The sequence below is a fragment of the Lissotriton helveticus genome, chromosome 1_1 (genome assembly GCF_964261635.1).
Source record: "Lissotriton helveticus chromosome 1_1, aLisHel1.1, whole genome shotgun sequence".
Taxonomy (NCBI): domain Eukaryota; kingdom Metazoa; phylum Chordata; class Amphibia; order Caudata; family Salamandridae; genus Lissotriton; species Lissotriton helveticus.
This window is the reverse complement of record NC_136057.1, coordinates 351,950,293-352,094,471: the sequence shown is the minus strand read 5'-3', so window position 1 is coordinate 352,094,471 and position 144,179 is coordinate 351,950,293. Positions and strand designations below refer to the sequence as shown.

The 144,179-nt window shown below is 45.7% G+C and overlaps 1 protein-coding gene across 2 annotated transcripts; it reads right to left on the bottom strand.

Annotated features, from left to right (window-relative positions):
* Window positions 1–63,062: 63,062 nt before the first annotated feature.
* On the bottom strand, window positions 63,063–127,628 carry TUBA8 (tubulin alpha 8). Of its 2 annotated transcripts, none has more exons than XM_078673595.1 (5): window positions 127,601–127,628; window positions 90,038–90,260; window positions 73,536–73,684; window positions 70,390–71,070; window positions 63,063–63,461 (listed from the first exon to the last, which is right to left on the bottom strand). In XM_078673595.1, the coding sequence occupies exons 1-5, from the start codon at window positions 127,601–127,603 to the stop codon at window positions 63,168–63,170; spliced, it is 1,350 nt and encodes a 449-aa protein (XP_078529721.1). In that variant the 5' UTR covers window positions 127,604–127,628; the 3' UTR covers window positions 63,063–63,167. The 2 variants fall into 2 exon arrangements, with proteins under 2 accessions (XP_078529721.1, XP_078529720.1); XM_078673594.1 differs by lacking the exon at window positions 127,601–127,628 and adding an exon at window positions 94,619–94,863.
* Window positions 127,629–144,179: the final 16,551 nt, after the last annotated feature.

The window sequence follows — 144,179 nt, the reverse complement described above, 5'->3', positions numbered from 1 at the left end:
GGGAATGGTTAGCACTCCCAGGGATGGTGGCCTGCTGGGGTCAGCAGACCACCATGTGGTGAGTATCTTTGGAGATTGTTTATTTGTCTAAGTTGCAGGATGGTATCCAAGTACAGTAGCCCCAGCAGGAGCAGCCTGCCTGCTGCTCAGCCCATACTCCAACTCTCACACCTCACCACACAGGCACCCAAACATTCCATTCATCTCCATCACATTAACATTCCACTCAGAACACTCACACTGGCTGAGCAGCTGGGAGCCCAGATAACAGGGAAGATGCATGAATACCTAAACAGGATATAACAGTTTCTGTTTCATTTTTTAAGAGTAGGCAGTGGTTTGTGGGACCGCTGCTTGTTTTTAAAAAATATTTTGCTTCCAGTTACAAATGTGAAGGGGTCCCCTACGGAACCATTCCCATTTGCGAGTGGCTTACCACCTTTTTGAAATAGGTGGTAAACTGGGAGATGTTTTGCAAGCGCAATTGTGGTCACAAAACAATTGTGCATAGAAGTGTGAAACCCCTATTTTGTGAGTCAGTAATAGGTTACCGACTCGCAAAGTAGGGTTTGTACATTGCACAGACCTATTTTGCAGTTGCAAACGGGCCGAATACCCATTTGCATCAGCAAAAAATGGTCGTACATCTGGCCCAGTGTCTGCAATCATGGAATGGTAAATAAAAAAAGCAAATAGCTGCTTCGTCATAATGTATGAACATAACTGCGTGGTTTCGCATGCGTACATATACATCACAGGGCTGCAGTAGCGCCATGCCCATATTTGAACATATTTGATGCATACACACCAATAGGCCCAATTTAGTCGGAGGATTCCCCATTTTGGAAGCCAACAATTGTTTTATTTTAGGTATCTTCCACCAAAAGTGGTCTCTGCTGCAATATAGGGCAATGGGGAACATTCACTTCCCCAATTGTTTTTCTAGGTCTTCCACTTCCCAGTTTCAAAATGTTGGCATGCAAGTTGAGGATGCATGTGCACGTGTATATCATCATTTATGTTTTTTTTTTGCTGATACCATTCAGCTTCGCCAATAGCAAATACCATGCCTTTTTTGAGGCTGGGGTTAGCCAAGACCTTTTGACGTTAAAAAATATATAGAATAGAATAGAATAGAAGAATATTTCTATAGCGCCTAACTACCAGGAGGCCTCGTAGCGCTTGTAGAAAAGAAAAGGCAGAGCAGAGCCAGTCCGCAAAGCTAAGGAAGCGTTCCAAACAGGTGTGTTTTAAAAAGCTTACGAAAGGTCAACAGATTGTCGTTCCCCCGCATAACTGGGGGAAGAGAGTTCCACAACTTAGCAGCTGTGAGTGAGAAGGAGCGTCCGCCCCATCTCGCCTTCCTTATTTTCTTGATGGTGGCCAGATGTAAAGAATTAGAGCGTAGAGTTCTATGCGGAAGGTATGATGTTATTAGTGGGTGTAGAAAGGGTGGACCAGTTTTCCATATGGCTTTATGTGCCAGACACATAGATTTGAATTGTATCCTGGCAGAAATTGGTAGCCAGTGTAGCTGTCTCAGTACTGGCCTTGCCGATTGCCAACGTGGAACCTGAAGGAGCATCCGTGCAGCACAGTTCTGGACTACTTGTAATTTATTTATTGTGGCCTGGGGGCTCCCAAGTACAGGACATTCCTGTAGTCCAGGCGGGACAATATGAGAGCCTGGACCATTATCCTTCTTGCCTCGAAAGGAAGGAGGGAAATAACTTTGCGAAGCATTCTCATCAATCTATACCAGATTGAAGAGAGTGCAATGGCCTGATACACAAGTTAAGGGAGCTATCAAGCCAAATGCCAAGGCTCTTTATCTGTGGCTTCGGGGATGGCGCAGGACCCAAGCAAGACGGGCACATGGAGACAGAGATAGTGGGTGATGAATTACCCAACAGCATAATCACTGTCTTGTCCCCGTTGAGGCTAAGGTAGGAAAGCTCCATCCATCTGGCCACTGCTTCAAGGCAGGGAGCCAGGATGCTAGATGAACCCTTATCGTGATATAACAATACCACCAACTGGGTATCATCTGCATAACTGACGATCTTAATGCCAAATGGGTGGATAATACCGCCAAAGGCCTCATATAAATATTAAAGAGCGTCGGACTTAGGGCCGAGCCCTGCGGGACCCCACAATCCAGAGGTAATCTGGAGGAGACCACATCTCCTTCGAAGACCTGGAAGTGGCGGTCACTGAGGAAGGATGAGAGCCATGTCAGTGCAGAGCCCGACACTCCGACACTCTTGAGTCGGTGGGTCAAGAGGGTATGGTTGACCGTGTCGAACGCTGCACTGAGATCTAAGAGAATAATGGCGGCCACTCCCCCCTCATCTACCAGCCTCCTTGCCTCCTCTGTTACCATCAACAAGGCGGTCTCCATCCCATGTTGAGGGCGGAAGCCTGTTTGTGAGGTATCCAGCATGTTGTTGGATTCTAGGTAATTGACCATAATACTATTGATGTGTTTTTCCAACAGTTTGCTCAGCAAGGCAGGATAGAAATTGGGCGATAGTTGGATAGATTTGATAGATCCAGACTAGGCTTCTTCAGAAGAGCCCTGACCATCGCACATTTCCAATGGGAGGGGACTGTGCTAGTTGTTATTGAGCAGTTCAGGACCTCAAGGATCGTTGCACGGACGGAGTCAAGGATCGCCAAGAGATGTTGAGGTGGAGCCGGGTCCAGTGGGGAACCCGAGGACACCTTAGCAATTACCAGATCTAGTGTAACTGTATCTAGAAGATGGAATTGTTCCAGCACGGGGCCCAGGTCACTTGTCTCTATTTCCACTGGGTCAGGTGGATTGAGGGGGAAGGCTGTGTAAATAGCTTGGATCTTTTGTTGGAAGAATACCGCTAGATTGTTACAGCGTGTCAAAGCCCCTTCCCTCGATAAAGGTTTTTGCAGTGGGGTAATGAGTGATTTCGCTATCCGAAAAATCTCTTTAGGAGAGTTAGTGGCAGTGCTGATATTCATCTCATAAAAGTGGGCTCGTGCAGTTTTGATCTCCATTTTATACAGCCTGATGGCTTTCCTATAGGCTTCCTTCCTATGTTGTGAGGAGTCCTGTCTCCAGACCCTTTCTAGTTTCCGACAAGATTGTTTTAACACTCTTAATTTTGGGCAAAACCATGGGGCGGTGTTTTTCCTAATTTTAGAATACAAGTTTTAGGGAAAATTTCATCAAGAGCATCCTGAATCCAGTTATTAAAGTTATTATTTGCCTCATCAACATTATTTCCCTTTAGAGGTTTTGAGGCCTCAAGGGCCGACTTCCATTCCGCCAAAGGGAGTCTGGACCATTTCCTACCCCAAGAGGCAGTTGGAGTCTGGACAGATGAGGCAGTCTTCGTAACCCACACTAGAGTTTTCCAGAGGAATTAAGAAGTGATCTGACCAAGGGAGTGGGATAGGTGTCCCAGAACTTCGATTGTCTAAATTGCTGAAGACTGGGTCCAGAAGATGTCCCTTATCATGTGTTGGGAGGGAGCATTTCTGATTAAGATCAATCGCCTGAAGGCTAGATAGAAGACCATTGGCTATGGAGTTTGATCGATCATCTAAATGTATATTAAAGTCCCCCAACACTGTAAAGTTCGCCACGGCCAGAGCAGATTCTGCAGCCAGGTCAATAAGTTTAGGGATAAATTGTTTTAACACATCTGGAGGGCGGTAAATCAGCAGGCCAGAAAAGGTACTGGTGGGAGAAAATTCAACCGAGAAAGCCATACTTTCACAATCATCGAGCGAAGATGGTAAAGATCGGCACTTGTATATATCCTTATAAATAATTGCCAGGCCTTCACCTCTACCCGAAGCACGATCACTTCTGCATATTCCATATCCCAGAGGGAGGGCTGAATAATGTCTGGGTCATTCCCCATCTGTAACCATGTCTCAGTTAAAAACAGGGCATCCAATTTGCATTCTTCAATTAATAATGCTATTTCGGTGCAGTGTTTTGGTAATGACCTGCAATTCAGGAGGGCCATATTTCGAGGTATAATGGCCGCATGATCTCGATCTAGATGGTCTAATGTCTTAAAGTGCTGGTGGCAATGATAACAATAGGGAGGGAGCTTAGCGGGTTTTAGAGTGTGACGACATTCCACTTTACTATCTGGTCTTAGCTCATGTAGACTCACTGAACTGTAAGTTGTTAAGGTTCCAGAGCAAGGACCATGGTTTATGGCCCCTGGATCCGGCCGGGCTCGGACGGGCGCAGAGGGGCTTGCCTTTGGCGTGTCATAGGCGCGCGTCCGCTGCGCGTTAGCGTCATTACCCAGAAGCAGGTTAGGACGCCTGGAGAGCTGGAGCGTCAACCTCCCAAGCTGGCCGCCCAAAATAGCCCAACCAGGAAGTGCCTAGCGCTGCAATATCCCTCCACTCATACAGCACAGCAGCTGTGGTGGACCGGGGAGTCAGCAAGCGAGTATGTGCCAGAGTATTTTCCAAGTTAAAAATAATTGCATACAGTGCATAAAAGAAACATTAGGCAGTTGCAGTTTTTAATTCACGTTTTGAGCGCTAGCGCAGCGGGAGGACAATGTCTACCTTCTTATCTGCGCGTCGGCGTGAAATACGTGACTTAAATAGTCTGGGACGCCTGGAGAGCTGGAGCGTCAACCTCCCAAGCTGGCCACCCGAAAAAGCCCAACCAGGAAGTGCCTAGCGCTGCAATCTCCCTCCACTCAAACAGCACAGCAGCTGTGGTGGACCGGGGAGTCAGCGAGCGAGTATGTGCCAGAGTATGTGCCAAGTTAAAATAATTGCATACAGTGCATAAAAGAAACATTAGGCAGTTGCAGTTTTTAATTCACATTTTGAGCGCTAGCGCAGCGGGCGGACAATGTCTACCTTCTTATATGTATAATCTACTTACTTAAAGGGACTTTCAGCCAGTGGTCTTCATTCATTGGTCTGGAGTTGTGTCATTCACATTTTGCTTCTGCCCACAGCAGCGTAGAGCATGGGGAAGGGGGTCAGCCCGTTTCAGTTTAAGTAACTGTATTTTGCTCTCTCACAAGGAGCACATCCGCACACAAGGTAGTTGTGTTCAGTCTCAGTGTTTTTGTTTTTACTTGATTACTGGAAAATTTTAATGCGTAATTTGGTTGATTTTAAAACCACTTGTTTCACCTTTTTATATTGTGAAAATCTGTTTGCATGCTCTTCAGTGCATTAGGGGTGATTTAAAAACTTACTTGCACTGTGAAGTCGGCGCTCGATGTTGTAGCCTGCCCGCCCCGGTCCGACTCGGCAATTATTGCCGTAGAGCGGAGGGCGGACAGGTAAGAGCCTGACAAACTACCTCACTTCCGCTAGTCCATCTGGTAGCGGTCTAGCCTCCCACAAGGAGGGGCTATTTAGGCAGCGAGGAGCTGCGCGCTGATCGCGGATAGGGCTGACAGTGGCAGTGTCTCCCCGTTCTGCTTGAGGACAGACAGCTTGTACCAGGTCAGGTATACAGGAACGAGTTATTAACTGCTTTGAAATCGGGAAAACTGGAACATTTTAATGCGTCATTTGGTTGATTTTAAAACCACTCGTTTCACCTTTTTATATTGTGAAAATCTGTTTGCATGCTCTTCAGTGCATTAGGGGTGATTTAAAAACTTACTTGCACTGTGAAGTCGGCGCTCGATGTTGTAGCCTGCCCGCCCCGGTCCGACTCGGCAATTATTGCCGTAGAGCGGAGGGCGGACAGGTAAGAGCCTGACAAACTACCTCACTTCCGCTAGTCCATCTGGTAGCGGTCTAGCCTCCCACAAGGAGGGGCTATTTAGCCCTCTCGTCGCCCAGAGCGCGCAGCAGTCGCGCGCAGGGGAGCGCCTGAGGACGCGCCTGAGACAAGCCAGAGAGAAGCCCGTCTGTGCCCGTCCGTGCCAGGACGGGGCCAGGGGCAGGAGACCATGGCTGTCTCATCTATCATCTCGAGGACTCCCTGTGTTGGACGTCTAACATACCCCTCACAGGTATTATTGGACCTACAGAACAGCACATGTAATACATGCGATGTCATCTTTCAATCTAATCTAGAAGGACCATTCACATGCCATACTTGTTGCACACATTTTGGCCTTGAGGTAGTGGCCAACAGCCCTCTGCGAGTTCCAACCGCAAGGCGATGTTTAACACACAACACTGGCCCAGTAAAGACCACAAAGGACCCCACTCCTATAGGAAGTAAACATCTGCTATGCAACGTGCGTTCGTTGACAAAGCACGCAATACAGGTGTGGGACTTGATATCCACAGAGAAGCCTGACCTATGTTTTTTAACGGAGACATGGCTCAAGCCTCACTCAGTCCCAGCCATTACACTAGGCATCCCGACGGGATATAAGATCTCCAGATTGTACCGCCTGAATAAATTAGGAGGAGGAATAGCCATCGTATATAAGGAGGAGTTAACTGTCACAATATTGGAGGAAATTAGCACCCCTCTGAAGGAACTAATGATTTTTAAACTCAGCTCCGCTTCTAGGGAGAATAGAAGGGGTGCGGTATTATACCGACCCCCAGGTTCGAGTGTGGACTTTTCCATCTCCCTTATGGAGGTTTTAGCGCCATTCATAGTAGAAAATCAAAACTTCCTATTGGTGGGAGATTTTAACTTGCACAGTGAATTAGAGACATGTATGGAGGCCAGAACCCTTCTAATGGATATGGAATATTTAGGTCTCAAAAAGATGAATCAGGGACCCACACATGAGGCAGGCCATACGTTGGATTTGGTGTTTTCCAACTCATCTTTAAATATGTGTACACCCCCCACTCAGGTAGAATGGACAGATCACTTTATCTTAAAATTTCACACTGAGGCTATGGGCAAATTAAGTGCACCGACTGCCTTGCCAACCAAAAGGAGACCTTGGCACAAATTAACACTGGACACCTTTCGAGAAGCTTATCAAGCTCCTATGATTAATGATCATAAGGGAATAATGCCTATTGAACTCAATCGGTTCGAAAACGCAGTGAGCGAAGCAATTGATGGCATCATTCCGCAGAAAACATACAAACCCCGCCAAGCAGGCAGACAAGAAATTTGGTATTCCGAAGATCTGAGACAGATGAAACAAAAGTCCAGAAAGCTGGAAAAAGTATGGAGACAGTCTCGGAGGTTGGAGGATAAACAAAACTATTTAACATCCCTCAGGTCATATCATAAGGCTATAAGGACAGCTCGTAAAAGTCACATTGCTATGCAACTTACAGAGGCCGGAAAGGACTCTAAAGTTCTTTTCCAAATCCTGCAAACTTTTATTAAGCCTGCAGCATGTGAGACGGCAGAGGTTGCTTCTCAAGAACTATGTGATGAGATCTCACACTTCTTCATGAAGAAAATTGACACGATCTATGCAAAAATATTGGCCACAAAAACAACTGAGGTAGCCGATCCTAATAACTCCTCTCACAATAGTATACAGCAGAATACGCAAGCTAATTGCTTAAAAAACTTTCCCCCTATTTCCTTAGAGGAAGTCACTGCCTTAATAAATGTGATCAAGAGCGGTAGCCCTCAGGACATTGTCCCCGCCCGTATTATGCCCATGCTGGCCGAAATCCTTGGCCCAGAAATTCAGAAATTAATCAACCTGTCATTAAGTACGGGAGAGGTTCCGAGGGACTGGAAAAGGGCATTAGTAAGACCGTTGAGGAAAAATACCACCATTCCTTGGACGGATCTTACCAACCTACGACCTATTTCTCTTCTTCCCTTTATGGGTAAAATGATAGAGAAATTTGTTAACAGCCACCTGTCCAGATACATCGAGGAGACACATGGACTGGATCCATCCCAGTCGGGTTTCAGGCCGAGACATAGCACCGAGACCACCTTGCTGTCAGTCGCAGACGATCTACACATGTTCCAGGATGGGGGTTATTCTGTTATCCTGGTTCTGTTGGATCTGTCTGCGGCGTTTGACACCGTGTCGCATGACATCATGACCACCAGGCTTGTGAACATCGGTCTGGAAGGTGGAGCTCTGGCATGGTTAAGGAGCTTCCTGACAGATCGCACCCAGACAGTCACCTTGGGTGCTTATCGGTCAGAGGAGTTGGGGATATCAAAGGGGGTGCCACAGGGCTCTTGTTTAAGCCCTACCCTTTTTAATATCTATGTGGCCCCCCTAGCGAACATCATGAGATCCCATGGGTTCATCCCTATGTCATATGCGGATGACACCCAACTCCTCTTTCCTTTTAAACATCTAACGGATAAGGTCAGGAACTCCTTCTCCCTGGGGATGAAGGCAGTGGCCCACTGGATGGCATCCAACTTCTTGCAATGTAATGTTGCAAAAACAGAAGTGATGCTGTTCGGTGAGGCAAAACTCCTATGGTCCCCAGACTGGTGGCCGCAAGATCTTGGCCCAGTCCCAGAGCCAAAGCAGGTGGTTATAAATCTCGGTGAGCGTTTGGACCAGGAGCTTTCCCTGAAGCAATACAGCAACCAAGTGGTGAGCTCATGCTTCCATGTCATCGCCATGCTGAGGAAGGTCTTCCCTATGCTCCCTGACTCAACTAGGAGGACGTTAGTGCAGGCCCTAATATTGAGCCGTCTGGACTACTGCAACGGGATGCTCCTATCAGTAAACGAGGGAGTTATTGCAAGATTGCAGGTAGTCCAGAACACTGCGGCCCGTCTCGTCCTAAATCAGCCTCCTCGTACTCCATCTAAACCTCTCCTGAACACCCTGCATTGGCTTCCGATTAAACAAAGGGTGAAGTATAAGATAGGTTGTATTATACATAAAAGTCTTCAGAATAATGGCCCAGTGTATTTAAATAACAGATTTTCCCCCTATAAACCTGTAAGATCCTTGAGATCTAGTGAACAAGCTCTATTACAGGTCCCGAGAGCCAGAAAGGCCAGACAGACAGCCCTTTCAATTGCCGGACCAACGCTGTGGAACAGCCTCCCTCTCTCTTTGAGACTCTGTCAGGAATATCTCCCGTTTAGAAAACAGTTAAAAACCTTTCTATTTCAAAACTAGTGCTACCTGTATACCTACTGTCATAAGCTGGAAGGTTTTCAAAGGCGCGGAGATACTCCTCTGGGAGGTGATCCTAGCGCGTTATAAACCCGCAAATAAATAAATTGTTTGATAAACACATTTTTATTGTTTTATTAACGCAAACAATACCACGCCCCACCAAGTCATGGCACAGGAAGTCACATGGTATATTTGAAGGTTAAGCATCCCCTGCATTGAGCCCTTAATAGTTCCACCATTTGCCCCATATCTTCTCGTGTTTCCATAGGCAGCCCGCGCTGCATATATGGGCCGCTCCTGCAGAGCACACCAGTCGACCTACCTCCACTAGTCCGTCACAGATGGGGGGTCCGCAGACCTCCATTTGTGTTCAATCTCACGCTTGGCCACCAACATTGCAACCTCAATAAAGACACACTCCATTCTCTGCCCACCCACATCCTCCAACAACCCAAGCATGGCAATCCGGAAAGTAAGGGCCAGCGGCCAATCCAGGTGTGAGGAGAGCTTCCCACAATACTCTGCCAATAGGGAACAAATCTTGGGCAGGACTATGCCACATGAAACTAATCAGCTTCTGGAGAGGGGCGTCTAAAGCAGGTGGCCTGGAAAATCTTGCCCGCTCAATGAAACCGCAGCGGGGTCATGTAGGTATTATTTAGGTAGTTACTTTGGATCAGCCTGTGCCATGTAGAAATAGCTAACTCCCTGGGTCATCCTGGCTTTATGCTACTCGGCATTGTCAAGCTCCCCCATCAAAACCTCCCATTTCGGTTCAACCCAGGGAATTGATCCAGGGCGTTAATGACTAAGGACCAGTAAATCTGAGAAATGGTGCCCCAGGGTAGCTTCCCCATCAACAATTTAGCCCGTTCGGGACCTGCATGTCAGGGGAAATATTTGCCAAAAGGGCATGCCGCAAATTGCAGATATTTCTCAAACTGGGTGCAGGACAGGTGGAACTGCTACTGTAGGTCTTGAAATGTCTGGATATGGGAACCTGCCCAAATTTCCCCAAGGTGAGTGATGCCTATTCTGTCCCACTTGCCGAAACCCTCTAACACTGCAATGTGGTGCAATAATTTCCTCTGCCTCAGGAGGGTCATCCCCGTCAGCCTACAGTTCCAGCCTACATGGTGCTCCAGCACAGTAATACTGCCCAGGTGATCTCAGGAAGGGATGGAGGGAATGGGCTCCCATAGAGCAATTCCATGACTCTATCAAGGCCAAGCCAATTGAGCTTGGTGCAGTAGGCCAAATCATCCCACCCCTTGCTAAACCAATCATTTACCACAACCAACTGCCAGGCCAGATAATATCAGTGTAGGACAGCCATAACCATCCCGCCACCTTAGGGGGACTGCGGACAGTTAACCCAGACAACTCGGGGCTGCCATCTTCCAAAAGAAAAGTGCAGATTAGATACTGTTGGGACCAGAACCAGTGCCTGGGAAATGGGTGAGAAAAGTTTTGGAAGATATAGAGAATTTACGGTAAAATCATAATTTTGAAGAGGGACACCCTGCCCAAGACATGTAGCGGGAGCCACATTGACTTCTGCAGGTCCCATGTAATTTTAGTAATGAGGGGAGTCAAATTGAGGCTCCACATCAGCTCTGATAGAAGAGAAATGTAGATGTCCAGGTACTGAACGAGAGATGGTGCAAAAGGATCGTGCTATGCCAAGAACAGGCCCTCGCATCAACCGTTATTGGGACTAACAGAGATTTGAACTTGTTCACCCAGGGACCAGAGGCTTCCTCATAGATTTCAAGGAGTTCTATGCATCGCAGGCATAATGTCTGTGGATTAGCTAAAAAGAGCAAGATGTCATCCGCATAGAGTGCAGTGTGCTCCTCCAAGCTGGCATCCCACGACCACCCCTGTATACAGACATCACATCATATGAGTCTGGCCAGGGGCTCAAAGAAAAAGTGAAGACGAGGGGATAGAGGAGGCAACCTTGCCGGGTGCCCCTATGGATATTGAAGGAGGGAGAGTGGGTCCCATTTATCTGGATTTAGGCAGTTTGGCGCGTGTATGGAAGGCCAACCATAGAACGAAAGCAGACCCCAAGACTGCATCCAGGAATGACTGGATGACCTTGTCAAAGGCCTTCTTAAAGTCCACTAGGAGCAAGACCAAAGGGGATTGGCTTGGATTTAATGGCTGGTGCCACCGAGCCGGCATAAACCACATTGGTCCGGGTGAAGCAAAAGAGGCAAAGTGTTGCGAAGCCAGTTGGCCAGGACCTTGGCAAACACCTTGACTTTGAAATTAATGAAGGAAATGGGCCTGCATGAAGCACATCTTTCCAACGGCTGGCCTGGCTTAGGGAGCACCACTATGTGGCTCCATACAGCTCCAAGAGAAAGGCCCACACCTCCACTGCCTTATTATACAGCACCAGAAGATTGGAGAGCAAGAGAGTTTGGAATTTCCAATAGTATTCAACTGGGAACGGCCTGGTATTTTTCCCCGGGGAGCTATATAACAACGCCTCTCAGATTTCCTCAACAGGAACAGCTGATCAAGGTCCTTGGCCAGCAACAATGGGTTTGAGGGTAACAGGATGTCCTACAACACTGGATGAGAAAATTTGCAAGGGGGGCCTAGGCCGCCGCTCATTCAATGTCTGGTAATAGTCAGCGAACACTAGCGCAATGAAATGAAATGAAATGCCGGCATTTGTAAAGCGCACAGCTACCTCCACCGGAGGTGTCCCGGCGCTGTCCGTACACCTCTTAGGAACCCTTCCTGGCTTTTTCCCTGTGAAATGTCCACTCCAGGGCACCCCCAAGGTGAAGCCAGGCATCCCAGCGCTATTGGGGCCGTTGTGGAGATTAAGCAAGCTATTGCCCAGAGTTGTAGAGTGGGACCCATGATTAGAATAGGCACCGAGGCGAGAATTATCAGGTCCGAAGAAATTGAGCCCAAGACCCGCCGAGGCGGGTATTGAACCCTGGTCCCAGACCAGACCTCTGCATCAGGGTCTGCCGCTCTAACCATTGAGCCACACTTCTCCGCAATGGCAGGGGCCCTGACAGGAAAAAGCCCCTCAGCATCCCTAATGTGGGCGACCACCTTAGAGGCAATATCTCTGGTGGCCAGCCAATAGAGAGCTTCTCACGATTTGTCCCAGTTTTTGTAAACACTCTGGGTCGACGCCGTCCAGCACTCCCGGGCCTCTTTGAGCAAGACATGCCTAAACCGGGATCTCGCCAATGTAAATGACATTCCAGAGTAAGGATTTGGGCCTCCTTTGTTGTGATTTGGGCGAGTTTCTGCTTCTCCCTGCTCCGAATAAAACCTTTAACTAAGCCCCTAAGTGTTTGCTTGATGGCCACCCACAAGATACCAGAGGACTCCACAGTGCCTCGATTGTTGGAGCATTCTTGGTCAGTGAGGTACCAGGTGTTAAGACGCCACACAGGTCTTAGGGTAGAGTCAGAATAATCCAACTGAAAAAGAAGGGGAGCATGACCTGAGAATCCCCAGAGTTAGTCCTCAACCTGGAACAGCTGGAGGACGTCCGCAGCCAAGAGCAACAGTAGATCAATGCATGACTGGGTTTTGTGCACTGCTGAAGTATGGGTAAATGCAAGTTCCCTGGGGTGCCAAGTTCTCCATGCATCACACCGCTACATAAAATCAGCTAAGATCATCAGCTGGCGGGGCCTGTTTAGGGGGTTGGAGGCATCCACGTCTGCATCAGGGACAGCATTAAAATCCCATGCTACCATAGTCATCCTCTGCAATAGCGTCAACAGGAGGTTTTCGAGGGAGTGCAGTGTGCTGAGTAGCTGCTGTATAGGGGTTTTCAGCTGAACTTCACCATTATTTTGTGGTGAAGTCATTCACATTTTTCATCCATCCATTACAGTATGGTTCATGTGGAAATGGGTAGGACCCTTCAGCAGTTTACTAACTTTACTTTTAGTTACAGCATGCTGCCCTTATACAAGATGCAAAAGAAACAATTAATGGACATAATGCAGGACAATGCAAACATTCACCCCTAGTCACAAGGATATGGGTTAAATCCATCATTCTTTTGCACACCAGATTACCCCAGTTTGGACCCAGCCATATGCAAATCAGTCTTGACCCTGTTCCTCGTGGGAACAGTCCAGCCCGAACTCCCAAGCCAGGTCCTCCCTGGACCGGAAACAAGCATCCTGGGACAAGTTTCAGGCCATCACCAGTTCGGTCTGGACTGTTCCCATGGGGAACAGGGTCAAGAATTATTGGCAAATGGCTGGGTCCAAACTGGGGTGACTTAGTGGGCAAAAGAACGATGGATTTAACCCAGATCTTTTGACTGGGGGAGAATGTTTGCATTGTCAGCATTCCGTCCATTATTTGTGTGCTATAACACTTTTCACCCTAAGTGGGATGGGTATGCCCAGACCTGGGTCCCTTGCTCACTGTGCCACTGGATTCATGCTAGCCTGGCTGAAGAAGGGTGACATACCCTGAAACCGGTCCCAGACTGCTTGTTTCCGGTCCAGGGAGGACCTGGCCTGGCAGTTTTGGTCTGGACTGTTCCCATGGGGCACAGGGTCATGACATGATTTGCATATGGCTGGGTCCAAACTAGGGTGGCATAGTGGGGGAGGGAATGTTTGCATTGTTGGCATTCCGTCCATCATTTGTTTGCTGTAACACTTTTACAAGAAGCACATCTATATACAAAGTAGTCCCCTTCTTTGTCAGGTGCTACTATGGTAATGTGTTTTTTTTAAACCGAAAAAATATTTCGGCCTTAGCCGATTATGTTTTTTTAAGTTGATGAGAGCCCAGCTGATTCCGACAATAAAGTTTTGCAGAGACATCGACAGAACAAAACAAGAATTATCAACGTGAAAAGTCTGGCGACCAAGGCCAGGCCTATCGGCTTTGCCAACACTCATTTTATTTTTGCTGATGCTGAACTGTATCGCCAAAAAGCACATACAGTTCAATAGATGAATTTGGGCCACAATTCGGCCCACGCAGCCCAAAAAAGTGGCGCACGTTTGCAAATCACAACCTTTCATAATACACTCAGCGGCAGCACACTGCCCAGTTCAAAAGTTGAATTTGGGCCACAATTCGGCCCAGGCAACCCCAAAAAAGTGTTTTAAAGAACCACTCTCATGTATGCAATCAATAACCTTTTTATGAAAGCATGTGCTAAATGCGAGAGTGCAGAGAAACCACACAAGAAGCGCCCCAGAAGCCAATATCATTTGCAAAACATTTAATATTCAATTAGACTCAAACCACAGTTGATATACGGGCAATAGGGTGCGCGAAGGGAAGGAAAGGGAAGTTTAGGTGGTGGTAGTGATGGGTAGTGAGAGTGAGAGTCATAGAAGTGAGGGGTAAAACAATTCCATTTGTTCGGTAGTCACTGGCAAGAATACCTGTGTCAGAAGACCTGTCCGTCATTGGAACATTTATTTACACAGATTCTGTAAATTACAATCATGCACCAATGCACATTCAAGGGTATGTTGGGCGGGAAACCGGTACTACCCATCACTACCACCACCTAAACTTCCCTTTCCTTCCCTTCGCGCAACCAGTATGTCAACTGTGGTTTGAGTCTAATTGAATAAAAAATGTTTAGCAAATGATATTGGCTTCTGGGGCGCTTCTTGTGTGGTTTCTCTGCACTCTCGCATTTTGCACATGCTTTCATAAAGAGGTTATTGATTGCATACATGAGAGTGGTTTTTTAAGGTATTGAATACCAGTGTTGTAGGTCTGCACACAACACAGATTGTCTGTATTTGAATTTATCTCATGGCAAATTAGTTGCGGACCAATTTTGTATTCTCGTACTGTACCCAGGTCTGCTATTGACTTGTTGGGTTACCCCATTATTTATAATGATGAACCCCAAAAAAGTGGCGCCCATTCGCAGATCACAACCTTTCATAATACACTCAGCGGTGGCTCCTCCGCTAGGGTGGAGGACCATCGCCCCACTGCTTCCAGCAGTGGAAATAAAGTAAAAATAAAATGATAATAACTCGTTATTATCATTTTATGTGTTCCTGATGCAGAAGGGTGGTGGGGCGGGCCGGGCTGCTCAGCTCTCAGAGCAGGCCAAGGAGTGGTGGGCACTCTGTAAAGTGTGCATGAATGTTTGGCCGCCTGTCTCAGGCAAAACAGTCATGGGCACTTTGCATGTTCACCACCCAAGTTGCATTACAGTGTGGGTGGAGAACATGCCCAGGCGCCCATTCCCTGGTTGAGCCCCGAACCACAGCGCTCAGACCAATCACAACGCTGCATTGCAGCATTTTGATTGGCTTAGGGGAGCCTGGGTGTTTCCGGTTGTGGCCAGAGCGGAAGGAGGAGGTACGTTTAATTTTTTTTCTTTACCCCCTTTGCCCCCCACCCAGTCCCCCTCCCTCCAGCCTGCCACCCTGATCCGTGCGAGCTGCTACTGAATACACTGCTTAGTTAAGATAATGGAGCTAAATGATGACAATTTGCTGTGATAAAAATATTTTGAAGCTTATAGGGCCAGTGCGTAAATAGGGAATTAACTTTCCAATGAAATAAATATACATTAGAAGCACAGAATTATCAAAAATACTAGGAACTCACTTTTAATTGTGTTTTTTATCCACACGTTTGCTGTGGATGTTTTGATTAATGTTCACTGAGAAATATGACATGGCACAGACCTAAACGCCTTTTACACTCACTTTTTTATGATATTGATTTTGTTTTTGTAGTACTCAAGAGAGGCCCTCCATTGTTCAGAGACTGATGAAAGGTGCATCTGTATTACCATCTCGGATGATCAATGGCAGTGGTGCTGCAGAGCGACCAAAAACGTCTCTATCAATAGCAAACACAAACTTTTACATTTTAAGTTTTTGCGTAGGCTGTACTTCACACCAGCGCGACTACATAGGATAGACCCATCAAGATCTCATGCCTGTCCCAAATGCGGTGGACCATTCGCAGATTTCGCTCACCTTTCATGGACCTGTCCTAAGTTGCATGAATATTGGTCCCGAGTACACAGCACACTCAGTGACATGCTTAACTTAACCCTGGCCCCGATCCCGGAGATCGCTCTCCTGGGATACGTGGCTAAATTTCCAGAGTCAGTGCAGAGACTGGCGGCACTGAGTTTTCTGCTAGCCAAACGAGAAGTTGCACTGAGATGGTGCGACCGACGACCCCCGCTACACAGCTCCTGGCTCCGGAGCATGGCACACTGCAATATTAACAGTACAGAATACTCAGACATGGTCCCTACCACTTTCAGGCCAGTCGACATATGGGGCCCATACCGCGCGTATATAGCAGGCACCATTGAGAGTAGTCAACGCACCCCTACACCTGCGATGGCCCCTGAGGGTATTGGTTGAGGGATGTGGGGGTACCCTGATGTTGACCATTTGCTCGATGCACACTTCGCAGGGGCCCCCTGCCCCCCTTTGTCCGGGCGCCTCGCTGATCTGGGGAATTGCAAATGACACATACACGGATGGGAACGTTGAGTGGTAATGCTGCCTTAAATGATTACGGTAGATATGTTTCCTCACTGTGGGCCTTTCTCTCTATCTTGGCCATGCATTTTGAGTATGTTCGAAGGATTGTACAAGTAATGATTGTGACTAGTGACACCTTATGAAACGACATTGTATATTGAATTTGTATACTTCTCTTTATTTCTGTATTTCTTTTGGAAAATAATAAATAAATAAAAAAATAAAAATAAAAAAAGGTGCATCTGTATTTTTTGTTTAACTTGCAGCTCGCATCACGTGTACGTTCTGAGAAAAGGAATGATGCTAGTGAGTAAATGAAGAAATAAACAAAAAATTGTGTCATTTTCCCTACATGCAGTTTTATATAGCATGAACGAGGCCAGAGGCATTGGAGTGCTTTATGTGAGCACCAGATAACATTGCAGAGAGTCGTATTATTTTTTTGGGTTCATGTAGATTAAGTGACTTGCCCAGTATCACAGGATGTCAAACTGACGCTGGGACTTGAACCTTTTTTCCCAGTTTCAGAGAAAGTAAGGCCACAACCTGTCCCTGTTGACTGCAGTCATTGTTATCTGGCAGACAAAGGAGAAGAGCAGACTGATTCATCTCCACTGCTTGCATGGAGTGGAGGAGGACAAAAGTAAGCTGAGGACCTCCCTCGCGGGCCTTCACCAACACCCACCACCCATGCTCCAGTCCCCTGAAAAGTAAGTGCTAATGGCTTCCCATGGGCAACTCCTGTCACACCTGGAAGGAGGCAGGCACACCTGACGCAGTGACAGTCGGAACGGAGCAGCCCATTGTCATTCTGCCTCTGACATTAGCCCGCTGGCCTGATTTCAGAGCACATGTTTCTTAAGGCTGTAACAACAGCCTTTCACGCTGTACACCAGGAGTGGAGTCCTTAGTTGACCAAAAGAACCGGCCCATGATCTGGCATCAGCCAGAGACCCATCGGCCGATGCCCGATTGCCGGCCTTGCCAATGTTAGGCTTGATTTGCACTGGTATAGCCAAAAGGGGAGCTCTATTTGCTCTGCCGAAGCTTTTTTTTAAAATAAGTAAACTGTGGGGCATATTCTCAAAGAACTATCACCGCATTATCAGCACTTTATTGCAGCCAAAGTGGCGATAAAAATATCGCCCCATTCACAAGCTGGCAATAACAGCCCATACCACCAGTTTACCTGTGATAGCAGCAGCAAAAAACATCGCCACAGATGACCCCGGCAACTATCGCTAATGAGATGCAGAGTAGGCATTCCTGTGCCAAAAGCCGCGACAACACCACACCACAACATTCTCAACGACCAGCCAGATTGGCGATAAAATCCCAAAACAGGCGATAAGGCGCGTTAGCAGCAGGAATGTAACACCTGCTCTGACCTGCTGTAAAGTCGGACGACAGCCTGCACCAGAAAAAGGGGGCCCAGGCCACAGCTACACCTAAAGAACAGATGCCATGGAGCCACTGATCATGCAAGCCGGACACCCAAGAGGGCCACAACACCCATCACTACCACCACCCAAACTTCCCTTTCCTTCCCTTCGCGCAACCTATTGCCAGTATATCAACTGTGGTTTGAGTCTATTTGAATAAAAAATGTTTTGCAAATGATATTGGCTTCTGTGGCGCTTCTTGTGTGGTTTCTCTGCACTCTCGCATTTTGCACATGCTTTCATAAAAAGGTTATTGATTGCATACATGAGAGTGGTTCTTTAAGGTATAGAATACCAGTGTTGTAGTTCTTCACATAAAACAGATTGTCTGTATTTGAATGTATCTCATGGCAAATAAGTCGCGGACCAATTTTGTATTCTCGTACTGTACCCAGGTCCGCTATTGACTTGTTGAGTTACCCCATTATTTATAATGGTTAACCCAAAAAAAGTGTCGCCCATTCGCAGATCACAACCTTTCATAATACACTCAGCGGCAGCTCCTCCGCTAAGGTGGAGGACCGTCGCCCCACTGCTTTCAGCAGTGGAAATAAAGGAAAAATAAAATGATAATAACTCGTTATTATCATTTTATGTTTCCTGATGCAGCAGCTTGGCGGGGCGGGCCAGGCTGCTCAGCTCTCAGAGCAGGCCGAGGAGTGGTGGGCACTCTGTAAAGTGTGCATGAATGTTTGGCCGCCTGTCTCAGGCAAAACAGTCATGGGCACTTTGCATGTTCGCCACCCAAGCTGCATTACAGTGTGGGTGGAGAACATGCCCAGGCGCCCATTCCCTGGTTGAGCGCCGAACCACAGCGCTCAGACCAATCACAACGCTGCATTGCAGCATTGTGATTGGCTTAGGGGAGCCTGGGTGCTTCCTGTTGTGGCCAGAGCTGAGGGAAGAGGTACGTTTAATTTTTTTTTTCTTTACCCACTTTGCCCCCCACCCAGTCCCCTCCCTCCAGCCTGCCACGCCGATCCGTGCGAGCCGCCACTGAATACACTGCTTAGTTAAGATAATGGAGCTAAATGATGACAAACATTTGCTGTGATAAAAATATTTTGAAGCTTATAGGGCCAGTGCGTAAATAGGGAATTAACTTTCCAATGAAATAAATATACTTTAGAAGCACAGAATTATCAAAAATACTAGCAACTCACTTTTAAATGTGTTTTTTATCCACACGTTTGCTGTGGATGTTTCGATTAATGTTCACTGAGAAATATGACATGGCACAGACCTAAACGCCTTTTACACTCACTTTTTTATGATATTCATTTTATTTTTGTAGTACTCAAGAGAGGTCCTCCATTGTTCAGAGACTGATGAAAGGTGCATCTGTATTTTTTGTTTAACTTGCAGCTCGCATCACGTGTACGTTCTGAGATAAGGAATGATGCTAGTGAGTAAATGAAGAAATAAACAAAAAATTGTGTCATTTTCCCTACATGCAGTTTTATATAGCATGAACGAGGCCAGAGGCATTGGAGTGCTTTATGTGAGCACCAGATAACATTGCAGAGAGTCGTATTATTTTTTTGGGTTCATGTAGATTAAGTGACTTGCCCAGTATCACAGGATGTCAAACTGACGCTGGGACTTGAACCTTTTTTCCCAGTTTCAGAGAAAGTAAGGCCACAACCTGTCCCTGTTGACTGCAGTCATTGTTATCTGGCAGACAAAGGAGAAGAGCAGACTGATTCATCTCCACTGCTTGCATGGAGTGGAGGAGGACAAAAGTAAGCTGAGGACCTCCCTCGCGGGCCTTCACCAACACCCACCACCCATGCTCCAGTCCCCTGAAAAGTAAGTGCTAATGGCTTCCCATGGGCAACTCCTGTCACACCTGGAAGGAGGCAGGCACACCTGACGCCCTGACAGTCGGAACGGAGCAGCCCATTGTCATTCTCCCTCTGACATTAGCCCCCTGGCCTGATTTCAAGAGCACATGTTTCTTAAGGCTGTAACAACCGCCTTTCACGCTGTACACCAGGAGTGGAGTCCTTAGTTGACCAAAAGAACCGGCCCATGATCTGGCGTCAGCCAGAGACCCATCGGCCGATGCCCGATTGCCGGCTTTGCCAATGTTAGGCTGGATTTGCACTGGTATAGCCAAAAGGCGAACGCTATTTGCTCTGCCGAAGCTTTTTTTTAAATAAGTAAACTGTGCGGCATATTCTCAAAGAACTATCACCGCATTATCAGCACCCTATTGCAGCCAAAATGGCGATAAAAATATCGCCCCATTCACAAGCTGGCAATAACAGCCCATACCACCAGTTTACCTGCGATAGCAGCCGCAAAAAACATCTCCACCGATGACACCGGCAACTATCGTTAATGAGATGCAGAGTAGGCATTCCTGTGCCAAAAGCCGCGACAACACCACTCCACAACATTCTCAACGACCAGCCAGATTGGCGGTAAAATCCCAAAACAGGCGATAAGGCGCGTTAGCAGCAGGAATGTAACACCTGCTCTGACCTGGTGTAAAGTTGGACGACACCCTTCACCAGAAAAAGGGAGCCCAGGCCAAAGCCACACCTAAAGAACAGATGCCATGGAGCCACTGATCATGCAGGCCGGACACCCAAGAGGGCCACAACACCCACCACCACCACCCCCCCCAGTGGGGCCAGGCATGTGCAAAGGAGGCAAGTGACACGTGGCTGTGGGCCACTGCTGATCGCTGCCTCCGGCCTACACTGCAGTCGAGTAGGACACACATTTGAAACTGAGTCACGATTTTTTTTATTGCCTCCTATCGCTGGATTTTATCACGGAGATAACGCAATATTACCAACGTTTATCTCCATGGCGATAAAAAATCCAGCAATAGCTGCGAATCCCATCTTTAACATGAGATTTCCAGCGATAAAAATCCTATCACTAAGGAAAATCTCGCTAATAGGCAGGTGGGGACTTAGCCGTAGAATCCACCTCCCATTGACTAATATGGCTAAGTCAGGTTTTTGCCAGGTGTAAAATCCTGGTGCTAATCGCAGTTAGCGCGCATTTTTTTATTGCGTCGCGCGTATTGCTTATAGGCAATAGCTGTGTTAGCGACTGCTTTCAGTCGCTACCAGTTTGGGTACGCCCACTTTGCATGTCATTAGCGATAAATATCGCTGACATGCACAGCGGGCCCCAAACCAGTCGCTATTGCCTGGAAGCTGTCGCTAACTGCTGTTAGCGACAAGCTTGGTAATTGGGCAATAAAAAAATCGCCGCTTTATCGGCAAAAAGTGCCGCTAAAGCGGCGATAACGCCCTCGCTAATATGCCTCTATACTCCCTTCAATGTGGTGCCACTGACTCTGTGCATAGCATTACAACCACATGTGTCTGTGGCCCCTTGCTGGAAACGCCTTCCGCCTACACTGCGGTGCGTAGGGCACACAGTTGGAACTGAGTCTTGATTTAGCAATGGCAGAATCCATATCATTGTACCGGCCTCATCGCAGACTGCATCCCCTCTCAGCCCCGGTGCCACTAAGTCTGTTTTCCGACATTCATGGACACTCTCTGGTTGAACTTTGATGGCATCTTAGTCTATGGAATGGGGGTTGTCTTCATCCTCATGTAGCTGATACAGACTTGGTGGTAGTAATGAGGCAGTAGCAATCCATTCCTCAATTTGCCACTTCCGAATGGCTTCTGCCCTCTGCATCATGCCCTGGAGGACACCTTCCACTGTCCCCCGCAGCCCTCCGCCACATTCCCCTTGGACATCGGCGAGGAACCGCACAGTCCGCGTGGACCTACGTTAGTGCCCCACAGGTCACCGTCCCGTGACGGTGTGCTTGTAGCGGCCGCAGTGCATCCGGGGCCACTAACTCTGTGGAGTTCAAGTCAGGGACCCTGTCTGTTGAGATATTGGATGGCCTCCGAGATAATGGCCTTGGGTCATCAACGCCATTTGTATGGGGCCCTGCGCTGTCTGTTGCCTCCGGCCTACACTGGGGTCCACCAGGGCTCACACATCAAATTGAGTCCTGCTGGGCCCAGACATCGCATCACCGCAGGAGGCACACGCCACCACCACCAGGACCACCTCCAAACGCCAACTGCCAGAGTCAAAAGAGTCTTACTGCCAGACTATCATAGTTGCTCACACCTGTCATGGATCCCATCATCTGCCTGATGCCCTGCTCAGCACTCTAGGTGCCACTATCTCAGTGCACCACGAATCATCGTCCATTTCTGTTTTAGTTATGTGCTGTGGAGAGCTCACGCAGCAATGTCACCTCAGGCAGTGTGGGAGACCTGGGACGATGATGAGGAAGATGATGCAGGTGTGACACCCGTCCCACTGCAGCTGCAACAGGAATATCGCTAAGGGACACAATCCTGGACATTTTTTTCATATGAGCGTGCTCGGCTCTAGTGCCCCAACCTTAGTGCACTGCAACTCACGGACACTTCTGTTTGCTCATTGGGTGACCTCTGTACTTGCTCCAGCTACCACCATGATGCCCCGCAGTTATCTCTGTAATGCTGGTATTTTCTGTTTCTATTTTAATAGAGTTCACTGTTGTAATTGTTGCCAGCACCAACAACTCAGTGAGGGCTGGTTTACACTCACCCCACACACATCCAGCACAGGCGTCACTGTACATGTGACCCTGCCAATGAAGGTGCCGGGTGCACGTACCCATAGCCAGTCCCACCAACTATATAAGCGTGTCTGTGTGGTCATAATGTATGCATGAGGGCCCCGGGCCCTACAACATTACATTGTGCTGTGTACAGCGGACGCATCATGCCCCCGCTGGCAGCGGGTCCGACCTTGGACATGTAGCTTTGTCATCAGCCACTTAATACGTAAGAGTGGACTGGGCCGTCATACGGAGGTCCAGCGTGGGTGTGTGAATGGTAATTCCGGGGCTCTGGGCATGGTTCAGTACAGGATATGTGCAAATGCATGTGTCCCCTGATGGGACTTAGACACACCTATGTGATGTAGTTCGGCATCCATGAGCTCTGACCCCACCCACACCTGTTCAGACACCTCCTTTTGGCATTCTGACGCCTAGCTTCTGAATGCGATGTGTTCCTCGTGGAGTGTTGGGAGCCAGCGTGGTGGCGAGTGCTTCCTGCTGTGTGGTCTGTGCAGCAACTGGGTTCTCCTCTATGTAGCTTGGCTGGCCTGCTTTTTTTAGCAACAGAATATATCCAGGCATTAGCAAAGTAGACAACTGGCAATAATAAATCACATCAAACACAAGTAAGGAATACTAATACATAATCATGATATTATAAAAATTTAATGATACTTAAAAAATGATGAGTCATATTCAAATACACATTCATAATGATAAAAGATACGCAAGATAGTGATAAAAGAATATCATATTCAATTATTGTATTCTATAAAAATTAGTGAGGAGAAATAAGCTGTAATAATTTCCCCAGCTGATTGGAAAAGTTGATGTCTGTCTGCCAACGCGTTTCGACACCAGAGTGTCTTCGTCAGGACAATATCAGCATGTATCACTTGTAAATAGTTCTGTGGTCCTTCGTCTGTTCATTCGCTAAAGTTCATTCTGCAAGAAACTGGAACAGCATATCATGTTCTGTTTCTAACGTTGTTTCACTCTCGTGTAGTTTGTTGTAGGGTTGACTAGATTGACCGTGGTAGGGAGGCAATATCCTGCTCTGAGATTTATTCAAAACTTCCTTAATTAAAAACAACGCTGCTCATTCAGTGGCGCTTGTATCGATAATCCGCGGTATTCTTTATTTTGATTTTGAGGCCAAGATTGCTTTCTCATGGGCGCCCGAATTATTTGGAAGGCGTCCCAGAAATCCAAAAACTTCTTTTTGTAGCGGCACTCAAGAGAGATTACTTCGCGGCAGTAGGTTCCCGTCGTCGAACCTCTGCTGTGAGCAAAGATATCACGGCGTCTACGATGGCGGCAAAACAATCCGAAGGCACAGGTCAAGCTTGGCTGGCCTGCTCCTGGGGTTGGGTTGCCTAAGATGTCCATGAGCTGTTTTAGTGCATCGGTGTTGAAGGTGTGGTGGTCGTCTCCAGCATCACTGATGAGTTTTCTGGTCTGCTCTGCTGGAGATGTTTGTTCCTCTGCAATGTGAAGGGTGGATGCATGTTGACATTGTGTTGCTATGTATGTTGGCGCATTGTTCTTGTTTACATGCAGACTGTATGACAATGTACATTGTGACTGTTTGGCAGGTGCTGGCAATTTGATGCGGGTTAGTGGCCATTTTGACTACGTGACAGATGTGAGGTTGTACACATACATTTCAATCTCACACTTTCCTGCTATGTTAGATGTGATTTGCCAGTTTCTGCGCATGAGCGGACCCAGTTGCGTCCCGTATTCTGCAGTGTGGGTGTTGCACTTTGTACCACATTATCATGGGATGTGCTGTGATTTCTATGTGTATGTGCTGTAGTGTGCCACGGGTATCAGGGTCATGATCCTGGCTCATTGTGGCTGTGAAGTGTGCTACATATCGTTGTGCATGTGTGTCATTGTGCCTATTTCCCCCGTCCCCCCGATCCCTGGTCATTACTCACCCTGGTGATGTTGTGTCAGGTCCTATCGAGCTGTGTCCGTACTCCCAACTCCTTGCACGGTCTCAACATTGATGACTGTGGCCTCCATTTGCTCCAGCTCCTCCTGTGGCGCAGGACTCCCAACCCCTGTCGCCGGTGGTGCCTTCCTGTTGGCAGCGGGTTTGTGCTTGGTTTGGCTTTTCACATCATGCCAGCGCCTCTTGGCCTCCTCCATTAACCTCCTCGACACTCCGACTGTATCCACGTTAGTCTAATTGTGGGTCAGTTGATGGTAGTGTACTGTCACCTCCGTGACGCTGATCTGGTTTTGGTCCGGACTGCACCCAGTCTTCCTTTTCCTCTTCTCCTTGGCCTTCCCAGACCCCAAGGTTCCCTGCTGGTGGTCTGTAGGGCTTGTGGGGTTCGCGTAGGCCTCTTCACTAGGTACGGTGCATACATGGTGCTATGCACTTTGAAATGTTTTTGGTGTGTTCTTTTTGTTGCTTTTATAGTGCATTTTCCCACCTGTCGCGTGGGATTTGTAGGCCTGTCGCAGGTTTTCGCAGCTTTTTGTATTGCGATTGGCCTCATCCCACTTTTGCGTTTGTGTTTTGCATTTATGCGGCATCGCATTGACTTTATCGCAGATCTTTGATGCATTGTCGTGGGCCTATCGCATAGTACCTCCGTGTTGTGAATACTGAGTTAACACAGCGTTGTTTTCCTGCGATAGACTGCGTCATGAATAGTTGCGTTAAGCTAATTTTGCGGTAATTATCACACGTTCTTGAGAATATCCCCCTGTGTGTATTCAGGACTGTGCACAGTTGTCTGCGTCCCTGCATATAAGATGTTCATTTGTGGTGCGATCGCCTCACGTGCTTTTGTGAAAATGTTGTTGCTATTTTGTGAAAAGCATTGAACTTACAGAGGAGTTTAAACTGAGCTTATGCCTCTCTCTTGTGGTCATTCTGTAAACTTACTTCTGATCTTGTGGCTTTGCTGAAACTGCTTTATTCCACGTCTTAAAAACCATTTAGCATTTAGGAGAAAATCAAGGAGCAGCTGTAAGTATCTCTGTGGCATCAAAACTCCAGTGCATTCATCTTAGTGCAGTAGCGTAGCACGGATTCCATAAGCCCTAGTCAAGCAAGGAAACTGGTCCCTTTGACTGTTGTTGGAGTTGTAAAATACAGCAATTATCACGATTCTGAGGGCCACTCGTGGCTCGGGCCCTGGTGCACTGCACATGCTGCACAAGTGGTAGCTACGCCTGCGTCTTTAAGGGTTGTGAACATTGAGTAGGCGTGGATGCTCCATATGAGTAATGTGTGCAGATATGTGTGTATTTGTGTGTTGTCTGGCATCATTGGTGGTCATCTGCTTGTCTATTTCATGGCATGTATGCCTGCTGGAATGTATTTGTAGGTCTGTATGAGCCACCCCGGGCGGACCCTAAGTGGTAGTGGCCTACGGATAACTTGCTTGGGGCAGAGGAGATGGGGGGCTGGCAGCTGACGGACGACTAGTTCGCGGGGGAAGGTAGTAGTGGACAGACATGACTTGCTCACCTCTGCCGCCCACAAAAAAAGTGCGGCCCGGGGCAGACTGCTCCCCCACACTGTCCCCCAGCAACGCCACTGGTAACTGGCTGTGTGTGTGGTTGTATGTGCGCACATGCGCAAAGGCTAATTCATCTGGCTTTGGGCGCCCGCATATAATAATAATAATAATATAATAATAATAATAATAATAATAATAATAATAATAATCCACATTTGTTAAGCGCACAATCACCCGTAAGGGTCTCTAGGCGCTGGGGGCCGTCGGGAAGATTAAGCGAGCTATTGCCCAGAGTCACATGGTGCTGGGCTAACCTGCCGCCGGAGCCGGGGATCGAACCCTGATCCCCAGATTCCAGCGTCAGTCGCCCTGGCCACGGCGCCACACCTCTCCCTACACAAATGCTGTGCCCTTGTGTTAACACACACAACCCAGACCTATTGGAATTACCAGTGCTTAGAAAGATAAGGTGTTGGTGAGTGTTGGGTTACGTTTTGCCACTGTAACTGTGACAGTGTTGTTTTGTGTAGCATAGAACAGGTTGATGTAATGGTGCATGGTGTGAACAGAGAACATGAATGCTGAAGGAGAAGATCCACGAAGAAGTGGTGAGAGATGGGAGAAAGGAGGGATGATGACAAAGAAGAGAGAAGTGAACAAATAGGAGGTGTGAGTGAATGAGGGAGAGAAGACATGAATGAAGGGAGAGGAGGATGGAGAGAGAAATGGGAGAAAAATGGAAGAGAAAGTAAATGGGAGAAGTGATGTCAAAGGAAGGAGAAGAGAGGAGCAAGACAGACGGGAACGAGAGGAAAGTGTAATGTTCTCCGGTGGGGTAGAGGTTCAGTCTACCCATTGCCGGAGATTACGCATTGGCGCTGTATAAAATAAAGAGCCGTGGCCCAGCTTAGCCAGGCGGGACCACGCGACGGAACAAAATACTTGAGTCGCTTCCTAATTGCTGCCGCCGTAGCGCACTAATTGTGCCGCGCAGGGGCCCCTTTACACTGGCGACGAGGCCGTGTTGAGCCCACTCCGTTTAATTACCCAGCTGGTTTCTGTGTGTGCCCTGTGCCAGGTGATAAGGCCCTGCAGCCACACCGTGAGCCAACCTGCTGCCTATCCTCGAGGCCCTGCAGCCACACGAAGAGCCAGCCAAGCAGCTCAAGCCTGCTGCCACTTGTGGAGGCCCTACAACCACTGTGAGTACAGACGCTTGGGCAAGTGATCCCTCCCTCAGCCTCTCAGCTTGTGTCCATGCACGTGGTGGGCCCCCAGCGCCCCCTGGAGGAAATTGGTGAAGAAGGCAGGCTAAGTGAGCACGACACGCGGCGACACGGCCGAGCTGCGCCACAGTCGATCTTAGTTGTTTTCTGAAGGAGAGGTGGTTCTGTGTAAGGCGGAGGTGGGTGGGAAGAGAATTCCAGGTCTTGGCCGCTAGGTAGGAGAAGGATCTTCCCCCCATGGTGGATCTTTGGATGCGTGGAATTGCGGCGAGGGCTTGATTGGACGAACGTAGTTGGCGGGTGGGGGTGTAAAAGGACAGGCGTGTGTTGAGGTATTCGGGTCCTAGGTCGTAGAGGGCTTTGTGTGCGTGGGTGAGGAGACGGAACGTTATTCTCTTGTTGACGGGGAGCCAGTGGAGTCCTTTCAGGTGACCAGAAATGTGAGCTTGGCGGGGGATGTCTAGGATGAGTCTGGCGGAGGCGTTTTGGATGCGTTGGAGTTTTTTCTGTAGTTTGGCTGTGGTTCCGGCGTAAAGGGTGTTTCCGTAGTCCAGTTGGCTTGTGACCAGTGCATGGGTGACCGTCTTTCTTGTTTCGGTGGGGATCCAACAGAAGATTTTTTGGAGCATACGTAGGATGTTGAAGCATGATGATGAGACGGCGTTGACTTGTATGGTCATCGAGAGGGAGGATTCCGGGATGAAGCCCAGGTTGCGTGCGTGGTCCGTTGGTATGGGTGCGTTTCCTAGGGCCGGTGGCCACCATGAGTCGTCCCAGGCGGAGGGGGATGAACCTAAGATGAGGACTTCCGTTTTGTCTGAGTTCAGTTTTAACCGGCTGTTCTTCATCCACTCGGCTACTTCTTTCATCCCTTCGTGTAGGTTGGTTTTGGCGGTGTTTGGGTCTAACTTGAGGGAGAGGATCTGCTGGGTGTCGTCTGCGTAGGAGATGATGTTGAGGTTGTGTTGGCGCGCGATGGATGCGAGGGGACTCATGTACACGTTGAAGAGGGTGGGACTGAGTGATGATCCTTGTGGTACGCCGCAGATGACTTAGGTGGCCTCTGATCTAAAAGGGGGGAGGCGGACTCTCTGGGTTCTTCCGGCGAGGAGCGAGATGATCCAGTCCAAAGCTTTTCCTTGTATTCCGACGTTGCTGAGGCGTTGTATAAGGGTGCTATGACAGACTGTGTCGAAGGCTGCGGAGAGGTCAAGTAGGATGAGGGCAGCTGTTTCTCCGTTGTCCAGTATAGTTCGAATGTCGTCTGTTGCTGCGATGAGGGCGGTCTCGGTGCTGTGTTTGGCTCGGAAGCCGGACTGTGAAGGGTCAAGGGATTTGTTGGATTCGAGGAAGGCGGCTAGCTGACTGTTGATGGCTTTCTCAATGACTTTGGCAGGGAATGGGAGGAGCGAAATGGGGCGGTAGTTCTTAAGTTCAGTGGGGTCTGCTGTGGGTTTCTTCAGGAGGGCGCTGAGTTCGGCGTGTTTCCAGCTTTCCGGGAAGGTAGCGGAGTTGAGGGAGCAGTTGATGACGTCTCGGAGATGGGGTGCGATGATGGAGTCTGCTTTGTTGAAAATGTGGTGAGGACATGGGTCGGTTGGCGACCCTGAGTGGATGGAGTTCATCAGGCGGATGGTGTCTTCAGTGGTGATTGGGTTCCAGGCGCAGAGGTTGTTGGAGGGGGTTCTGGTTCGGAGGTGGGTTGGGTGGGCTGGTCTCCGGACTGGTCTCCAAAGCTGTTATGTATGTCAGTGATTTTGTTGTGGAAGAACGAGGCTAGAGAGTCACAGAGGTCTGGGGAGGGAGTGATGTCGTTGGTGCCGGCGGTGGGGTTGGTAAACTCTTTGACGATGTTGAATAGTTCCTTGCTGTTGTGGGTGTTCTTGTCGAGCCGATCCTTGAATGCTGATTTCTTGGTGGCTCGGATCAGTTGGTGGTGTTTGCGGGTGGCGTTCTTGAAGGTGGCCAGGTTGTCAGTGGTTGGGTTTTTACGCCAGGCTTTCTCGAGGGTGCGACAGGTCTTCTTGGATTTCTTAAGGTCATCATTGAACCAGGGGGCTTTTTTGCTACCTTGCTTGATTTGATGGTTTTTCAAGGGTGCTAATTCGTCAGCGCTGTGGGTGATCCATTGTGTGAGGTTGGTGGCAGCTTGGTTTGGGTTTGATGATTTGGCAGGAGGGTTTTGGTGAAGCGATGTGAAGAGCTGGTCGGTGGTAATTTTGTTCCAGTTTCTGCGGGGAATTGGTTGTGGCTGGTTGTGGGTCCTGGTCTTTTTGTAGTTGAAGTGTACGCAGCTCTGGTCCCTCCAATGGAGAACTGTGGTGTGATTGAAGGAGATGTGCTTGCTGGAGGTGAAGATTGGGTCGAGCGTGTGCCCGGCATAGTGGGTTGGGGTGTCAACAAGGTGTTTGAGTCCGAGATTGGCGAGGTGGTCCAGAAGGGTGGTGGTGTTGCTGTCGTTGTTCTTTTCCAGGTGGAAGTTGAGGTCCCCAAGGAGGATGTAGTCCTCGGATGGGAGGGCGTGTGGGCTGATGAAGTCAGTGATGTCTTTGCTGAATTGTGTGCGGGGTCCTGGTGGTCTGTAGATGAGGGTGCCTCTGAGTGTGGTCTTGGGGTCGGTGTGGATCTGGAAGTGAAGGTGTTCGGCGGTTGCGAGGTTGTCGTCGGAACAGGTCGAGATGCGGATGGTGTTCTGATGGACGATGGCGATGCCTCCTCCTGTTTGGTTGATGCGGTCTTTTTGGATAATTTTGTAGCCGTCCGGGATGGCTATGGCGATGTCGGGCGTTGATGAGGCGTTCATCCAGGTTTCTGTAAGAAAGGCGACGTCCGGCGATGTGGTGTCGAGTAGGTTCCACAGTTCAATGGCGTGTCTGTGGATCGAGCGGGTGTTGAGCAGGATGCACTTCAGGTGGTTAGTGTCGGAGCTCTGTTTGGAGTTTGTGTATTTGGTGTGGGTCCTGATGCAGTCGAACTTGCAGGAGTGGCAGGTGAAGGGTCCATGGGTGTGTCCTGGGGCAGCATGGTAGCAGTTTGGGAGTCGGCTGGGTTTAAGTGCTGAGAGGGTAGCGGAATCGTACGTTATGCGGGTGGAGGGGATCTTGCGGGGGCCAGGGGGTCTGGCGCTGGGCGCGGTCCAGGTGCGGACGGGCGTAGACGGGCTTACCTTTGGCGCACCTTCGGCGCGCATGGGGCGCTTCCGCTGCGCGTGAACGCTGCGCGCAAGTGCATCTGACATAAGTGGATAGAGAAGGGGGCGGAGCGAGGGAGGAGCAGCTGGGAGGCGGGAGTGGGGTGGAGAGACGGGCTGGAGGCACAACAACAAAATGGCAGCAACAACAAAAGCCAAACAGGACGAGATTGGGGGATGATGTCAAATATTGCTATGGGCACAATCAGGCACTAATTAAAATTAGCGAGCAATGCGGGTAATGCGAGCAGTGGAGCGCTACGATAAAACACAGGCACAGTTAATATGTAAGCAATGCGAGCAGTGCACAAGTACTTCTTGGCCGCAGTGACTAAATAAATCGCTACAGATACTGAGCAGGCACAAATAATTACAAGGCAGTGCAAGCAAAGCACAGAATCGTTTTTGGCAGCAGTGGGGAGTAAAGCGCTACGATACCCAGGAGACCAGGGAGGAGCGACCGCTTCTGCACGAGTCAGGACGGTCACAGAGCTTCACCGGACGGGACGTTCCAGATATCAGTGGGAGGGAGGAGCAGCTGGGAGGCGGGAGCGGGGTGGAGAGACGGGCTGGAGGCACAACAACAAAATGGCAGCAACAACAAAAGCCAAACAGGACGAGATTGGGGGACGATGTCAAATATTGCTATGGGCACAATCAGGCACTAATTAAAATTAGCGAGCAATGCGGGTAATGCGAGCAGTGGAGAGCTACGATAAAACACAGGCACAGTTAATATGTAAGCAATGCGAGCAGTGCACAATTACTTCTTGGCCGCAGTGACTAAATAAAGCGCTACAGATACTGAGCAGGCACAAATAATTACAAGGCAGTGCGAGCAAAGCACAGAATCGTTTTTGGCAGCAGTGGGGAGTAAAGCGCTACGATACCCAGGAGACCAGGGAGGAGCAACCGCTTCTGCACGAGTCAGAACGGTCAGGATGGCGTGGATTCCGGCCATGGAGCCCTTCATCGTGGACGGTGCCTCCTCCTCCCTTGCCCCTCGATGGAGAGACTGGACTGGCCATCTCCAGATCTGTTTTGAAGGGGCAGGTATAGCTCGCGACAGGCGCAAGGCAATGCTCCTCTACCTAGGGGGCAAGGACATAGACGGCATTTACAAAACGCTAGTAGAGGCTACACCCAAGACATACGTGATGCTGCTCAAAGCTCTTAATGCGCACTTTGAACCAATGGCAAACAGAGACTATGAAAGATGTCTTTTTTGCCAGGCCACACAGGAAGCTGAAGAGTCATTGGACACATTCCATGGGCATTTGAAGGAACTCGCCAGCACGTGCGGCTTCCAGGATGAACAAGAGGAGATCACGGCCCAGATAATACAAGGGTGCTACTCATCTAAGCTCAGAGAGAACATCCTCCAGGAGTCCGGCAAATCCTTGGTTGATATCCTCACCTTGGGACGGTCAAAAGAACTATCGAAGGCAAGAGCATCCCACATGGAGGCCACCCTCCACTGCCCCAGTAAGACAGAACAGGTGAACGTGGCGGAGAAGGTGAACGTGGTGAAAGCCAAGTCGTGCCAAAGTCCGGGAAAGCATCCGCAAGACGGAAAGAAAGAATGTGGCTACTGTGGGGGCACACCCCACCGCATGCAAGACTGCCCAGCGAGAGGAAAGCGGTGCACAGCCTGCTAGTGGATGAACCATTTCGCGGCGGTATGCAGGTCGCCGAACCCCCGGAAAGAAATGGCACAGACTGTAGCTGAAACGCAAGACAGTGAAGATATGGACGATGACACAGGAGATTACCACGTCCATTATGTATTTGCAGTAGATCAACCACCACGGTAAAGACGGCGGCTTCCAAAGTGCAGACTCAAGATTCACCACCAAGATGTACGGCCACCATAGACACAGGGGCCTCAATCGAACTGATAGCTGCCAACGTATACAACCAATTGAGTCCACGCCCACCCTTGTGCGAAGCAAAGATTAGAGTATTTGCCTACGGACAGAAGACACCCATCCCACTCCTGGGATGTTTCAAAATGGAACTTAGGCTTCCCTGCTTGTCTTGAACCCAGACCCGCTGCCTGTGAGAAAAATCTATCATCCATTTACCCGGCTCAAGTGAACCTCTGTCCTCCGCCTGTCTCCCGCCGCCTAGCCGCACTCTCACGACCTAGAGCGGGGCCGCCGAGTGGAGCGTGGCGAGGGGCTGCCTACAACTCCCAGCAGCCCTTGAGGTGTCCAGCGTCATCCCAGCGTCACAACCCAGCGCCAGGAGGAGCATAACATCGACGCTAGCTCCGGGGAGCGGGGCTTCCCTGCTTGTCTTGAACCCAGACCCGCTGCCTGTGAGAAAAATCTATCATCCATTTACCCGGCTCAAGTGACCCTCTGTCCTCCGCCTGTCTCCCGCCGCCTAGCCGCTCTCTCATGACCTAGAGCGGGGCCGCCGAGTGGAGCGTGGCGAGGGGCTGCCTAAAACTCCCGGCAGCCCTTGAGGTGTCCAGCGTCATCCCAGCGTCACAACCCAGCGCCAGGAGGAGCATAAAATCGACGCTAGCTCCGGGGAGCGGGGCTTCCCTGCTTGTCTTGAACCCAGACCCGCTGCCTGTGAGAAAAATCTATCATCCATTTACCCGGCTCAAGTGACCCTCTGTCCTCCGCCTGTCTCCCGCCGCCTAGCCGCTCTCTCACGACCTAGAGCGGGGCCGCCGAGTGGAGCGTGGCGAGGGGCTGCCTACAACTCCCGGCAGCCCTTGAGGTGTCCAGCGTCATCCCAGCGTCACAACCCAGCGCCAGGAGGAGCATAAAATCAACACTAGCCCCGTCTCGCGGGACGCCGGGCGAAGCCCGGGCCAAGGGCGGGCCAGTTTTAGCCCGTTCTAGACTGTTCCAGGCTGGGCTGGGCCATTCCCCTTGGCTTTTGTGCCCGGTAAAATATCTCTCGACCATCAGGTACAACTATTTGTTACTTGTTGTTTTAGTTAGAAGGTTTAACACAACCTATCAAGTAGAGTCCCAGGCCTACATACCATGACTCGGGGGAGTAGAAGTAAGACGGCCCTGGTCACCGGCCCTATTGACCAATTTATTTCAAGAACTAATGAAGTCATTAACCAGAGCATATCTCTGCTTGAGCGAAGGGTGTCACAAGACCTCGCAATTGCCAGAAGGTCATCATTTGGCCCCCTAGCCTTAGCTCAATCTCCGCCAAAATCGACTTCAGATATACCATTGCTAATACAACCACTGCAATTACAGCCAAGTGTCTTAGCGGAGATCCATTCAATCCCGAAATCAATTGATCTTTCAGTCTCGAATCTCTCCCTAGACCCTGATTCTACAGGTAATCTAGAAGACACCCCAGACCTCCAGCTACTACAAACTCAAGACCCGGGTGCAGGGAACCAGCACATGGGGGTGAAGGAGGGTGCTGTCCCCAAGCAGAGTAAAGACAAGAAAAAAGATAATTCAAGAAACTCCCAAGATGCCACAACTAACAAAAATAGACCAAATGTCCAAACATCGCAGGGTTTTTTAAACGATCCGACCATTCGATCTATTAACCTATTAGATCCATCTGCCAATTTAACGATCACGGCTAATGTGGGGGAGACCTGTAGCCTATGTACCACAAATACCCAGCTTTTGGCAAGTTTTAGGGAAATCCTTAAGCATCATCTCCAACCCCTAGAACGCAGTATAATGACTATTGAAAAACAACTTGCAAAATTGGCCCAGAAACCATCTAACCACCACAGTGTGGGTCAATCGAACACAGGGGTGGGTAAGGAAACTTCTCTAAGTTCTGGCGCCCAAGGGGGCCAAAAAGACTGTGAATCCAAGTCGTCTAAGGCGACAATACCTCAAACTAATCAATCAAAGCCCAAGAGGCCACAAACCCTCACCCCCTTAATTCCTGGAAGTGGGATTACGGACAAGACTTCGAGCACCATTCTTACCCAGTCAGCACCCCCGCAACCCGTTCCAACTCAGCTTATCTCTGATAAGGGTCCCGTTCAGTCACTAAACCAGAGACCAATTCCACCCCTAGTACCTCGGCACCCTACATCAAACGTACTAGGTGATGGGAAAAAGGGGTTCAGGCCTAGACGCCCGATCCATCTTCACGAGAAGCGTCTCCCTATACTGTCATCCTCACGGGGGTCCCGGGGCTCCCGGTAACTACAAAGGAACCATCTTGGTCTCTCCAAAATAAGGTCCTACAGTGGCTTAATATCAATAGGCCAACACAATCTGACAATACCAGCAGAATCTCTACCGTACGTAGAGTTTCGTGGATAGGGCCGGAACTCAAAAACATACTGGGAGACTGTATCATAGTAAATTGACAAGATCCAGCCACTGTTGACTACATCTGTGCATGGCCAGCCCTAGCCAAGAACGGGGGGATCGACGCTCATCGTCTTTCCTTCTTTTACCCCCCGACACATAATCAGTATTTAATGGCTCCAAACTGGGACCAGCCACTAGAGAGCCCCTGGAACTATGAGGGTCCTTGGCTTACTCAGAGAAACAGCAGTAGGGAGTGGGAACCCCGGCCTTGGTATTCTAGTAGAGAACAGGCTCCTTTGGCGGGATGGCAAGGTATTCCAATTAGTAACAGATACGACTGCCTGGAAATGGTTGATTGACCGTTAGCCACTCCACACAGTAGTAACCAGCTCCAGAGGACCCTTAGCCCTCCACCGATACCAGAGAGAGCTTGGTGACCCCTTCTGTAAATACCAACTTTTTGCTCTCATTATCCACCGGTGCTCAATCCCCCCTATCCTCCCCTCCTCTCCCTGCCCCTACAGGACATGTTGTGGAGGAATTTGTAAGCCCCCCTGACCTGCTGTCTCCACTGACCGAGGGTCCTAAATTACCCTCCCCAACTGTGACTCGGACTAGCTCTTTGCAAACAATTATAACTGATAACGTTAGCACAGCTATTTCACACGGCCAAGCACGTAACTCCCCCCCCCATCCAAAGAGATGACCCTATCTGTTTTATTCTGGAACATTGCTGGTCTTCGTTCTAAGATTAATCTACAATCATGGGCGGATACAACCAACGAGAACCACATAATATGCTTCCAGGAGACTTGGTTAACTGTCCCTGTCCATTTGGTGGGCTATAAAACTTTCCCTATTCCGGCAACGCAGGGCCTGTTCGGAAGACCCAAGGGTGGTCTAGCAGTTTATGTAACAAATAACCTTTCCTCTACAATAATAACCAGCTTAAAAGAAGAGGTCTGTTACCAAATTCTTAATAACAGCTCTGTTTACCTCTTGGTAACTTTATATAATAACCTTCTACCATCTGAGTGCGTGAGGATATTAAATGAAATCACCACTCTTTTAATGTCACAGCTGACCAAGTCATCGTCTCTCCCTGTTTACATCATCTGGGGAGGCGATTTCAATATCCCATTATGCCCCAGTTACAGAAATGGAATTTGCGGACTGTCAGATGAGACCGACAGTCCCCTGGCTCATTTTGCACACACCACTAACGGGAATTCCCTGAATGAGAGCGTTTTTACTTTAGAGATGGATTATGCAAACCAGTTGGTATATCCACAAGTTGACTTTTCCCCAACATTCCATGGTAGGGGTCTGTCAAGCACAATTGATTTTATTCTTTGCTCACAGAGCTTGAGGGGCCAAATAGTAAAATTTTCCACAGGATCCGATACTTGTAGTGACCATTTCCCTAATAGAATTTTAATCCAACCAAAATCTGTTTCACTACATAAAACTGTTAGAAGCCTGCTAACACAAGAATCGTTAAAAATGGACAAAGTGAACGGGTTCTCAGTAAAGTGGGCCAAAATAGATCCTGACGTAGTAACCGAGAAAGTTCTCAAAAAAGCCAACCTTTGTGTAAATGATTGTTTAAACCCCAGCTCATCGCCCCAAACAGTGTTGGATAGCTTCGGCACGATTCTGGGAATAATAAAGGAGGAATTAACCTGTACGAATGTACGTAAACCATCGGCCGAGGGCTGGTTCAATTCTGGGTGTCGGAAAGCCCTCTCAAACCTTAAGGCAGCTCTCCGGAATACTCCGAGGAACATCCCTGAGATAGCAAAATTAAGAAAGCTTTACAAGGCAGCAAGGGTAAAACGCAGTAAAGAAATTAAGGCGGACTTGTGGTTACAACTTCACGATAGCTGCCGAACAAGGGATAGTGGACTCTTTTGGCAAGTTGTAAAATCTCCCTTCCTGTCAGATTTGTCGTCAGTTAAACATCTTGAGGTCGCAGTGACAGCAGATGAGTGGGTCGCTCATTTTTCAAGAATCTTTGGGGGATGCCAAACAAACCCCATAGAGGGGGGTTCTACCGCAGTCACCACAGTGGTTCCAAAGATCTTCCCATTAAACATCCGTTTTGAGCATGGAGAGGTGGTCAGAGCCTTAAAAGCGTCAAAATCAGGCAAGGCCCCCGGCCCAGATGGGGTGCCGGTGGACATTTTTACTCACAATATCGAGCTCTGGTCTCCACTTCTCACCCAGGTTCTGGCCGCGGTAACAACAACAGGTCTTATTGACTCATGGTCTTCATCTATTCTCCTCCCCATCTTTAAAAAGGGCGATCGGAACGATCCGGTCTGTTACAGACCCATCTCCCTCCTGGATTCCTTGGGTAAGGTAGCGGGACGACTGCTGTTGGAACGTCTCCAGGAGTGGGCAGCAATTAATAACATCATGACCGACCTTCAATATGGGTTCCAGGCGGGTCTTGGGACTGTGGAGCAGGCCCTGAATCTCGCCCTTCTGATCGGGAAGTATGTGAGCGCCAAAAGGAGTCACTTATTTCTTGTATACGTTGACCTCAGTGCAGCGTTCGACTGTGTACTGCACCCTAAACTCTGGGCCTTGCTCGGGGAAATGGGGGTTGATCCCACTCTTATTGCCTTCTTGCGCGAACTCTATTCGGACGCAACGGCAAGAGTCAGGTACGGGATCAATGGAGAACTTTCCCCCCCCTTTCCTAACCACAAAAGGAGTTAGGCAGCGTTGTGTACTGGCTCCCTTCCTGTTCAACTTGTACACCAACAGTCTGGAGACAGCCATGCTAGAAGGGAGCCAGGACCTCCCACAAAATAAACACCGCCCCATACCAACGCTGTTATATGTGGACGATTCTGTCATTTTTGCCAGGACGCTGACCCAACTTCAAGTACAGCTCAACAAATACTGTTCTTTTATGGATTCTCTTGGCCTTAAGGTCAACATAAAAAAGACATTTGTAATGCACCTTGGCCCAAAAATAAAGAGCCCTAAATCCATCTTTGTTGAAAAAACTAAGCTTGAACGAACTCGTGTCTATCCCTACCTGGGCATCTTGGTGGACGATTCTTTGAGCTGGCGACAGGCTGTGGCCAGCAAAAAGTTGCTCTTCCAGAGAGCCACGGCAGCCCTAGTTTCTTTCTCAAGGAAACTGGGGAAACCGGCCCCCCCAGCACTACTCACAATATACTACGCAAAGTGTCACAGTGTGGCAACGTATGGTGCAGGGGTTTGGGGCTACGGACCAATTAACCCACTTCAAACAGTTGAGAATGGGTTTGTCAAATATCTGTTGGCCTTACCACATAGTGCCCCAACCTATGCCTCGCTAGCCGAATTAGGTATGGACTTTATTACGGACACCATTCGTTGCCAACCTATGCTTTTATGGCACCGTATATGGACCAAAGAGGAGTGCCACCTAACGCGTTCATTAATTTTGGATTGCACAGCCCTTGACAACTGGGAAAAGATACCCTGGCTAGTATATATAAGGAATTTCTGTCGGGACATGGACCGTAGCAGTTTTTTCCAGGATCCTCCCAGCATGGGTGACATCTCAAGGATTGAACTAAAAAAGCTGTGTTTGTGCCATTTAAGAGCTCTTCGATGCTCGGTAGAATTGGTGAAACCCGCAAATTTTCAAATCGTTGCTGTTCAGACCTATCTGGGTATCCAACCATATCTGACCTTCCATTTGAACAATTACGAAAAGTACCTTCTGACAAGGTTCCGTTTTAATTCCTTTTTCCGGCTCGTAACCTCTCCAAACTCCCAAGACTGGTCTCCTACAATCACTCCCTGTCCCTGTGATGACCTCTTCCCCCAATCAACAATACATATCCTTTTCTTTTGTAAATTTTATTCTTTTCCTAGGAAGGTTTGGATCCTGCCCTTACTGAGATTAATAGGTCTAAGATCCTGTCGCCCAGCATATTTGTCCCTGCAATCTCTTGAGTCAAGTTTTATAGCAAAGTATATAGCCAACTTTTTAAAAGCCTGCATTAAATATCGATGTAATTATGAGTAATTCATATTTTAGTTAACGCTTTTCAAGCAAATGTGTTTTTCTTCTTTTTCTTTTTTGTATATAACATGATTGATCTTGCTTCCAAAACGTTTTTTACAAATGTATAATTTTAATGCCATTGTACTTTTTATGGTTGCAATAATAAGTGGCAATCAAATAAAAGTTTATGAAACGAAACGGAACTTAGGCATCAGGACCTCAAGATCCCCACCACAGTGAACATGACCAAAGAAGAAAGCGGAATGCTGGAAAGCGGCCAGACAGCAGAAGAGCTGAAGCTGATGTTGTTCGCTCTCGCGGGACAAGATGAGGAATTAGCGGCCATCATGGATGAATTCGATGATGTCTTCAAGGGCATTGGATGCCTAAAAGGGAAAGAGGTCTCTCTCCACATTGACCCATCAGTCTAACCAGTAGCACTGAGGCATAGGCGCATAGCATTCCATCTACAACAAAAGGTCGAAGAAGAGCTGGAAGCACTGGAGAGGCAAGGGATAAAAGAGAAGGTCAGCGGGCCTCCTCCGTGGGTGTCCCCGATCGTGGTGGCGAGAAAACCAAAAAAGCCAGGGCAGGTCCACATCTGTGTCGACATGCGCCTCCCTAAAGCAGCTGTTAAAAGGGAACGCCACTTAACCCCTACCATCGATGACATTCTGGGGGAACTGAACGGCGCAGTGTGGTTCTCGAAGATAGACCTACGTTCAGGATATCACCAATTGCCCCTACATCCGGACTCTCAATACATCACTTCATTCTCTACCCACGTCGGCCTCAGGCGATACAGGTGTCAACTTCGAGATCTCAAGTGCCGCTGAGGTGTTTCAGAACACCATCAGAGAAGTCTTCAACGGACTCCCCGGAGTGACGACCTATTGGTCGCCACCTATTTGTGGTGGTCGTCAGTAGAAGACCACCACCGAAGACTTTGCAGCGTCCTCCAACGAATCAAAGAGTCCGGACTCACCCTGCATAAAGAAAAGTGCCATTTCTTGAAGAACAAAATCAGTTTCTTTGGCTACACGTTCTCAGACAAAGGAGTAGCCCCAGACCCCGACAAGGTGCGAGACATTCAGGAAGCCCCGCACTCTCCAACATCTCGGAAGTACGGAGTTTCCTAGGGATGGTAAACTTCTGTGGGCGTTTCATCCCGGATTTAACCAACATCACAGAGCCCCTCAGGGAGCTGACGAAGTCCACCACCACGTGGCAGTGGGGCCCCGACCAAGAACAAGCCTCCAAAGACACTAAAGCAGCCCTCTCGGCTGACACCACGCTGTCGTACTTCGACCCACCCCGGCCCGCCAATGCCGCCGTTGATGCCAGTCGCTCTGGGTTAGGGGCAGTGCTCACGCAGGCACAACGCAATGATGAATGGGCTCCGATTGCCTACGCGAGTCGCTCCCTAATGAACACGGAGCAGCGCTACTCCCAGATAGAGAGGCAATCGCCATCCACTGGGCCTGTCGGCATTTCCACGTCTACGTGTATGGACACCCATTTACAGTCTCCACCGACCACAAGGCCCTCATACCCTTATTTCAAGGATCTGCATCAAAGACCCCCCCCCCCCCCGAGGATAGAGAAATGGATCCTTCAACTGCAGGGGTAGGACTACCAGGTAGAATAAAAACCAGGCTCATCCAACCCAGCTGACTACTTCTCGAGACATCCGAGGGCCGCAACCAAAGCAGAGGAGGAGGATACTGAGGACACCGAGGAATACGTCCGTTTCATAGCAGAAAGGTCCCGACCAATTTCGATAAGCCTTGAAGCTATAGTGGACGCCACCCAGAATGGCGAGTGTCTGCAACTAGCCATCACAGCAGTTCGGGCGAACGACTGGCGCCCCATTCCGACCACGATGACCCGACGAACTCCCCAAGCGAAGGCCATACTCGAATCGATCATACGGATCAAGGACGAACTCTCTGTCGACGGCAGTGGGTGCCTGCTTAGAGGTCCGCGACTGGTGATCCCATCGAGCCTTGCTCAACAAGCAGTGGACCTCGCACACTGAGGGCACCAGTGCGTGGTGAAGACAAAAGGTCGGCAAAGAGCGAAGGTGTGGTTCCCGGGGATGTACCCAATGGTCAAGCAGACGGTTAGAACATGCAGATGGTGCCAGGTGTCAGGCCAACCGGATCATCCTCACCCCGTCATCACTGAAGACAACCCCCGATGACCGTGGGAGTGCATCAGTATAGACTTTGGGCATCTTCCGGATGGGCGCTACGCCCTTGTAGTCATCGATGACTACACGAAATACCCAGAGATAGAATTCATTGGAGGTCAAACAGCCACGGAAGTAATCACCAAAGTAGAGAAGATCATTGCAACTCACGGGATCTTTGAGGTGGTGAAGACGGATAATGGCCCGCCCTTTCAGGGGCAAGAGTTTGCTGACTATCTCAAATCTTGGGGCATCCAACATTGGAAAGTGACACCGCGCTGGCCCTAAGCACACGGGGAGAGATTCATGCGCACTCTCAACAAAGTCATTCGCATTGCGCATGCTGAAGAAGCACCCCTGGAGAGAGCCATCCATAGTTTCCTGAGTCAATACAGATTAAAGCCTCATCTCACGACAGAGAGGGCACCGGGACCAGCAAGCATGGGTCGAGTGGTGTGAGACACTATTCCACATCACCCAAACTGGGCCCCCTCCCAGATTGACATTACAAGGGTCTTAGCAAAAAGGACCAGTACCAACGGCCAGGCCAGGGTCAACCAAAGAACGAGAGCGTCAACCATCCAAGAAAGGGACGCGGTCTATGTCAAAGACAGGCACCCAGGGAGCAAATACCGTCTCCCGTTTGAGCAGCATCCGTGGACAGTGATTTGCCGAACAGGCACGATGGTAACAGCCGGGAGAGGAACTTAAGAACTCACACGAAATGTATAATTTTTTAAAAAGGTCCATGCGGGAAATTCCAACCTTCCAATGCTAGATAGTATGGAGGCTGGTCCAAGTCATCAGAGAGTGGCTGAGGAGGTAGAAGTTGGCAAAGAAACTATCCCCATCGATGAGTCGGACAGGTCTGACCGAGGAACACCATCACTGCTCAAACTCTGGATGGAGGGCAGGGCCTCGCAGGAAGTGGCATGTCCCTATTGTCATCACGGGGAGAGCATTCCAGATACGGCTCCCTTCTCCCGTCTGGCGGGCTTCATGGTGTGAAGAACCAAAGACTCGCAGTGGACTGTGACCTGGGACTGGGCAGGAGCTGAGAGTAGACGGCCCGCCTGGAACTGGTAACAGATCAACATGTTGACGTTTGTTTAAGTTTAATAAAGGTTGGATGGAATGTAATGTTCTCCGGCGGGGTAGTGGTTCAGTCTACCCACGCCGGGAGATTACGGATTAGCGCCGGCGCATGACGTTGCGCACATGTATAAAATAAAGAGGCGTGGACCGGCTTAGCCAGTCTGGACGGCGCGACGGAACAAAATACTTGAGTCGCATCCTAATTGCGGCCCCTGCAGCACGCTAATTGCCCCGCGCAGTGGCCCCTTTACAGGAAGGACAGAGAGGGACTTGAAGCAGGGCTGGTGCTAGGCCTGGGCAGGTGCCTAAGCCCCACACTCTGGTCATCACCGAAGTTATAATGAGATTTGTTTGCTCTTTTGTTCTCCCGAGGAAAAGTGACTGGTAAAATCTTTGAATTCATAGTTGTTACTTGGAAGAAGTACCAGTCTGTGTCTTTTTTATTCACAGCGTTAGCAACCTTATGCATAGAAGTTTTGATCTTGTCAGGTAGGAACAGTCCAGCCATGCCATGTCTTTTCTCATCGAAAATGCGAGCAACCCCAGACTGGTCTCAGCCTTCTTTGGGCTCCTCGGTGAGGTGCAGATTGCACCTAATGACACACACAGCTACGGGACCCACATCTGGGCACCCCCATTGAACTCTGGGAGTTTCTCTGACAAGAAGAAAAAGGTGCAGAGTGAAATGCTTGAATTCATTTCAGCATCTGGTAATGATTATAGTAAGCATTTCAGTCCTTTGTTTTGCTCAGTGTACTTAATCCTTGAATTTAAATGTAAATGTTTGTTCTTAGTATTAGGCAAGCTTAATTTTAGCTCCTTTTTACGACATGACCCAACCCCCAATCACAGAACTCAGCTACCTGAATGGGACCCTAGTCTATGCTCAGCAGGAGACACTCATGGGCTTCCATGATTTTTAGCAGCAGCTCTGGGATGTAGGCCCAGGTGCACCCCACCTCGGATCACCAAATTCTTAACAAAGCTCTCTTTGCCCCATGTCCCACACTGATAACACCACAGACAGTCAGGGAGGTTATTCACAAGCGCGTGTGGGGTAAGATTTCAGGTACAGATGATTTTCTCTTGGATTTCTATCGTACATATCTGGAATCCATGGCCCCCAAAGCTAGCAGCATTATTTGAAGCATCGCTGGAGGAGGGATACCTCCCTCAATCACTGAGTGAAGCCCTGTTGGTTCCCCTTCGCAAACCAAGGTGTCGGTCTAGCAATCCATCCCGATATGTGTAGGACAATAGCCATTCTTAATTCGGAATATAAAATATTCAGTAGGATCATGGCCTCTTGAAGCCTTCTGGTCCTCCCCCAGTTGACCCACCCTACCCAAAATGGTTTTATTCTCTGCAGAAACACCACCTTAAACCTAAGGCACCTGTATAGGCTCCTGGAGGCTGCCCCCACCCCCTGCATGGCCCTTTTCTGCATCCCTGAGCCTTGACCTGAAAAAGGCCTTTGATTCCATTCTTTGGTACTACCTTTTCGAGGTTCTGTGGGGCTACAGATTTGGATCCAGTATTATCTGTCTCGTTCAACTCCTATATCGGCACACTACAGCATAGGGGATGCTCATCTCTGCTTCAATTAGAGTTGGCAGGGGGACCTGAAAGGAGTGCCCCCTGTCCTCTCTGCTCTTCGCTTCTGCAAAGGATCCGCTTGCGGTGAGGTTGGACCGGAGCACATGACTTGGGGCATCCCGCTGCCTGATAAGACCCATTCTATTTCTACATATGCTGTCGATCTCCTCATTTATTACAGAGATCTTTGCATTGACCATCCTGGTGTTGCTCAGACCTTCAAGAAATTCACTGCTGCTTCCGGTTTTCATGTTAACTGGCTGGAGTCATGTATGTATTTTTTGTCTCTACCATCCCTCAGAGACGAATGGATCTAGGAAGAGGCGCCCACCGCTGGAAGGAAACTACTTTATGCTACTTGGGTATCATAGTATATCACAGAGACCGAGCCTGTGTAGATGGTAACACAACAAGAGTTGTCTAGTCCCCTCCCACTCAGGTAATATTTTAGCAAATGCTCTCCCTCGCTCAGGTGGGTCGAATGGCCCTTGCCAATTTGATTTTCCCTGACTCATACATTATTTCACTAATCTGTCCACCCATAACACTAACAAGTGAGTTCTATTGTAACCTGGACAAAATGTTAATCAAAATTGTGTGGCACACCGGACAACTCAGGGTAGCACTGCCCAAACTGCGGCTCCCAACTGGGGTAGATGGATTAAGGCTCCTGATTTTGAGCTTTAGTTTCTCTCTGCCAAATCATAATGGCTGACCCAGTGGCTTGCGGGCTTGTACCAGGGAGATAAATGCATGGCGGCATGCCCGCTCCACTTAGACGAGTTAAATATGCTTCTAGTTACTGGTGTTCAATGGCCCCAGGCTCATCCCAGTCGCCTGCGGGTTGCCCTATAGTGCTAGATCAGGACCTTGCACCTCACTAGGAAGATAACGCCTTATGTCTGAGCAATTCCCCTCCTAGGCCTTCAGGAGTTACGGGGTATCCTTATGAAGGGCAATTTGCAACAACTCTAATCTTACAAGATGGGAGGATTTGTTTGTTGATGGTTAGTCTACTCCCGAAGAGTTCGCACTGCATGGGGGACAGCCTGATATATTGTGCTATTCGTCACTCTCTTCATCGCTACTGGTCCACTGGTGTCCTTGAAGCACAGATGTGCACACTCCTACAAGCCCTTTATACAAAGGCTAGGGACACAGGCATGTCACTTTGTTTATAAAGCTCTCCTCTCGCACACTGGCACGTGGCTCGTATCACTATGCAATAAATGGGAAGCAGTAGCAGAGAGGGAGTTCCATAAAAAGGAGCAAGTGTTTATAAGGAGGGTACAAGTCCTAAAAAAAGAAGTGGGTGGACTCACCAAGTTAGGCGGAATGGGTGTGACATCACAGCGAGTGACATCACTGGAAATTACATCACTTAAAGTCACATCACAGTAAGGTACATCACAGGAAGTGACATGCATGTTCAGTTGATCTATCATGAGTGCACTTGAATATATGAAGCGATTTAACAAGTAATATGCTGATCACTACTTAAGCCTGTGGCATACTAAACTTGTAACTTTAAAGCTCCCTTGAGCAGCGGGCTGACGAGCCTGGGATCCCGCACCTACGCGCCTGAGTGGTACTATACCTGGCAGATATTGGCAGCCATCAGCAACCCCAGTACACGGCCTATCCCTGCTGATGAGGGGTAATACCCCGAAACACGTGTCCAGGGATGGCGAAGACAGCGAAGATAGCAGAAGATCGAAAGATGATGCATCGCGAACACTTTACTACATTGACCAGAGTCCTTAGGGGCGACACCGCCGGTGTGTGAGTAGTGTGCGACCCCACCCCCATTTGTACCAATAACAAAGCAGTTTACAGATTGCAATAAAGTTGCTAGACACTGCAATTGTGAACAATAAAATGTATTAATCAACCCAAGATAGCACCATTGAATACATCTGTAGCTGGGAGGAAGAGTCAGATCTCCATGTCGTCGTCTTCTGCCCAGCCTATAAACCAGCAAGGAAGTCCCAGCTCGTTCCTCTGTGTAGGAATTTAGGGTTCACATACTGTGCAGAAGTATTCAGAGTTTTAAAATATGACACTTTTACACCCATTGTATTTGCAGTCTCGCGGTTTTTGACCTCCATGTGGCGTAGGCGCTGGAAGTTTGTAGACAAGACCATACAGCAATAAAATCAACTTTGCCATAAAAAAACAGAGGTTTCTTAAAGAACCTCAATTCTTCTACAGTTTTAATTTCTAAAAAGAATAAAAAAACACTTAAACCTGCATGCGTTTAGAAGTATAAGTCACTGTCTGGTTTTATTCTAGCCATAACGTGATATAAGGAATTGACACTCTTTGGCTATCTTACATTTTTAGACAAAATCATACTATCTGGACCATCACTGTCAATATTCATGGGTTCTTACCAGGGCCTTCCCTTACTAAGCCAGTGCCTCTGTCTTTGTAATTATTCAAGCTACGCGAGCTTAGGAATTATTGCATATAGGTGATGTGCCATGGTAAACTTGCTTTTATTGTTCAAACTATAGAGGTGTTGTAATTACATCCATGTAAATAACCATGGTAACTATTGTATAATTCTAACCACCATGAATTTTAATGTACCTTTTTTTCTATGAAAGCTTTTATGGTGGTTCGACCAAAATAAAGTTTTTATGATGACTGTTGGAATACATCGACAATTACAAAAACTCTGATCATTGTAAGAAAACAATGCAAGTTGCACACTGTATTTGATATTCTGAGCATGGACATCTGTGTTGTCTCCTGGGTGTGGATGAGACCCGACACAGCCATGCTCTGTTTAAGGATGGACCATGGCAGGTGTGAGCAGGACAGAGAAATGGGGCTTCAGCAGGGAGCTCAGTTTAATCTGTAAGCCATGGCAAACAAAAAGAAGACTACATATATTAGAAGTCTGTAGACATGTTGGTAGTTAAAGGACAGATGGCATCATGCTGGCCCAGTTATTCATTCCTTAGAAACACTTCAGAGGCATTCCATGGATATCTATCAAGTTGGATCCCACAAATATTAATATTCCAAGGGGCTAAAGGGATTTTGGCTGCTGAAGGAGCAGTATGTTGCCTTTAGTGAAAAAAAGGTCAAAATCCATGGAAGAATTTGTGGTCCCTGATGCAAGGAATAATGAAAATAGGTCAGGCATCATAGCACATGCCCACGTCAGTTACAGATGGAAGAGTGTTCATATAAGTACAGAGAGGAAGGAGGGAGAATCAGAGTGCTGGTGATTGCCAGTAAGTAATCATACTATTAAATACTCATCTTCATCCTCGTCCTATTCCTTACTCAACGAGGATATATGTAAGTGGTATGCCTTCGTCACTATCCAACAAGACACTGGCAACCACTGTACCAAGACACTGACAAGCACATGACAGTAAACAAACTCTCAGTGCCATTTGTCTATAAACCCCCGCAAACTACACACTCAAAATTACTCTTGCCAATTTGTGTGAGGGGCCTAATAAGATGGTGTTTCTGCAGCTGTTGGGTTAAATGTTACATGAAGGACATCCATGGCGATATAACCTGAGCCGCAAAGTCCTTAAGTACACAGTGCCTTGAGCTTTAGCCCCACACCTTCCACTGCTATGAGCAGCAGTAATAAAAGAAAACACGAACAACATGTTCACATAGTGGGCGACATCAGTAAATAAGCAAACTTATCTAAAGCCGATATTTCTAGCCTTTAGCTGTACATACTTCATACAGCAGGTATAAATACAAAGCAATTTTATATACGTTCTAGACCTTTGGTAATAATCCATGGCTACTAATTAAAGTAACCAAAGACAGAAAAGAAATGTTACAACAGAATACATACAATTTGGAATAATATGTTGGGATTGCAGACTCTTACAATAACACCAAACATCTACCTGCACTCTAACTGCCCTTCTTTGAGTATGCCTGACCCTCCCAGTACCCACTCGTCCTCCACTCCAAGCGTTTTTATATTTCGCGAAGGAATAATTGAATAATTATGGTACATGCTGGGAATGAGGGGCAGAAAAGGTTGATGAGTTGGGGCACCAACAAGATTTATGTCAGCAGTGCAGACAAGGACAGTCCTTTAAAACAAGCATTGGCATAGCCAATAGGTCTCGCCTTTTGGACCTTATAAGTGCCAGCTGCTGATCGCGCGCTTCCTCTAAAAAGCAAACACTCGGGTGCACTGCAGCGGCGCAAGCACTAGTGACTCGTAGCTGCCAAGGTTTCCGATTGCCATGTGTCACATTTTCCTAATTTCAATGTAAATATGTGTGATATTCCAATGACTATGAGCAGAACATTTGCCTAAAGAATGCTCCTAGTGCAGGGAACAGGCAGTTTATACACTTCCAAAAGAAGTGCATTGTTCTAGGGAGCAGTAGCTGTGGTGAGAGCTGAGGTGCACTGCAGTTGCTGTTTCCTGTTCTGCACCCTGTGGTTCCAGTCGGATGTCTGCTGACTGGAATGGTGGTATGGGTGTCACTGTGGCAGTGGAGGGCGCAGTATGGGCTGTGAATCATCTTTGAGACTGTGAACAGTGCTGGGTAATATCCATTAGATTTCTTGTATGCACTCACCTTGGGCCCGTAAATTGTGTGAGGAGTGACCCGTTTATAGTAAAGTGTGCTCAAGATAGACAAAAGCCTGGCTGCAACCTCCATCCCTGTTCCCCAATTGCAATTGTGAACAGCTGGTGTTTTATAAGGTGTAATGTGCTCTTTTTTAGTTCCTTCATTCTATTCGTAAAGGGAGAGCTTAAGTGACACTGTACTGAATTGAAAGGGCTTGCAATTTCAAACTAGACTTAACTAGATGTGCGGGCTGGCCAGCAGTGAATAATTAGGGGAGGGAGAGGGGAGGTGCTGGGGAACAGATGGCCGTGAAGCAGGGGGCACCCTTTAAAGTCACGGCCTGCGGCCATGAATAAGTGAGGGCGGGGGGCGGGGCAGCGGAAGCCTTTGATGAGGCAAATGTTGCTGGCAAAGATGGCTGGGGAGGGGGAAAGTTTATGGCCCAAAAGCGCGTGCCTGTGGCCACGTGAACTCGAAGAAAACCGCATGGAAAAACCAGTGGTTTCACGAGTATTTTGAGCACTTGAATTCTCGCTCCGCTCAATGCGCTTGCCCGCATTGATAGGTCGCGAGACCTAAACAGTTAGAAAACACTACCAACTCCCTTTCAGTGTTGCCAAATTTTTAGAACGCTCTGTATGTGGTATATAAATAAATAATACCGGATCTATTTTTGAATGAATGAATGAATAACAGATAGCTCAATAAATAAGAGTCAAAATTCGAGGTAGTAGGAGTTTTGCAGGTTTAATACAGCATAAGGACAGGAACAGGACAACCTGCATAGGAATAGGATGACAGGGCCCAGCAGCTGCTGGGGCTGGGTCTGGGATGAGCGCGCGCTAACTTTTAATAACAATACACGAGCATATATACATAACGCAAACACATAGCATTACATTGCAGTAGGCGTAGCAGTGGGTGGAGCAGAAGGCGTGACGCGTAGCAGTCGCGAAAGATAAGAGTAAAAAGAAGGTGTAACTCAGACATGTGATGCAAACGTAACAGAATATGTCATGAATGGGCGGAAACATAGGAGGGGGCTACCTAAGGAGCCGGGACCTCTAACCTAGTGGTGCGCGCAAACTGGTAATGACGTGTTACGAGGAGAAGCTGGGGGCTATGAACTCTGTGCTAGGAGCAGAGACTAAAGTCTGGAGGGTCGGAGCGACATGTACCTAAACCCTATCTAGTATCTGATGTTTAGGGAACATGTTGATATAAACTAGAAGTCATGAGGGGAAAAGCTAATTGACTCTAAGACTAGAGCATGCATTTATTCTACATATAGTGCGTGATGAAGAATATTAAATGACCATTAAATACAGTATTTCTCTTAACATGGAGCCGCATAGGCTAGACAATGACGGAAACTATTGATGCAGTTCAGTAGCTTAGGAATGCAGAGAAGGAGGACTAAACTGATAACTGGAATCATAACATAGTCTTGGCAGACTCAGAGGCAGAGCCAAGCTGCACCGGGCACTGCGAGGCAGGAAGTAAGTGAAAGGTCGAGGATACAGGTGGGGGCTGTATCACTCCTCAGCGAGGCTTCAGGAGACAGGAGCTAAATCTGATGTCCGGGCCCTGTTGAGGCCTGGAAACGGGGACTTTATAATGAAATAACGTGCACACTGAGAAACGTGGCAACGTAGCTTTACATAGGCCTGATATCCGTAGTATTCACGGGGACTGGAAAATGACATACCAGAGGTGGACACAACTGTAATTGCGTCTTGAATCGGACATGGGGAATAACATATGCATATTGGTCATGCACACATAACATATGATGGATGACACGTAGGGACACAGAACATGACAAAATTTACTTTTCCACATTCCCTCCTTGTCACTACGTTTCCATCAGGAAACATCAATATTCATGATACCATCTATCATTTCATATAGTACCATTTGTTCATCTCGAATTGTCTTGGAACGGGATTTAGAACGGGGCTTGGGACTAGGAATACAAGAGGTAGCACACATGCCGCAAATCGCAGGGCCACATTGTATACAGAGGCAGCAGCTGAATATGATCGCTACTGCTATACCTAGAAAGGACAGGACTTTCCATCCCCAGGCGGAAATTATACTCCAGAACCAACCGGACCATGTCCAGGTGCCTGGATCTTGGTGTAATAGATGGGCTATTTTATGAAGTCTGGTTATAGCTGAATAAACAGACGGCGCGTTATTTGGAATGAAAATGCAGCAACTAGATCCGATAAGTCTACAGGCCCCGCCCCTATCGGCCAGTATGACGTCAAGGACGAGACGATTCTGGAGCACGACAATTCTCATAAAGGATTGCTCTTCGGTTAAGTTACCTAGAGCGGAGGCAGTCTCATCTACTACTGCTTCAAGGGTTCTTGTTAACCTACGGATTAGCTTACTGTTTACGACTGTACCTAAATAAGGGAACACACCTTTATCAATATCAATGAATTGTTCTGCAGCAGTTTCAGTATAATCGACAATCGGGAGGTTTCTCTTGTGTCTAGTATGTACTAGGTAGGAATTCATATGGTAGTCAGGTGGGGCTAGAAAAACAGGTGGCAGTAGGAAGGCAATGTAACAGGTTCCCTCCCAATCGAGGGGCAGACGAACATATGCAGTTTGACCACAAACAAAATAAGAATGACGTGAAGCTTTAAAAATAGATTTCCCACTGTCACTATACTGGATAATAGTAGTACAATCACTATGTCCTACGTGTACAGAACCATAATTACGAACACATAATTCGCCTTTGACTGGTAATACTGAAATAGCAGGTGAGTCTGGAGTAGTATCAGACTGAACATTCAGGACCATAAAATTCGAAGAATAATTACCTAAATTATACACTTCATTTTCTAGATCTAAACCTGTTCTGTGGGGGAAACCTTGCTTGTCTGGGAAACATGTGCTGTTAAGAAAAGACATATCTGTTGAGGATGACGTTAACGTGGACCATGCTCCACACGAACCATTATGTGAAAAAGGATAAGGAAAAAGTGGCAGAACTCCCTTTGACGTCTGGAAAGGGGGCAGTCGACCACACACCCAACAATTAGTGGCATTGCTAGTCTGGTGTGAATAATGTAACATGCGGATAAATGAGTTATTGCGCATAGCGAGGCGGTATGAATATTCGTGAGGAGGCAGATCACTAAACGTGTGCTCTACTGTAACATTAGAAGGCTTATTTACATGAGGAACTGGAAAACACAGGAAAAATGCGTAACTGGTGCAGGAAATCAAAATGCTGAGAAATAATATGAAACTCAGAAAAACGATACATTGGATTGAGTTTTGACTGACTCTCTCACTATGGGGGTCTATTTTATACATGTCAGAAACAGTCTAACCGTTTCACCTAGGGGAGGACTTAGACAATCAAACTGACTGACTTATTTTACCAGACCGGAGTTTTTGCTTATACTCCTGCTGCGGAGTTTTCTCTACCAAGGGAGGGGTTGTGTCAATGTCATTTGCGGGACAGTCCTTAGGAACAATGTTTTGACAAGTCTTGATATCCTGGGAAATGTTTTTAGAGACCGGTTTTAATCCGTAGAATTTCTTGACGTGCGAAAGGTGCACCCAGCCGCGGCGTCCTTCCAATTTCACAGCTGTACGGGTGGTGAGGAGGACCTGACGGGGCTCCTTCCAACGTGGCTCCAGCGGACTCGATCTGTCAAAGTTCCGGACGAGCACCATCGAACCTGGAACGATCTCATGCGGTGCCACCTCGGTATTGTCTGGAAATGCGGCGGCAACCTGTGAACGACATGAGTTGAGGGCAGACATCAAGGAAGCTAGGTAATCTGTCAGCATATTACATGAAACATCAGTAATACTTCGGGGTCTAGGAGTACCCCACATGTTAGGGGGGCGGCCGAATACGACCTCATACGGGGACAGACCTGATCTGGAATGTGCGACCATGCGCATATAAAACAAAGCAACTGGCAGAGCTACTAGCCAGTCCACACCCTTATCTTTACATATTTTGGCAATTCGAATTTTCAGAGTCTGATTATGTCTCTCGACTAGACGGGCTGCTTCAGGATGGCGTACACAATGGAACTTCCACTGGTACCCTAACAACAGGGAAACGTGCTTCATCAACTCGGATGAGAATGGCTGACCGTTATCAGAATATACGACTCTAGGGAGTCCATATCGAGGGAAGAATTCACGAACCAACTGCTTGGCAGTGGTCGCGGCTGTGTAATCTGGGACTGGATATGCTTCTGTCCATCTGGACAAAGTGCATACAACTACAAGGACATACTTGAAACCTCGACATCGCTCCATCTGAATATAATCCATCTGGAGGACTTCAAAGGGGTGGTCAGGGGGCTGGAAACCACCTTGTTCCACCGGGACACTTTTACCTGGATTGAACTGACAACATATCATACAGGTACGGACTTTCTGCTTGGCTGCAGCTCGTAAATGCTTGTTAAACCAAATGTTCTGGATACTGTCTAACATAGCTTTTTCTCCTAAATGTGCTGGACTATGTGCGGTATTAATGATAACTTGAACCATAGAGTCGGGGAGAAACCATGCGGTCCTACCCTTTGTTAACCATCCTTGATCTGTCTGGACCCCTCCTTGTTCAGACCATTTCTTGATTTCATCGGGAGTAGCATGTAACTGGATATCTATGACATCTTGGGTAGGGTCCTTAACTGTCATACATGTAGTCAGATCTGGTGTGTGTGTCATGTTAACTGGACTGTCTAGAGTCTGTGCTGTAAGCTTGGCTGTGCGATCTGCTAGATCATTACCTTGAGAAATAATGTCAGTAACTTTCGTATGTGCTTTGCATTTCATGATAGCAATGGATGTCGGTAAATGTATGGCATCTAACAGAGCTTGGATAAGGATACCATGCTGAATCTTGGTTCCATGAGAAGTCATGAAACCTCTCTCCTGCCAGAGCACTCCAAAATCGTGTACAACTCCAAATGCGTAACGTGAATCTGTGTAAACATTAACTTTCAGGTTCTTGGCGTGTATACAGGCTTGTGTCAGAGCAACTAGCTCTGCTGCTTGAGCGGACAGGGTATCAATACGGTGTGTCTTAATAACTTCAGTGTCAGTAGTCACTGCATACGCGGCTACTAGTTCTCCTGTACTAGTCCTCATACATGAACCATCCACATAAAGTGTCAGGTCGGGATCTGGTAACGGAATATCTGTCAGATCTTGTCTTGGCTTTGTCGTAATGTTGACTACTTCCACACAGTCGTGTGTGGCAGAATTTGAACTAACTGATGGTAACAGTGTAGCAGGGTTCAGGATGTTGCAGCGTCTGATTTCTATGTGTGGCTGAAACAGTGTCAATTCATAACCTGTTAAACGTGCAATTGTCAAGTGCTGTGTTTGTGTTCGGTTTAAAAGAACTTCCACGGAGTGTGGAACGTGTACTGTCAAGGAGTGTCCTAAGACTATGGAATCACTTTGTCTGATAGCTAGTGCTGTGGCTGCAACTGACTTGAGGCACGTAGGCAGAGCCTGGGCGACTGGATCTAGTGTGCTAGAAAAATAAGCACAAGGCTTGGATTGTCCTGCTTGATCTTGTGTGAGAACAGATACTGCTGTACCTTCACGTTCAGTGACGAAAAGTGTAAAAGGCTTACTATAGTTCGGTGTCGCTAGAACTGGAGCTTGACATAAAGCTTTCTTTAACTCGTTGAAACTAAGTGTATGTTCAGATGTCCAAGGGAGGACAGTCGATACGGCTGCCTCCTGTGTCGTTAACTGTATCAGTGGTTTGGCTAGAAATGCATACTGAGGAATCCATTGTCTGCAATAAGAAGTAAGGCCAATAAAGGCACGTACCTCCTTCTGGGTTCTGGGCTGGGGAAGACTCGCTATCAACTGGATACGGTCTGGTGTCAACTGCCTACCCCTCTTGGACAGTAAGTGTCCTAAGTAAACCACTTGCTGGACACAGAATTGAAGCTTCGAAGGTGACACCTTGTGCCCCATCTCGGCTAGGAAATACAAAACCGTGAGTGACGCTCGCTCGCAGTCACGTTCAGAACGGGCTGTGATCAGTAGATCATCGACATACTGGAGCAGGGCAGTGTCAGTTGGCATGTGAATATTGTCTAGTTGTCTCTTGAGTGCTTGACTGTAAATACTAGGGCTTTCTGTGAAACCTTGAGGAGCGCGTGTGAACATATAGCTCCTTCCATTTAAACAGAATCCGAAAAGAAACTGGCTGTCTGGATGAATGGGAACACTAAAAAATGCATTCTTGAGGTCTATGACAGTGAAGAACGTGGCTTCGGAATCAATGGCTGTTAATAGAGAAGAGATGTCTGGGACAACTGGGTACTGCGGAATAATACATTTATTAAGCTCTCGTAGGTCGATCACTAATCGATATACTGGGGGTGCATTTGGATCAGTACGTTTCATGACTGGAATGATCGGAGAGTTACATACGTTGGAGTCAGTTTCTACAACTACTCCTTGAGCCCTGAGCTCGTCAATAATTTTGGATAAGGCTGCTACAGCCTCGGGTGGCAATCTATACTGCCTGATTCGTGGTAACACTACACCTGGTTTGAGAGTCACACGATGAGGTGTGATTTGCATATAACCTACATCAGTTGGACCTTGCGCCCATAAATGCTGCGGAACCTTAGACAGTCTGGAATCAAAATCTCGTAATACATAGTGACCCTTAAAGTCACGTAGGAACAATCGTATTCCCTCTGGGGAACAACATATAACGGCACCTAACTCTTTCAGTGTTTTAATGCCTAATAGATTTTCTGGACATGACTTAGTAAGTAACAGATCAGTAGTGCGGGACAATGGACCTACTTCTAGAGTGACTGGCTTTGAAATCTCATTAACGATAGGCTTTCCTGAAAATCCAAGGGAAACATTTCTTGAGCCTGAGAGCGGAGCCCCTGGAACTTCGGCATGACTAATTGTGGTCCTACTTGCCCCTGTATCAATCAAAAACTTTCTGTCTTTCCCTAATACTTGACTGTGAACATAGGGACCTTCTTGATCTACAGGTATCTCGATGAGAGGCAAGCCTACCTCCCTCTCTAGGCTGTTTCATGAATATGGCTGGTACTCTGGATACTCAGACTGTGCATACTGGTACATCTGCGATGTAACATGCTGTGTTGCAGCGATAGGCTGCGGTGCTGTAACTGTCTGTGGTGCATTCTGTGGCTGAGGAATCTGTGAAACTTGTTCCTGTCTAGGCGGACGTGGTCTTTCTTTAGTCTTACCAGTAGCTATGTTGTGTTTCAGAACTGCACACTCATTTATAAAATGACCTGGCTGTTTACAATAATTGCAGTTCCCTTTAACGGGAGCTGCAGGATGACTGGCTTGATTCGGACCCCTCTTCTGACTGTCTTGAGGAACAGATTGTGCAACTAGTACTTTCATTTTCGTGTCTTTCATACGTTTTCTCTCGTGTTCTTGCTCTTCCCTGATTCTATTCTGGTGGTACTGGAGCATCTGGAGCATCTGGGACGGAGTATTTGCTTGCCAGGTGCTTTCGACTTTCGGAACTCGGTTTTTAATTGGTGGACTTGAATTCTCGACTAATTTGGTAACGAAAAGGTGAGGGTATGACTCACTACTTGTCTTGAGACCACTGTTGATACTAAAGCACTTTTCAAACCTCGAATAAAAATCACTAATATCTTCATCTTGTTTCTGTTTACAGGCTGAGATTGCATCCCAGTCTTCTTTTCTCGTTGTTAATAATCTGGGTAAAACTTGAATCAATAATTCTGGTAATTCTTTACATTTCTCTCCAAGACCAGTACCTGGTACTCGTATCTTATCTTCAGCTTCTAGGACTGCCCAATCGATCTTTTTCTCTCCCACCTCCCATTCTTTTTCCTTTAGCTTTTCATACACCCCTGCGGGCAACAGAACCTTTAACATTTTAATGATATCTGGGTAAGTGTATTCTCCCATACGGAGCATGTCTTTTAATTCTCTATGGAACCCTGCTGGATCTTTGTCATGACAGGGAATTAATTTCTTCATTTCGAGGAGTTCCATCTTTGTTATCGGAGTATATACAAACACTCGTTGCATTTCGCCACCCGCTCCTCTGACTGGGTGGACTTCTCGTAACGGATTCTGTCTGTCTATGTAGAATGATTTACTTTCTGGGGGTGAGACATGGACAAAATGCGGGTTCAAGAATGTTCTATATTTGTGACGCTGTTCTAGAATGACACTAATTAAATCGGTACCTAGACCTCTCCATCTATACTGGAGTAACTCGTTCAGGATATCATGTAACGGGCCTGGATCAGAATGTTGACCCTCATACAGAGTAATGAGGTGCTGAATCATATACATACCCACCAGTCGTTGCTCGGCTGGGGGCATTTTCAGAAACATTTGTGCCACTATTTCGTCCGGAAAAGTGGTAGGATCAGTAATCCATCAGACTGCTGACCGAACTATTTCTTGTTCATGCATGGTACTTAACTCTCTATAACCGATTCGTGATTTCAGAATGTGATTGGTAGCTTGAAATACTTGTTCTAGGGAACCTTGTTCTGGTGCTGAATGATGGAAAGTTGACTTGTGTTCTAGACGTAAATGGCGATCTGGAAATCTAGGTTTTCCTACATACGCTATTCTGGCAGTATTCTCATCGTCTTCCTCTTCAGGATCAGAGGTACTTTCTTTCTCGCTTACTTGTGCTGCTTTACGCTGTTCGTGTATCTTTATTATCTCTCTACGGATTTTCTTGTACATACTTTCCATGGCACCAATGGTATTGTGCTTTCCTTCGGCTATATTATCACTCCACTTTGTTAGAGTTTTCATTTCTTCCGGGTCTTTAGACGGGTAATCTTGTTCTCTTATTAGACAGTTAATTAAGAACTTTAATATCATGCGCTGAATCTCGGCTTTCCTTTGAGACATGGCATCACTAATACTTTGTGGGTCATCCCCTGTACGGATGAAACGATATATCCTGTCTAGATCTTCTTTCATATTCGGCAGGGTGACTAGATACTCGGTCACTCTCCTTACGCGTACGGAATATAAAACCATATTAAACTCGCCTGGAACTGGGTCATAGACACATTCGCCAAGGGTTTGCCTGATTTCTGCAACAGACTTATTACTCTTAGGAGTACGCTGTGATGCTTGAGCATGTAATTCGAGTGCTGATAAACGTTTGTATGGCGGCGGGGTTTGAGGAAGACCTCCTCCTGCGGCCCCTAAACTAGAATCATCAACTGATGCTTTTCGTCCTGGCAGGGTCGGTAATTGTAACGTGGGCTGGACTCGTATGGCGGGCTGACCCGGGGGGGCTGTTAAGGGCACCCCGGTGTCTGGAGGAGCAGGAATTACCTGATTTACAGGGACTGGTGGAGCGCGAACAGGATTTGCATATTCAGGGACTGTGTCGTCCAGATAGGACGAAATAAAAATATCAGCTGCGGTCGGTTTGTGACGTAGCTTGGTCGGAACTAATGGTGTCGGGAAATTACTGGATGCCTCCGGGGTCGCTTTTGGCAAGCCCTCGGCAAGAAGAGGATACATACCCTTAATAAGGGCATGCCTCTGTCTGTCTGACTGTTCGGCTTTGACTTGTTCACCTATCTCGATTAATTCTTTTTCTTGGGCTCGTTCTTGGGATTCTCTACTTAGTTCTGACTTTCTGATTTCTTTTTCGGTTCTCTTATGAGCTTCTTTGCGCCATAACTCGATGGCATCCTTCTGTGACTGTCTGGCTTTCTTTTTCCATAATGCCTCCTCTACTCGCATGATGCATTCGGCATCCCATGTACCCGATACGGGCCATCTATACTTTTCTTCTAACTGTTTGGTATACTCTACCCATAAATCTAGATACAATATGGCGCTTATGCCATGCTTCTGATACATAAAGTGACCTGGACTGTCCCTGGGCGGGACGGGAACTGCTGCTTCCAGCAGACCCTTTCTAGTTTTTAACTGACGTAACTTGGAAAATATGGGCATGACTGAACTGTAATCTAGACACAATACAATACACAATAAACACGATACTTATTTCCCATTCATACCACGACATTAGAATACATGAAAAACATTTAAAATAACAGTTCGGACAGAATACTACCTGGAAATACTGAGAACAGAACACATGAATTTTCTCGAGAACAGAAACTGACTAGAACAGAAACTAGATGCACTGCTGAAACAGTACGAAACTTACCGGTCTCTTAAAGAGACACGTCAGGACCCGTATCCACCGAAGTGAACACTTCGTTTGTGGGACTGTGTACCACCAACCCACAGACCAGAGTCAATTAAATTGACCCTGTCTAGATACCACCCCAGTAACGGTACTCACCGGGCAGCAAGAACGGAAAGCCTCGGACTGGACTGCACTGCTACGACGATGACGACGAACTTCGGACTTCAGTTACGGGTGGACCTCCGGATACCTCGGACCTTGGACTCTTGGCTTGGGCTCTGGTCGGGACTCGCCGCGTTCCTCCACCGTCTCGTCTGGATGCTGGACCGCCTCCTCCGTCTCCTCCGTGGGCCTGAGGGATACTTGAGCAGAAATATCTGCCACTGCGCAGAAGAGTTCCGTCACGACTGCAGAGGGTCAGGGGGTCGGCGTGGCTTCACCGACGCGTGGGGAAAGGGCAAGTCCCTGTTCGGGCGCCATTATGTGGTATATAAATAAATAATACCGGATCTATTTTTGAATGAATGAATGAATAACAGATAGCTCAATAAATAAGAGTCAAAATTCGAGGTAGTAGGAGTTTTGCAGGTTTAATACAGCATAAGGACAGGAACAGGACAACCTGCATAGGAATAGGATGAGAGGGCCCAGCAGCTGCTGGGGCTGGGTCTGGGATGAGCGCGCGCTAACTTTTAATAACAATACACAAGCATATATACATAACGCAAACACATAGCATTACATTGCAGTAGGCGTAGCAGTGGGTGGAGCAGAAGGCGTGACGCGTAGCAGTCGCGAAAGATAAGAGTAAAAAGAAGGTGTAACTCAGACATGTGATGCAAACGTAACAGAATATGTCATGAATGGGCGGAAACATAGGAGGGGGCTACCTAAGGAGCCGGGACCTCTAACCTAGTGGTGCGCGCAAACTGGTAATGACGTGTTACGAGGAGAAGCTGGGGGCTATGAACTCTGTGCTAGGAGCAGAGACTAAAGTCTGGAGGGTCGGAGCGACATGTACCTAAACCCTATCTAGTATCTGATGTTTAGGGAACATGTTGATATAAACTAGAAGTCATGAGGGGAAAAGCTAATTGACTCTAAGACTAGAGCATGCATTTATTCTACATATAGTGCGTGATGAAGAATATTAAATGACCATTAAATACAGTATTTCTCTTAACATGGAGCCGCATAGGCTAGACAATGACGGAAACTATTGATGCAGTTCAGTAGCTTAGGAATGCAGAGAAGGAGGACTAAACTGATAACTGGAATCATAACATAGTCTTGGCAGACTCAGAGGCAGAGCCAAGCTGCACCGGGCACTGCGAGGCAGGAAGTAAGTGAAAGGTCGAGGATACAGGTGGGGGCTGTATCACTCCTCAGCGAGGCTTCAGGAGACAGGAGCTAAATCTGATGTCCGGGCCCTGTTGAGGCCTGGAAACGGGGACTTTATAATGAAATAACGTGCACACTGAGAAACGTGGCAACGTAGCTTTACATAGGCCTGATATCCGTAGTATTCACGGGGACTGGAAAATGACATACCAGAGGTGGACACAACTGTAATTGCGTCTTGAATCGGACATGGGGAATAACATATGCATATTGGTCATGCACACATAACATATGATGGATGACACGTAGGGACACAGAACATGACAAAATTTACTTTTCCACATGTAGCCCAAAGCGAACCAAAGGGGCCCCATATTGCTACTCTAAAGGAGGGGCTTGGACACTGTAATGCAGACATTAAATGAAGATTGTTGCTGGACCATATTACAGAGGTGGTGGTACGAAGAATATCTGCCCATGCTAACTGCTTCTTATGTCTCTAGTGAGTCCTCGCAGCAGCCCTCTGAAGTTTCCTAGGTCCATGCCTGGTGCTGCTCCAGTCGAAGGTTTTTTGGGTCCTGTGACTTGTAGTCTTGTTTATTCCATTATAAACCAGGACTACAAGTCCCAGAATTCAGTAGCATACCAAGGATGCTATGGTGCAAGTCAGGGAAATTGTTTCTTAGACTGTTGGGGTAGGGCAATACAGCAATTATTTAATTATTAATGGGCCATTCAGGGCTTTGGGGTCTGGTGCCAGTGCACCTGCTGCACCAATTGTAGCAATAACCCTGGAAGTATCCCTTTTATTATCCACATGGCTTGTTCACGTTCAGGTGGGCAACAGGCTGTCACTCAATCCAAGAATTTCTACTTCACCTTCAGTTTTAAAACGTGTAAAGCATGTGCATAACAGTAGCAATTGGAGGCACTAGTTATGGCACTTGCATTGGCTTTTGGAGAAATGCTTGCCTATCATGATGTTCAAGTAGCTTGGATCCAGACTCTCAATCTATTTAACCTCAGTAAGGCATTTTACCTCTATGTGTATTTCAGGCAAACTGGATAAACCTGAATGGAATTTAACAAACTGATGGATGACTAGCCCAGGTGTGTTAAACCAGCAACCCTTTCATGCATCACAGATCTCGGGTTCCAGTGCCAACAAAGTAGAGGATTTTAAAATGGGTCATAGCGACATGCTGTAGCTCTGTGTGAATAGTTTATCATTAACCTGAGAATCGTGCATAGAAGCTTCAACAAATGCAGGTGTATAATGGAGGCGTGTTATTGTTAAAATGTGCGTGACAAAGCTGCTCTTTTAAGTACTTTAGTCACACTTCATACAGGGCGGCTCTGCACTGACTGAAATATGTTACCACCAAACATTTCTAGCTCAATACTCTGAAAATAGCACAGGCATTTAAAAAATATTCCAATATTTCACAACTCGCACAAATAAACGTTTCCTCTCAGGGCACAAGTCCTAAAAAAAGAAGTGAGGGACTAACCAAGTTAGGCAGTATGCAAGTGACATCATGGCGCATGACATCACAGAGCATGACATAACGGTGCGTGACATCGCATGTGGCATGACTGGAAGTGGCATCCCAGCCCATAACCTCACAGGAAGTGACATCAGGACTTAAGACCTCACATATGTTTAGCAGGTCTATTATGAGTACATTTCAGAGCTTTACAGTATGTAACAAATGAGATTTTGCCTTGGGGTTGTGCCAAAATGTTGAGGCAACCCTTTTTACTGGGCTACACGCCACACATACCTAAAGGACACAGAAAGTTCTTAGATATCTCAATATTGCTGGCTAAACGGTGACTTGCATGTAGATGGGGAAAGGGGAGGGCCCCAAAATTCAAAAAGAATGGCAACGTGACATGCTCTACTGCCAAGATCAAGTGGGTATATATGCCGAAACACAGCCCATGTCTTCAAGGCCCAAGGATATATGGGGGCCATTGCAGGACTATATCTTGCAGCAGGATAATGCTACTGGGGATGGGGATACACAAGCAGAGGCTGATGCAATGGCAGTTGTAGACATACACGACAGGGGGTAAGGGTGCCTCGGTTTCTCACTGGTTGTGCTATGTCGTCTGACTGATGATGGGGATGTAACCTCTTTATGTAGACTTCATAGTTATAGTGGCAGGGTCTTTGTACCGAATGATGTTGCATTGTGTCATGCTGAGCTATGTACATTTGAAGGGATGAATGGAATGTGTTCCTACCATTGCTATCTAACGTCCAAATATTACTTTGGGAGGGACGGTTGCTCTTATCCATTGTATACCATGTAGAAATGATTTGGATGGAACTTGGTGTTAACATGCTGTCTTTGCTGTCCTATTGTACTGTACTTAAAAAATAACCAAAAATAAAGTTAAAAAAAAAATGTTGAGGCAACCCGGACGCAAAATCATATATATTTTTTAAACCCGTAGACAAAGACATTGGCAATAAGGAGAAACATGGCAGTAAATCTGTTCTGCTTAATTGGTTGCAAAGTCTGTACTTTAAAATATCTTATTGGGTTAAGGCACCTGCTGCAGAGATGTTTGTGTGCCAGCTAAATCCCGGGGAATAATAATATTAATGGTAAGATCACTCTGGAAGATAACATTTGCTGGAGAGATCTGTGTTTTGCCCAGTCCTAGTTTTGAATCAAAGTAGCATAGAGGGTTAATATGTCTCCTGCAAAGCACATCATGTAACACACAGATGACAGTATACATGGGTAAGTGGGGTACTGCTTTTAAGAAAGATATCCTTTAGTTATTTGCAGGTCATAAATTGTAATCCTTCTAATATAGCACAGTGCAGTGAAGTATGGAAGACATGGGGCTCCTACACCTTGTATCCCTCGTCCTTTATATTGATGTACACATACATGATTTATTGTCAATGTATAATATGTACATCTTATGTAAAGCGCTCTGACACCCTGCATTGGGATGAGTAGTGAGACTACTCATCCCAATGCAGGCTGTCAGAACGCTTTACATCATATGGTCACAAATAACAATTTAAATGCCACTCTTTTGTTTAACTTCTTTTCCAGCACTTTAGCAATACTGTAGAACGAGCATTAATTTCTTCGCGAGCTCAAAAACCTGATTGAGGTTGGTGCTTCCTGAAGAATAGACTGAGTGAGGGATAGGTAAATAGTTGTACAACATAGCAACTAAATATAGGCATGTGAGGCAAATATTCATAAAGAAAATATATGATGAATAGTTATAAGATGTTTCTCATTTTATGTTTCCCAAGAACTTCAGATAAAAATAGCAGATGTGTCATGAAATGGGCAAGGCTTTTATTTTATAATTGTCTTCATTATCACCCTCAAAAGAGTCTCTATCTTTCTCCGGTACTTATTCATAAACTCGTAAAGACACATTAAAACTCATCTCCTTCGTTTTCGTCCTCGAAAGAGTCTGTGCCCACTTCTTCATAGTCCTTCTCCAGGGCGGCCAAGTCCTCCCGGGCCTCAGCAAATTCCCCTTCTTCCATGCCCTCGCCCACATACCAGTGGACAAAGGCTCTCTTGGCGTACATCAGGTCAAACTTGTGGTCGAGACGGGCCCAGGCCTCAGCAATGGCGGTTGTGTTACTCAGCATGCACACTGCCCTCTGAACTTTAGCAAGATCTCCTCCAGGCACCACTGTAGGGGGCTGGTAGTTGATACCAACCTGAAAATTTAAAATGGATTTATTAAGAGGAAATAGCTTATAAACTGCCCATCCTAAAAATTCTCAAAAACATGTATGGTGTACAATCTGCAATTATATCAATGCTGGTGGGTGGACTTACGTTTCTCAATTTTTGCCTACAATTGGTGCCCCGATCACTGTAAGAAATGTGACCTCAAATGTCCTTCTTTCACCCTAAAACTCCAGCTTCTCAAAGAAAGTTTGAAATATCGACCTCTATCGACCTCTATCTGATCCTCCTATATGCAAGTCCTTCTTGCACTCCAAAATGCTGTCATTAGTTTGAACTTTAATCTATCTGTACTTCCTGACAGTCTTATAAACCTTCCATTTGCAGCCCTCTTAAAGCAGTTGGATAATCACTTTTTTGCTTTCTGCTTTTACAATTTCCTAATGGTATTAGTATGATCCATGTCAACATGAGTCCCACTTGTCTGTCCATTTCTAATCACTTTAATTAACATTCTCTTAAAGGCATCAAGCTCATCATTATTCAGATTTTGAGATGGACCCTCCGATTTATTAACACTTTTCTTGATTGGATAGTTCTGGAATATCAGTAATTTTCTTAAAGATAATATTTATATTTGTACAGTCTAACAGATCACTAATTCCTCCATCACTTGTTAATTATTAACAGTTTCATTCATTGGGTTGTTCTTGAATATCAGTGTTATATTAAAGATAATATTTAAATTTGTACAATCTCATAGAATACTAACCCCTCCATCATTAGATAATATTTAATGCGTACGTTCTTATAGATCTCTAATCCCTACATCACTTTTCTTTGTAAAATCAGAAATTAGATATAGGCTTTAGTTATGATATTCATATTCTGCTTGTCGATTCATTTAGGAATAGTTTGAAGTGTGATATATTGTTCACCTTTGTATATACCAGGATCGCAATCATAGTATTGTTGTCCAGCAGCATCAGTTAGATCGATACACTCTACATAGTGATGCTCTTAGTAAGTACCCAGTCCAATGATTGTGCTTTATTATGTGTTGCCAATTAAACCCCTCTGTGTTAATCCAGAGTATTTAGAAAAGAGGCTTTTCAATGTCTTTGATTTTGCTTGCCTAAATATAGAAATCGCTTATAAAGATCCGATCTCCCTGCTCTGTCCAGCAGTTGTACAGATCCACAAAGTCATCCTCAAGAAGTGAGCTGTGTGTGCGCCACAACTACCCATGAAATTTGATCAGTCAAGGTGAATTGACAGACCACAGCATCAAATGATTTCTCTATTGTTGGTTCCACAGGGTGAGCTTGTATTGTTTCGAGATACCAAAGAAATACCAAAGCAATGCTCTGTGTTTCTGTTCTGATTGGATATAACAGCGGTTTGAGAGTATTTTGCTGATATCAACTGTGCTACCTTCTTTCACCTGTTTATTTTACATTATGAACGTTCACATTGCCTTTTTATGGCTTATTAAAATATCAAGCATGCGAGTTAAAATCAATTGGTGTGGCTCAATGTACAGTAACAAAAGAGTAGCGACAAAATGCATGGATTAGGGATGGGGTAAGGAAGAACTTTGGGGTTAGGTTTAGATTATGTTTAGGGGTTACTGGCAAACACGGAGTACAGAAAGTATCTATAAAATGTCTTAGGTGCAGATATAAAGTCCTTTACAGCCCTTACCTCGGACCTACATTTAGTGATGAGCTTTTAATATCTTATCATAGCAGCTATTCTAGTAGTTGTGCTGGTTAAGACATTTGTATTTGTGTTTAAAGGAAAACAACTAGGACCAGAAAATTCCATCCCATACCCCTTCTGCTCCTCCCTTAGTAGTGAAAGCCAACCTACAAAGACCTAGCAATTCAGAACTCAGGTCATACATTTGAGTCTGCTCAGAGCAGCAAGAGAAAGACTCTGCCACACTTGAGACCCCCACTCTGCAATTATTAGAGGAAAAGGAGGAAGTCACGAGGCCAGAGGGTTAGCAGAGCAGTGTACACCAGCGCCTGAGGATCCCTCCCCCTCGAAAGGTTCTCCAGCTGAGTGTCTCTCATATCAGCCAAAAGACCTATTAAGGGGTTGGCAAACCTCCAACAAAGTCTTCAATTGTTTATTTAGTTAGTAGTCTGTCGAGGCTGGGAAAACTCTACTCAGCAGATCTGGCATCATATTCTCTTTCCATGGAATATGTGTTGCAGTAAGGGATTGAAGGTCTGTCTCTGCCCAGACAAGTTTGTAAGCCATTTAATCAGGGATTACACTCGCCTCTGGGAACAATATAGTTCTTTGCTACCACAGTGTCTATTCTGACCAGCACTGCTTGACTAACAGATGAGGAGCAACAATCCTGAAAGCTTTGTATGTTGCAGTCAGTTCTCTCCAGTTCACTGACTAGTCTTTTCTGTCCTGGACCACTGTTCCCGGTGACACAGCTGGTTCAAAGTTGGTCCCAGTCCCTCTAGACTGGCATTTGTCTATATTATTACTAGAAAGAACAGATGGATCCACTTCCCTGGAGAAATACACTGGAGTGAGCCACAATGTAAGTGCTGACGCAAGTTGCAATTCATAGGAATTGGAGTCTCTAGACTTAACCCCTTCCATGCTCATGACGAGCTCAGCTCGTCATGCAGTACACTGCTCGTGTGCTCATGACGAGCTGAGCTCGTCATGAACAATGGGAATAAATGAGTTCCAGCGCTGAGGGGAAATTGCTGTAGCATTGATGTTGTTAAGGAGGTTGGGGCCAAACAGGAGAGGATATGAAGGATCAAGGATTTCTTATGACACTTCACCAAAGAGACTAAAAATAATGTGGCTGCCATGATCCCCTTGAACTTGAAGCCATAAACGTGCCGGAGCTGACTGAATCTTCAAAAGAGTCCAGGGGAGGTTCTGTAGTTTGTATATCTGAAGCCAAGCGATGGGTTGAAAAGGCCTTCTTTGTACTTTAGATGTTCAGGAGTTTGAAGATGCGATCTTTTCTCAATTTATCGAGCAGTCTTGACGTTCTGGTAAAGTACAGACTCTTCAAATGTGATGTTCTGTCTTCTCCAAAGTTGGCCCATGAATATTCGAGGCATCTAAGTATGGGTGGGGTTGTATGCCTTCTTCATGTAGAATTGTCAACAATGGAGAAAGTATATTTGTGCAGACCTTTGAGGACCGTTTTAGGCTAAACAGCAGAACAAAAAACTGAGAACAGTTGTCCACAGCAGCGCACTTGAGGAATTTTCTTATAGCTCTTTCTGATGGGCATGTGACAATATGTGCCCTGCAGGACTACTGAACTCATGAAGTCGCCAGGTTGTATCATTGGAATTACTTCTTGAATTGTCTCTATTTGAAAATGTACAGTGTTATGTACATATTGATGTTTCTTAGGTCAATGGTTGGACAATATTCCCCTGAAGGTTTGAACACAAGAAATTTACTTGAATAAACTCCTTGCATCTTCTCCAAAGGAAACAGGATATATTGCTCTCTTTTGTAATAGCTTCTGAGCATCTCCAGAAGATTTCATTAGAAGTTCCGTTAGAAGAGGGCCTGAATATAAAGCTGGAAGAGACAGTTTGAGAAAAACTCAATCGAGTAGCCTTTTTCATCACATCAATTACACATCGGTTTGGTAGATTCTTTCCCCACACTCTGTAGAGGTGTTTCTGTCAACCCCCTCAGAAGATGAAGTGAAGTTGGGTTTAGGTGGTATAGCCGGGGGACGCATATTAGAATCGGATGAGGATTTCTTCCTCTTTCCCTTCCTCATACAGATCGGCCCTTACCAAAACCATCTTTAATGCTGGGTAATTCTGGGATGGCTTAGGCTAAGAAAATGGAGGACGAAAATGAAATGTAAAAATCAATTTTCTGTCTTCTGTAGACCTTTTCACTAGTTAGTCCAAACGAAGGCCAAAAATAGTAACTTGAGAGAGTTTTCTGTTTCACGTCTCTTTTCCATGCTATAAGTCAGTCATTTCTACTTGTTGCTATTCAAGAGATAGATGCTCTGACTGAACCCAAAGGTATATATGAAAGCAACCTAAAGTCATATCTAAGAGGTACGAAAAGTCTAACACTCCACTAAAGCCAAAACCATGTTAGGAAAGTCTTTAATTAATGAATGGTACATAGGCTACGCAAGTATGAGCTCTGAGAGTGAAGCAGGTAACAGCATGCTGATCTTTCAAAGCAAACTCCACTCTCTTATCAATGTTATCAGAAGGGGTCGAGTCCTCATAAGCAATGAATCGTACACTCCACCATTTTCAAACTGGAAAGTCAGAGATTTTGAAGAAAGCAAATCCGCAGAATGCATTTTTTCCCATTGGCTTATATTGCAGCAGACTATTTTAGGCTGCAGACACCTAAATAAAGTCATTTTTGGCATCGCAAATCAAGCCTGAATATGGACTTTTGGCATGTATATAAAAGAGAGTCTCTTTAATGGTATCTGAAACCATCTGGCCCCAATTCTGCAAAGGATCATTTTTTCCAGTTTCTAGAAACTGAGTCTTCCTCAGGATCCTTCTAATCCTCTTCAATAATCTTCTATAGAGGTTTTGAATCTCCAAAGCCAAATGTCTTGAAGCTACATTAACCTCCTGAGATGTAGAGGGTTCAACTGGATCTTCAAAACCCATATTAGCACAGAGATGAGTTATTTAATTAAGTACCTCCTTTTAAATATAGCGTCACCTAGACTCCGTGGCAGGAGCATTGTCAGAATACTATTGTACCCAGATCTTTATCTCCGGAATTCCTCTGGGTCCCCAAAGGAGGATTATTCACATGTAGCAAGAATGGAAGAAACTTTACAAAAAGCTGAAGATACAGCGTCATCTATCATAGATTTGAATACAGCTACATCTATGTTGGATTCTGAAGATTTATGCGAAGTACGGCTCCTGTGCTTCTTATGGAGCCTGTGGTGGTTTAAAAATCTAGCTTCAGAGCTGCAGTGCTTTTTATTTTTTTAGCGCATTAACCCTGAGATTTCCCAGACTGAGTCTGCTTGTTTTACCATTAGTGTCTGAGTAAGGCCATCTAACCAATTTCTGGTCCATATTATAGTAACCACATCCAGGTCAATGTTTAGCTGTTTTCCAATTAGTTCCTCTTATGGTGCAGAATGCAATGATTACCTTATCATCAGGTCGTCCAAGTCAAGGGACACTCCGCCTCCAATTAGCTCGGAGGACTGACAATGACAAATTGTGGGACTCGGCGAGAGCTTGGGTGGCGATGGTTGATCTGCTCAAGAACCCGGCTGAGGATGATGACTGACCTCTCCGGCCACGAGTGCCCTCTTTGTCATATGAGACCGCAGCATCAAATAGGGAGTTGAGAGGAAGGGAGGAGTGATCGGGGAGGCGGGAGTGTCCCCCAGCAGAGAAATGGGCTACTGACATGGGACTGGGACGGAGTGTGCAGAACACATTATGAGCATTACATGCACGGTTAGGGAAAGCGGCATGTCTGAGGGGAGGGGGGAGATGGGGTTCGGGGGTAGGGGTATGGGGTGGGGAGGTTGCGTTGGGGGGAGGGGATTTGGTTCGTTGTTATTCGTGCTGAACCACAGAGACTGCCAGGGTCTGAATAGGCTAAGAGCGCCACAACTTAGCCCTGTAGAACTGTGTCAAAAGGCCTCTGGGATAGAACTTCTACTACTAGAAAGGTCTCACTCGGTATGTGGGACATTCAGATAGGCTAACGCAGACTTGGCTGGGAACGGCAAAATCTTGGTGGGGATGCCCTCATTGCTCAAATGTTGCGAGACTGAGGGAATGAAGTGGCGTGTATCGATGAATTGTTTGACCATGTCTTGAAAACTCAATAAAATTTGTTTAAAAAAAAAATCAGGTCGTCCAAGTCAATTGTTTTCACTTGGGCTACTTGGTTTTCCTGAATAAAGTACTAGTCTAAGCCCCTCATCCTCCATGCATGCAACTCTCTGAGTCGTACATCTTCCAAAAACTTGTGATGGCACCTTGCCATCTATGCATGAAACTCGTATAATTAACCTACAATTTATATTAATAAATAGTCCAACAGATGTCAGAAGAGAATAAATAATATGTGGGCAACATGTGTGGGTCACCACATAGCTCCTGAATGAACGAAAACCACCTAAAGGGATTCCCTACAGTATCCTTGGCCCCAAACAAAGAAGCATGGAACTTTCAGCTACAACCTGCACGCCTCTTCAGGAAAGGATGTTTGGGTACCAGACTTTTGTTCAATGATTTTCTTTCATTCCTGCTTGTATTTAACTAGTTACATCACTCAGAAATGAAAAAAAATATTTATCAGTATTGGTAATTTGTAAACTATAATCTTCAACAAAAGTAATACTAGCCCAAGTCACTGCTCTATACACATTTAAAATATATACTGCACAGGCTACCGCCTATTAGGTAAAGACTCCTCTTGCTGAATAACCTTTAATAGTAGCATTCATGTTTTTTAAAGTGTTAATGTTATTTTGTTCAAACATAATTTAAAAGTACATGGGAAACATCTGATAAGGGAATAACATTGTGTGGCATGGAATGAGAGGAAAGGGGAGCAGAGGATGGGTAGAAAAGTCAAGAGAGATAATTCCATAGTTTTGAAATTCAGGTAGTCATGGCGAAATAGTGAGTTTTTAATCAGTACCTGAAGGAGATTAAGTCACGCTCTAAAAAGATGGCGGATAGGAAGCAAAATCCAAATTCTGGGAGCCTTGTGAAACAATGCTTGAGATGAAATATTTTTTTTTACTGTAGTTTGATTTGTCAAGATCAAGGATATAGTTGGTGCATTATAATATGTATTAGAAATGCATGCATGCATCTTTTCTTCATTATTATATATTCAAGTTAATTACTTCTACTCCCCTCTGCTGCCATTCAAATATCCCATCCCCACGTAACCTTACAGTACCCTTCCTCTCACCTTAAAGCCAGTGGGGCACCAGTCCACAAACTGGATAGTCCTCTTGGTTTTGATGGCGGCGATGGCCACGTTGACGTCCTTCGGAACCACATCCCCGCGGTACAGCATGCAGCAGGCCATATACTTGCCGTGCCGTGGGTCGCATTTCACCATCTGGTTATTGGGCTCAAAGCATGCACTGGTGATCTCGGAAACAGACAGCTGCTCGTGGTAGGCCTTTTCGGCTGAAATGATTGGAGCATAGGTCACAAGTGGGAAATGGATGCGTGGATAAGGCACCAGGTTCGTCTGGAACTCGGTCAGGTCGACGTTGAGGGCACCATCGAATCGCAGAGAGGCAGTGATGGATGAAACGATTTGGCTAATCAGACGATTGAGGTTGGCATAGGTTGGGCGCTCAATGTCCAGGTTGCGGCGGCAGATGTCGTAGATGGCTTCATTGTCCACCATAAAGGCACAGTCCGAGTGCTCCAGAGTGGTGTGAGTGGTAAGGATAGAGTTATAGGGCTCCACTACCGCAGTAGAGACCTGCGGGGCAGGGTAGATGGCAAACTCCAGCTTGGATTTCTTTCCATAGTCCAGGCTAAGGCGTTCCATGAGCAAGGAAGTAAATCCTGAGCCAGTTCCACCCCCAAAACTGTGGAATATAAGGAACCCTTGTAGGCCTGAGCAGGCATCACTCTGTAAAAATAAGAAAATCAATAGGTAAGTACATGTTACCTGAAATCTTGCAAGGAAAATCTTTAATTCCTTACATTTCCCTATACTTTCAAAATATTAGTAAGAACTGATCCAGGCAGAACAAGATGAGCACATCATAGATTTATATTTATACACACTCTAGAAAATCCACAGAAACCATGAGCGGTTTTGACTTGTGTACCAACTGCAGGACATCTTGGTAAGCCAGTGATTTCACTGTAGTTGAGCAGAAGGGAGATATTTTATTTCAAAATGCAAATAATTCAAACTTCTTAAACAAGATGGTGGTGATATGTGGGTTATCTGCCAAGATACTTACTTAAAAAAAAATTCTTCCCTGATGCCAAAATAAATGTGGACGTTTCATTCTCCAAGTTATGTTCTCAAACACTGGTGGACTATCCGGACCCCTGAGATTAAAGGTCACTAGCGTTGAGTATGTCAGGTTTGGGGGAGTTCCAACGAGAGCCCAATGAAGTACACTTGGTAGGAGCTGACAAGAGCCTCACCCAGAATGTTGTGAGCTCTGTAGGCAACACTACCTCTGTTCATTCTTCTACTTTTCTTTATAGTCCTCTTACTGCTACTGATTGTATTGGTACAACTACTGCCACTACAAACTGTACTGCTGGTCACATACTGGTCCTACCAGCTCATTTAATAATGGAAACCACTATCACTAGTACAACAACGGTGATGGCTGGCATATGATGGAGCACGTGAACACAAGATGGCGATGACTCATATGACGTGGATACCTGTGGGCAGCATGACAATGGTTGGCATACACTTACTAAAAGTGACAGACTGACATACAGAAGAGGCTCTTCATTGCAAAACTGGTGGATGTAGTTTGCGGGGAATATTGTATGTGGTGTCCATTGTGACTTTTAGGGAGAAGGTCAACCTTGTTTGTTAAGAATTCCAGTACAGTCACCTAGTTTAACACAGATCATACATATAGCTCCTTTCCAAAGAGCACAGGCTCAGCTTCCAGTGATAATACCCTTAATTGGAGCAATGTACCTGTGGAGCAGATAAGAAATTCCTATGAAGGTAGTTGGCAGAAATCATTGGCCTTTCACACATCTGCCATTGACACCGGGGATCAGTCACACTGGTGCCCTAGCACTCTCTCCTCAGGTACAATAGGTGTGGACAGTGGGACTGGGGCCTGGTCTCTCCACTATTCCTTGCTCTCACAGCGGCCTATAAAATCTCACTGAACTGCATCTGACCCTTCCATTCAAACCGCAGCCGCATAGTTCACTTTGGCTTAACTGAATCTTCACTGTGCGTTGGCACACATAGAGTACCGCTGGAGTCATCCGTATCCAGCTTGCATCTACGTGCATCATCTACTGGCATCGATCAAACTCAACCTCCCCATCAAGTACCTAGACTATCACTCGCCTGCAGAGCTCTGAAGGATCCACCAGGCAATGGAGGGGGTCATTAAATAAAAATGCAACATCAATAAATAAAATCCACAGCTTTGCATCACTCACAGCTGCTTAGGCTGACCAGGCCTTGGTCCTGGCTGCTTCACTAGTCTTGTTCCTTCCCCTACAAAGAGTAGGAGAAGCACCTGTTGATGTGCTCTGCACATACCCTTCAACGAGCATTACTCTAGGAATTTGTTGCCATGGTTCCCTGACTAAGACCATCTATGTTATCTCATCCTACTGCTGCAACCTAGTTGTCCAGCATCAGAGGAAGATAGGGGAGTGCAGAGATCGCATAGAGGGGTGGACCGCCCAAAATGATGAACCCGATAAGCTTGCCCAGCTCTTGAAGGGATGAAAGACAAAGCAACATCAGGGCAGAAATCTCATAGCATTTCAGAATGGAATAAGGCCGTATGTATCTACGCCTTTCCCCAGTGACATAGAACGGGTAATTCGACCTCCAGGATTTACCTATCAAACTCATATCTCTGGGCTGGGCCCAATCCTCATTCTGAGGTCTTAGTTGCCATGGTGGCTTGTCGGTCGTTAATGAACAACAGCCTCCAGAGAGTCCTGTCAACACCCTTCTTTCAGAAGAGCACCCACTGATTATCCGCCACAACATTCTCCCAACAGGCATCTCCATACAGGCTTGTAATGTTTCATCACTGTGACTTTCCATAGTCTCGTTTAAAACATTTGGGGACATGTATTTGCTTTATACATTTTTATGCTTTTTAGGGATTCAAGGGGAATTTTTAAGAATGATTATGTTTTATGGTACGTATTTGGAGTGACGGCATAATCATGGTTGCCATACCACTCATTTTCAGCCCTACAACGGTTGCAGCACCACTCATGTGCGCTCTATGATGGCTGTGATGGCACTCTTGCTCTAGTCTACGCTATCACAGCTACACTAACGCTCATGTTGTTTGATTCAGCAGCCTTGGCCAGCACTATAGCTCTGCACTTGCGATCAACCTTTACACTCACCAGCTTCCGAATGCGGTCCAGCACTACATCGATGCTCTCCTTGCCAATGGTGTAGTGGCCACGGGCATAGTTGTTGGCAGCATCTTCCTTGCCAGTGATGAGCTGCTCTGGATGGAAAAGATGGCGATATTTGCCGTTCCGCACTTCATCTAAGAACATAAAGAGATTCTTTTGTTGCATATTTGATGCACATATGTACTAACTATTAAAGAGGTGCCCAAGTGGTAAGCAGCAGTAGCCTGAAACAAACTCAACAAGCAGTGGAAGTCACAGTAAAGGACCATTTACACATTCACTATGGTTGCATCTGCTAAATATAGGCCATCGTTGATCCATGAAGACAGATCCACACTACATATTCAGAAATAGCACAAGCCACCTAAACGATTCCCCCTTAGATTCATTGCAAATGTTCCCAATGTGGATATCCTGAAAATCTTGCGTAGCTCCGGTCAACTGCACCAACGTTTGACAGGCATAACTCAGTACAATAGACAATTCTTGGATTTGAATGGTTGTTCATTCTTAAATTAGTCCTGTGGCCTAATTACGATCTTGGCAGATGAGATTATCCATCACAAACATGACGGATATCTTGTCCGCTGTAGCACAAGTTCCATACGATATAATGGAATTGTAATCTGGGGGAAGGGATATCGTAACCTGCCCGCCAAGATGGTAATCAGGTCTTCTCTGCTCATAGCAAGTTTTTGGTCAGAGATCACAGGATTATATCACATCGACACTGTGGATGCATAAGGTTGTCAGCCAGGATGTAAGTGGAAAATGACCAAGCGGATATCTATGTTGTGAAGAGATCTGCAATGGTGGAAAGAGATCTAGACTTGAGAATCCTTCAACAATATAAAAAAAGCATCCCACCCAGGAATGTGAATCATTAAGAGAAATTAAGGTGTCAGTCTTTAGACCCTAATAAGACTAAGTAGTTGCTCTCTTGATAAATATTATCCCTTATGGAGCCAAGGACCTGGGAACTCTTATAAATGAATAAGCTGTTTTGGCAATCACTCCATCGTAATTCCAGCTCTAAAGTAAAACTCCTTTATGAGGGATCTCTCTAACGGGAAGCCTCACTCCAGCAAATGTTTCGACATGAAGAAACCATCATTCAAGTAGAGGAATACTTATGGGCCATGACGTGTGGGTATGCCTACAGTTGGGTTTTCATAAATGACTAAAACATTTGAGATGAGTCGATGCAGATAAGTGGGAGTTTGTCTGCACATAATTAGGTGTTGCCTAAAAGTCAGCAGATTCTGAGGCAAACCATCATTTCACTTCATACTGATTTGCTGAGATATGTGAATGCAAGGCAGCATTGAAGACAATGGAATCAGAAATGGAGGCGCTGATTCACAGGGTTTTTTGGATGAAACAGATGAACACAAGGTTAGTGAAAGTGACAGTTCTAGAGCGCTCCCGATGGGGGAATGTCTGATTTTCAAGATTGTGCAATGCTCTCCCTGATTAACAATAAGAGTTTGGAAAATTGTGGTGGATTATTGAAAATCATCAAAATCCTTCAACATAGCAAATTTTTCCTGAATTTCACTTATCAACATATATCTCATACCACCATCCAAAACTTTTATTCTCTTCACTCGCTGCTTATGTTTTTTCGCAGTTCTACAATCTTCCCACACTCATTCCAGCAGCCTCACAACCATACTCACTACAAAACACAAACACACTACAAATAGCACAATTTTTGACAAAAGACCAAAGGTGAATTAGTTTCAAAAACACAATACAAAATTGGAAACAATTTGCACAAATGTAAACACTCAATTGGTCACAAACAGGTCGACGCGTTTCGAAAACCCAAATGGTATTTGCGGGTTTCTCCTCAGGACCGACAAGCACAATATCGTAACTAGATCAGCCGATATATGTTTCTGCTGGCCACATATTTTTTATTTTCAAGGCAGTCATGGACTGCTTTTGTATGTATCCTGTTGAAGTCGTCTCGGGCTGGAGCGTCCTCCTTTTGAATTTTGTTCCAGGGGGTGTGTCGGTGTTTTTGTGATAGGCATACCACCCTATTTTATTCACCACTTGCACACATTAGTGTTTTGAACTGCTTCCATCTATTTGCAGGTCAGTTTCCCACTAGACTGCTTGATGTGAATGTGGGCGGTATTTGGTTTGAGTACCTGTTGGGAATGTGTACTCTATTGATCAAGAGATACACCATCCCGTTGAACCGTTTAACCAAATGAGAAAACTGATCATGTGGAATAGTTGATGGTTACTCGGATATCAAGAAAAGCCGTTTTCCACCACATATCACGTTTAATGGTCTGACTCGGGTCACTCTATGAGTATCTTTACTTTTAGTGGTAGTTTTCACCGATAACACTCTACTTTCGCAGAGAGCGTTATTCTCACTTAGCCGCCAGCTTGGTGGTGAGTAGACCCCCGGTTCTATTGCGTTGTTGTAATATAGTGTTTGGGGAAGTGGACGCGGGCCGGTCTTTGAAATTTCCCTTCGACCCTACTCCTCCTTGTTAGTTTTTGTTGATGATTTTTTCGACCAATTTGGCAGGAAATGGTAGTTGTGTGATTGGTCGATAATTGTTAGGGTCAGCAGTATCTAAGTTGATTTTTTTAATCAATGGAAGAATAGACCTTTTCTTCCAGTCTATTAGAAAATATACAGCTCCAAATAGGTTGTTGAACATGGCCATGAGGTGTGTGGCTATCACCTCAGGGGCTAAATGAATTATTCTGGCTGAACATGGGTCCTCAGGAGAACCCGATTTAATCTGCATCAGTATCCTTTGAGTCTGATACACCGTCAGAGGTACAAAATAGTATAGGGTACTGTTGTTGCGGGTGTTCTTCATCAGACTGTTGTTTAAATCAACAGTTTGATTAGTGTCTAGAAAGGAATCGTAGACCTATTTGACTTGACCTTGGAAATGAGATGCTAGTTTGTTGCAAAATTGTTGATTAATATTGGGATTCTTTGGATCTGGTAGTTTTGACAGCTTATTGACCAATGGAGTTAATTGAAATAGAGATGCACTAAACTGACTAGCATTAATAGTGGTCCATAGGGGACAGGTGATATTTCCAATTTGTGGACAGGATTTTTCTACTTTGGATAAGCCATTTATCTCAAACATGACTGCCTTAAGGTCAGACCATGCCAAAGGAAGATAGGATAACCAATTGACCTGTGGATTGTCCGTAATAATGCCATCAAGCCGATGACCAGCTTTGTGTGAAGAGCCCTGGACAATTTGAGTTACACCTGCACCAGCCATCTGATCCAGGTTATCAATATGTAAATTAAAATTGCCCAAGACAGTCAAATCTGTGGCGTCAACTTTTAATTCTACCAGGCTACCAATGGATTGGGAATGAAGATTTTCGATGAATCTGTATCTATTTGCCATGTCTTTGGATGAATTGAGTTAACATTTTGGGATATTCAGCATGAGTCCAAGACGTTTCAGAGTGGTCTTTATCACGTACAGCAACCATTTGTCTGGATATGGGTAAACCGAAATGCCCTGGATATGGATAAAGCGAAATGCCCTGGAGATGAGTCACAACTAGAACCACCACTTTCATGAAAATCCTCAGTGATGACCAAACATGAGATAGAAGCACTTTGAACCACCAGAGTTGGTTCAGATACAAAGTCCAAGAGATTTCTGGTGGGAGTTGAGAATAAGAAGTGGGAAATAGGCATCCATCAGGTCGATAGTGGCTGTGAAGTCATTCAGTGGAAGTGGAGGAATGATTCTTTAAATGTTCTCCCTTTTGAATGGGATGACTGGTACTCATTTGTTCACCTCTTTAAGGACATTCACCATCCGATAACTTTCTGTTACCTTGAACACAAGGAAGATGATAGAGTATAACCCCAAACCTTAATACGCTTCTGGAACTGGAACAGTGGCCTTCTTTTCCGCCAGGGCTTTGAGGCCTTCTGTTATTGCTGTCCCCTTCATGGGACATCTTGCCAATAGTGTAGGAAGGATCCCAAAGTCCACAGATAGAGAAGGAAATTCTATTTTGTGCCCCTCAATACCACAAGTCTGAAATTCATGTCCTACATTTCTTCAGAAAGTGGTGAATTCAACCACCCACTTGCCATGTTTGGCCTGACCTCCAGAGGATCAGGAATGAGGCTCTTTGTAGAATGACTCTTATTTCTGCATTTTAGGAAATTGTCCCAGAAAGGATTTCCTTGAAACTTAGAAAACTGTGCTGATGACTGTTGTCTTCTCGATGATTGTCTAAATGCTTTCTTGAATGACTGTCTAATGAATGAGCAACAGTGCTTCCTCTACTTACACATGTGATGCAGATTATCTTTTAAATTCATAGCCAAAAAGCCTATATCTTTCAAAGGCCATCCCTAGGGCAGTAGACCTTTTATCAGCATCATTATTACATTCTCGTAAGCACAGGTTACGTTGTTCTGCAAGAGGCTCCACTTACTAACACTGAGTCATCTATCATATTAAGGAAGGTATCCGACAAAAACTCCACGTGCGGTCCCATTCCTCATCATTGATCAGAATACTATGTACCAACATGAGCTGGTTGAAATCAGCAATTGAGAGGTATTTATTTCAGATATACATGCATGCAGTGCCAAATAGGATCCCGAAAAAACTCTTTATTCCAGAATCCATCTTGTTTTCTGCTAGATCATTTAGAATGGTCCCTTGCGTCATTGAAGGCTTTCCTACTAGACAGGCAACAACAAATTTTATCTGTAGGTTGTCAAGAAATTGACATTACATATTTGTCAAAAAGTAGAGACAGGAAATGTCACATGTTAGATTAATCTTTCCACTCCTGTATCCCCACATCCAACACATGCCAATGATTGGGAACACCTCTATTGGGAGCCTTCGGCAATTGTCTCAGGGCCCGATTCACAGAACTAACTTAAGACAAAATCCTAAACTTACTACTTTTGGTATTCACAGAAGTTAGGATTTTGTCTTAAATTTGTCTTAAGACAGACTTAAGACAAAATCCTAACTTAAGTCTGTCTTAAGTCTGTCTTAAGTCTGTCTTAAGACAAAATCCTAACTTCTGTGAATACCAAAAGTAGTAAGTTTAGGATTTTGTCTTAAGTTAGTTCTGTGAATCGGGCCCAATGTGATTATACTTCCTAAATTCCAAGCTTTTCAACTGCATGAAATCCCACATTCTCTTTAACATGTGCCAGCAATTCAGGACGCATGTCCTTGATATTATACTACCCTCTCGAGCTGAATAATTTCACAAACTCGTCAGTATCCTGGCAGCTGAAGACACTACACCCTAGTTCATTAGTTCTCTTCCCCTCTACGTTAGACTTATTTTTCACAGACGGAAAGGTATCTAGGGTAATTTCTATGTTTTCATCCTGATCATGAACTCTGTCATGTCTCTGCCTTTTAGGTGATAAGGAGGAACTTGAAGAAGAGTTTGTAAAAATGTATTCTTTTTTCTGCATGTTTCCTCATTGTCCAAAGTAATAAGACCCCTCCACAGATGACCACAGTAACTGCAGGACTTGAACTACAAACCTTTAGGCAGCTATTCAGGGGCCTCAAATAGTAGGCCACCAGTAATGCTCCAGCAGGCACCACAAATGCTCAGTCCACAAAGTCTTCTATAATGCACAAAATGCTCCCTTCCCCAGCACAGCACTTACTTGATTCTGGGGGCACAGAACATATATCCCCAAGGGAACTGTTGATTCTTCCTTGCTGTGCTGAATGAAGGTTTGCGGCGCGCTTGCTCAGCCCCTCTTTTCACCACACATGCTCCGTAATCATCATACTTCCTTTGCATAATCAGGAGGAAGAGGGAGACACCGACCCCTAGAAACACCGAGACCCACCCAACACAGCTCTAGCGGCATCAAAAGCACGTACAACAGCCTGAATCATTCCAACCTCCCTCGGCCCTGTTGCTCCCTTGGCGGAGTCCTGTTCCCCTCTCCACCCCACTCTCCATCCCCTACCAAGCTCACAGGGAGGGAGGACAGGGCTTACAATGGAGACCTAAGCCGAAGACAGGCCTCGACTCGCAACATCCGCTTCTCGCTCAACGCAAGAAAAAACAGAAGGATCCTGGGAAGGCCAGTCCTGTGGTAGACTCAGTTTATAGGAGGTGAAGCTTGCATTTAGCACTGCTTTTTACTGGTGCAGAGGTGGGATAAACCTCACAAGTAATGTTCGTGGCAATACAGAGGATTGTAGAGGTAATGGCGGATGTTCACTAGAGTTTTGTCAGTGTCACAGGCAGTAAAAAGTAACAAGCAAGTGACTGATCAGAACCAAAATATATTGGCCGAGCAGTGTGTTGTTGCACGTATGAATGTTGGGATGCATTGCAACTTAGAATGGGGATGCACTGAAAGAGCTGTATGTATGCGCTCTAAGAGGATGCAGTCCCGTTTGTAATGTCCACACTGCACTCCATTCACCACCGAGACAGTCTCTGAGAGTACAATTGAATGAATGAATGAATGAAAGAGGTAGCATTTATAAAGAGCATGGCTACCCGTGGGCATCCCAGCGCTGGGAAGTGAAAAGATGCTTCTGAGATTCATTTGGGGAAAAGCCACGTCTTCAACTGCTTATGAAAGGTCAGATGATTGGTCTCTCTTCGTAGCTAAGTGGGAAGGGAGTTCCAAAGCTTGCCGGCATTATAGGTAAAAAGCTGATCACCGCTTTTGACTCTCTTAATCCTGGGTATGAAAGCCAAATGTTTGTTCATCTGAGCGTAGAGGCCTGTTGGCCCGGTATGGTTTGGCCAGGGGGGGGGATGATCTTAGGTCCATTCCCTCCAAGCAACCTATGAGTGATACATAGGGCTTTGAAATTGACTCTCTCCCAAATTGTCAGCCAATGAAGGGCTTTCATGGCAGGTTTGGCAGACTGTCAGTTGGGAGTTCCCATGAGGATTCTTGCCGAGCTGTTCTGAATCATTTGAAGTCTGGAGAAGACTGCAATTGGAGAACCCAGATACAGTACATTGCTAAGTCCAAGCGTGACCGGATTAGCGCTTGGACCACAAGTTTCTTGGCCTGAAAAAGAAGCAGTGGTAGTACTTTACGTAGCATTCTTATAATGCCAAAGCAGGTGGCGACTACCTTTCTGGTCTGGACTTTAAGACTGAGGTCTGAGTCCAGCCAGAACCTCAGACTTTTTATATTCGACTTGTGGATGGGTGACGGTCTCATTGTGGCTGGCCACATTAAGTCCGGGTTACCATGGAGCATAAGCTCCGTCTTGTCGCCATTTAGCTCCAGGTGGGAATGGTTCATCCATTTAGCCATTTCTTCAAGGCAGTTGCAGAGGGAGGAGGCCAAGTCTGAGTGGTTAAGTGAGACCATCACTGGGTATCATCAGCGTATGTCACAATATTTACTCCATAGGGCAGTATGATGTCCGCTAGAGGAGCCTTGTAGGCATTAAAGAGCGTTGGGCTCAGGGAAGAGCCCTGTGGGACTCCACAAAGAAAGGGCCAAGGTTTGGAGATTGTCTCACCCTCAAATACCTGGAAGGATCTCCCTTCCAGGAATGACTCCAGCCAGTTCAGTGCCATTCCGGACAAACCCAAGTTTCTGAGTCGGTCAATTAAGATAAGGTGGTTGACCGTATCAAAGGCCGCGCTCAGATCCAGAAGGATCAAGGCAGACGAGACCCCTGCGTCAAGAATTGTTCTAGATTCTTCCATGACGGCCAGGAGAGCTGTCTCCGTGCCATGGCGAGGCCGGAAGTCTGTTTGAGTGGGATGAAGGAGATTGTTGGATTCCAGGTAGGCAGAGAGTGTGGTATGTACATGTTCCACCCGAATCTTGCTGATTCCCGGGAGAAGGGAGATAGGACGGTAAGTGGCCAGACTAGGTCTAGGGTCTAGGGTAGGCTTTTTCAGGAGAGCTATAACCATAGCTATTTTCCAATGGGGGGGGGCACTCCGGAATATATAGATGAATTAATCAAATCTAGGATGACCGGGCTGGTTGTCGGTCACCTTTTTGAGAATCCGAAGCGGAGCAGGGTCGCTAGGTGACCCACTTTTTAAAGGGGCAGATGTAGTAAGGGAACAATCATAGTCCATTATAGGGAAGGTTTTTAAACAGGTTTCCTTGTATAAATTGTCGCAGAGGGGGGATTGAGGTCTTTGGTGAGAGAGAAAGATCCATAAATGGTCTGAATTTTGTTACGGAAATATTCCGCCATTTCATTACAGCGTTGGTCTGAGGTTGCGTGAGAGTAAGGAAGAGAAGGGACGTTCAGTCATTTCTTAACAATTTGGAATGTTTCACGGGGGGATAAGCAGAGGAGGCTATAATCTCCTCAAAATAAAAGGCCTGGGCTTTTCTGATTTCAGTTTTATGCGTTTTGATGGCTTCCTTATATTCCTTCTTCTTGTCCGGGGAGAAATTCCTTCTCCAGCCTCTTTCTGTCTTTTTACAAATTTGTTTTACTTCTCATAGTTTGGGGGTATACAAGGCCGCTTTGTTAGGTCCTTTGTGCAGCTGGATCGTTGTTTTGGGAAGGACTAAATCTAGTGTGCTGTTGATCCAATTGCTAATCTCATTAGCCGACACCGGATCAGGAGCAGGCTTAGAGCTCTCTAGTGCTTGTATCCCGTTATCTGGCAGAAGTTTTGACCAGCAGCGGGATTTGGTTTGTATGAGTCAAGTTGGAGGGGTGACGTGAATGGGTGACCAGAAAAAGGGGATGAGGAGGTGGTCTGACCAAGGAACAGGAATTGGAGTCTGACAACATAACTCCGTTAGACCGGAAAAGATGGGCTCTAAGAGGTGCTCTTTTGAGTGAGTTGCATGTAATACTTTCTAAATGAGCTGTAGGGCCACTAGGTCTGAGGTCAATTCGGTTGCGATTTTAGAGGTTAAGTCATCAAAGTGAATATTAAAATCACCAAGAATGGTGAAATTCGCAATAGAGCTTGCCAATTTAGGGACTGTTTCTGCGAGAGACTTACAAAATAGAGCAATGGGTTCCGGGGAGGCAATAAATCAGGATCCCAGATAGTAATTGCGCCTACAAGGACTCCTTCACGACTATTAGTGACCACGCCATAGTCTCAATGGAGCTGAGGATATCAGCACCTGATAGACAAGAGCGCAGTAACGTTGAAACACCAATTGTGGCTAGGAAAAATGGGGTCCAGCTTAAATGGGCACATATTGATGAAATTAAGTTGGTTCCAGAAATCATATTAAACACACAAGCCGATATACAACTATGTTTAGACGCAGAAGACGAAGCAGGGGAAGTTGTGCTAGCTTTTTGTAATATTTTAGAAAATATAAAATCCGCCCTAACAAGAACAAAAGCGCCAAATAGTGGGTAAGGCAGGGGTTGGTTCGATTCCCCATGCATGAAAGCTAGGAAGGCTTAGCTGCATGCCTTAAAGGCTAAGCCTAGAAATCATGAACTAATAAGAATATTGCGGGCCTCGTACAAATGGGCAAGGAAAAATAGAGAAAAGGAAATTAGGGAGGACCTATGGGCCGACCTGGATAAGGCAGCTAGCTCTGGACTTAGTTGTGAATTCTGGAAGCTAGTAAATGCACCACATTTTAAAAGCCCTAGTGACCCAACACTGGACACAAATGTCGATGAGGAGGCATGGGTCTCCCATCTCAAGACCATCTTTGCTCTAAACCCTGACACTACAACTCACTATGTGGCAACGCAGGAAATGCGCCATGTGCCCATATAATTTATATTTAATGAAGTAAAAGTGGGACTGGATTCATGTGGCTTGGGAAAGGCCCCAGGACCTGGTGGTGTCCCAATAGACTTAGAATGACGTACGGGAAAATATACATGGCATTCATGGACCCGAGCGCGGCGTTCGACTGTGTGATAAACTATGGACCATAATGCCGAGGATGGGTGTTGAACCTGCTATATTAAATTTCATTAGGCAATCGTACGCAAACGCGACTGCATCAGTGCGTTATACCAAAACTGGAGATTGCACACACCCTTTCAAAGTCTCCAGGGGAGTAAGGCAGGGTTGTGTATTACCCCTATTTCTTTTCTCCCTATACACAAATGGAGTTGAAAAGGCACTCACAGTGGCTACTAGGGATGTCCCCCTATTTGAAAATCAACTGCTACCATTATTGGCTTACGCAGACAACACGGTTTTAATCGCCAGAACGGAGATGGGGCTACAAAGGCTGATAACCGCGTATGTCACTTTTATGGATTCACTACAGCTGAAAGTGAATCAAACTAAGTCCTTTGTAATAATAGCCGGGGCTGCAAAAAAAGGAAAAGTGCCGCACTTCCACGCAGAATCAGAAAAAAATGAGTTAGCCGACTCTTTTCCCTACTTGGGCATCCTTTTTGATAAAGATCTGTCATGGGTAAAATTGATGGAAGGAAGAAAGATGGTGATGGAGAGGGGTATCATCGCCGTAAAATCCTTTGCTAGTAAACTGGGTGCTAAACCCTCACTACCCATAAAAAATATTTACCAGGCCAAAGTAAAAGCAACAGCAACCTATGGAGCGTAGTCTGGGGTATGGTTTCCCAAACACCACTACAAACTATTGAGAATAATGTTTTTGTAAGTCTGTAGTGGGCCTCCCTCCTTCTTTTATAAATGGTATTTTACATACGGAATTGGGTTTGCCCTGTATCTCAGATTATACAAAATTAGCCCCACGTCTCCTCTGGCTGCCTAGCTATGGACAAGTGGTAGAGGTCTAGGTGGCTTAGTTAGGTAGAGTCCGCGTTAAGGGAGATCGGTCTCCATGAACTTTTTAAAGATCCTCAGGTCTGTAAGAAGGTCTCCAAACAGAAGTCAGTGGCATGTCCATGCTGATGTCTGAGTACAAGCATAAGGAACACTATAAAGAGAAATACGCAGCCCGGGCATATAGCCTTAACCCACCATTAATTGAGGGAGGTTTCTCTTATTTATTTATTTCCTAATAAATGTAAATAGGATGCAACACAGATTTATACTACTGAGGTTTTGCACCAACCTGATTCCCCTCATGTTAGGTTATCCTGAAAAAAACATATAATCATTCTGATTTAAGTGCGTGCCCATGTGATAATTTATCACTTCAAACTGAATTGCACATAGTCCTATTTTGCAGGCTACATGAGTATGAAAGGAATGTTTATCTCAAACAAATTTTAAAGAAAATTAATTTTAAGCAGTGCGGGGTAGCACTATACTTTTTAAAAACACTACCTGACCCTTTGGTTTGTTATTCAGTTGCATCATTCCTATGGGCCTGTATGAGGAAGACGAAGGGGACAGCGCGTAGTTTACGGAGCTCGATAACTAATAACACAAGTACTTAGATTCAAGCATATGAAATTATCTCTTTTTTAAGATTTTTATGTATCTTCGTCTAGAATTGTGATGAAATATTTGTAATCTTAAAGATAGAATTCTGTAACAGTTTTATGATGATGTATTTATATATGTGCTTTTATGATCATTTTTAACTTGATCAAATAAAGATGAATTGAATTGACTCATTGCCTGTCCTTCTCTCTAGAGTCAGGGGCTCTGAGGACGCATTTATAGAAATAACATACCTACTGCACACCTGCTATGTACAGATAGGGTCTCACAGTTTCAGAGAATTCTCTATTAGGTCTGCAGCTTTTTAACCAATTTCTTTAGCAATATGTGCTGGAAAATACATAACGTTGTCCCTATTGTTCAGCCGTTCCCTGCCTCTCACTCCCTGTTTATTCCCACACCCCTCTTTCCCTGTGTTAGTCCATTTGTGCATCATCTCGCCTCTGTGTCATGGGTGCCCGCCTCCCACCTCGTGTGTCCCCGGAATCCCATGTCATCCATCCTCCTGCTCCCTGGCTTCCTACTCCTGGTAGCTCCAGGACCGGATAGCTAGTAGCAGCCTAAGATAATGCCGCCTGCATCAGGAAAATGGTGCATGCAGGTTTTCAAGGGCTTAAGAAAGTGTTCATTAAAAACACCGACACCTATTGGCTTTGCCAATGCTTGTTATTTTTGTGAGAGTTTACATTTCAGTCATTGAGGGATAAAAACATCCTAAGGGTCTGGCAGGAAGTGAGCCATTAAAGGATGTGACCTCACAATGGATGACGTGGAACACCCTGGGTGACGTGGATCACAACAGATGATTGGTCACAATGGGTGATGGGCTCACAGTGAAGGGATAGGGGAGTTAAGTGAGAAGAGTTGCTTGATGGCGCCTGTCTGACATCCGGGAACTGAGCCGCTTATTTCACAAGGTAGGATCATATGAAAGACAATACAGGAGGCGTTACATTCACAGTTACATCACATCCAAAAATAATGTGTTACTGAGACCGTGTGCCTACGGGACATGCTGCGAGGGGCGCAGTCATGAGGGGATGGCTGGGGGTTATGAGGCGAAGAGCTACTGCTCGAAGACAGGGGTCTGGTCTTTTCCAGAGATATCTCTGAGCAGCAGAAGCTTAGTCTGGTATGTTGTCAAGGATGCTTGCAGACTGCTCAGTTCTCAAAATAAAGGCCACTGTTAGACCAGTGAAAAGTATTTCTTTAGAAGGAAATATGTCTTGAATATAAAGTGGGCAAAAACGATTCTTTCAGAATCGAAATCTACATCCGAAATCCCATTCAGTATATTATGTACCACTAGAAGGAATGTACCACTTGTAGTGCTGATAACACGATGTATAGAAAATCACATAACATGTCTAGTCTCGTTTCTTATGAAATTAGTTTAATGTTTATCTGCAGAAATCTAAACCACCCTAAATGATGTTCCAATATACAGCTTTTCAATACAGTCGGATTCCTCGCTGAATTTGTATAATCTTTATTGTGCATTCCATCATTAAACCTACCGATCCATCCATATCTACTTCCGTCCCCTTTCTCCCTCTTGCTTTCGTACAATGTGTCTTCTTTCTTTTGTTATTACGCAGTGCACTTACCACTGAGTTCATATGGACTATTATTTTTAATGAGCTACCCTGCTCAGTGCCATCCTTCAGGTTGGCGCTTACAACTCATCACATGCTGTTCTCATTCCTACTGGTTATATGCTATGATTTTATATTTTAGTTTTTTTATGCTTCGCGGGGCCCTTTTTACGTCGTGAACTTTACTGTTTGGTTTTACCTCATTTGCAGTGAGTATTTTCTTTTTTATTCACAAACCAATAAAATTGGTTGAAATCAAAAAATAATGGTATAGGAAATGCTCCATTGGAAACCAGAGTGCCATTTACCTGCACTCGCAGGGGTGTGACCCACAAACATATTTACACAGTATAGTGCAACAAAAAAGAAAATGGAGGCTACCACCAATATTTTGAATGAGCCTATGTTATATCATTCGGTTAGTAAACATTTAGTATACAGTGCAACTCCTAATATTACATTAGTAAATGAGGCTCATTAAGTTAAATAAACTGGAATTAGCAGGGTTTCTCTGACAATTGAATTTCTCAGCATTGCAGATTTGGGTTATCTATGTCCACTGGTTAATTACAACCTCTACTGGCTCGCAGGCTGACAATATCTCTCAGTTGGTCGAGCATGGTCACATTTTTTATTTTTCTTGTGCCCCCTATGGTTTGCAACCTCATAGTCATGATTCGGGACATTGGGTGGACTTAACGGGCTTGAATCTCAACATTGGTCTGTTGCAGTGCTTAATTTGTAAAATATTAAGTGCCAGGGCTCTGACCAGGAGGTCATTGCAGCTTGCACCACCCATCGCCCTTGTCATCGCTGTCAAATCAGCTACTAACCATCCCTTTCGAATGTAAATGCGACAGTTCAGATTATTCCAGGTCCCCAAAGCTAAAGTAATGGCTGGGGAGGCAGGTATTAACACTATTTTAATGTATATTGTATTCCTAAACAACCGTTGTTCTGCTCATCTCAAAATGAAATGAGCAGCACCGCCATTTTTTAAGTATGGTGTTGACAATTAGGTGCCGGTGCTGAGCACCGGCTCAAATTAAGCATTGCTGTTGCAGTCACCAGTTCTTTGTGCATTAAGGAGCTACCGGGAGATTTCAGATGGTTAAATATTAGGATCTACTAGTCACAGATGTAACACTTATATTATTTGTGGGTCCGTATTCGCCATGGGCTTCTTTTGGGCATCGTTTAGAGATATCAGGGGCCAGTATGAGATATTTCATTTGTGCAGTTGAGTGTGTTCCCCTGGCAGTCTCTACTTCATGTGGCTCATCAGTATTTCATTGTCATTGTTTGGTTCCACTGGATCTGCTCCACCATGGAACCACTGGGGGGAACATCCTTTACAACGCAACTTTTACAACGCACTACCATTACAACGCAACTTTTACAACGCAAGTTATTACAACGCATTGCGCTGGGGGGGCGCTCTAGGATAGGGAATAGTTTAATTTACTATCCAACACCTTCCCTACTATCCACGGGGACTGGAGTTGGAATAGTAAATTAAACTATTCACTATCCAGCGCCCCCCAACGCAAGTCGTTGTAACGACTTGCGTTGTAAAACCTGCGTTGTAAAGGCATGCGTGGTAAAAGCACGCGTTGAAACGTCATACATCCAAACACTGGTCCTTACTAAAACGCCCATCGTGGCGTCTGCGCCAGGATAGGGTGGTCTTAGGGCAGGTAGATGAAGGCTTCCTTTTCTGGGAAGAGTTGGCACATTTCCAATCTACAGGTTACGCTTTTCAGGACCTGGTTAAACACGGCTCCCAGCTTGATCCCAGCAGGAGGGGATTCAGGAAGCACGCAGCCTCTCTTTTAGGTAACACTGAAAAAGGTCTTCTTCAGGTCATGGGGAGGGAGGGGCTGCTCTATAAACCACCGGTCCAACAAAACTAGTACTTATGTTCCCTGAAGAGCTGGTCAGACATCCAGATCCCAGTCAACTCAATGTCTAGTTTCAAGGTTTTGACGACCATGAGCAAGACATAATTTGCAGCCCGCCCCAATTTAACCGGTTAGATCCGGTTTGAATTTGCAGCGAGTTGTATATTCCAGTTCCTAAACCATGCATCTGACTAAGTGCATATTTTAAGGGGATCTGACTACAAGTAATTGGATTGGAGGATGTGCACATACAATGGGGAAGCAAGAAAGGTAAATTATGAAACAGCTAGATAGAGGAAGGAGGTGTGAGAAGGCTAACTTGTGAAACAGGCAGAGGCAGTAAATCATGGGTGAGACTAGGAGAGTTATAACTGGACCCGCTGAGCTGCCTTGTCCGAGGAACCTTAGGTTCTTAAACCAGAGTCAGAAAGCAACGTATTCACGAATGTTGCTGATAATATGCGATTAAAGCATTTTTTTGCCTAATGGAATGTATAAAGGTTGGGGAAAATGATTATCTACAGTTCATATTTGCGTAAATATTCTCAATTTTCTTTAGCAACTTACCTCTACCTGCATCATCATTATTTATTTATATTATGTTTCGGGTTGTATTTGTAGGCATGGTTGATACAAGGTGCAAATGCGGCATAGGTTCCTTATTGTTTAAAGTGTTTGAGACAGAAGTTAACTACAACAGATACTTAAATTACTTTTCTCAATACTCCTTAAAAGTAAGAGTGAAGGCTTTCTTGCAAATGAATGTCCATTTATTATCCTTCTATTGTGACATGCATGCAGTTATTTTTCCCTCCACCTCCCCATTTCTTCAAAGGACTCTCGCTCTGACTTTCACAACTACTGTTTCAGACAGGAAAATACAATTGGCTTTGTGCATGGTGGTAGGTGATGAGCGGCAGGGTGGCTATGACAGGTTATGACCAAGGAGATTGACGAGTGTAGCGATAGGCTAAGGCGTTGATGCCACAGCCAATAGGAAAGCCCATTTTGCTTCTTTGCTTTAGGGCCCAGGATAACCCTGCTTAGCCACTGTTTGCCCCATTAAAGAAGGGAAAAGTTCTTAATCCATGTGTTGGACAATGTAGAGACAACCAGCATCTGCCACTGGCCTTGGTGGGATATTGCTGGAAAGCCATTTACTTGAATATAAAGGGACTTAAATGTAACAACCTTAGACATAAAAACGAATCGAGTTATTGAAAGGCAGGATTCCTATGTGTCCCTCCAGCCAACTGCACTGTGAAGCGGTGCTATAGCAACTAATATAGCTTCTTGGGTAAATTAGCTGCCATATTACATTTAATTTAAGGCGGTTACTGTTGGTTCTGAGGAGGCACTTATTGGTAGTCTGCGTGCACTATAAAAGATCTGTAAGATAACATAACATATCATAACATATCTTAACATAACAGGACTTACTTAGAGCTGATAGCCATTGCCCTTTTAGAAATGAACTTTTCAGCTGAGTAAGCTTCTGGTCCTAAGACCTCACATGGTTATTCCAAACAGAAGTCTCTTGATCTTGCCACAAATGAGAAACAAATTGTGCCATGGCCATCATGAGATTTCCTGGAGCTCCACTAACAGACGCACATGCATTGCCAAACTCTCGTCTCTCCACCAAACTTACCTACAACAGTGGGCTCCAGGTCTACCATCACCGCCCGCGGCACGTGCTTCCCTGTGCCCGTCTCGCTGAAGAAGGTGGTGAACGAGTCATCCGAGCTGCCAACGCATGCTCCATCACTGAATGTGCCATCCGGGCGGATGCCATGCTCCAGGCAGAAGAGTTCCCAGCATGCATTGCCGATCTGGACTCCTGCCTGCCCCACGTGGACGGAGATGCACTCCCGCTGAGGATAGACAAGCGGACAGACGGAGAGGTGAAACACAGCGAGGCAAGGCTGTAGATTCTCATGGATATCAAGACCATGGCAAACTACAAGGCACTGCAATCTTACCATAAATCTTTTAGTATATGTCGCTTTATACGTAAAGTTATAATGTAGGTTGATGCAAGCCAACCAAAATCAAAGGGCAGTACAATACTAAAAGTATGTTTGGTTATTAAACATTTAAATAATATCATATTCGGAGTAATATGAATACTATTAAATCTTTTAAGGATTTCTATTACTATATACTAAGAATCTCATGTAATTTAAGCAAAATTTAAAGTTACTAGTAATTACTTATTTGGACACTGCACAAAATAAACCATCTATAGGATTGAAACTGCAAAAAAGATCATTGTAAATGAACAGAAGCAGGATAATTTTCGTAAAGATATTTTATTTTATTTATTTAGTTTTCGTTTTTCTGAAGCATAACTTAATCGAATAGGTATTGGTGTGCTGTACTAGAGATACGGTTTGGGTTAACCCCTTACATAGGACCAACAAGTAAGCAATGAAGGCAAAAAGGTGACACGATTAAGACAGCCCTGGTGAATCCATCCCCAGGGGCCCGGGCTTCTTTTTTCAAATTTTATTTGTATTAGGGGTTGCGGGACCATCAAGAGCCAAGGGGACTTCTATCCCAAAAAGTAGTGCGCCAAGAGGTGGGTTTGTAGAGTGGTGGAGAAAGGGAAGGGCCTTGTATCACCTAGCAGCAATCCCGCTGGGTGGACCTTACTGGAGGCAACAGGAGGGGTTGATGGCCCCCAAGGACCCTCATTAGCCCAGGGGACTTCATTCCCCAACAAGTTTTGCGCCAGAAGGCCCCTTTGCAAAGTGGATGGGAAAGGGTGGCCACTTGGACCCCCTTTCTGGGCCGATTGCGGCCCTGGGAACCCCATCACCCAGGGCTGGGCTTTTTTGCAATGGGGGAGGTGGGCTGCGCAGCTCCCCTCCCCAGGCCAATTTCAAACCCTGTAAACCCATCCCCAGGGGCCCGGCTTCTTTTCAAATTTTATTTGTATTAGGGGGGTGGAGGCCGTGCGGCACCCCTCCCCGGGTCGATTTCAACCCTGGGGACCTCATCTCCTGGGGTCCGGCCATTTACAAATGGGAACGAGGGACTGTGCAGTCATTTGACAGCAGGCAGGGAAACAGACGAATGCTCTGCTTCCAGGAAGCGGGAGCATTTCTCGTCTCTCGCTTGTTGGAAACAAAGTTTTTGCTTTGGCTTGGCGGGCTCCCCGGGACATAGTAGGAGCAGGATCTGGGGGTTTGCCTGTCCACAGAGTCATCTAAGGCTCCAGGAGGGGGGGCCGCACCGTGCCGCCCTTTCATTTAGTATGTCCTGCCAAGGGGAGGCCGGGGTCCCTGGGGCTGAGAACGGTCCCCCTCCCACTTTTAAAGTTACTTTGGCCCTGGAGAGGTTGTGGTCCCGGGGGAGGAGTCCGTGTCCCCCCATTACATTTAATTTAGCCCCAGGGAGGTGGTGATCTCTGGGCTGTGGGGTTCCGCGTCCACCCCATTCATTTTTGCTCTGTGGCCCCAGGGAGGTGTGGCCCCAGGGGCCTGTGAAGGGGTTCCGAGCACCCCCACCTCAATTTCACAAAACCCCTGGGGAGGTGGTGGTCCCCCAGGCATTTATAAGCCCCAGGAGATGGGCCATGCACCCCCCTCCTTTAACTCCCTAATGCCCCCGGGACCTGGCCCACCTTGGAGCCTATTAGAAAAGAAGTGCGGCAGCCCACACCTCTTTTGAGGTTTTTTTCGGCAGGAGCAGTGGCTCCAGCGCGACTCCTGCCGACAATTGTTATTTAAAAACTGTTTTTGCTCTGACATGGTCCATCTGGGACTCCCCCAAGAGGCCTAGGGGGGCAGGATATTCCCACCCTGCACCCTTCTCTTTTTTTAATGTTTTTTGTGGGACTTGGCTCAAGCAGAATCCGAAGTGTTGGCAGCCAATCAGATCTCAGCACGAGATTTGGAGGGCTTGCAGACCCTTCGGCCCCTATAGAATTTGGATTTTGGTTAATATCTCTAAAACTACTGAACAGATTTATACCAAATCACAAAATGGCACTTCCCTGGACCAATATCTACCCTTCGGCCACATTTGGTGTAATTCCCTTGAGCAGTTTGGGCTGTAGCCATGTATAAAGTTCCTATGGGAATTAACATGGGGAACACACGTATTTTGACACCCCCCTTCTTCTCAGCCCCGGCTTGACGGATCGCCCCGAAACTTTTCATGCACAGCGAGAATCACAAGGGCACTTTTTTGGAAAGTTCATGAAGATTCGTCAACCAGCTTTATAGGCAAGTCAAGAATCGCTTTTCCTACGGAAACTTGGTCCTTACTATAACTGGCCACCGCCAGTAGGATATGGAGATATATATATATATATATATATATACTGGGAAAAAAATGGTTAAAGTAACCTTATAGTTAGGTGAATATGTAAGTGACAACATTAAGGTTTTCAACTACAAAGAAATCATAGAAATGTACCAGTTATAGTTAGCATAGCTAACTATAACTTGCGCTCCCGCCATGCACTGCTTATGACCTCACATATTACATCACTCATAACATGTTCTATAACATCATTTAAGACAACCAATGACATCATTGATCAGATCATTGATAACATAAACCTAGCTTTGTTTGTACTCATTACTCAGTGAACTAGAATGGTATGAGAGGCTTCAAAGTAAGTAAGAACATTGGTAAGAATAATATAATGACATCATTAATGCCATCACAGATACAACTCCCTTGCATAATCCCCCTGGGTGACAGAAAGACTATTGGGGCTTTAGGGGTGGGGAGTACGGCCCCATGCCTGAAAGGGCTTTCCCCCACCCTATTTCAATAATACAAACTAGCTGTGGTGTTTCGTGAGCTTGCTGCCATGCCAGGAAGGGCAGCCTGGGGGTAAATGCCCCAATCTACCATGCCATTCTAGTTCAAATTCCAATGGCTAGATAAGCATAGAAGGTTCCCATGCACTGGATATATGCTGTGAACTTCATCACAAATGCAATGTTGAGGGATTTTTTATGATAAAGACATTTCTCCATGCTAGCGCCTGCTACAAGGAGGAGCTGTGTTTTTTATGCAAATCCCAGTTTGGCTATCTTAGTAGACTGGGCTTTACATCAAAAACAATAAGTGTTTGCACTGCTACACCCCAGTAACGCCCCCTTGACGTAAAGTGAAGCAAAACAGCACAAATCACTTTATGCACAGAAAAACTAGTACCTTTCCAGTGCAAAATATCTTTTTCACTGGAAAGTAAACACCAATGCATTGCTTTGCGTGAATTTGCGATGGAGCACATGTTAGTATATCCAAGCACTCCCAGGGTCTCATTTACAAGCCCCTGTATACTGCCAGAACGTCACTTTTATTGACGTTCCGGCAGCACGCAGTGCAGTGCCATATCTGTAAGACCACGTAGAACCACCCTGCGTGGTTTTTCATGGCTTTGCATATATGGTGTGAGGCAGCGCAGCGCAAGTGGCCGAGTTGCCTCACACTGCGATGGGGAGGCGCGCCATGAGTATTACGGTGTGTGGTCCCACAGAACACCCATGGCATTTGACACATTCACAGATTTACAAGCTGTAAACCTGGGAATACGTGAAAAGCCTACACCTCCCCAGGGGTGGCATAGGGGAGGCTCAACGAGGAGAAAAAAACACGATTCCTCCTAGTTTTTTTCTCATTCAGCAGCACACATAGAAAGAGGAAATCACCTCCCTTAATTGTTTTCTGCTGAAGCTGTCCCTTCTTGCACAAAAACAATCATCCTGACAAGGAAACACCCGTGCAAGGGTGCCTGCGTTGGCGCAAGGCAGCCCTTTGAGGGCCAGCACAGGGAGAAAGGACAGAAATGCGCCGGATCTTATACATAAGGGCTAATTTACAAGCCTATTGCATTGCTGATGCGTCACTTTTATGGGAAAAAGTAACATACCGGCTGGGCAGGGGTCTTGTAAATAAGCCCCACAGCCTTTTTAATTGACGTAGGGCAGCGCAGCAGAAAGGCGTGCGTCGCTACCCTATGGCAAACATTGTTTTCACATATGGGTGGAAGGTAATGGAAAGAAAATCGCCGAGGATCACACGATGCGATCAAGGGGGACAGCCTGGACCAGAATTCTTTGAACTTAATTCTGCAGGTACCAAATTAGCCACCAGCCTGCATCATCTCACATAACACCAGCTCTAAGCACCTCTCCTTTCCCGTGCTGGGCTCTCCCCTACACTCACCCCCTCATCTCCACAGACATCCCGACCCCAGCCAACTTACTGATTTGCTCCTGAGTCCCCACATGAGCAGAGGGGCCAAAATCCAGTTCGTTCACTCTTTTTCTCCCAAATACCAGCTGGTTAACAAGTGACAGCTCTCTGGCCTGCGGTCCCGGGAACCCTTCCAGCAGCAGTCTGTCTTCTGTGCCCCGTCATGGCGGGGTCTATAAACGGACAGCCAATGGAGGCCTCCCGCACACAGACGCTCGCTGACCCAGAGACACCCCCGGCAGCAGCCTCAGCCCTGCAGGGGCCGAGTGACCGCCAGCAGCCAAGGTGCTTCCAGCGCCGGCGCAGGTTTATTCCTGGCCCGGCCCTGGCACCGCGGGCGGTATGTACCGCCTCACTGTAAGGGGATAGGGGCGGGCAGGGCTCAGCCGGGTGCAGGCCGTGCCGTCCGCAGGTGGTAGGGCCCTGTGAGTGCGGTCCAAATACTCCCTCCCTCCACCTGCAGCCCCTATGTGTATCCTTCCACCACAGAAGTTTTGGAAGGTCCGGAAAGGCTTTCGTCACAACAGAAGGCGGCAGACTGTCTTTCTTATGTGAGGGCCTCTGTTCAGGTTGAGGGAAGCCCCCAATGGCAGTGAAGACAAAAGAGACTGCTCCGGGGCGTGTAGGAATCCTAAATACCTTGTCCCCCCACGCCCCCCAATAAATACCTCTGACGTCATGGCCCGGGCAGCGGCCTCCGGCCACTGGACCCCAGAGGGCTGGTGCGCCGGTTCTCCTGTGGCACTAAGATGCCCGCCCTCTTATGAGGGTCACCTGCGGCTCCGTGTCGGGCGGCCTGCATTATCTATAGACAGGGAAAACATGGGTGACCCTAATAGCCTATCCTAAAGTGAGATGTATTCCAGGCTCCCTTGTCAGACATTGCTTGCTATTTTATAGCGCCCACTGCAAGTAGTGCTGAATGGTACATGAGCGCTGCATGATCATGCCTCTCTGCACGGTGACGTGCATGGTGTGTATTACCAAGGCACCCGATAATATCACAATGCCACCTGCTTTACCGGTCCACCGACTCTGAACAAGAGACCTTTCTGGAAGGCAGAGGGCCAATATTCGGAAAAATGCAGCAAATGGCCTCGTAGTAGTTATTCCCCATTCCAGATTTCTAACTCATAATTGCGGGTAAATGAGTCAAAATACCATATAATAACGGTCACACGGGGCTCAGCATTACCGCTCCATTTGACAGGCCATCTAGTAACAGGCCCCATAGAAGACGGCATGTGTAAGACCTGGAAGGCCTATGCAAGGTGCCATCTTTGCATTTCCTGCTCGGGTTCTCCCGAACAATCTCAACATTTTATAATTTTGATCTAGGGGGTCCCTGTGGTTCCGTTTTGAGGGGCTCCATTCGCTCCATCTCCCTCTTTGAAAAACTGCCAGCATCAAAGGCCGGATCTAGCAGAGGCCCAGCTTGTTAAAGGGGCCGCCGGGTGAGTGATGTCACGATAGGTCTCAAACCAACACACACATAATCAAAGGGACATTATAGAGTACTGTGCTTGGTGATCATGAGCGATGCAGGAAGAGTAAAAAGCACTTTCCCCTATACAATAAATGACCTCTTTAAATGACTTTGCCTAGGAGTTGCCCCTTGGATTAGTGCAGTGGTTCCCAACCTGTGGTCTGGGGAGACCTGGGGGTCCGCAAAGCCCCCTCAGGGTACCCACGACTACTTAGAAAATTAAATAATATTAACAGGTTAATAAAGTGTATATAAATAATGTAACTGTTCAATTGAAAGTTTTAAACGTACTGTAAATGGAAAGGAATTTGAAATTGAAGGCTAAAAATTAAATAAGTATCCTCAGATTGATTCGTGGGAGCAGTGCAAGTGCATCAAACAGAATGTAGTATGGATGGTGAGTGGCCTCAATTACATTTGGAAAAGTTCAAATCTTTCTATTAACATTTTGAATTCTTTATTTATTTATATGTGTTTTACAAGTATAATAAAATGTGTCATTTGTGTATTTGGATGATGAATGTTTATTTTCTGCATTTCTTGTGTATTGGTTTGCGGTTGAAATCATCGACAATGCTTAGGCCAAGGGTCCGACTTCCAGTAATGACTCTATAGGGGGTCTCCAGATTCCATTAATGGTTTAGTGGGGGTCCCCAGGTTCCAGTAACGATTAAGTGGGGGTCCCCAGAAGTCAAAATGTTTGAAAACCACTGGATTAATATATAACCTTCCAAAAAAAGATGTGATCCCAGTATTCAGAAAATGAGGGGTAGTTCATCTCCTTTTGAATAAATGTAATTTACATCTCTTTCCTCATTGGACTAAAAGCCCAAATCCATCATATCTTTGTCCTAATATATTTGAGAGGATTGTGGTCTCAGTTTAAGGGCTACATCCTTTGCAGCATGCTTCTGTTCCAGTGATGGGACAAAGAAATCTGCCTTGGTGTGGGCCCGCATCATACCCACAGGTAACGCAGGGAGTGTGCACCAACCTGATCTCATAATCCCCATTGTGGCCTTTATTATTGAATATCAGCTTCCTTTAATCAGCTGAAGATCAGTGGATGACTCTGTTCTCAATTTGTTTCAATCTTTCGCAGGCCATCAAAATGGAGTAATGTAACTTAGTCCCTTTTCTGCTTTATCACCTGTAGTTGGCTACAGCATCACTCAGCCCACTTCTGTTTCATGTCTTTATAGTTGCCTCAGAAAAGATTATCACAGATAAAGACTAGGGCAGTGTTTAATTTGAGGCAGTGGCTTCTGGTGCTTGGCACCGGCAATTAGTTGTCCGCACCAGCACTTATGACAGCTGCCACATGGTGGTGCTGTTTGTATAGTTTAGAGATGAGCTGACCAGCAACTGTTCATTAATTCAGGATGCATTAAAAACAATTAATAGCTGCCACCTAAGCTATTTTTATAGCTTTGGTTGCTGGAATAGGCTGAATTGTCACACTTGTAGCAGTGTGCTGGTTAGTAGTTGTACTGGTACTGTCATTGGTAACGCTGGCAGTGGCAATGAGTGGTGCAAGCTGCAGAGGCCTCCTGACCAGAGCCCTGGCTCTTATCTTTGTACAAATTATGCACTGGACTAGGGGGAGTCACTCTTAGACCGGTGGAACACACACCTTTGTCAGTACCCTCTCTGAGCTCATTAGCCAAATTTCAGGTGGTGGATGAGAGGCGTCTGGCTACAAACAAACCCTTCTAAAAATGGAAATGATTCTCTTCAGATTGGAAAAAACTGCAAACTGTTGTGACAGTTCTCTGTGACCTGTGTGCATCAAGGGCACTTTCACTGTCCTTGTGACAGGTATTGCTCGTCTTGTGAATAACCAAACCCAGGTGCTGCTGCGGGCTCTCTGAATTACCGCCATTTTAAGTGTTGACTTCCAGGGTACAGCTGAGTCAAACAGGGAAAGCATACAGTTGGAGGCTGGTGTGGGCTAAAACATCAAGTTCAGCAAACACCTGTATCACAATTAGTATTGTCTAAGTGGTGTTATTCTATTAAGAAAAAGAGATCAGAATTTATTTACCTTAAGATAATATGATTAGTAATGTTCTGAAGTTTTTCAAGGGCTTAAATATATTTGTTGAAGGAGTATCGAGTGTCTCGAACTCTACTGTGCATTTAACATGGCTTTCAGTTGCAGTCTAAACGTATCATTATAGCTAAGTGCAGTATCTGTCGTAATACCAGTGGTTGGCCATGTGTGGTGCAGGACTAGCTCTAGGGCTGAGCTACAGTACATTTGCTTCCTGTTGTAGGTCCTTTTTAGCTGTAGGAACTTTGGAAGTGTAGTTTGTGAAAAGTACTGGTCTTACTCTTTTATGGGTGTGGGTGTCTGCATGTCCCTACTCCCTCCTAGTCCTCCCGGAGCCCTTCCTTACTCTTCCAAAAACCTCCCTTTTAGTAGTAAGTCTTCCTTATTTGCCAGCCACTCCCACTGTCTCTTTCATATTTTTACGTAAATTTAGGTGGCCGTGTGCGGAATCTCCGCAGTTGGCGTGGACATTTCCGCACAGAAAAGAAAGGCGATGCAGAGGACTCCACAACTAGGTTTGTGAATAGCATTTTGTAGTATGTGAGTATTACTATGAAAATGCTGTTTGTGACAAGCCTCAGAGAGAGGATGAAAGGAAGAGAGGGGAGGATAGTCAGGGTGGGAAGGAAAGGTGATCATAACATGAGGAGATTGAGTAGAAGTAACAGGTGAAGAAGGAGCTAAGTGGGTGGTGTGGAGAGTATTTGAGTGAGGTGGGACATTAAAAGGTGAAAGAGAAGAGGCTGTTGTTGAAGATGGAAAATGAGCCGTGACATAACGAACCTTGAGGGGCCCACCTGCAAAGTACAGATTGAGGGGGCCCGCATGCTCCCACCTAGTCATGAGCTCTCAGGCCAGGGGCCCGCCAAGCTCGGGACGCGGGGTATTGTTACGCCACAAGTCTCTTTACTTGGGGGTAGGGGGTGAGAATTTATTAATTTTATTTCAAAAGTTTTATGTAGCGCGAACAAGACCCCAAGGGGTATCAGAGCACTTAACAATAATGGAAGGGGAGAACAAGGTAAAAAGGGAACATTGTAAAGGAATAAGACAGTTAATTTGCACTCATGAGGAATTTTTGTGTCTGGGGAGTGAGTTTTTTCAGGAAAGTTACAATACAAAATGTGGGTGACAAAGAAAAACATCAATTTTTAAAGTTAATCTTCCGAACACAGTGGTATTGAGCCACAGTGTCTCTTAAGATTCTGTGTTTACATTTTATGAGGAGTATTTTGAAAGTTTCAGTGGATGAACTACTTTGAAGAAGGTAGGATCGAGTGATAATAGGTGTTTGTGGAGGGAGTTGAGGGTTTAGGGTGTAATGATGAGACTGGAGGACGGGGAAGGGAGGGATAGAGCTCAACGAGAGCAGACCAGCTGATGGCAGGTTCTCTTGTTTGAGGTTGGAATCAGTGTAGTCTTAAAGAGAAGCTTTACAATGGCCCTTTCAAAATCAGTTTCTAAGGCTCCTTAACCTGGAGTTTGGTGTTACTATTCAGTTGTCACGGGCTCTTTCCTTGTGCTAAGGAAGGAGGTGGGGCTGGGGAAGATGGCAGTCCTTGCCAAGGAAGGAGACTTCGCTTGTAATTGTTCTGTTTCCTGCATCTTAGGCCTGGCAGGTCTACATCATTAGGCCATGGTCTATAGGGTCCACAGAGAAGGAGTAGCCAGAGCATGGCTTCTGGAGGCAGGTCCTAGTTCAGGTGACCTCTACAGATTGGTGTGAAGTTCCCAGGTAGAGGCGGAGGGTATATGAGGGGCCAATGCCACCGGGTAGTAACCCACCTGACTATGGAGTCAGAATTGTAGAGTTTAGTGGCGTGCAGTGGAATAGAGTGGAGTGGCATGCAGTAGAATAGGGTAGAGTGGAATGGTGTGGAGTGGCGGAGTGGAGTTGCGTTTTGTAAAGTGGATTAGCGAAGAGTGGAGTGTTGTGTCATAGTGGTGTGTTGTACAGGGTCTTACAGTGGAGTGACGTAGAGTGGAATAGAGTGGAGTGGCGTAGAGTTCAATTGTGTGTAGTGGAGTGGTGTAGAGTGGAGTTGAGTGGAGTGGTGTGTCATGGAATGTCTTTTGCATGTTCCATCAACTTTTGCAAAAGGTGTAGCGGCAAAATGGCTACGTTCTTGGGGGCAGATTTAGCAGTTGATTGGTGTGTTAAGGGCCACGCAATACTAGTGTCAAATTTACCAAGTACCGCAAGGCCACCTTGCGTGGCCTTGTATTTCTTGGTAAATATGCACAAGTCCCTGCCTTGCTCAAGTCTGCCGAGGAAAGTCGTTCTGTGTCTGGAGCGTAGGTGTTCCCATGTATCCACCCAAGGATTTTAGTGCATTTCTAGATTTACCAAGACTGGTAAATCTGGGAATGTGTCACAGAGGAGGTGAAATGAGGGGAAATCTCTTTATTTCTCCTTGTTGTTTACTCTAAGTATTCTGCAGCGTACTGTAAGGATTTGTTTTGTGCCGGAATGTGTCTCTTCCTGCACAAAAATAATCCTGGCTGCAATGCAGACAACGTTGAACCATGGTGCAAGGGTGCCTGCGTTGATGCTAGCCAGCAGATTGTGTTCCAGTGCAGGAAGAGAACAGGAATGCACCATGTATTAGTAAATGTAGCGCATTCTTGCCCTCCCCGTTCATGCAGCGATAGAAGTAGTCTTGCTGTGTTGCGTGACATATTGATGAATCTGGACCTTGGTTTTTACACGAGATACACCTTATTGTTTTGTTTTTTAACTTATAGGAAGAAATGAGAGACTTTACATAAGTATTCTTATTGTTTCATATATTTTTTAAAAAGGTAACGGAGGTCCTATCATGGAAGTAATGTGGTACCTATTACCATATAAACAAAAAAGGATTTATGACAAATGGGAAAACAGTATTATTGTTTTTTGTTAGTTTATTGTTTTTCGTGATTTTTTAATAAATTTCAAAAAGAAGTGTAGTACCGCAGTACCTATTAAAATTATTTTTTTTAAAGGAGGTGGGCGCTTGCAATGTGCATTCAGTGTCGACATTACTAGTGTTTGACGAGTTATTCTTCCCCCAGGCCCACTGGATGTTGTGGGTATATTACACCCATGCCCCTCTCATGATGGCGGCCCTGGTATCACTTTTTCCAGTGTAAATCTCACTTTATGAGCAGTGATGGGGTACAGACCATTCTTGGCTGTTTGCATTCTTAAGATCAACAAATGTGGTCATCTGGGAATGAGAATGGTGGGGGGCCGGGGGAGAGGAAACAGGCCAATAGATACAGTCTCCCAACCAATGTAATCTAATAAGGGCTTCAAGCACATTACGTTCCTGCCATAGCAACTCCTCCCTTAATTCCACATGGAGCCGAGTGTCAAACAAAGCCCAGCGAGATGGACGTAAATACACTATGATGTAGGACAGGCTAGCACGCAAAATGTGTGTTAAGAGGTGATGAGATCATAGGCTGTAGTCTGAGGTGCAAAAATACATCCAATGATGTGTACTCAGCAAGCATAATATATTCTGCATTGGTGTAATTTTGACAACTAAAAGATTAGGAAAAAACAAAGGTGATGGGTGGAATGCTTGCAAAATATCTCAGCCGTGGGCAGTCGCCCAGGCCACATTCCATTTTATCATTTTCCATCCACCATGCCACTCAAGAGACCAGCTATATGCAAATCAGCCTTAGTCCTGCTCCAATAGGAACAGTCCAGCCAGCCTGCTGGTCAGATGCCCTCCGAATGTCCACACAAGCAACCCCAGACCAGTTTCGGTCTACTTAGGACGCATCACTGAGGTATAGCTTGAGTCCTCTGGCACAGTGAACACGGGACCCATGTCTGGGCATACCCATCAGAGAATAACAAAAAGGTCATGTATGGAATGCTTGCAAATAGTTTCAGCCACTGGTTATTGAGCTTACACTGCAAAATGGCCTCCGAAAATTAAGCTCTCCTTTGAGCACTTATGGCCAGGGATCACCATCTGTTGCAAATCCCTGCCAAGAACCCATTCAGCAAATTCAATCCGACAAAAGCAAAATGTAAGTGAGGCCCTACCTACAGAATGCTCATATAATGCTTGTGGATGCCACGTGACCCACTATCCCAGACTCCACATCTGCTTGGCCTGTGCGAGCTGAAGTGAGGGGATCCCAGCACAGTGCATGATGCACGTATTGAAAATGGTCACAGACAACGCAGCGTGATCGTGATGACGCTGAAGACATGGAGAGGATTGCTCCACGTGTCCTGCAGTTGGGTGAGCTGCTGTTGCCAGTGAGTAGAGGTCCTTTGAAGCTCACACAGCCTCCCCGCTCAGTTCTTCATTCCCTTGTCCAGCTGTGCACCACTACGTTTGAGGGGATTGCTCTCAGCACACAACCACTGTGTCAGGCAGTAACGCGACCGGGCCACATGAGGCCAGTCATTCACCTGATAGGCCTGTGCAGGCACTACCTCTCAAATGGTCATCTCGTAGGCACTGAGTTGAGTGTATTTTATCTCACCTCAGGGACAGTGCTTCTTAAATTACAAGGAAGACTAGATTCTACCTTTCAGAAAAAATTCACCTCTACTAAAGTGATGCTTTAACACCTTTGCCGCGGGGCTAATTCCCCTGCGGCGCTGGGTGGAGGGGGGCGCGTGCAGCGCCACGGTGCTTGTGACGAGCTCGTCACGGTGGCGCTGTGCTCATGACGAGCTGAGCTCGTCATGACCACACCCGTTTTTCGGAACGCTCAGCACAGCGGGGGAATTAGCCCAGTGTGTGAGCGCCGCACGTGTCACAGCTCGTCATGAGCATGGAAGGAGTTAACTCATCCTCTGAGGATGAGGCTATATATAATTCCCATGGAGCTGCTATCTCTACCCTCTTTTCAACATCTAAAAAAAAGAACTCTCAGTAACTCTGGAAACAACTCAATCATGCAGAGGAGACCCCGCAGGGGTCTATATTGAGCCCTTTGTTGTTCAATATTTACATCAGACCCCTTGCCACGATAGTAGAGGACGCCGGTCTGTCTATTTATTCCTATGCAGATGATACGCAGATCGTGTTCTCCCTGTCTGACAGTAGGTCTCAGGACACCTCTGCCCTTAAAATCGGCCTTTCTCGGGTTGCAGCCTGGATGCAGGTTAAGATGCTAAAACTCAATGGTGATAAGACCGAGGTTATCGTACTTGGCAAACATAAAGATCTGTGGGGTTCTAGACACTGGCCTAGTGACATGGGTCCACTGCCTACCCCCCTGCCAGTTGTTCGTAACCTCGGCTTTCTAATCGACGAGAAACTCTCGATGCGTCAACAGGCAACTAAGGTCGCTGCAATCTGCTTTAACACTCTACGCTGGTTGCAGAAGATCCTATGGATGCTGCCTGAGTCTACTCGTCGAACTGTTGTCCAGGCTCTTGTAATGTCCCGTATCGACTACGGCAATGTGCTCTATCTGGGAGCTGATAGAGCTACAATGAATATACTCCAGGTTGTGCAGAACTCAGCTGCCCGCCTTCTGTGCAATGTTCCACGCAGAATGTCTGCAACACAAGCCCTATGTGACCTTCATTGGTTAAAAATTGCTGACCGTGTAGCTTTTAAAACTTTGTGCCTTATGTTTAAAATCCGTCAGGGTTCTGCTCCCACATATCTGCACAATCTTGTCCGGCCATACCAGCCAAATCGTCCCCTTAGGTCATCAAATCAAGCCAATTTTGTAATTCCTAGAATTCGCTTGACAAAAATGGGAGGCCGCTCTTTTGCCCATCTGGGGCCGAAGATGTGGAATGCTCTTCCGCTGACGCTCAAAACGGAGACCAATCTTCTGGCCTTTCGCAAAAAGCTAAAAACTTTTCTGTTTTAGTTGGTCAAATGTTCTCTGCTTCTCCTGTTTCAGCAACTACCTATCTTTCTTCTTTAGGCTGTCCCTGGCGCCGGGAAACCCTTTACGGGTAGCTGAGCGCAATACAAATTCAATAAAATAAATAAATAAATACTACAGTCTTTTTTCACATGGGAATAAGAAAACAACACCCACCAACTCTAGAAACAAATACGTTTATCTTAAGAAAAACCCCTGCACATTTACCTCGCTGCTGAAGCGACCGCAAAAAACACACTCCATATCCAGCTCCAACCTGTTGATTATTTGCTGAAAAGTCCAGCCATCCAATTCAGAAGAATTGAAGAGTTTGATACAGAACAGAAAGAGTCTGATACAGCTTACCAGAGCCTTCTGAATAATGACACGACACAAGAATCGTGATTCTGAACAACAAGCCAACACAAGGATTGGGATGCACCTCTGAGCTGACTCACTTGCTCCGCACTGGAGCCTGAGGAGTCGAGATCCAGTAAGAAGTGATTCAGAAAAGGGGGTGGTGATGGACAGAGCATCTGAATTAAACAGAACACTCATACCCAGTCAAAAGATCAGGGCTTGATCCATCACCGTTTTTAGCTCACTACACCATCCCAGTTCAGAACCTGGCTACATGCAAATTAGTCTGTCCCTGGCCCAGTGCATCATGGGAACAGGGCAGACCAAACTACCAAGCCAATTCTTTACTGGAAAGGAAACAAGCGACCGGGGACTGGTTTCTGGCATTGCAGCCGTCTTCGGCCCGGCTTGCTTGAATCCTGATGGTGCAGTGAGCAAGGGACTCACATCTGAGCATACCCTGCCACTCCTATAGTGGCCAAAACGATTCAGAAAAGGGGGTGGTGATGGACAGAGCATCTGAATTAAACCGAACACTCATGACATGAGTCCCTTGCTCACTGCACCATCAGGATTCAAGCAAGCCGGGCCGAAGACGGCTGTAATGCCAGAAACCGGTCCCCGGAAGCTTGTTTCCTTTCCAGTAAAGAATTGGCTTGGTAGTTTGGTCTGCCCTGTTCCCATGATGCACTGGGCCAGGGTCAGACTAATTTGCATGTAGCCAGGTTCTGAACTGGGATGGTGCAGTGAGCTAAAAAACGGTGATGGATCAAGCCCTGATCTTTTGACTGGGTAGGAGTGTTCTGCTTAATTCAGATACTCTGTCCATCACCACCCCCTTTTCTGAATCGTTTTTGGCCACTATAGGAGTGGCAGGGTATGCTCAGACATGAGTCCCTTGCTCACTGCACCATCAGGATTCAAGCAAGCCGGGCCGAAGACGGCTGTAATGCCAGAAACCGGTCCCCGGAAGCTTGTTTCCTTTCCAGTAAAGAATTGGCTTGGTAGTTTGGTCTGCCCTGTTCCCATGATGCACTGGGCCAGGGTCAGACTAATTTGCATGTAGCCAGGTTCTGAACTGGGATGGTGCAGTGAGCTAAAAAACGGTGATGGATCAAGCCCTGATCTTTTGACTGGGTAGGAGTGTTCTGCTTAATTCAGATACTCTGTCCATCACCACCCCCTTTTCTGAATCGTTTTTGGCCACTATAGGAGTGGCAGGGTATGCTCAGACATGAGTCCCTTGCTCACTGCACCATCAGGATTCAAGCAAGCCGGGCCGAAGATGGCTGTAATGCCAGAAACCGGTCCCCGGAAGCTTGTTTCCTTTCCAGTAAAGAATTGGCTTGGTAGTTTGGTCTGCCCTGTTCCCATGATGCACTGGGCCAGGGTCAGACTAATTTGCATGTAGCCAGGTTCTGAACTGGGATGGTGCAGTGAGCTAAAAAACGGTGATGGATCAAGTCCTGATCTTTTGACTGGGTAGGGAGTGCTCTGCTTAATTCAGATACTCTGTCCATCACCACCCCCTTTTCTGAATCGTTTTTGGCCACTATAGGAGTGGCAGGGTATGCTCAGACATTAATCCCTTGCTCACTGCACCATCAGGATTCAAGCAAGCCGGGTCGAAGACGGCTGTAATGCCAGAAACCGGTCCCCGGAAGCTTGTTTCCTTTCCAGTAAAGAATTGGCTTGGTAGTTTGGTCTGCCCTGTTCCCATGATGCACTGGGCCAGGGTCAGACTAATTTGCATGTAGCCAGGTTCTGAACTGGGATGGTGCAGTGAGCTAAAAAACGGTGATGGATCAAGCCCGGATCTTTTGACTGGGTAGGAGTGTTCTGCTTAACTCAGATACTCTGTCCATCACCACCCCCTTTTCTGAATCGTTTTCGGCCACTATAGGAGTGGCAGGGTATGCTCAGACATGAGTCCCTTGCTCACTGCACCATCAGGATTCAAGCAAGCCGGGCCGACGACGGCTGTAATGCCAGAAACCGGTCCCCGGAAGCTTGTTTCCTTTCCAGTAAAGAATTGGCTTGGTAGTTTGGTCTGCCCTGTTCCCATGATGCACTGGGCCAGGGTCAGACTAATTTGCATGTAGCCAGGTTCTGAACTGGGATGGTGCAGTGAGCTAAAAAACGGTGATGGATCAAGCCCTGATCTTTTGACTGGGTAGGAGTGTTCTGCTTAATTCAGATACTCTGTCCATCACCACCCCCTTTTCTGAACCAGTAAGAAGTGGGCCCCATGGCCAACCATATCCCTACTATCATGAGCAAGGCACTGAAACTGCTAGTGGTTGTGAGCCCCCCCGTCCCCCACCCCCTGCTTCCGGCATCCTCTGCAGAACCCCTGAATAGACAGACACTTCTGGGAGTGGTGCTTCCACCCTTTTAACATCCAAGAGAGGGCAAAAGAACACACAAAAAAAGGGCACCGATTCTGAATTGTAGAGTGGCAACTCCTCAGTCTACTCCAGTCTATGCCAGTGTACGACAGTGGACTCCTCTCTATGCCACTGTACCACACTGTACTCCACTCTACGGCAATCTACGCAACTTACAATCTGTGAGCCGCAGAAGCCACAGTATCTGCGCTCGGGAAGGTTTGGTCGATAGGGAAGGTGTGTGTCTTGGGCGCCACAAGTATGCTCCACCCTGTTCAGTGAGTGCACCAAAACCCAGGTGCAAACATGATGTGACGAGGCACTTCAGGGTCTTCTGGTATAGCTGATTACTGTATCACAAACAATCTACCCAGGACCAAGGCTAACTAGAGACTGTGGTGAGAAGATGTCACAGAAATGTCCTCTTGATTTTACACGAGGGCCGCCTTGAACCTTACCTTGGGGCGATGAAGACTCATCGTGGTATGTTTCTAGAAAATGAAACACTTTGCTTAGCAGGTACAACAAATGCACTTACTTGCAAAGTTTACAGCCTTCTTTATAAGAGCCACAGTGGTCTTTGCAATGAAGGCTTTACAAATCCCCAATCACATACACAACTGCCAGAATGCACAGATTTGCACCAGCATGGGTCAGTTTTGCGCGAACGTGTGCACTGATTGAGTCACATAGAACAAAATGTTTGCCCTGGTCAGTTGCAGAAAATGTAAATTGTGGCTCATTAGTTGGTACAAATCCGTGCAAGATTGCCTTGGACTGTTGCACGTTATACACTTGTGCACCAGAGCATTCGTCACATAATGACAGATGCAGGTCGCGACTGGCCATTGTGTAAGTGCACTTGTCCCCAAACCCATTTATTTCTGCTAGTTTTCTGCAGTGCTGCTCGCACAAAAGTGCTAAAAGAACCCTTTACAAAACAGGAAACAGATATGAAATGTGTGAGGGATCCTCACCCTTATTAGTAACATTTCTGAGAAAAGCAGGAGAACGAGCAGTAGAGAGAAAGGAGAGTAGGATGCAAGGATACTGCAGGGTTTAACAAAAAGCAAAACAGCACTGCAAGTAGCAAGCAAGGAATTGGGAAATTGTCTTTTAGAAAGATGTGAGACTCAAATGTTTTTCATTTCGATGGAAGAACATCTCAAATAGCTAGGGAGGACTGTATGCCGGCATTCGAACAAACGCAACGTTATGACGCGTTCCTTTTTCAGGCAAGTCATCACAACGACTTGCCTTAGGGGGCACTGGACTTTAGATTAGTATCATTTACTAATCCAACTCCAGTCTGCGCAACAGTAGGAAAGGTCTTTAAGTCCAACACCACTTCACCAATGCGCCCCCTAAAGCAAGTTATTGCGTACTTAATAAAAGCATGGTAACAATGCCTTAGTTCTATTACTGGTGTTGTAAAAGCACAGCGTGATTCTGGCTTCATATTAAAAGAAGTTTCTTGCTAGGGGGAGAGTTTGATAAGGCTAATTCTGCCACTGGAACCACTGTTTAGCAGATTCGCCATCGCACAGGGAGGTGAGAATCAGAGGAAGGAGGATGAGGCAGCTGCAGATTTATGGCAGATAGCCATTTACCATCCTCCTCTATGTAAGGCTGTAACTCTTACTGCCGACTCTCTGGCCAGATTTAGGGATAGAACTGGTAGAGTGAACAAAGGATGAAGCCGGCATTGAAGCCGGCATTGATCATAACTGAAATACATTTGGGCTAAACATTGTTTACCACAAATCCTTTTCCCTGCAGGTAATTACAATGCGGTCCTTACAACGACCCCGTTGTAACAATGCATACCATTACTTCGCAAGTCGGAACAACGACTTGCGGAGGGGTCAGAAGGTGTAGGATGTAAAATCCAACACCTTCTCTACTGTTGCACATACTGGAGTTGCAATACTAAAGTATACTATTCCAACATCCAGCGCACCCTCCCCCCCTCACCCCCTCCAGAGCAAGTCATTGTTACGACTTGCGGAGTAGTGGTATGTGTTGCAATTGCCGGCGGTGAAAAAGAATGCGGAGTAAGGTGGCATATTCACGTTTGGAGGTTCAAGGAGTTACTGCTTCTTGGACATTTCGGACCTTCTTGGATAGTAAGATGGGAAGGTAGATTTGACGGGGTGCTTGAGTTTGATCTTCAGAGATGAACGAAAAAACATTGGTTGAGGGATACGTTTTTAAGTGTGAGAAAAATATATCCAGACAATTTTAGTCTGGTTTATTTAACCATATAGACTTAAATAACAAATAAATGTGTATTTTTCAATGTTTAGTGGAGAAATTCAGTTTTTGTATGTTCAGTGCAAGAGATTGGCCTTACATCTAAGAATAATCTAAGAATATGTTTCCGGCAGGATCAGAGGCTAATGCCCTTGAAGGAAGATGTTTGAAGTTACATTCAGTCCTCCTCACACTGATTAATAGAAGCACGTGACTTCTCCATTACAGCTCTCATCAGCACCAGAGAGACTGAACGGTTAGAGCTATGCTGACCTCTGGGGGAGAGAGAAGGTCGTGTCAAGTCTTAGAAGTTGTCCTCCCATCTCTGATTGAAGACTAGCCTTAAGGTGTTGGACCTCTTCACGCACCCAAGTGGTAAGTAAATTAGTTTGTTGGGGATAAAGTTCCTTTGAACTTCTAGAAATGTTGCAGGTCGGGAACCTCTGGGCGCCAGTGGTCTGTGAACTGGTTCTGACTTCTGTCTGTGTTTACTTTCCATGTGCTGATAAAGAACTTACTTAGTCATGGATGAAAAGCATGAACATCAAATGCCTACAGTTACAGTTATTAATTATTGCATTTACCTAGAGACTTGTCTGATTTGCATTGTTAATATAATGTGTATAGATTGTGAATCTGACGTCCCTAACGTGCCCCGGAAGCTTTGGTAGGACTGAGGTGCAGGCTGTCACCTATATGCTAAGTGGCCCAATGTCAAAGTTGATAGTCATAGGCAGATGTAACTTATTAGCCAAGAGCACTTCACAAGCTGAGACTTTTTAGCTCAGGATAAGGGAAAAGGTAACATCCCAAAGCAGAGTCTTGCTAAAAAGCCCAGATTGGCTGAAGGGGCCACTCGCTTGGTGCATCTTGGTAGCAATGCAGTCTCCTGCCAGCATCATCACTGATAGACAGTGTGTCTCATGTCATCATTTCCAATGGCGAGCTGGCGGGCCTGGGGAATGGGCAGTCCAACGCTGGGATCGCCTCAGAGGGGCTGGTGTATCTGGGTGGGGGTCAGTCGGATGACAGATCTGCCTCTGAAAGGGTTGTGGGGCCGCTTCTGAGTCAGTCATATCGAAGACCAGTGATGGAAAGAAGGACAGTGGTAGGAACACTAAGCCTCATTTTAGGACGCTCTCCGAAAAACGGCCTGGGTCATTGCAGAACCAATCACAACACTTGTGCATCTAGATGGATGACAGGCACCTCCCAAGAAGCCTCGTGGATCTGACTGCCCCTACCCCATGACGTCTGCAACACATGTTAAAAATGATCTATGCAACAATTGCAAATTAAAAAAAACGTAACCTAAAGTATATATTTTACTTCTACTTTAAGAAAACATGGCCGACTGTTACTTGTGAGCTAAGTATCTTTGTTTCTTTCCCAATTCAGAGTAATGTAGATTCTCCAAATGTGCGACAGTAGGAGACTCTGGATTTCACTAAAGACACAGGCTAACATCATGCATCAATCCTTTTATTGCTACTCTCACTTTAAAGGAAATATTATCCAGACTCAAAAGTATGGACACCACGTTCTCTCCTTAATTTGATATTTGTAGCTATTGCGCATTAAGCCACGTTTAAGTCTTTCCCTCTAATTACAAGGTGTTGCTCCTTGGTTCAGACCACCCTCTCATGATCAGCCATGTTGACAGCCACAGAGAGGTCAAGAAGGATGAGTAAACAGTACTCACCACTATCCAGAGAGAGATACCCCCGACCCATATAACCTTCATCACAGCCACTTGGATGGTTCAACAAGGCTGCCATCTAGGGTAGCTTAGAAGCTTTTCTCATGCAATGCATCTGCCACCAGGATTGGAACCGTGTGTTTTTTTGGCTTGCTACTGGTGACTGGCGGTAGTAAGGGATGTTTTAAATACTTGAATTCATGGATTTGTTTTTACTGCATCAGGGAATATTCCAAGGTGAGAAGGAACTGGGGATGTTGCACCATGTGCTGCAGACAGAAGAGGGAAGTGGTGAGGAGTCACTGAAGCAGTTTGTGGCTTTTGACATTACTGATACAGCCAATTTGTCACTTGTAGTGGGGCAACTTCTGACCAGGAGCTGCTGTGAGCGGAGTTTTGGTCTCCAGCTTAAAAGCCAGAGGCAAATACTTATCCACTCAAACATACAGACCGGGCTTGGCTACAGCTAACCTCCATATGGCGCGGTCAGGCCGCCCTAAGACAGTCTGCCATTAAAACCTCACATCTTAGCTGCAGCAACTTGAGAAGACTTGTCAGCTCGAGACACATTCATGAGCTCTAGTTTCTGGTAACCTCCTGCATCTTAGGACCTCCTGCGCTCCCCTCCCGGCTCGTCGGTATCTGCTCTTCTGAGGCAGGCTGGTTCTAGCTTCCTTTCTCCGTGCCACAGGCAGCAGAAGCCGCAAACCGCAAACCGCAAACCACAAGCCAAGGGCTAGGCGAGTGGCTGTTTCCGTGAAACCACAGGCCAACCAAAGTTCTCTAATGTACTCCAGAAATAATTACTCTCTTCCTGTACAGTTGCATTGTTCTTCAGACAGATAGCTGAAATTATTTGAAAGTATTTGCTGAAGCACTGTGGTTTCTGACTAAAAATCCACGTGGGGGGTTTTAGAGGATGCCCAAAACAGTTTGAAATGGCAGCATGACGTGGAGGGTCCTTCAGAACTGTTCATTCTGAGGACCCTGCAGCATTTATCAGTACATGAAGCTCACACGGTGCACACTTTATCCATTTTTGCAGGTCGAAGTACTGGTATAAGTCCAAGGCAGAGCTTTAAATAGGCAGCTGCCAATCTGTCTGCGGCAGCAATGTTTGCTCTAAACAAGAACGTGGGCACTTCTTAGCAAGACCTCTATACCTTTCAAGCAACAGTACTGGCACTTTGCAGCATAACTATTACTGCTGCGATAATACAGCACCTTCTCAGCAGAACTGCTATACTTCTAATGGAATAGTAGCAGTGCTTCTCAGCAGAACTGATATACTTCAATGGTATAGTAGCAGTGCTTCTCAGCAGAACTGATATATACTTCAATGGTATAGTAGCAGTACTTCTCGGCAGAACTGATATATTTCAATGGTATAGTAGCAGTACTTCTCGGCAGAACTGATATACTTCAATGGTATAGTAGCGGTACTTCTCAGCAGAACTGATATACTTCAATGGTATAGTAGTGGTACTTCTCAGCAGAACTGATATACTTCAATGGTATAGTAGCGGTACTTCTCATCAGAACTGATATACTTCAATGGTATAGTAGCGGTACTGCTCATCAGAACTGATATACTTCAATGGTATAGTAGGGGTACTTCTCATCAGAACTGATATACTTAAATGGTATAGTAGCGGTACTGCTCATCAGAACTGATATACTTCAATGGTATAGTAGCAGTACTTCTCGGCAGAACTGATATACTTTAATGGCATAGTAGCAGAACTTGTCAGCAGAACTCCTTTACCTTTAATGGTATAGTAACCATACTTCTCAGCAGAACTGCTATAATTTTAATGTAATAGTAACAGTACTTCTCAGCAGAACTGATATTCTTCAATGATATAGTAGCAGTACTTCTCGGCAGAACTGATATACTTCAATGGTATAGGAGCAGTACTTCTCTGCAGAACTGATATACTTCAATGGATGTAGTAGCGATACTTCTCACCAGAACTGCTTTGCTTTAATGAAATAGTAACAGTATTTCTCAGCAGAACTGATATACTTTAATGGTATAGTAGCAGCACTTGTCAGCAGAACTCCTTTACCTTTAATGGTATAGTAACCGTACTTCTCAGAAGAACTGCCATAACTTTAATGTAATAGTAACAGTACTTCTTAGCAGAACTGCTATAATTTTCATGGAATAGTAGCAGTACTTCTCAGAAATACTGCTAAACTTAATGGAATAGTAACAGTCCTTCTCAGGAGGAGTACTATACTTTTAATGGAATAGTAACAGTACTTCTCAGCAAAACTGCTATACTTTTAATGGAATAGTAACAGCACTTCTAAACAGAACTGCTATAATTTTATGGGAACAGATGCAGTACTTCTCAGCAGAACTGCTACAGTTTTAATGGTATAATAACATTACTTCTCAGCTGAACTGCTATACTTTTAATGTCATAATAACAGTACCTCTCAGGAGAACTGCTCTACTTTTAATCGAATAGTACAAGTACTTCTCCGGAGAACTGCTATACTGTTGACAGAATAGTACAAGTCCTTCTCAGGAGGAGTACTATACTTTTAATGGAATAGTAACAGTACTGATGTACTTTTAGTGGAATAGTACAAGTACTTCTCAGCAGAGCTATACTTTTAATGTCATAATAACAGTAACTCTCAGGAGAACTGCTATCCTTTTAATCGAATAGTACAAGTACTTCTTCGGAGAACTGCTATACTGTTGACAGAATAGTACAAGTCCTTCTCAGGAGGAGTACTATACATTTAGTGGAATAGTACAAGTACTTTTTCACAGGAGTACTATACTTTTTTTGAGCCAGCAGCACCATCAGTAAGAATGAAGTGGATCACGGGAAGCAGTAATCACCAGAACTAGTTTTCCATTTATAACACTGACTTGTGCTACTGATAGATGTCCTTGGTATCATACCACTTCTCCATGTTTGCCCCAAGCAGCACTCTTTTTGGATACTCCCATAAAACATGCAATGCCAGTACATAGATACAGGCAACGGCATATCTTGTCCAGGTCACTTTATGCTTTCTGCAAGGCCATGGCTGATGATAATGAGCAAAGCTGCCATTTTAGACACAGCACGGTGACCATCCTGTCCTCGGCAGAAGCGGTCGCTCCCCTCACCTGCTCCTCATTTGGTATCGTGGCGTAGCGCTTCTGACTCTGCCAAATATCTTTCCAAGCGCTAGCCTTTATCTATTCATCTGCACACTGCTAGGCTAGATATTGCCTCATTGTTTAGCAATTGCTGAGAGCATCTATTTGTTTAGCATTCCGAGTTCGCTTGCGCACTGCTGGGCTTTGTGGGATTTCACTAACTATTGACTGCTGAGTGCATTTTTCGTTCTGCATTTCCAGTTCTTTTGCGCACTGCTGGGCTCTGTATTGGTTTGCTGATTGCTGATTGTCGAGTGATTTTTGCCTCATTTGCCTGTCCACACAATTTCATTACTGTGTGCATTTTATTGAAACTGCTGCCAAATTTCATAGCGCTTGTAACGCTACCATTGCGCTTTGAACCGCTAGCATTTGCTGCATTTCTCCCCCATAGCGCTCCTTTTTGCCCAATCTCGCCCTGCCTCACAGCATCTGTTGTTATTGTTGATGCCATTTTGTTTTGCTGTACCTTCCCACACCGTCACTCCACCTCGCTCCCGCCTCCCAGCTGCCCCTCCCACGCTCCGCCCCCTCCAACATCCATTTATGTCGAATGCCTCAACGCGCAGCGTCCACGCGCTGCGGCCTCGCCGAAGGTGCGCCAAAGGTAAGCCCGTCTGCGCCCGTCCGCGCCTGGACCGCGCCCAGCGCCCGTCCCCCTGCTCTATGCCGCTCCCAACCCCCCAGAGTAACTTATGATGCCGCTACTCTCCTCGCCCTCAACGTCGGACGCACCCCACTTTGCTGCGAAGCTACCCCAGGACGTACCCACGGCCCATTCTCCTGCCTCTCCTGTAAGTTCAACTGCGTCAGGACCCTCACCAAACACACTTCCTCCACACACAGCTCCGAACCCAACGACTTGAAATGCATCCTACTGAACACCCGCTCGGTCCACAGACATGCAACCGAACTCTGGGACCTAATCGACACTGCGTCACCTGACATCGCCTTCCTTACTGAAACATGGATGAATGCATCTTCTGCCCCCGACATCGCCATAGCCATACCGGACACTTACAAGATCATTCGAAAAGACCGCACCGATCAAACTGGAGGAGGCATCGCCATCGTCCATAGAAACACCATCAAAATTACAACCAGCTCTGACGTCAATCTTGCAACCCCCGAACACCTCCACTTTCAGATCCACACCGACCCCAGGACCACACTTAGAGGAACCCTCATTTACAGGCCCCCAGGCACCCGATCTCAATTCAGCGACGACATCACTGACTTCGTCAGCCCGCACGCCCTCGCCTCCGAGAACTACATTCTTCTAGGAGACCTCAACTACCACCTTGACAACATTCTCGACAACAACACCACCACCCTTCTGGACAACCTGTCCAATCTCGGACTCAAACAACTTGTTGACACCCCCACTCACATAGCCGGACACACGCTCGACCCTATCTTCACCTCCAGCAAGCACATCTCCTTCGATCATACTACAGCTCTCCACTGGACGGATCATAGCTGTGTTCACTTCAGCTACAAAACAACCCTTACCCACAACCGTCCACAACCCATTCCCCGAAGAAAATGGAACAAAATCACCACCGAACAACTCCTCACATCACTCAGCCAAAACACTCCCACCCTAGCAACGGACCCAGACCTAGCGGCCACCAACCTCAGGCAATGGATTACCCACAGTGCGGACGAACTAGCACCCCTGAAAAAACACCAGTCGAAATCATCCAGCAAAAAAGCTCCCTGGTTCAATGATGACCTTAAAAAATCCAAGAAGACATGCCGCACCCTGGAGAAGAATTGGAGAAAAGAACCAACCTCAGACAACATGGCCTCCCTCAAGACAGCCACCCGCAAACACCACCAACTGATTCGATCCGCCAAGAAATCAGCATTTAAGGACCGTCTCGACAACAATTCTCATAACAGCAAGGAACTCTTCAATATCGTCAAAGAATTCACCAACCCTCCCGCAGCATCCAACGACATCACTAACTCCCAAGACCTCTGCGATGCGCTATCCTCTTTCTTCTACAACAAAATTGCCGACATCCACAACAGCTTCAAGAATACTCCCAATGACCAACTCACCCCACCCCCTTCAGATCCCACCCCTCCAACTAACTACCTCAACTCCTGGAACCCAATCACCATTGAAGACACCATTCGCCTCATGAACTCAATCCACTCTGGCTCACCTTCTGACCCCTGTCCCCACTACATCTTCAACAAAGCTGTCTCCATCATTGCTCCCCAACTCCGCGATGTCATCAACTGCTCCTTCGACTCCGCCACCTTTCCAGAAATATGGAAACACGCCTAACTCAGCGCCCTTCTGAAAAAACCAACAGCAGACCCCTCAGATCTGAAAAACTACCGACCCATTTCCCTCCTCCCTTTCCCGGCCAAAGTCATCGAGAAAGCCGTCAATAGCCAACTAGCAGCCTTCCTTGAATCCAACAACTCCCTGGATCCCTCACAGAACGGCTTTCGAGCCAAACACAGCACCGAAACCGCCCTCATTGCGGCGACCGACGACATCCGAGCACTCCTGGACAACGGTGAAACAGTGGCCCTCATTCTACTCGACCTCTCCGCCGCCTTCGACACTGTCTGTCACAACACCCTCATACAACGCCTCAACAACATCGGCATACAAGGAAAAGCCTTGGACTGGATCATCTCGTTCCTAGCCGGGAGAACCCAGAGAGTCCGACTCCCCCCATTCTACTCAGAGCCCACCGAAGTCATCTGCGGCATACCTCAAGGCTCCTCACTCAGTCCCACCCTCTTCAACGTCTACATGAGTCCCCTCGCCTCCATCGCACGTCAACACAACCTCAACATCATCTCCTACGCCGACGACACCCAGCTAATCCTTTCCCTCACTAAAGACCCCAACACCGCCAAAAACAACCTTCACGAAGGTATGAAAGAAGTAGCCGAATGGATGAAACAGAGCCGCTTAAAACTCAACTCAGACAAAACGGAGGTGCTCATCCTAGGATCCTCCCCCTCAGCTTGGGACGACTCCAGGTGGCCTTCCGCTTTGGGATCTGCGCCCACACACACAGACCATAAACGTAACCTTGGCTTCATTCTAGACTCCTCCCTCTCAATGTCCAGACAATTCAACGCCGTATCGTCCTCCTGCTTCAACGTCCTTCGCATTCTCAAAAAGATCTTCCGCTGGATCCCCCTCGAAACAAGAAAGACTGTCACCCATGCACTGGTCACGAGTCGACTGGACTATGGCAACACACTCTACGCCGGAATTACAACAAAATTGCAGAAAAAGCTCCAGCGCATCCAAAACGCATCAGCGAGACTCATATTAGACATCCCGCGCCAAGAGCACATCACCGGTCACTTAAAAAACCTCCACTGGCTTCCCGTCAACAAAAGAATTACTTTCCGCCTTCTTACCCACGCACACAAGGCCCTTTATAATCTAGGACCCGAATGCCTCAACACCCGACTGTCCTTCTACTATCCCACCCGCCAACTAAGATCATCCAATCAAGCCCTCGCCGCAGTCCCGCGCATCCGAAAAACCACCATGGGTTGCAGATCCTTCTCCTTCCTGGCTGCCAAGACCTGGAACTCACTCCCCACCCACCTCCGCCTTACTCAGAATCACATGTCCTTCAGAAAAGAACTGAAAACATGGCTATTCGATAAAAAGTAAACCCCTCCCTCCAGCGCCTTGAGACCCTCTGGGTGAGTAGTGCGCTTTATAAATGCATGAACTTGAACTTGAACATAATAAAATGCTGAATAGAAAAATGAGGAAGCCACAGTGAGCCAAAACCTTCGCGATGGCAGCTCCACCAAACTGACAACTGAGTATTTCCCAGAGGAGACAGAAGACACCTTGGCCAGCTACCTCTAAATCCCCCAACGGCAGGATTACAGGGAGTGCTGCCCTGCCATAATCTGACCACAGTCCAAATAAGCATTGGCATAGCATTGTGCGATATGCCATTACAAGTGTTAGATAGGCATTAGAAATTAATCCAAAGATGGCCACTGTAGATGCGCACACATCCATGGGGGTCATCTTTTAATGCATTTATAATATTTTAACAAACCCATTCAAAAATGGTACAGTGGATTTACAAACCTTTGAATTTGTAAGCTCTTAACAAAACCATTCAAAGAGGGCCACAGTGGATGTGTCCACATCCATGGTGGCCATCTTTGAATGGGTTTATTAAAATTATACAAACCCATTTCCAGGAACCCACTGTGCATGTAGGCACACTCCTCTACAGCCATCTTGAAATGGAAATAAAAGAACACGTTAAGATGGATGCCCGTCAATGACATGGCAGTTGCAAATCAGTTTTTAAAAAAATGAAGTGGGGATGTATTGGGAGGAAGGTGGTGCCAAACAGAAGAGTGGGATGGTGAGGGTATTTTTAACAAATGAGTGCAAGAGGTGAGGGGGTGGAAGCCATTGATGAGATGGTAAGCAACACAGAATGAGGGGGCAGGGCAAAGTGAAGGGAGATGCAGCAGACGGGGGAGAGACCAAACAAACGCATGCACTCTGATGGAGTATTAAAGGATAAGTGTAGCTCCCCGAATTCACGCAAAATCGGGAATGGAAGGATATAAGCCAACCAATCAGAACACTGCCATCCAGTCATGAGCAAGGGTTTCACCAAATCCTACTCCATGTATATTGGAAACAAAACATCTGGCAAACAGACAGCTAAAACTCTGTAGTAGAAACCTTAAATGGGAGTACTTTACTGTACTGTACCCTTCTGCAGTGGCATAACAAAACTTGAGGGCCCCGTGCAAATTGCATGGAGGGACCCCACTCCGGACTCACTCAGGAGCGCTCAGGTCAGGGTACTGTTCTGAGTGAGCCCCCTGCAGCTCGGGGCCCCCGCACTGCAGGAGCTGCGGGCGCCTTTCTTACGCCACTGCTTCTGACAAGCAGCTGAGAAAGATCTACCTAAAGTCTACCTTGCTGGACTGTAGAATCTATATTGCAAAATTAACTTTATTGTATAGCCACAATCCAAAACAAACTGGCTTCAGGTACCTTCATCAAGGACCTGACAAATGTTTCTGAAAAGGGAAGAGTAAAACCCTACAAAAGTTTAGAATTACAGTTCTAATAACATTTGCAACTGGGCTCCCTGGAAACCTAGCCACATATACCCAGCCAACACCACCGCAAGACACGGATACCAACCATGACAAGCCAATCAATCAGATCAAGCTTACTAAACACTCCCAAACAATGTAAGTAACAAGCAGTGGAATGCTGTAACTTTTTGTTCCTCTCTTTGTAGTAATTTATGATGCCTGCAGAGAGATCATCCTTCCGACGGTGAAAAATGTTCACCTTTTATTTATATTTTCCTCTTGGAGGCTTGTTTATCCAAATACACCCGCTAACCACACAGATTATTTATGTGATTCCCAACTAAAGGGCAGTGTTAAGGGTTAATATGAAACCCAGGAACCTGTACTGACCTAGTGCTCCAATAAAATGAAAGATATATTCTGTATGCGACTGCCTGAAGTAGAAGGTAATAAAAAAAGGAACGTGTGATCTACGACAAACTGAGAGCACTTAGAAACTAAGACTGACTGGTTGCCATATACTTTGCGCCATTGGATACACAGCAGTTCCCCATCACATTTGGAGGTTGGAAACAAAGGAGGGCGGACAGGGCATCTGCCAATTTTGGGAAAATATCAAGTTATCTTCCTCCTTTAAATGAGGCGGTCAGTCTTATCTACGGCTGTCAGGCTGGATTAAGGGATTCATCGATGCAGAAGAATAGGTAATAAGACTGACACTGATGATAAAAAAGAAATGAAGAATGTAACACCTTATGGCGTCGATTGATCTGTGACCATAACATTCATCAGAGGGTTTAGAAGGACTGCGGAAAACAGGAAACCAAATGAGGCATTTTTTCACAGCACCCATTTTCAAAATATATATACTCTATGGTATTATGGATAAATGCATTGAATAGTTAAATGTTACTAAAGGAGCATTCAGGTTGCAAATAATGCATTTCTTATTGATTTTCCAGGTCATCTGTGATTCAGCCGAGTTGGGGCCACATACTTTGATGATATATCCTACCCAGGCTTCCCACGGGTAGGTGATGCTTTGAGAAGAACTGAGATTGATTCTAAGCAACTTGATGCAAATCCTAAAGGAATTTATCAAGCAAAAACAGAAGCAGGATCATTCTCTGATGCAGAATTATTGGAAGGCTTGCATTTAAAAGATTTGCACTTCTGGATAACAATGTTATTGGCATGCCGAGTTCTAGAGTCCACCCAACTAATTCATCAAATGGGTGGGACAAGAATCGCCAATAAGGCAGCTACAACATGAGCACTAAGCTAGTACTGTTATGTGCCCAATAGATTGCAAGACCCTGCCATACAAGTGGCATCTTCAGTCGGTCATCTTTTGGCAGGGGCTTCTGAATTCCTGTTTTCTATTGAATTTGTTATTGAGCGGCACACGAACTGGAATCTGATGTTATGATTTGGCAATTCCCCAAGCAAATTAAATGATTTAGTGGCTTATAAATCGAATGGGCATCTAAATTCAATGAGATATTGTAAAATGTATAATTTAGCTATTTTTTATAGTATGTATAATAATGTTTAGAATACAACAACTTCTTTGTACACCCCCAAAAGATGTGTCAGCTTGTCACTGTTTAAACAGAGTTCAATATTGTTTATACAACATTGGATGGAACGACTGAAGTGATTTTTTTGCCCCAAACTATGTCCATGTATTTTAGACTATAAAAACAATCATCTTCCATATCTTGTGCTCAAGAACCTATTAAGTAAAACCAAACAAACTGCCAGATATACCTATATTTTCATTTTAGTTCCACCAAATGTAAGAGCTCATTGGTCAGATATACTAATCGCATGTTACTTCAACAAATCTACTTTTCTTTCACATGCCTGTAGTAACAAAAGGATTGCATTACCACTTTTTAAAGGATTGTAGCACATTAGCCCCTATAAAATCTATTTTAATCCAATGTTTGAGACAATATGTTCTGCTCAAATTGCAGACAAACAATATCCCTAAACATGGTTAGGTCTCTCAACAGTACGACATCCAATTTTCATTATTTGAGAACAGCAATAGCAGTCAGAGGCCATTATTTTTGTTTTTGATGCACAAATCGATGAAATCCTCTAGTTTCTACTCTGTAGAGCTACCTGCGTATGATACAATTACATGACGGGCTTAACCGCTATGTCAATAGTGTACTTGAAGGACAATCCCTACCGCAGCTAGGTTATGAGGAAAGATTACAAGAGATAGAAGAAAATTATGCCCCTCTATGTTCTTCATGATACCTTGTGAGGCTTTTTCTCTTGAGTTTTGGGACAGTTAATGGTTAGTGGGCAGTATCCGTCGTGGGTCCAGCCATTTATCGCTGATGTTCCAAAACCTAGAGACCTATTGCATTTCAATTGGATAACCGGCGCTTCCTCGGCAATCCCGACTATGCAAAGGTAGCCTCGATCCCCTTATTCAAGGTGGTGGTTGTCAATTTGGAGCCTTAGATACATTATGATCACACACATGAAGGTCAAGGTATAAGTCGTTAAAAAAGGTACAACATAGAAAATTAGAAGGTCCAATCACTGTTTGTGACTGCGATATGACCCCAAACCTTACTCCAGTGTTTAGAAATGTATAATGTGAACACACCTCCATGGTGAAACAATCACACACAGTCAATTGATCACAATCAAAAAGGTCTTCGGCCGTTCATTCATCGTCTTCTTTTAAAACGAGAGACTGCTCTCAGATATATCAATTACAGCCCGGTTAACGAATTGCTATAAAGTATAGTAGGTGCTCTGATTTGCTTGCCCTTTGTCCTAGTTGTCTTCAGCTGAGGGTTCAAACAAAATAGCTCAGCAGTCAAGGGACAGAGCTGCAGAGACTGTACCCAAAGTGGCATGGTCCACCAATATGAGTGCAACTTTTTTTTAGCAACCTTCTTGAAGGTCCATAGAAAAGTCTTCATCTTCACACAGTTTGCCAATTTTTTTGCTGCTGGCCTTACACTGAAAATCGGGAGATTTGCTTCAATTTGTTGTGAAATATCCTGTTTAACACTCAAACAATGGCCCGGAATTTATACTATGCAGCAAGCAGCCTACATCTTGGCAGCAATACAACTGTGCATAAAAAAGCTCTACAAAATGTAAACATAAGGAAAAGTCATGCATGCATGTTTCCGCATGAACTTAACACACACATTCAAAAGCATAATGACCTGCACTTCATGGGTCGTGTTTGACGTGGTGGGTTTTAGTAGCATGGAACATATCTTGCAGAGAAGACTTTGTGCAGAAGGAAACCAGGAGAATCTGCACACTTAGGAAGGTGGCAAAACCTCAAAAACATGAAAACAAATCTGAGCACACCCCTACCCGCCACCCTAAGGTAAACTGAGAACATAAATAAAAAGGATGCTATTAGGCAAAACTGAACCAGACAAAGTATCATGGTATGGGTTGCCTTGGCTACAGGGTTCCCAAGCCCAGTATGGGACTAGAAGACTGATAGGAATCTTGTAGTGTGGCACTCAGATGGAGGTATAAGCTTCAGGGGCATTTATCTTGTTAACCTCTACTTGCATTTAATATTCTTCAGTGACAGGATCGATGGCACCAACTGGACTGGTTGGCATTCACCGGAACAATGGGACACTATGTGTTACGGTTAGGGTGCGGCCAGACTTACCAACCATGATATCCCTGGAATTTAGGATGACGTTTCCAATACTTCTGAACTCAGACCAGCCAGTAGAGCACACCCAGGGGCTGTGATGAAAGAGGAACCCAAGGTTGGTCTTCAGTTCATGGATAGAGGATGCAGGGACCCACAGCCAGCCGGTAGGGCAGGCCGAGGGGGCAGTGCAGGGTCATAAGCAGACGCATCCTTTGGTGCCAACGCTCTTCTGATTCATATGGTGCAGAGATGCCAGAGGTTTGCCAGGTCCGCCGGGCTTCCAGGAAGGCTCTCTTATGCAATGATCCTCCGTGAAGCCTCAGGTGTGGTTCTTGAGGTCATGGGGCACTCCTCTCCACTGGTGGCACTACAGCGCCTCTTTTTTTCTTTGTTCCTTCTGGATTGCTCTCTTCTGTCTAGATTGCACTTTTCCCTGGATTGCCTTTCCCCCGGGTTGCTTTGTTTCCACTGCATTGTTTTTGCCATTTAATTATTTTATTTTCCTTGGATTGCTCGCCTAACCTGGATTGTTGCATTTACTTTAGATTGCTTTTTTCCCTGGGTTCTTCTATTTCCTCTGGATTGTTCTATCCTCTCTGGTGCGCTTTCCATAGACTGCTTTTTCTATAGTTTGCTGGGCCCTGCATTGCTATTTCTCGGGGATTCTTTTGTTCTCCTGGGTCTGTCTGTAACCAGGATTGGTGCCTTTCCCCTAGTTCTCTTAGACTGTTCTTTCTCTTATATTCCCATTTTCCCAGGTGGCTCCTTGCATTCCTTCTTGGGTTTCTGTCTTCTGATATTGCCTTTTTCTTCTGGCTTGATTGTTACTCCCCCCTTGTTAAGGCCCCTTTTCCCCAGATCCATGTGTGTTCTGAGGTGCAGTCTATTCCCCGTGCCAGTTTCTCTTCCAAAGCTATGTTTAGGGCTCGTCCTATTAATCCCGCAAGGGATAATAGGACGAGAGTATAGCCGTCAAACCATCGGCCGGTTTTTCAAGAGTGCATGTGCTCATGCACGAGCTTCCCATTTGCTTCCCAGCCTCCTTGCATCAGGCTGCTGGGCCTCAGGCATTCACCCCAGCGTGCGCTAATTACATTTAATTAATCCCTGCTGTTTCACACTTCTTTGACGGCCGCGAGGCCGTGCTTCAAAGGGATCCGCTCCCCCGCCCCTAAAAGCTTCTTTTCGGCGATGTTCTTGTTGATACCGGTGCAGGCAGTTATGTGGCTTCACCCCTGTAGTTCCGGATCCTCGCCATTACAGAGACGCTCTGAATGGAGTATTAAGAATGCTTCTAGAACCGAATCTGTTCTGTCCTCTAATCAACAGAGATCCTGGTTTTTTAACTGAAGTTGCTGTATCCCCTCGCCTTAAGAAAGCTTTCCTGCGGTAATACCGTTGTCTGTCATCGGCTGTGTTGGTGTTGTGCTACTCTTGATGGGACTCGTGCCCTTCAGGCAGCCACCCGCTCTAGTCTCATCTTTATGGTGCCTCAGTAATGCATGTTGGTGACAGTCATGTCCCTGCACAGCATTTGGTCTAGTGATTTGGCACCGCAGGGTAGTTGGGCTGCTGGTGTGCGTCATCCTTGTGAGTATTATTCACGTGTCTGCACAGCAAGCTGGTAATTTTCAGCAAAGAGCATCATAAGAGATCGTCTCGTCTACAGTTACGTTATTCAAATCACCTGGAAGAAGTTCTTCATTAGCAAATTCTTTCTGTGGATCGGACTACACAGGAATTCCTTTCTCTTCAATCTCCGTTTTGTCCATTCTAATTGCACACCACTGACTGGTTGCGATGTGCTATTGCACATTGTTCAACTGTAACCTTGTCGACTGTGTAGCAACAGCGCCATCTACTGGCTTTAATTCAACTTCATATAAAACGGCTTCAAATACAATTGAAGAAATAATAGAAGAAATAATAAACATCTGGCTGGCTGGCAATCTTCAGCAGCGATCCACATCCTATTTTCTGACTGCTCGCAGCTACTCACTGCTCATGACAGGTAGTTCGGCTCTGCACTGCAGTCAGATGGCTGGGACGTACCATCCATGTGAGTGTACCTGGCGCAGGGTCTGTGTGATATCCTGTGCGGATTTCCTTGGTGAACCCACACGCAATTTGTGTTCATGCTCCACTCCACTCTTGGCCATCAGTGTCCATCTTTCTGGACATTTCCTCACCTTCTGCGAACTGCTGGGTCATTCCTGTCTGTTGGGGGTATACCCATGAGGGTCACTCTCTTACCATTGTGATGGCGCTGCTACCTCTGCCCTAGATCCCTCCCTCGTCAGGGTGGGCAGAGCAGTGCTATGATATGTCACGGCCCTTGAGATTCTGATTGCCCCTCCAGCTGTAATTGCCTTAATTAACTTCCCCCACACTGGCTCCTCCTCGCACTCAGCGCAGGCAGCCATAGCAGCAGGAAACGCTCCACTCTCCATTCCTGGGCCTTCATTCAGTGACCTGGGTTCATCCTAAAATATTAAGTAAATCTGCCGCCTCTGCTAAAAGTGTGGCTCCGGACACTTGAGCCCACCTGATCCTACAGCTGTTTTTCAAGATACTGGCATTTTAATTCAGCCTTCCCAGTAAGTGCCCCTTTACTCTACGCTGCCTAGCTTTCTCACAGAGACCCCATGCACCTGATTTTAATTGGTGCTTTTTCCTTCCTTCCCAGTCTCTATCTCGAACTAACGTGAAGTCTACTGTAGCGCTCCATAGGCTCTTTTCATTTGATGCTTAATCATACCGCAAAAACACACGAGTATGTCTCAGATCTGTTAGTCTCATTGTTATGCGCTGTCCTCCCGCTTCTCTCGTAAATTCCCATCCATCCATCCCCCCACTCCATTCATCCATCCATCCGACTCCATCCATCCCCCCACTCCATCCATCCATCCCCCCACTCCATCCATCCATCCATCCCACTCCAATCATCCATCCCACTCCATGTATCCATCCATCCATCCCCTCCATCCATCCATCCCCCACTCCATCCATCCATCCCCCCACTCCATCCATCCATCCCCCCACTCCCCCCACTCCATCCATCCATCCCCCCCACTCTATCCATCCATCCCACTCCATCCATCCATCCGTCCCACTCCATCTATCCATCCCCCCACTCCTTCCATCCATCCACCCCACTCCATCGATCCATCCATCCCACTCCATCCATCCATCTTCATCCATCCCACTCCATCCATCCATCCGTCCCCCACTCCATCCATCCATCCCCCCACTCCATCCATCCATTAATCCATCCATCCATTCCATCCATCCATCCATCCATCCCACTCCATCCATCCCCCACTCCATCCATCCATCCCCCCCACTCCATCCATCCATCCCCCCCACTCCATCCATCCATCCATCCATCCATTCACCCTGCTCCATCCAGCCCTCCCCGCCCACACTCCATCCCTCCCCCGCCCCATACTCCATCCCTCCCCCGCCCCACACTCCTTCCCTCCCCCGGCCCACACTCCTTCCCTCCCCCGGCCCACACTCCATCCCTCGCCCACACTCCATCCCTCGCCCACACTCCATCCCTCCCCCGCCCCATACTCCATCCCTCCCCCGCCCCACACTCCTTCCCTCCCCCGGCCCACACTCCTTCCCTCCCCCGGCCCACACTCCATCCCTCGCCCACACTCCATCCCTCGCCCACACTCCATCCCTCGCCCACACTCCATCCCTCGCCCTCTTGCCCTGCCTCTATCTCTCACCCTGCCTCTATCTCTCGCCCTCCCTCTATCTATCTTTCGCCCTCCCTCTATCTATCGCCCTCACTATCCATCGCATCACTACAGCATCACTCAGGGGCACCACAACATCACTATGCGCTACCAGAGCATCACTGAACGCCACAGCATCACTTGTCGCCGCCACAACATCATTCAGAGCCACCACAGCATCAATCTGTGCAACCATTCAACAACTGGTTCAAATATGTTCTCTCAATGTTTCAAACTTTATTAGAAATGTCACAAAAAAATGTTACTATTTCACTTCTGTTCTTGTATTTTCATCACAATAAAATACACTAAACATAATCTTCCAAAAAGTTATTTGCAAAAAGTTTAAGCTATTGCCATTATAAATTACAATAACTTTTATTTAAGTATTAAATATTGAAAAAAATACAACCCATTGTTATTTTTAATATTAATACATCTAAGTCATGTAAATACAACACATATTGCATTACAAATGCTATAGGTGTCACGTTTGCAAAAGTTAACACTATTGGCATTGTAAATGACAAAGCTATTAGTTTCGCTATTTTCAAAACAAAAACATGAATAAAAAATGTGTCATTTACAATACTAATACCTCTAACTTTACTAATGCGAGCCCTATTGCATTGCAAATGCTTGTTTTCGTATCGTGGTTGTGCACCGAGCCCTGATCTCCGAGCCACACGTCTCCAGTGACTGGCGAGTCCTATCCAGGTGTCTCTTTAAAAACTCTTTAGGGTGTGCATCACGTGACTTCTGTTTTTGTCATCATGCTGTCTCTATGTGATCTCCGTGGCCCCCCTCCCCCCAGTCTCACATCCGTCGCCCACAGCACATCCCTGTATACAGCGGTCTGTCTTGCAGAAGGTCGCGCCCTCTCACCAGACTGGACCTCTTCCCTTGCAGTCTACCCCCTGCTTCCCATAGCTGTCTCTTCTCCCTGCCGTGTTTGGAAGGTGGGAGTGGCAGCAGCCATATGTTCTAGGGTCACTCAACCTCAGATACAGGTGGTAGGCGCTTGGCGAATCCGACCCCCACTTTCAGTAAATAATGACACCCCCCCTCCTACCCCCCCTTGTGACGATGAGACATATTTGAGCCCCGCCGACAGTGAACTCCACCGCAAAGTTCAAGTTGGCCCCGCATTTCCAAACAAGGGAGTTGACGGCGGCCTCTGGACACCGGCCCCACACACGGCTCACCCACCTCATGCCCCCCCGCCCCCGGGCCCCACCGCCCCGGGCCGGCACTCTCTTACCATGGTGAGCCGGGCTGCGCTGCTGCTGTCAGACGAACGGACGGACGAGGTGTCTGTCTGCGCTGAGGGACGGGGAGTGTCCTGCAGTCACCGCCACCTGCTGCTGTCACTTCTGTCGCTGGCGAATCCCTGGCCGCTGCGTCCCTCTCTCCTGGAGGTCTCTTTGGCAGACTTCTCGCCCCACGGCCTCGCTGACAGTCTGTCCTTCTAGTTTGTCGGGTGCTCTCTTGCAGAGGGCGTTTTTACACGTCTGTCTTTCAATAGCCCCCGACTTTCTGAACTTTTTCCTGCTCGTCTGCGTTCTCTCTCTTGCAGGGGGCACTCTCTTCGCACTCTCTAAATATTCTCACTGACACCGTTTTCTCTGCTGACCTTTCGTATTGTTTCTTGCAGGAGGGGGCGCTCTCCCGGGGCTGTCTCTTACTGACACTTCTTTCTGCTGGCCTCTCGTGCTCTCCCTTGCATGGACACTCTCCCGGGGCTGTCTCTTTCTCCCCTCCCTGACACGCCTTCGCCCTGCTGGCCTCTGGTGCAGCCTCTGGCGGGGCAGGGGGCCGGTAGGGGGCGTTTTGGGTAGGTGTCCCGGACGTCGCCCCCCATCACAGACACCATCACAATGCCGCCAGTGACAGGCCCTGCCCTGGGCAGGGGGTAGTCACCAGGGCCGGGGGGTGGTAGTTGGGAGGGGGTCGGGCCACACCGATGTCTACATATCCAAGAAAGACCCACACTCACTCACTCCCGCCAGCCTGAGCTGTGACGTCACGGCCCTCGCTGGTTCTCCTCCCCTGTGATGTACATCACAACCCCCAAACCTCACAGACCCGCCTCTGCGATACACCAGGCCCAGTGTCTGCCTCGGAAGCAGTAGACGGAACATACCTGCATAGTTATAATTATAAACCACGTGTGCCACCTGTATGCCGTCCATGCAGAACTGCACAGCTATACCATTCTCTATACAACTATACAACCTCGCCCTGCACTTTACAGTACATCTCCACATATCATTGTACCCATCTGTACCGCTATACCCTTCTCTATACAACCATACAACCTCGCCCTGCACTTTACAGTACATCACCTAGCATTGTACCCATCTGTACCGCTATACCCTTCTCTATACAACCATACAACCTCGCCCAGCACTTTACAGTACATCTCCACATATCATTGTACCCATCTGTACCGCTATACCCTTCTCTATACAACCATACAACCTCGCCCTGCACTTTACAGTACATCTCCACATATCATTGTACCCATCTGTACCGCTATACCCTTCTCTATACAACCATACAACCTCGCCCAGCACTTTACAGTACATCTCCACATATCATTGTACCCATCTGTACCGCTATACCCTTCTCTATACAACCATACAACCTCGCCCTGCACTTTACAGTACATCACCTAGCATTGTACCCATCTGTACCGCTATACCCTTCTCTATACAACCATACAACCTCGCCCAGCACTTTACAGTACATCTCCACATATCATTGTACCCATCTGTACCGCTATACCCTTCTCTATACAACCATACAACCTCGCCCTGCACTTTACAGTACATCACATATCATTGTACCCATCTGTAACGCTATACCCTTCTCTATACAACCATACAACCTCGCCCAGCACTTTACAGTACATCTCCACATATCATTGTACCATCTGTACCGCTATACCCTTCTCTATACAACCATACAACCTCATTCTTTACAGTACATCACATATCATTGTACCCATCTGTAACGCTATACCCTTCTCTATACAACCATACAACCTCACCCAGCACTTTACAGTACATCACATATCATTGTACCCATCTGTAACGCTATACCCTGCTCTATACAACCATACAACCTCGTCCTTTACAGTACATCACCTATCATTGTACCCATCTGTACCGCTATACCCTTCTCTAGACAACCATACAACCTCGTCCTTTACAGTACATCACCTATCGTTGTACCCATATGTACCACTATACCCTTCTCTATACAACCATACAACCTCACCCAGCACTTTACAGTACATCACATATCATTGTACTCATCTCTACAGCTATACCCTTCTCTATACAACCATACAACCTCGCCAAGCACTTTACAGTACATCACATATCATTGTACCCATCTGTACCGCTATACCATTCTCTATACAACCATACAACCTCGCCCAGCACTTTAGAGTACATCACATATCATTGTACCGCTATACCATTCTCTATACAACCATACAACCTCGCCCAGCACTTTACAGTACATCTCCACATATCATTGTACCCATCTGTACCGCTATACCCTTCTCTATACAACCATACAACCTCATTCTTTACAGTACATCACATATCATTGTACCCATCTGTAACGCTATACCCTTCTCTATACAACCATACAACCTCACCCAGCACTTTACAGTACATCACATATCATTGTACCCATCTGTAACGCTATACCCTTCTCTATACAACCATACAACCTCGTCCTTTACAGTACATCACCTATCATTGTACCCATCTGTACCGCTATACCCTTCTCTAGACAACCATACAACCTCGTCCTTTACAGTACATCACCTATCGTTGTACCCATATGTACCACTATACCCTTCTCTATACAACCATACAACCTCACCCAGCACTTTACAGTACATCACATATCATTGTACTCATCTCTACAGCTATACCCTTCTCTATACAACCATACAACCTCGCCAAGCACTTTACAGTACATCACATATCATTGTACCCATCTGTACCGCTATACCATTTTCTATACAACCATACAACCTCGCCCAGCACTTTAGAGTACATCACATATCATTGTACCGCTATACCATTCTCTATACAACCATACAACCTTGTCCTTTACAGTACATCACTTATCATTGTACTCATCTCTACAGCTATACCCTTCTCTATACAACCATACAACCTCGCCAAGCACTTTACAGTACATCACATATCATTGTACCCATCTGTACCGCTATACCATTCTCTATACAACCATACAACCTCGCCCAGCACTTTAGAGTACATCACATATCATTGTACCGCTATACCATTCTCTATACAACCATACAACCTCGTCCTTTACAGGACATCACCTATCATTGTACCCATCTGTACCACTATACCCTTCTCTATACAACCATAAACCCTCGTCCTTTACAGTACATCACATATCATTGTACCCATCTGTACTGCTATACCCTTCTCTATACAACCATAAAACCTCGCCCTGCACTTTACAGTACATCACATATCATTGTACCCATCTGTACAGCTATACCCTTCTCCATACAACCATACAACCTCGTCCTTTACAGTACATCACCTAGCATTGTACCCATCTGTACCGCTATACCCTTCTCTATACAACCATAAACCCTCGTCCTTTACAGTACATCACATATCAATGTACCCATCTGTAACGCTATACCCTTCTCTATACAACCATACAACCTCGCCCAGCACTTTACAGTACATCACATATCATTGTACCCATCTGTACAGCTATACCCTTCTCTATACAACCATACATCCTCGTCCTTTACAGTACATCACCTAGCATTGTACCCATCTGTACCGCTATACCCTTCTCTATACAACCATAAACCCCCGTCCTTTACAGTACATCACATATCAATGTACCCATCTGTAACGCTATACCCTTCTCTATACAACCATACAACCTCATCCTTTATAGTACGTCATATAACATTGTACCCATCTGTACCGCTGTACCCTTCTCTATACAACCATACAACCTCGTCCTTTACAGTACATCACCTAGCATTGTACCCATCTGTACCGCTATACCCTTCTCTATACAACCATAAACCCTCGTCCTTTACAGTACATCACATATCAATGTACCCATCTGTAACGCTATACCCTTCTCTATACAACCATACAACCTCATCCTTTATAGTACGTCATATAACATTGTACCCATCTGTACCGCTGTACCCTTCTCTATACAACCATACAACCTCGTCCTTTACAGTACGTCACCTAGCATTGTACCCATCTGTACCGCTATACCCTTCTCTATACAACCATAAACCCTCGTCCTTTACAGTACATCACATATCAATGTACCCATCTGTAACGCTATACCCTTCTCTATACAACCATACAACCTCGCCCAGCACTTTACAGTACATCACATATCATTGTACCCATCCGTACCGCTATACCCTTCTCTATACAACCATACAACCTCGTCCTTTACAGTACGTCACATAACATTGTACCCATCTGTACAGCTGTACCCTTCTCTATACAACCATAAAACCTCGTCCTTTACAGTACATCACATATCATTGTACCCATCTGTACCACTATACCCTTCTCTATAAAACCATACAACCTCGTCCTTTATAGTACATCACATATCATTGTACCCATCTGTACAGCTATACGCTTCTCTATAAAACCATACAACCTTGTCCTTTATAGTACGTCATATAACATTGTACCCATCTGTACCGTTGTACCCTTCTCTATACAACCATAAAACCTCGCCCAGCACTTTACAGTACATCAAATATCATTGTACCCATCTGTACAACTATACCCTTCTCTATACAACCATAAAACCTCGTCCTTTACAATACATCACATATCATGGTACCCAACTGTACCACTATACCCTTCTCTATAAAACCATACAACCTCGTCCTTTATAGTACATCACATATCATTGTACCCATCTGTACAGCTATACGCTTCTCTATAAAACCATACAACCTTGTCCTTTATAGTACGTCATATAACATTGTACCCATCTGTACCGCTGTACCCTTCTCTATACAACCATAAAACCTCGTCCCTTACAGTACATCACATATCATTGTACCCATCTGTACAGCTATACGCTTCTCTATACAACCATAAAACCGCATCCTTTACCTCATGTCACATATCATTGTACCTATCTGTACCGCTATACCCTTCTCTATACAACCATACAACCTCGCCCAGCACTTTACAGTACATCACAGATCATTGTACCCATCTGTACCACTAAACCCTTCTCTATACAACCATACAACCTCGCCCAGCACTTTACAGTACATCACAGATCATTGTACCCATCTGTACCGCTAAACCCTTCTCTATACAACCTCGCCCAGCACTTTACAGTAAATCACAGATCATGTACCCATCTGTACCGCTATACCCTTCTCTATACAAACATACAACCTCGCCCAGCATTTTAAAGTACATCACAGATCATTGTACCTATCTGTACCGCTATACCTCGCACTATACATCCACAAAGCTCAGACTTGCAGCCAAAGTGCCTGTACACCTCCGCATACCCCACATAATCTATAAAGTCAGGCATCTTGTGCCTGCACTTAGCATTACACCTCCACGTGTTATGTGTGTTTGTGAGGCACACACCCTGGGAGGGTATCATGGTGCTGAAGCAGGGGCTGTATGGGCAAATACACCAATGAGTGACTGTAGGTCTATAAGAAATGACTGTTAAACGATGCCTGGAGCTCCAAAAAGAACATCCGGAGTACCGACGGAGAGCGCGGTGCTCCACCTACCTGAGCCGCAGCCAGCTGAGGCGTAGCGTGTGCCTCCTACCTAGAAGTAAGGAGGACCAGTACCTGTCAAGGGACAACCGGTTCACTTGCAAGAAACGTAAAGTACAAAAATATAAAATATTTTTTTGTATAACATATTTTAACATACCTCCAGTCTGGGGGCACAAGCAGTAGCAAGATGTGGTCCTGAAGAAAGCAGCAGAACACCTAGGCGGGTCCATAGTCTGCAGAAACATGTCGACCGTTTAAGATCAGTAATAGTAGTTATTTGTTTTTCTACTATATCTCAGCACTCATTTTTAGCTTTGGAAACATAGGAGATACCTAATAAAAGTTTTTCACTCCTAGTTCTCCAATTTTATATTCCCTCACTACTTTTTCACACCATTATTTTTTCTTTCACGCACTGCTTTTCCAGTTATCACAGTTATCTGCCTTACACCGTAAAACACATTAGGGCAACCACCTTTTTAACATGAAGTGGTTGCAGGATTGCTCTCCCCGGTGTGAGGAGTCCCAAATGATGACAAGGGCGGAACCGATCGATAACTGATGGTTACTTTCACAAATGTGGAGGTATCCTGTGACACTTGATTCACTCTGGTCCTTTACGTTCTTTTTGGAGCTCCAGGCATTGTTTAACAGTCATTTCTTATAGACCTACAGTCACTCATTGGTGTATTTACTGTTTGAGTGGGGAATGTGAATGTATGTGGTCTTTAAACTTTCCCTTGGACCCCTATCTCTAACGGTTGTGTTATGCTGTATGGGCATAGCCAGGGCCAGGCGAAAGTCTTCAGGTTCCTGCAGAACCCTAGACCTGAGGAGGCGAATCTGGTGTGCAGAAGAATCTTGTGTCAGTCTTTAGGGGCGAGGGAGAAGGCACGACAGCCAGATTTGCTAGATCCGCTTCTGCGCATGCGGGGGTAGTGAGAGCAGGAGTCCAGCTGAGCAGAAGTATGTAGTAGGTTTGTGGGAGTTTATGTGGTTGTTGAGGAAGTGAGGCTAATGTTGTGTAAGGCTTGAACAGTTCTTGTTTGTGGAATGGGAGCCAGCGGTGCTCTTTGAAATGCAGGGTGATCTGAGTGTGGGGTGGGGTGGAGTGGGAAGTTGAGGATGAGCCTCGCCACTCATATGTGTATGTTCTGGCGTTTTCTGGTCAATCGAACATTGACTCCGCCACAGAGTGCGTTGCAGCTGGTCATGAGGGGTTTGGCAACCATTCTGGGAGTGTTGGTAGGGAGCCATTTGAAGATCATCTTGAGCATCTTCAACGTGAGGAAGCAGGAGACGGAGATTGCAATCACTTAGCCGGTCATAGTGAGATTACAGTTGATTACTTTTTCAAGGTTCTTTGCGTGGGTTGCCAGGAGGGGTGTGGGTCAGAGTTCAGCAGGCCACCAGGTACAGTCCCAGAGCAAGATACCTTAGCTGAAGATCACTATGTTCTGTCTTGTCTGTGTTGAGCTTCAGGCAGCGGTTTTTCATCTATTTGGCTATTTCAGTCATGCAGGTGGAGAAATAGGTCTGGTGTTTGGTGTCTTGTCGGACAGGGAAGAGTATGAGCTGGGTGTCGTCAGCAGAGAATATGATGTTGATTCCATAGGTGTGGATGATGCTGGGGAGTGGTGTCATATGGGCTTTGAAGAGGTTAGGGCTGAGAGAGGATCGTTGTGGTAGCCCGCAGATGAGGTTGACTGCATCTGAGGGGCAGGAGGCCAGGCTAACCCACTGGGTGAGGCCGGTCAGGAAGGAGCACATCCAGCGAACTGTAGGTCATTAGATGCCGGCTTCTTGCATTTGTTGGACAAGATGTGAGATGGTCTTGAAAGCCATGGAAAGGTCCATTAAGACGAAAGTCAGTGTTGACTTTGTCCATGACCAGTGTTAGAGATGAGGTGATCTCTGTAATGTTGTTGGGCTTGAATCTGGATTGAGTGGAGGCACGGAGGTGGTTGTCATTGAGGTGAGTGGCTAGATGATCGTTTATCATCTTTCCCATGACTTTTGCCGGGTAGGATAGCAGGGAGATAGACCAGTAGTTTCTAGCGTCAACGGGTCTGCTGATGGTTTCCTGAGCAGGAGGAGGATTGTGGCATGTTTTTAGGCTTGTGTAACCACACTAACCCCGGTGAGGTCCCGGGGAGGGAACTAGAGGCGCTGGGCGCTAGGAGGAGGCCAGCCTCCACCATAAAATGTTCAACACAAATGGGGCCGCTTGTCTAGAGACCGAGGTGCTCGAAGACTAAATTGTGAGTGTGGACATCTCACAAAAAGTGAAGGACGGGCATTCACCTAACGACAAGGATGCACTTCTAAACTAAGTGGTGCAATGGGGAAAATTTATTGTCCACTCACTACAGTGAGGGGACAGTAAATTTTCCTGATTGCACAGTAAATTTTCCTCATTGCACTGTCCACTTGTTTTTAATGCAATATAGCTGCTAGTCCCATTAGAAATGTAATTTGGTAACTACATTTTTTTTAAATCTCACTCACTCTTCACGGGCTCCCACTTAGTTTAGAAGTGCATCCTTGTCGTCAGGCGTATTCCCGCCCTCTACCAAACCCAGTTTCTGGCATGCGAGGACTGCCGATGATGAAGCAGGACACCTGGTGGTGTGTGAGGCCAGCCATTACTTTTTGTGAGATGTCCACACTCACAATTTAGTCTTAGAGCACCTCGGTCACTAGACCGGGAGCGGCCCCATTTGTGTTGAACATGTTTTTAGGCTTCTCTGTAATTATTGAGTTTTTCAGGATAGGGGCGAGGGGTGGGCTGATAATGTCCAGTCCTTTGATGAAGGCGCAGTGAGAGCAGGGGTCTGTGGGTGTTCTTGAACGAATGCACTTCGTGGTTGTTGCAGTTTCTTGAGCGGCGATGGTGGGTCTGGTGTCCAGGGTGGCTTCTGGGTGTTGGTTGAGATGGACAAGAGGGCCTGTTTGGGATTCAAAGCTGTCATAGATATTGAAGTTCTTGCTGCTGAAAAATAAGGACAACTAGGTGCACAGGTCCAGAGACGGGGCAACGCTGGTGGAGCTTGCTGCCAGTTATGGGAAGTGTTTCGCTATTGTGAAGATTCCCATGGCGCTATTGGTGCTGCTTTCGATGCCGTCAGTGAGGGCGGAGAATTTGGTGATGGTGGTGTCCGAGGGTGGATTTGTAGGTTCTTTTGTTGGTGTCCCCAACTTTGTCAAGTTGCTTGCAGTGGCGTTTGGTGAGTCTGAGCTCTTCTGTGTACCAGCTCGCTTGTGGTCTGGTTCTTGTGGCTTTGAGAGGAGACGGGGTGTTTGTGCAGGCAGTGAGGGAAAGTCCCTGTCTGACCACAACGTTGGAAAAAAGAACACCTACTAGGTAATCGAGGGGGTATTCACATTCTATGTACATAGACCAAAACCACATGAATAATAAAATACAAGAATGGATAGAATTAAATAAGAAGCAATTTCTAATGATCCTTAGAAAAATTGTACAAATTATTCAAAACATAATATAATCATAAAACAATTTATTTTTACACAACAATTTTTATACCGTTAAGACCATTTTAAAAATGTGACAAATCACATGAGAGAACATAAAATTCTTGTTACAAAGGTGTCGACGCAGCGTTTCGGTTTTTAGGATAAGACCTTCATCAGGACAAGGTTCTAGTTCGAAAAAAACATACAGTTAGAAACAATTACTGGTTTCATCTCTCTTTTTTTTATAAAACAACTAGTACATCTGTAACACAATTACATCATCAGTCAATAACATTTAATGGTCTATAACTTTTCTGGCATAGCATATCTCTTCTTTATATTTATTAAACATGTGGTGCTGGTATTCGGAAGGGATTAGAGCGCTGATCCTCGCGCGCTTCTAAAAGGGAATGTAACAAATGGATGCTCTTTTGGGAATATCCATGTGGCATATAATTACCCTGGCCCCGTATTTAAACCAAAATTCTTAATGCAAATTGGGTTTGGGGTGTCACCACTATACAGCTAGGGGGCAAAATTATTTATCAAAATACCTTTCACTCCCTATGATGTTGGAGATATTGACCACGTTAATTAACAAGTTCAATTTGTTAAGGCACAATTTTCAATTACCTTTTATTGTCTATATCTGTAATTTGTAGATTAATTCTAAATTACCACCATATAGAACGATTATTTGCTCAACATATTTCTTTGAGTTCAGGCGCTGTATTCTTCATTGATGGTATGCGCATCTATATCATTAAAGAAAGATCAACATATAAGTCTTCGACTCTCGGTGGACTAAGTTATTCTATTTCACACCATCTTTTATTTACCTTCTTCAATTGGTAACGCTCTTTATGAGTCAAGGGGGCCACCGATTTAAGTAAACTTAGTTTACAGAGTGGTCCTGTTAAAAACAAAAATCTAAATCTGTGCTTAGTTACTGCTCCGTTTATGTCTGATTGCTCATCCATTGTTAAACATAGGGAACATGACTTACCCATAAATATGGGGAAGTGGCCAAAGGGTGCAGCACGTGGCCGGATGTAGTGATCTGTGCCGTTCTTCAACCGCTTTTATTTAATTAGTGCGAGATTTGAAGGATTTCCTCAAGAGCTGCGTTTTTTATTTGGCGAGCTCTACAAGTTAAAAAAAAAATTTTGCACATTTTAGTACGGTTTGCAAAACAACTCTATGACTAGAGAATAATCTGCTTGTTATTATCTGGAATATGCTCTCTGTTTTTGCCACTATATATCACTGTTCTACTCTATGTGAACAAGTGCGGTTTGCAAAACAACTCTATGACTAGAGAATATATCACTGTTCTACTCTATGTGAACAAGTGCGTGCTTCGCTTTGAACAGTGTTGGTGCACTCACTCTTTCACTAGAAGCTCTTGTTTTTAATACCTCGCTTTGAACAGAATTAGTGCACTCTCGCTTCCAATATCAGCTACTGTCTCTAACCCTCATCTGTTTGATTCTGTTAAGAAACTGCTCTTTTGTTGCAGCCCTCGCTCGAGATTAGATTTCGTGGCAACAGTATCTTCAATCTTTTTGCACTTATAATAAAGACTACTCATATATTCGTAGCGGTTCTATTCCTCTTGTTTAACTATTATTAAGCTCTTAGCCGAGCGTACTATCAGGTCTTATACAGCCTAACGTTCTATCAAGTATTCTACAGCCGAACCACACTTCTTACCTTGTATTATTCCGTCGGCCTCCCTGCTCCGCTTGACTCGTGTTCTGGATACTATCTGGCTTGTCGGAATCGCGGGTTTATATATCCAGAGTTTTATTTCAGCTGAAATTAATTTTGGTTACTCGTTACGTCATTGAGTGCGACGTGCCTAAGATGTTTGAGAACTACCCGGGTAGTTCTATTCATGGTACACGTCACTTCCTTATTTCTTTTTTCTTTTATCGCCATCACTACTAACGAATGGAGACTATTTCCCTATTTTCCTGTATTATATATCGGATTACAAATTAATTGATTTACAGCCATGTTGTAGTCCTATTTTAAACAGATTTACGAATTTACGAGTCTTAACTTGGCTGGAACTTGTGCTATAATTCTATCCTCAAGTCTCGCGAGAATTAGGCTTTTGGACTACTCAAGTAGTTTTCTCATTCCTTTTCTTGCGAGATTTTGGAGATTGACTATTTTGTCGGTTGAAATTAAATTATTTACAGTCCTAATGCTTTAGTCTAAACAAATTTCTCGTAAAATTTAATTACAGAACTCGCATGGACCCAACAATATTGCCATAACAACAATCTACGTTTCTGTGATCATTATTTATTGTGTTAAAAAATGTAAGTTAAAGTAAGCAATATATCCCTTTTGTTATTATTATAACATACGCTCTAAAAATGGTGTGGGTTTCTGTAGTTATAATTCTCATAAGATTATAAATTGGAAAGGGCAGTCTGTATCCCTTATTCATGTTCTGACTCTCCCATTACAGTATCCGTTCCCAGTCCTCCTTCGTATTTAGACCCTGTCGTACTGTGTTAAAGCGTGACATAAAAAATTGTTCGCGTTTTTTGCGTTTGAGGTCCATGTCTCCACCTCTAGCATTCATGTGAATTAATTCTAGCCCGCACCATCTTATTTCGTTTATTGTGTGTCGAGCATCTTGCCAATGTTCGGTTAATGGAGCACCTTTCTTCATGGTGCGGATTGCTGATTTGTGTTCGTTTATGCGTAGGCGAATCTCACGAGAGGTTTCGCCCACGTATGCCATGTTACAGGGACACATTATCATGTAAATGAGATTTTTGGACCTGCAGTTGATGAAGCTTTTAATCTTATGTCTGCTCTTATTGTGCTCGATGCATTCCCCTTTAGTCACTGATGCACAATTATAGCAGTTGCCACACGGAAACGTTCCGGTCGGTAATGGGGCATTGTTTATACTGGTTTGGGATCCCGACACCACCTCTCGGTAGGTGTGTACTAAACAGTTTCTTATTGTCTGGTTACGTCTGAACGCAAACATTGGTTTAGGAAGTTTTTCCTGTTTCTTATTGCTTATTAAGTGCCAATGGCGATTAATTATATTCTTGATCTTATTGCTGACGGAACTGTAATTTGTTACAAAAATCAATGGTTTTTCTTTTTGAGTTGTCTTTTGTTTGGTTTGAAATAAATTATCTCTATTGAAATACTTGGCTCTTTTATAAGCATGTTTTACCATGCATTTTGGGTTACCCCTGATAATGAATTTTTCAGTCAGGATCTTTGCGTGTTTCTCAAAATCCACCATCTGTGTGCAATTTCGCTTTAATCTTAAAAACTGTCCAAAAGGTATATTATCCCTCTGACAGGGTGGATGGAAACTTTTGTAGTGTAACATGGTGTTACGATCCGTTTTCTTAGTAAACAATTCTACTTGGAGTTTGCTCTCGTCATGTTTGATGATGATATCCAGAAATTCACATCGATGTTTGTTGTAATTCGAGGTGAATTTGAGGTTAACATCCCCTAGATTTAACCATGAAATAAAGTCATTCAATGACTCTTCAGTTCCAGTCCAAATAAAAAAAACATCATCAATATATCGGGACCAACCTGATATATTTTCATAAAAAGGAGCCACAGGGTTAAAAATATGAATGTCCTCGAATCTTGCTACGTATAAGCATGCTAGGCTTGGGGCACATGTAGCGCCCATGCTCGTGCCTTTTATTTGTTTAAAATATTCATTATTGAACATAAAAATATTGTTTTTTAAAACAACAGTGACACAATCTAAGATGAACATTTCATGTGCATCTAGATCTCTATCGGTTCTAGATAGAAGAGATTCTACCATTTCAATTGTACTATTCTGCGGTATGTTACTGTAAAGTGCCTCTATGTCAAGGGTTACTAGAAATTGGGTCTCACTATTAAATGCTAGTCCTTCAACTTTGTGAATGATATCACTAGTATCCTTGACATAGGCTTTTTGAATAGTCACATATGGTTGTAAAAATTTGTCCGCATATTTGCTCAATGGTTCTGTCAGACTACCAATGCTCGAGACTATAGGTCTCATCGGGGGATCTTCAAGATTTTTGTGCACTTTTGGAAGTCCGTACAACGCGGGGGCTACTGGGTTGGTATTCAAAATGAATTTATATTCCTCGTTGCAAATTACTGCATCTTCTTGAGCTAGGTCTAACATTCTTTTAACCTGGTCTTTTAGGTCTAGCCAGTCAACCCGCTTCACACGTTGATAGTGATCGTTATTGGCTAAAAGTAAATTCATTTTCTCATTGTACTTCACTGTGGACATAATTACAATGCTACCGCCCTTATCAGCGGGTTTAATGGTAAGTGTGTCACAATTTTGGAGTTTCTTCAATGCCTCTTTTTCTTCTAGCTTAAGGTTAAAATCTACCCAATTCTTTTGGTTTAAAAGATCAGATATCCCCTTTTCCACTACTCGCTCAAATGCCTCAATATCTTTGTTCATTTGGCTGATTTGGGGAGTCCAAGTGGACTTGGGCTTCAGACCTGATTTGTTTGTGGAAGGTCTCATCTCTTTATCTTCAAAAAAAGTTTGTAATCTTACTTTCCTAAAAAATGCTTGGAGATCCCTCTCTAAACTAAATCTATCTATAGGGGAGGCTATAGCAAAACCTAGACCCTTTTCCAACACTCGAGTTTCAATTTCAGTGAGGTTGACATCAGAGTAATTAATAACTGGCACCTGATTTATGTGTCCCAGGTCTTCTGACTCCGGGTTTGGTATCTGTGATTGTAGTGAGGTTGAGGGTTGTAATTCCCTCTCCCCCTCGGTCTGCCTCGCTGTTGGCCAAAATTCTGGCGCTGTTCTAAAAAAGACAAAGAGTCTTTTCCAGGTCCCGTCATGACCTCTTTCTCTTTCAAATTTGGATTCCTACCCTCTCCTGTTGTTTCTGTTTCTGAATCCGAACTAGTATAAGACGAATCCATGAATCTAACTCTCTTTTTTTGTTGATAATTCCTGCCTGGGTTTTGTTGTCCTGGTCTTCTATTTTGATAGACCTCCCTTGGGCGTTCATAATAGTCCTTTTGGAGGTAGGGGTACACATGTTCAGGGTTGTATTTTGTTAAGTCCTTCTTTAGTTTGTTACTCTTTTTGTTATACAAGTAGTCCCTGTAGCCATTTACATCTTTTTGTATATCTTCTAGTTTCTTTTTAGCATCTTCAAGGGCTACACTCTCTTCTAATTTCTTTTCCATATCTTTTATTTCTTGTCTTTCTACAATAAGAATGTCAGTCGCAGTTTCAATTATCAAGAGCATCCAATCACGGCTGCACCGGTTGGCCACAAGGGTCCAATTCTCTATGAATTTTCTGTTAGTAATGAAAATCCCTGGTTCATTTGTGACTTGGTGTCCCTTGGGGATAACTCCCCTTTTGCAGTAATCTATTAAAAAGTCCGCGTGTAGCTCTGTCCTAGTTACCCTTTTCTTATTGTTCCACAGAACTCGCCATTCTTCCTCATCACTGTTGTCAATATGGACTGTTGTGATGTTTTTAGTCGTGCCATTTATGATCTTGTTAAATTGATCCTCGCTATAGCTAATGGTTTTAAGGCCTTCCATAATGGCCTATGAGCTATTTACGCTCAGAGGTATCAAACACCTCCCCGGTTAACAAACCGTAATAGATATATTTCAAAAAAGAGGGAGGTCTCCTTATGTATCCAATCTGGGACAAGGAGTTGTGAAGTAGAGAAAATGAGGGAAAGTCCCTGTCTGACCACAACGTTGGAAAAAAGAACACCTACTAGGTAATCGAGGGGATATTCACATTCTATGTACATAGACCAAAACCACATGAATAATAAAATACAAGAATGGATAGAATTAAATAAGAAGCAATTTCTGATGATCCTTAGAAAAATTGTACAAATTATTCAAAACATAATATAATCATAAAACAATTTATTTTTTACACAACAATTTTTATACCGTTAAGACCATTTTAAAAATGTGACAAATCACATGAGAGAACATAAAATTCTTGTTACAAAGGTGTCGACGCAGCGTTTCGGTTTTTAGGATAAGACCTTCATCAGGACAAGGTTCTAGTTCGAAAAAAACATACAGTTAGAAACAATTACTGGTTTCATCTCTCTTTTTTTTTATAAAACAACTAGTACATCTGTAACACAATTACATCATCAGTCAATAACATTTAATGGTATATAACTTTTCTGGCATAGCATATCTCTTGCATATCTCTGGCGATAAAAGAAAAAAGAAATAAGGAAGTGACGTGTACCATGAATACAACTACCCGGGTAGTTCTCAAACATCTTAGGCACGTCGCACTCAATGACGTAACGAGTAACCAAAATTAATTTCAGCTGAAATAAAACTCTGGATATATAAACCCGCGATTCCGACGAGCCAGATAGTATCCAGAACACGAGTCAAGCGGAGCAGGGAGGCCGACAGAATAATACAAGGTAAGAAGTGTGGTTCGGCTGTAGAATACTTGATAGAACGTTAGGCTGTATAAGACCTGATAGTACGCTCGGCTAAGAGCTTAATAATAGTTAAACAAGAGGAATAGAACCGCTACGAATATATGAGTAGTCTTTATAGGTGCAAAAAGATTGAAGATACTGTTGCCACGAAATCTAATCTCGAGCGAGGGCTGCAACAAAAGAGCAGTTTCTTAACAGAATCAAACAGATGAGGGTTAGAGACAGTAGCTGATATTGGAAGCGAGAGTGCACTAATTCTGTTTAAAGCGAGGTATTAAAAACAAGAGCTTCTAGTGAAAGAGTGAGTGCACCAACACTGTTCAAAGCGAAGCACGCACTTGTTCACATAGAGTAGAACAGTGATATATTCTCTAGTCATAGAGTTGTTTTGCAAACCGCACTTGTTCACATAGAGTAGAACAGTGATATATAGTGGCAAAAACAGAGAGCATATTCCAGATAATAACAAGCAGATTATTCTCTAGTCATAGAGTTGTTTTGCAAACCGTACTAAAATGTGCAAAAAATTTTTTTTAACTTGTAGAGCTCGCCAAATAAAAAACGCAGCTCTTGAGGAAATCCTTCAAATCTCGCACTAATTAAATAAAAGCGGTTGAAGAACGGCACAGATCACTACATCCGGCCACGTGCTGCACCCTTTGGCCACTTCCCCATATTTATGGGTAAGTCATGTTCCCTATGTTTAACAATGGATGAGCAATCAGACATAAACGGAGCAGTAACTAAGCACAGATTTTGATTTTTGTTTTTAACAGGACCACTCTGTAAACTAAGTTTACTTAAATCGGTGGCCCCCTTGACTCATAAAGAGCGTTACCAATTGAAGAAGGTAAATAAAAGATGGTGTGAAATAGAATAACTTAGTCCACCGAGAGTCGAAGACTTATATGTTGATCTTTCTTTAATGATATAGATGCGCATACCATCAATGAAGAATACAGCGCCTGAACTCAAAGAAATATGTTGAGCAACTAATCGTTCTATATGGTGGTAATTTGGAATTAATCTACAAATTACAGATATAGACAATAAAAGGT

What these genes read in the sequence shown, in the direction of transcription:
- TUBA8 (XM_078673594.1), bottom strand. Translation starts at nt 94,642, where the DNA reads ATGTGGGGACTCAGGAGCAAATCA. An exon ending in TGGACCGCATTCGGAAGCTG is followed by an intron (nt 71,071 to 73,535) that starts GTGAGTGTAAAG and finishes TTATTTTTACAG; the next exon opens with AGTGATGCCTGCTCAGGCCT. An exon ending in GGTGCCCCACTGGCTTTAAG is followed by an intron (nt 63,462 to 70,389) that starts GTGAGAGGAAGG and finishes TTAAATTTTCAG; the next exon opens with GTTGGTATCAACTACCAGCC.